Source organism: Sorex araneus, chromosome 11, assembly GCF_027595985.1.
Source record: "Sorex araneus isolate mSorAra2 chromosome 11, mSorAra2.pri, whole genome shotgun sequence".
Taxonomy (NCBI): Eukaryota; Metazoa; Chordata; class Mammalia; order Eulipotyphla; family Soricidae; genus Sorex; species Sorex araneus.
In genome coordinates this window covers 14,802,664-14,946,842 of record NC_073312.1, presented here as the reverse complement: position 1 = coordinate 14,946,842, position 144,179 = coordinate 14,802,664, and the positions used below count along the sequence as shown (strand labels likewise).

At 45.2% G+C, this 144,179-nt stretch overlaps 1 protein-coding gene across 6 annotated transcripts; it reads right to left on the bottom strand.

Annotated features, from left to right (window-relative positions):
• Positions 1-62,235: 62,235 nt before the first annotated feature.
• GPAM (glycerol-3-phosphate acyltransferase, mitochondrial) lies at positions 62,236-123,627 on the bottom strand. Of its 6 annotated transcripts, none has more exons than XM_055118805.1 (23): positions 123,315-123,562; positions 93,148-93,285; positions 92,288-92,418; positions 90,709-90,831; positions 87,449-87,522; positions 86,651-86,764; positions 83,882-84,028; positions 83,091-83,187; positions 82,292-82,428; positions 79,890-79,989; positions 79,341-79,553; positions 77,170-77,283; positions 76,074-76,159; positions 74,509-74,627; positions 71,894-71,964; positions 71,065-71,329; positions 70,362-70,504; positions 69,024-69,101; positions 68,633-68,671; positions 68,317-68,457; positions 68,027-68,216; positions 66,574-66,632; positions 62,236-65,992 (listed from the first exon to the last, which is right to left on the bottom strand). In XM_055118805.1, exons 2-23 carry the CDS (start codon positions 93,164-93,166, stop codon positions 65,876-65,878), a joined length of 2,577 nt encoding a protein of 858 aa, XP_054974780.1. In that variant the 5' UTR covers positions 93,167-93,285; positions 123,315-123,562; the 3' UTR covers positions 62,236-65,875. The 6 variants fall into 6 exon arrangements, with proteins under 6 accessions (XP_054974780.1, XP_054974781.1, XP_054974782.1 ...); XM_055118806.1 differs by lacking the exon at positions 123,315-123,562 and adding an exon at positions 94,192-94,325; XM_055118807.1 differs by lacking the exons at positions 93,148-93,285; positions 123,315-123,562 and adding exons at positions 93,351-93,438; positions 94,192-94,209.
• Positions 123,628-144,179: the final 20,552 nt, after the last annotated feature.

Sequence of the window (144,179 nt, the reverse complement as noted above, 5' to 3'; positions counted from 1 at the left end):
AAACTAAGAGCCTTCCCTCTGAGAACAGGGACGAGACAAGGATGCCCACTCTCTCCACTTCTGTTCAATATAGTACTGGAAGTACTTGCAATAGCGATTAGGCAAGAAAAAGATATTAAGGGCATTCAGGTAGGAAAGGAAGAAATCAAGCTCTCACTATTCGCAGATGATATGATACTATACTTAGAGAACCCTAAAACCTCTACCAAGAAACTCCTAGAAACAATAGACTCGTACAGTAAAGTTGCAGGCTATAGAATCAATACCCAAAAGTCCATGGCTTTCCTATATGCAAATAATGAGAGAGAAGAAAGTGACCTGAGAAAAGCAATCCCATTCACAATTGCGCCTCAAAAAATCAAATACCTCGGAATCAGCTTAACAAAGGAGGTAAAGGACTTGTATAATGAAAACTATAAAACACTACTTCAGGAAATAAAAGAGGACACGAGGAAATGGAAAGACATCCCCTGCTCATGGATTGGAAGAATTAATATTGTCAAAATGGCAATTCTACCCAAAGCATTGTACAAATTCAATGCGATCCCTATAGGGATACCCTTGACATTCTTCAAAGAAATGGAGCAAGCGCTCCTGAAATTCATATGGAACAATAAGCCCCCACGAATAGCTAAAGCAATCCTTGGGAAAAAGAAAATGGGAGGAATCAACCTCCCCAACTTCCAACTCTACTACAAAGCGGTAGTCATTAAAACAGCATGGTACTGGAACAAAGGCAGAGCGGCAGACCAATGGAACAGGGTTGAATACTCTGACATACACCCCCAAATATATGATCATCTAATCTTTGATAAGGGAGCAAGAAATGTGAAGTGGAGCAAGGAAAGCATGTTTAACAAATTGTGCTGGCAAAACTGGACGGCTACATGCAAAAAAATGGGCTTAGACCTCCATCTATCACCATGTACAAAAATCAGATCAAACTGGATTAAAGACCTCAACATCAGACCAGAATCCCTAAGGTACATTGAAGATAAGGTCGGCAAAACCCTCCACGACATTGAAGCCAAAGGTATCTTCAAAGCTGACACGCCACTGGCTAAGCTAGTGAAAACAAAGATAAATAAATGGGACTATCTCAAACTAAGGAGCTTCTGCAACTCAAAAGAAACAGTGACCAAAATACAAAGACAGTCTACAGAATGGGAAAGGATATTTATGCAGTACCCATCCGATAAAGGCTTGATAACAAGGATATACAATGCACTGGTTGAACTCCACAAGAAGGAAACTGCCAACCTGATCAAAAAATGGGGTGATGAAATGAACAGAAACTTTTCCAAAGAAGAAATCCGAATGGCTAAGAGGCACATGAGAAAATGTTCAACATCACTAATCGTCAGGGAAATGCAGATCAAAACAACAATGAGATATCATCTCACACCACAGAGACTGGCCCACATCCCCAAAAACAAAAGCAACCGGTGTTGGCGTGGATGTGGGGAGAAAGGGACTCTCCTTCACTGCTGGTGGGAATGCCGACTGGTTCAGCCCTTTTGGAAAACAATATGGACGATTCTCAAAAAGTTAGAAATGGAGCTCCCATTTGACCCAGCAATACCACTCCTGGGAATATATCCCGGAGAGGCAAAAAGGTATAGTAGAGATGACATCTGCATTTCCATGTTCATTGCCGCTCTGTTCACAATAGCCACAATATGGAAAAAACCAGAGTGCCCGAAAACAGATGATTGGCTAAAGAAACTCTGGTATATTTACACAATGGAATACTATGTAGCTGTCAGGAAACATGAAGTCATGAAATTTGCATACAAGTGGATCAACATGGAAAGTATCATGTTGAGTGAAATGAGTCAGAAAGAAAGAGACAGACATAGAAAGATTGCACTCATATGTGGAATATAATGTAACTGAGAAGTACAAGTTGGCAACGATGCAACTTCTGGCAGATATCTCTCTGGACTTAGTTACTAAAATACTAAATTACAGAAACCCAAAACTGAGAGGCCGCTAAGTGTGGTCACTCGACCTCACACTTCTTCATCCTCAGCAATGGAAAACAAATTACCTAATGCTTCCTTTTCAGCAGGTCTGACTTTAGGGGAGAGACTCTCCAAACAATAATAGTGAGTTTTGTTGAAATATTGTATGCAATCAAAGTGAAAGTAAAGTGAAATTTATTAGTTACACAGGCGGGGGGGGGGCTTAGGGTGGGGGGGCTAGGGGCGTGGGGGTGTTTGGGGTGTGAGGGGGCGGGGTGGAGCTATACTGGGATTCTTGGTGGTGGAATATGAGCACTGGTGAAGGGATGGGTATTCGAGCATTGTATAACTGAGATTTAAACCTGAAAACTTTGTAACTTTGTAACTTTCCACAATAAAAAAAAAAATAAAATCAAAAAAAAAAAAAAAAAAGAAACAGTGACAAAAATACAGAAAGAAAGAGCCCACAGAATAGGAAAGAATAGTTACCCAATTCCCATTTGATAAGGGATTAATATCCAGGATATACAAGACACTAGTAGAATTGTACAAGAAAAAAATCCTCCAACCCCATAAAAAAATGGGGAGAAGAAATAAACAGAAGTTTCCTCAAAAAAGAAATGCAAATGGTCAAAAGGCACATGAAAAAAATGCTCCACATCGCTAATCATCAGGGAGATGCAAATAAAAACAACAATGAGATATGCAAATAAAAACAACAATGAGATACCATCTCACCCTACAAAAACTGGTACACATTTAAAAGAACAAAAACAACCAGTGCTGCCGTGGATGTGGGGGAAAAGGGACCCTCTTTCATTGTTGGTGGGAATGCCGACTGGCCCAGCCTTTCTGGAAAATAATATGGACAGTCCTTCAAAAACTAGCAATTGACCTTCCATATGACCCCGCAATACCACTTCTGGGAATATATACCAAGGATGCAAAAAAGCACAGTAGAAATGACATCTGTACCTATATGTTCATTGCAGCACTGTTCACAATACCCAAAATCTGGAAACAACCTAAGTGCCCTAGAACAGATGACTGGTTAAAGAAACTTTGGTACATCTACACAATGGAATAGTATGCAGCTGTTAGGAGAGATGAAGTCATGAAATTTGCTTGTAAATGGATAGACATGGAGAGTATCATGCTAAGTGAAATGAGTCAGAAAGAGAGGGACAGACATAGAAGGACTGAACTCATTTGTGGAGTATAGAATAACATCACATGAGCCTGACACCCAAGGACAGTAGATACAAGGACCAAGAGGATTTCCCCATAGCTGGAAGACTGCTTCATGAGCGAAGGGGAGAAGGCAGATGGAATAGAGAAGGGTTCACTAAGAAAATGATGGCTGGAGGAATCAGTTGAGATGGGAGATGTGTGCCAAATGCAGATAATGGACCAAACATGATGACCTCTCAGTGTCTGTGTTGTAATCCATAATGCCCAGGAGCAGAGAGAGAGTATGGGGAATATTGTCTGCCATGGAGGCAGGGGGAGGGTGGGAAAGGAGGGGTATACCAGGGATATTGGTGGTGGGGAATGTGCACCAGTGGAGGGATGGGTGTTTGATCATTGTGTGATTGTAACCCAAACATGAAAGCTTGTAACTATCTCACGGTGATTCAATAAAATTTTTTAAATTAAATTAAAAAAATACACTGCTCACGATGTTTGCATGCCTTTTTTAGCACTGCCTCTTTTGCAAGCAACATGGTGTTTTTTCCTAACAGTTAAATCACAATGATGAGATTTTTTAAATTTATCTACATCTCTTTTTACATTCCATGAGTTCTTATGGTTCTCCCAGATATTGGCTCAACTTACAAATGTGACTCAAAACAAATGTGTTCTACGTGGCACTTCACAATTTACACCACCCATAAATCAAAAAGCAGTTGTTGCCTGTGTAGACACACAAAAAAAGGGGGCACAGTGCACAGGCACTCTATCTCTCCTGCCACCCGTGTTCGGTAGTCTCCAGACGCTTCCCCCACCCCAGAGAGGTTGATGGCAATGATGAGGCAGGTGAAGGAAGGAACGAGGACCAGGCTGGTTGGTCTCAGTTGCAGTTTATTCCATTCCCATCTCCATTCTCCTCTGATTCTCCTCCTCCTGCTTCTTCTTCCCCCATGCTACTTTATTCTCATTCTCACTCTGGATCTGGATCTCGATCTGGCTTCTCTAGATCTCATACTGGAACCTCCAGCCCACTCTTACAGCCTAGTTAAATCCCCAAGCATGAGGGGTTGGGGCTTACATATAGGTGTGGTCACAATCAATAGGGGTAAAGTTCTTTCCATCAGGGGATGCTGCTTCTAGGACAGATTCTCTTTCAGCAGGATGACCCACCCAAGAACAGAATCCCATGGGTGTGTTTCTCCTCTCCTTGTCCAACTAACATATAAGCATTCATAATATCAATTATTTTGTATAGACACAACAAGAGATGCATTAAGCTTATAAAATTGCTCTCCTGGGGTCATCTCAATCTCAGACTACAGTGCTCAGGCCAGATTAGTCTTTCCTATCCCTAGCAGGGTCCTAGTCGTTACTTTTGGATCATGACAGATTTGTCCATGACCAAGCTCTTAACTTGTAGTTAAGCATCAGGCACTTTGGCCAGGCCCATCTCGATGCCAGGGTAGCACATAACTCACCACTTGTCCTGGGTCCGTCCCGTCCCTCGTTGGGACCCTGCTTTTGGGGGTGCTAGGAAGTAAGGACAGCTGAGGCTTAAGTCGAGAAAGCAGATGCCTGGGAGGGAATAATATTCAAGGCCAATTAAATCCCATGTTACAAAAGTATATTAACAACTGTCTTTCTTTGTCCATACTAAAAGGACATTGCAAGATCTGGAGTTGCTGCTCGCGAAACAGACCCTCTGCTCCTAAAGACTATGATCCAAGAGGTCTTCTAACCAATTTTGGCACCCAGAGCGGCTTTTTACAGAAATGCATCTAGACTGTGAACTGAACTAAAATATCAGAAATCCAAAACCGCGTGGAATCTTCATTCTCAGCAATAAAAAGAAATTATTAAATGATGACTTTTCAGCAGGCCTGATTGTTGGGGGAAAATTCCAAACAATAATAGTGAGTTCTCTGTTGAAATATTGAATGTATTCAAAGTATAGAGAGAATAAAATGAAGATCACTAGCTACTTAGGTGGGGGATGGGTGGGAGGGGGGTATATTGGGGTTCTTGATGGTGGAACATGTGCACTGGTGAAGGGATGGGGGTGCAATCATTGTATGACTGAGACTTAAACCTGAAAGCTTTGTATTTTTTTCAAGGTGATTCAATATAATAAAATAAATTTTTTTTTTAAAAAAAGGACATTGCTTTAAACTATTCAAAAAACACAAGGAGAGGAGAAAGGCAATATTAACTTACAATACCTGATTAGGGGGAAAAGCTGATTAACTGGTTGGGGAAGAGAGCATAGAGAAGTGGTTACAGATAGACAAAGGAATGGGAGTGACTTGGGAGCACTTTAATGGGTGTGACCCGATAAACCTAAGTTCCTTGTGGCAAGGGGAACAGGACATACCAATGTTGTCTTAAAATGTTTAGAGATTATTACCAGATAAACCTAAACACTTTGTGGCAAAGGATAAAGGACAAACCAATGATATCCTACAATTGCCTATGGGCAAACTCTCTACCAACTTTGGTGGTGGTATGCCAAGATCATAAACATCAACACTATTATAAGCATATTGCCTACGCTATAAAAAATAAAGAATGCTTAGCCCCCAGAGGCACAGTGTTTCTGAACCTAAGGGCCCACTGGGAAGATAGGATAGATTGAAGGTCAATGTTGGGATTAGAATCATATTTCATTCCCTCATACACCAGTTCATGATGGCAAGCAAACTACCCATATACTTGGTCAGCAGGAGAGTAAAGGGAAGTGGTTACAATCCACACTGGGCCCCTCGTGACTGAGGTTCAAACCTCCAGTGGGTCCCTAGGAGAAAGTCCACATAACACTCAATCGAAATCTGAATCCTCCTTCTCACTTCACTCTATATATGTTCAACAGGTTTATAAACCCCAGGCAGAAGATTGGGATTTTTTTTCTCCAGGGAAAACTAAAAATCCAGAGGGAATGAACTCAAGATGTAAAAACAAACTCCCCACTTGAAAGAGCCTCCCCAGAGGCCCAGAGTGAAGTCTGACCTAACAAGCCCCCACTCACAGCTCCAAATAAGTACGGGCTGCTTGGTTGAGAACAGGAGGGATGGAGAGGTAGCTCAGGGGTAGAGCACCCACAATATCTACACCCACCACCAAACAAACATAAACAAAACAGAAAGGGGAAACAGAACAGAAAGGAAAAACAGGTAGCAGAAGATGGTTCAGAGGTCGGAGCATGCCTTGCATGTACAAGTCCTTGAATTCTTTCCCCAACAAGGTCTCTGAGCACTATCAGTCAGGGAGCCTGCAAGGGCTGCTGGGGTGATCCTGATGACCCCCCAACATCACTGGACCTGAGCAGCTTGCACCTCCAGGACTGGTCAGTCAAGTTGCCCAGAGTATCCTAGGTGGTTCCCTGAAGCCCACACAGCTCCCTGCTCCCGTCAACAATAATAAAAACCTGAGCAGAGATCAAAGGATCCTCCAATATTTGAGACAGTGCCTAACAGAAAAGTTCAACGTGAAAATAATAGACAGGAAAAACAAACACGCGGTTATTAATGTGTAGGAAGCAGAAAAACAATCCAAAGAGTGTTGTCATTAATTTCCTCAGAGTAAAAGGCAAGGGCATGGCAGCCATTAAAACAGAACATGATGTGTGGTTAAAAAAAAATGCCACGATGGAACAGTGGTTTAAAATTTTAGAATCACAGAGCAAAAGCGAGAAATTTATGATGGGTCTGGAAAGTGATGGGAATCAGAAGGAAAAGATCAGAAAATCTGCCTGAAGACTCGGAAATTAACAAAGAGGAGCTCCAGAAAGAGAAAGCAGGAAGACAGGAAGAGAGAAAATAAAATAATTATCTCAGAACCAGAGGTCTGGGTTCCAGTTGAGAAGGTCCATCATCACCAAGCCACATCATCAATGTGTATCATCAATCCACACTATGTATGTGTAGCATGGATGCTACATTCTTCCAGACAGGAAAAGCAGATGGATCACCAAGCCGGGTCCAAATGAAGTCACATTCCTCAATAGAGACAGGGGAAATATGGAAAATAGGAAAATGCTTTTTGTAATAAAATTTAATAAATGTCTAAAGGGAGGACTGGAGAGAGAGAGCACAGAGGGCAAGGCCCTTGCCTTGCAGCTGGCAAAGCTGGGTTCAATCCAGTCACCTGATATGGTCCTCCTGATCCCCAGCAAGAATGATCCCTGAGGATAGAGCCAGGAGTTCTGAGCACTGCCTGGTACATGCAAGGCATGTTCCAACCTCTGAACCATCTTTTGGTACCTGTTTTCCCTTTCTGTCCTGATTTCCCTTTCTGTTTTCTTTTTTTTTTTTGGGGGGGGGGGGTTGGTGTAGAGATTGTGGGTGCTCTGCCTCTGAGTTACCTCTCCATCCCTCCTGTTCTCAACCAAGCAGCCTATACTGATTTGGAGCTGTGAGTGGGAGACTTGTTAGGCATTTTCAGCCCTGAAACTGAAAAATAAATAATAAAATTCTGAGGTGAGTGATTCACTACTCAGTATTCCATACTGAACCAACCATTGACCAAATGTGAAGCTAGAATTACACACTTTCAGTCATATTGTTTTAAGCGGTATTTACCATGAATGCTTTTCCAGGAAAAGACAAGAACAATTCTCACACAAATAGCAATAACAAAGAGAAAGGCCTGGAAGCTAGAAAATAGGGGGTCCAATATGGATCATAGGCAAAAGGAACTTCTAAAACAGCGGAGATGGAATTTGTACTGAGTTGTATCAGGAACTACAAGTGAATTCACTTAGCACTGTTGGATATTAACCCAACGTGTTTTAGGCTTCATCTGTGAATTGCTCCTTTTTCCTCCTCCCAGAGAAGCCCATCCTGTCCTTGCTAGCATCCCTAATTTAGTTAATCTTGAAACTTTCCTTTGTATTTTACCTCTCATTGTCTCAGTTCCCCAAGTCAGTCTTGATCACTTATAAGCCAAAATTTTCTAGTAATTCTGAACTTTGTATTTGTATTGCTTTGTATTTGAAATGTTGTGTATTTGTACTTGCTTTTTTTATTTCCCCTATAGCCTATTTATAATTTATTATAGAGAAATGGGTGGAGCAATAGCACAGCAGGTAAGGTGTTTTCCTTGCACATGGCTGGCCCCGGTTTGATTCCTCTGTCCCTCTCGGAAAGCCTGGCAAGCTACCGAAAGTATCCCACCCAAGCAGCAGAGCCTGGCAAGCTAACCACAACATATTCAGTATGCCAAAAACAGTAACTACAAGTCTCACAATGGAGACGTTACTGGTGCCTGCTCGAGCAAATTGATGAGCAACAGGATAACACTAATACAGTGATTATAGAGAAATGTTCTTTGGTTGGGCTGGAGCAGTAGCACAGCAGTAAGGTGTTCGCCTTTCACGCGGCCGACCCGTGTACCATTCCTCTGCCCCTCTCGGAGAACCTGGCAAGCTACCGAGAGTATCGCACCCCCACGGCAGAGCCTGACAAACTACCCATGGTGTATTTGATATGCCAAAAACAGCAACAAAAAGTCTCACAATGTGAAACATTACTGGTGCCCGCTCGAACAAATCGATGAGCAACGGGATGACAGTTCTTTGGTTAAACACAAAAAGACCGTTAATGCTATGACTCTTATATTTGGGAGTTGATTGACTCTGAAATATATCTACTCCTGGGCATAATTGCACTGTCATCCCGTTGTTCATCAATTTGCTCAAGCAGGCACCAGTAACGTCTCCATTGTGAGGCTTGTTGTTAGTGTTTTTGGCATATCAAATACACCATGGGTAGCTTGCCAAGCTCTACCATGTGGACGGGATATTCTCGGTATCTTGTCGGGCTCTCTGAGAGGGACAGAGGAATCTAACCTGGGTCAGCCACATGCAAGGCAAACGCCCTACCCACTGTGTTATCGCTCCAGCCCTGGGCATAATTACTTGGTCATAATTACTTGACTCAGGCTTTAGTTGCTCTAGTTCCTAACACCCCAAAAGGGAGGTCCCGCTGTGGGACTGGGATGACCTGGGCAAGTGGCAAAGCTACACCAGCATCGAAATGGGACATTCTAGAAAGCATAAATGCATGGTCTTGATGCAAGCTGTTTTGACTTAAGAGACAGGATCTCCATGGGGAAAGACAAACTGAACGGCCTGAGGACTTAGTCTGGGGTTTAGAGTAAAATCTTTGCTTGCTCTCAAAGTCCAGAGAACTAAGTTTTAGGATCCTTATCTCTTACTGTGTTCATCTAACAACTGCAAGTATTGACTGTAGGATTACATAGCTTCAGGTAGTTTAGGTTTATTGGGTTACTCCCGTCACAGTGCTCCCATTCCTCTGTTTTTATTTGTAGCTTCTTTCTTAGTGTTCTGTTGACTTGTAAATAATGTCTTTCTCTTCTCCTTGAGTCCTTTGCATAGCTTATTCAGAGCAAGTCCTTTTTGTATGGACAAAGAAAGACATTTATTAATATGCCTTTGCAATTGGGATTTAATTGGTTTTGAATATTAGTAATTCCCGGGCATCTGCTTTCTTGACTGTAGTCTTGGTTGCCCTCAGTTCCTAGCCCTCTAAAAGGCAGGGTCCCAACGGGGGACGAGACGGACCCAGGGCAAGCGGTAAGTTATGTGCTACCCTGGCATCCAGATGGGCCTGGCCAAAGTGCCTCATTCTTAACTATAAGTTAAGAGTCTGATCATGGACAAGTGCTGTCATGATCTTAAAGTAATGACTAGACTAGGACCCTGCTAGGGGATAGGAAAGACTAATCTGGCCTGAGCACTGTAGTCTGAGATTGAGATGACCCCAGGAGAGCAATTCTAAAAGTTTAATGCATCTCTTGCTATGCCCATACAGAACGATTAATACTATGAATGCTTATATGTTTGTTGGACAAGGAGAGGAGAAACACAACCATGGGATTTCATCATTGATGGGTCCTGCTGAAAGAGAGAATAGGTGTTCTGCTATTGTTATTGAACTTTTTAAGCTTGAATTGTTACATTGTAGATTCCAGACTCTGGCCCAGCCTAGTCTTTGGGATGTAGATTTCAGGTGCTGCCTAGTTTGTAATTGACAATGTAGATTTCATGTGGCAGCCCAGCCCAGTCTTTGGTATGTAAATCTGAGTGCTTTCAGCACAAGGAAGGCTTTGGTTTTGGTTTTGTATCTACTTTCTGGAGGCCTAGATTTCTGGACTGCAGATACAAGAGAATAATGTTGCCTCAATGTTCTTCCTGTAAGATCTTTTGGTGCTTTTGGTGACGTCAATGTATTGCGCCATGAGCAAAAAGGGGTTCCGAGAGAGAGACATGAGGAAGGCGAGACTAGGGAAAGAGCGGAGTAGATCCATAGAAAGGTTGGAGCTGGGAGTGTGGGAGATGGAAGTTTAAAGATTGAATAAACAGTAACAAATCAGCTTGGTTCTCAGTCTTTCTTTGCCTTTCTTGACCACCGGCTGTCCAGATCCAGTCCACACACTGCGTGTGCACTTGCCTCTTCTGCTTTACAATTGACAACTAGAGGGAAAGATAAAAGCAAATGTAGATTCCCCTTGGAGACTAGAGTGTCTCCTTGAGTTAATTTCCCCAAGAGAATTTCTTCCACCAAGTGTTTATCTATGTAAATGATCATCTCACCTATGTCCTTACCTCAAGCCCCCTCAGATGTTCTATAAGTATATTAGCAGTTCTGCATTAAAGGGGCCATTTTCACCATCAGGCTGTGGCCCCCAGTCTCTCTGTCTCTCTGTTGGGGGGGTCTGGGGAGGTGGGGAGGTGGCCACAGAATGCAAGTGGCAGGCAATAACGACCACCCCTGCTGATCCTTTATTTACTTTGTGAACTCACAAGCACTATCAACATGATTTTGAAAACTCCAACTTTAAGTGAAACAGGTGTCACAGAATCAGTTTTACCGCTGAATCACTTTTTCTGGACTCCCTGGCAGCTATACCCACATTCTGCCACCACTGCCAGGTAAGCTCATTTATCAGCCCAGCTTCAGAGACTCATGATTAAATCTTGAAAGATATCAACTAGCTACAAAAAATTTCTTGGGTACATGGGTCCCCAAATGAGACCTACAGGATGACCTCAGGAGGGGTTGGGTCCCCACCCTGCAAAACCCCCTCTACTGTACTCACACCCCAAGAACTGCCACAATGCCTATGGCTGGACTCCACCCCCTCATAACTGAACTCTGCAAAGACACCAAACTGCCAAAAATTTCAGGTACTCCAGAGGTTTTTTAGACTTAGAACTCCAGACTTCTCAGGGTGGTGGTAGGTGACCTCCCCACACTCCCCATCCCTGTACTTCTGGAAACCCTGGTAGCTACACCCATATTCCACCACCACCATCATGTATGCCCACTGCCCAGTTAGGTATCCTGGATTTTCTGGAGCATCCCCAATTGCTGCAATATTAACATTCCAGTAGGAGCACACCAGCTTAGATGGGAATACAACATGAAGACAAACAGGCTCAACAAACAAAAACACTAACCCAGAAGACTCAACTAGCAAGAACATATGGTAAACCCTTAGATAAAGATTTATTGTCCCCCTGTGGTGAGATACAACAATTTTCACAAATTTTCTTTTACTGGATTTTTTTTTTATAATTCCATTACCCTTTTAGTGGTAGCAAGCAATATAAAATAAATTATTTGGGGCCTGCTCTGAGGGCTTGAGGGGTGATTGGGAAAGTGGGGACAATGACACACCGGCCGAGGAGAGGAATATCCCTCTTTCCCGGTTGTTTCCCATTTTCAGAGGGAACGCGGCGTGGCGTCCACAATACTATGAGGCGCGGGAAGGGGGATGAGGGAAAAAACCACTATGTTTAAATAAAATGGAAAGAAAAAAAGTTAATTTAATTTTAGAAAAAAAGATATCACCTCACACCAGTGAGAATGGCCTGAATCAAAAAGGTTATTAGTGGTAGGACTGACATTGAATATTATATGCCTAAAGTGGAACTATCAATAATTTTTCAAATCACAGTACTTTAATTATTTTTTAATGGGGAGAAAATAAAAGGTCAGACTGATCTCAGAGAGAAGCTGCCATTTTATCACAGAGAGTCCTGGCCATCACTAGGACCAGATCTCTGGGGCCTTCATGGGATGTGGCTAGACCAAATATCTGCTCTGCCAAGTGCTCCCCCAACCCACATCCAGCTCCCACCCCTGCCAAATAAAATAGTCCAGATTCACAAATGATCTCAGAGACATGCCAGAGACACCAGCAGCTGATCATCCCAGCTTCGAAGTTCCTGCAACTTGTGACCATGGAACACTGCAACCTTCACAGAGCTGACAGCCCAATAGAAGCACAGAAAATTCGATGGGAAACATAGTAGAAGCCCACTAAGCTCAATGAGTGAAAACAATAACAGAGAATGCTCAACTCGCACCTAATTGCTCAGTAAATCCTCAGGCCAGGACTTTAGCAACACCATTGTAAAATATATGTTGTAACAAGCAATATAAAGTAAATTACCTTTTGCTCCTAAGGGAGCAGGCCTAGGAAGTGGATGGGAAACTGGACAGATTTGTAGAGGGAAGTGCACACTGGTGGTGGGACTGGTGTTAGAATATTGAATGCCTGAAACAACTGTATTGTTAACCACTTTGTAAATCATGGTATTTATATAAAGTTTCACACCATAAAAAAGGTTTACCAAAGACTCATTTATATAAACAAGAGTTAATGTCAAACAACATATTTCTAGTCTCAAAAATGTCACCAAATTTCAAAAGAACCCCAGATACTCTGTCATATTCAGTGATCCATTTTCCAGTCTCCTAATTCCAGTTTAGGGTTTTAGGTGACACCACACCCACCCATTGCAGCTCAGGGTGCAAGGCAAGTCATTCATTGGACAGGGCTCCTTCCCCTCATGGACACATCATGCATACCCACACTCACACTCTCACACTGAGAACACTGGGACATACCATGAACCTTATGTGCACATCTGTGAGGTGCAGGAGGAATTAAGTGCACCCATCAAAACTCACACTGACATAGGAAGAACATGCAAGCTCCACAGAAACATAAGGAGAACATGCAAGTTCCACAAAGACTTGAAAAGAACATACAAGCTTCATAAAGACATGGGGAAAACATGCAAGCTCCACAAAGACATGAAAATACATACAAGCTTCACACAGTTGTGGGGAGAACATGCAAGCTCAATATAGACATAGGAAGAACATGCAAGCTCTACATAGATATGGGGAGAACATACTCAATCCACACGGACATGGGGAGAACATACTAGGTCCACACAGAGATGGAGAGAACATGCCAACTCCACAGAGACACAGAGAAAATGTTTAGACCTCCCCCAAGAAACATTTGTTTTCCATCAACGTTACAATGAAACAACTTGAACAAACTCCATGATTCCAGAACCTGCTGTATATGTTCACAATAAGACAAACATTTGGTGGTAAATTAACAACCACCCAAAAACAAATTAACAACTAAGAGACAAAATAAAGGGAAAATGGATGCGTAGAAGGTAAATTGGCATCTTCAATAGTAGGAAGTGAATGAGAAAACCTAACACTGAATAATCAAAAAAGATAATAAAAGCATACTTGCATGGCATTTAGAAATATCAGAATAATTCGAGGAAGTAATCAGTTAAGAAACATCTATAAGAGGCTCACAAATAAATCTCAGAAGAGAGCCACAAACTGCAGAGATGCCTCCAGACCCTGTACCAGGCTGAATCTCAGCTGGGGCACCCTGGAGGGACCCCAACACTCAAAAACCTTCAGAACATAATCGTCGCCATGCTTCCATCCCAATACTGGCAGGGCAAAGTTAGAAATAAGCTGATTTGTCTCCTCAGAGCGTTTTGCCTGTTTCCTCACTGCCTATTTCTGCATTCCATTTCCCAACTGAAGGTTTACTGAGCTCTAGTGAAGTGATATATCTGGCATGGTGTTTCCAGCATCTCTCTCCACATCACTTATCAAACAGGACAACCCTGGGACATTCAACATGGAAAACAAACACATGGAAAGAATCTTACCTCCTTCCATTCATACACTCACCCCGCTGCTGCCCAAAAGATAAACTGCATGTCACTGAAATGCATTTTATGAGCCAATAAAGACTAATTAAATCACTTAATTTCAATGCACTGTACTTTCCAAGGTCTGATAGGTTTCAAAAATGTTACTGACCTGCATAAGACTAAATGAACCTGAAATACTAGCATTCTTAAGAAGTTTATTCCAACCACACTGTATCTCAAAGACTCTTGAGAGAGATGCATTTAGTATCTGAATGGGAATGCTTTAATGGGAACCCTCTCATGATCCCCCTTACCAAATCTTGTTGATCTGACCCAACAATTCTTCCTTCTTGAGTGGCCACACTATATTAGGCACTCAAGGTTGCAGAGATGACGGGCACAGAACCTCAGCCCATGAGGGAGATCCCTATACCAAGGAAAAGTAAATAACATAAAGCCCAAAGAAAAAAAGTGAGATAAAATCTCCTGGAGAGGGACAGAGCACTAGGAAGAGAGACAAATAAAAGTATAATTACTCCTGGTTGAGGGATTCTGGAGTATACATAAAGGTAACTCTGAGGATGTCTTGTGAGTGCAGAGTACTTCAAAAGTTCAGATGATGATTGGGCAGGGGGAGGTAGAAAAGTTATACTCACAACGACTATTGGGGGTGCAATATGGGCTTGAATGGGCTTGATCCATTATGGAAAGCTCTTTGAAGCAGATAGGGGCATGGCAAAAGAATAAAATTATGATGGTGGCGATCCTAATGCTTGACTTCCCATCACAGTGAGGGAGGAAACCAAAAACACCTTTGTAATTCCATGAAGCTAAAAAGGGTTAATGAACCTAAGAATAACAACCCTCCCTCTGAGGCACCGAAGCTTCTCACTGAGGATGTGAGAGGGTCCACACAAGTTTGTGAGCCAAACTGCATCCTCAAGACAGCTGCAACAGCAAGTCTTGAGGGGAGACACCAAAGCAAGGGACAGTAGGCAGTGAACCTGGATGTCAGCCTATACTATAACGGAACACAGGGTCCAGTCTCTGTGCCATGAAGAAGGGAAAGAGCTTTCCTAGCTAGACCTGAAATGGACCCTGCTCAAATGTAGCCCTTCAGTGTCCTCAACTTATAAATAAAGAAACCAAAGGTCACGTAGCTGGTGGCAATGTGGGACCAGGACTCCTCTCTCCTTCAGCATTATGAGGGTGTCTTCTCCCTGCCTTTCCATGCAAACTCATTAGCATGTTTTTTTTCCTGATTTTCACTTTGAGTTCTCTAAACTCCTCTGCCCTCTGAGACTCACAGCTGAAGATAGGACTCTTGAGTATTCATCAAGCTCAATTAAATGTAGGGGAAATGTATTGGCCCTTATTATCAGGAATACCACTTGAAAAGTTAAATTACAGCATACAATAACCAGAACTTGACATTCAACAACATGAGGTCCAGGCCACTTGCATCTTCTTATCCCCTCAACTTTACTTTGCGTTACAGATCCTTGTTCTTGACACTCCCTTTCAAAATGGTGAGAATGGGAGGAGAGCAAAGTAACTTGGCAAACCCAAAAGGGAAAAAACAACTTATTCCTTCTGTTCACAGGCCAATTGCAGAGACAAACTCAAATTATCTTTGCTACCATTACCTGTCTACCTATCAGATCATCTCTATTGATCGTAAACAGTAAATGGCTCTCTCATAGAAAGGCAGTCTGTTTCCAGAATAATAAATATGGGGAAATCTTTTTCGGTAAATAGAAGAACTGCTCTGGCTTACCCACCTTCTCTTTATGAAGAGCCTTGGATATGCTGTGAGCTGCTCCCTCTATGAATAACAAGTCTCCATCACAGTAGGACAGATGATTGGAAATGGTTACTGGCCACCTAGACAAGCATATTCTAGCATTAGCCTTTGGAGAGCTTTCATCCTCGGACCAGATGTGTCATGAAGATTTGTTAGCATAGCACAGCCGACTGGCACTGTATTGAGAGAAGACAAACACAGTTTTGGTACCATTATGGAAAACTTGATTCACAATAGCTCAGACTATGCTGACATCAAAAATTTACAAGATGCCTGTCTCCAAGAGTACAAGTTACAGGCTTCTATCCTGAAGCTCCACTTGGCTCTTCTCTTTTAAACAAGCATATCTTCAGGCCGGAAGTACATGGGTACTTCTAACATTTTGCTACCTACTCTCTGTCTTGTTCCTACACCCTAATTACTCATTCAGAGGATGGTACCTTATTCTACTCGATCCAATTCCTGTCTCAACTTTCATCCTCAAAGGTTTGAAGTTGAACTAACTTACTCTTATCAGTTTCCATTCAGAATTCTGGCAGGCCAAGAATTCTGACAGTCCTAGACAAACTCGGAGCTTCACTGCTACCATCTGCTATACCTCCAAACATCACCTGTCCTTGGTGAAAGCCCCGCCCTGACCCTGCTCCAACCAAGTAGTCCAGAATAGCCCTTCTTTATGTCAACCATGGGAGAGGCCACTTCTCACTGATATTTCCCTCCCAGGTGATGCCTCTAGAGCTCGACCTCATCAACATCCTGAACCACAGACACTCATACTAAAGCAATAGTCCTACAACCTCATCCCTTAACCCCAACTGGCACACAAACAAAACCAGAAAGACTGAAAAATACACATAGCTCCATAAATGTCAGTCCCACGTTAGCCAACACTAACTATATGTATTCTTCCCCTCATAAGCATTATGTATATGGAATTCAGGCAGGAAAATTATCTCATGCTTATAAAAATCATCTCACATCATTCAACATAAGCATTACATACCAAAGCCCCTTTCACTCCATAAAATTTTGGAGCTAGGAGCTATCTATGCTCCAACTCACCTGGAACCAAGGTTCTCAGAGTTTAGAGCAGTGGGGTCTTCAAAGCAGCAGTAACGAGATGTGACCCTGAGCAGCCGCACACAACCGGCTCCTCCATTCTTGAATGCTATGATCCTAGAGGCCAACTAAGTACATTCAGCATCCAGAGGCTTCTTGCAGAAATGCCTCTAGACTGTGAACTAAGCTATGACCCCATGCTGCCCCAGGAGGGGAAAGGTTTTTCTCTCTCAGCCTTTCCTGTTTCCTTATAAATGGTGACCACCATCTTATAAGGCCCACTAAGCAGAGGTACGAGCTTGCAGTAATGTGACTTCTGGCAGAAATTTCTCTGAACTTAATTACTAAAATGCCAGAAATCCAATGCTCTTCATTCTCAGCAATGGAAAACAAATTATCAAATGATGCCTTTTCAGCAGGTCTGATTGTTGGGGGGGAAATTCCAAATAATAATAGTGAGTTTTCTGTTGAAATATTGAATGTAATCAAAGTAAAGAGAAAGTAAAGTGAAAATCATCAGCCACACAGACGGGGGAGGGCGGGGGGGTGATGAGAGGTATACTGGTGTTCTTGGTGGGAGAACACGTGCACTGGTGAAGAGATGGGTGTTTGATCATTGTATGAATGAGACTTAAGCCTGAAAGCTTTGTAACTTTTCACATAGTAATTCAATAAAATATATATATATATATACATATAAAAAAGCAGCAGTAACAATGGTATCCCTGAAGAGCTAGTTATAATTGCATGTTATAAATGCAGGTGCCACCCAAACCTTACTGAGTCAGATGGTTTTGATGGACACGTTCAGTCTGTTTTAGCATACAACACTAATGGCCCTTAAGGTGACCACAATGCACCTCTAATATATTCGAGTTTTCACTTTTCTCCAAGGATTCTGATTTTGTCTTGCCTTGGTTTGGTCACCTCTATTTGAGAACTTCCTATGGAAGCCCTGAGTGTGGCCTGGTGTGTCACAAAATGGAATTCCTACTGGAATTCCTAGACAGTGAAGGAGAAGCACCAACTTTGGAATTCAAAGAGTGACTGTTGTTTTTTTGTTTGTTTGTTTTTGTTTTTTTGCTTTTTGGGTCACACCCAGCGATGCTCAGGGGTTACTCCTGGCTTTGCACTCAGGAATTACTCCTGGCGGTGCTTGGGGGACCATATGGGATGCCGGGGATCGAACCCAGGTCGGCCGAGTGCAAGGCAAACGCCCTACCCGCTGTGCTATCGCTCCGGCCCAGAGTGGCTGTTTTTGCAGTGCAACACAGTCATATCTGCTTTTTTCCTCCACACCTGCTTTGCTCTCCTGCCCACAGAAGGCCCCCTCAGTCTGCACTTGTTCAGCCTCTGCGGGTTGGACTCATTTTTGAAAGCTGGCTAATTTTTGAAAGCTGGCTAATTTTTGAAAGCTTCATAAATGTCAAGTTGCTTGTTGTTAATGGTAATTTTTGTGTTAGTTTCAGTTGTAAGCATCATGATCAAACCAAACAAGGAAATTTCTATGGGCTTGTTGTGAAATCATATCCAGATGTGGGTGACTCTAGAGAAGTCTTCATGAGGAAAATTTGTGGCATTCTGGAAGGGCCACTGTTGGCAGAGGGAAAAAATGCCAGTACTAAAGAAGAAAAGAAGGAGCAGCAAGAATACAGGGACAAAGACATTTTGGTCTGGCAAACTATTCGATATGCCAAAAATAGTAACAAGTCTCACAATGGAGATGTTACTGGTGCCCGCTCGAGCAAATCGATGAGCAATGGGATGACAGTGATACAGTGATACAGAAAGTTCATCCACCATGTCCCTGTTCCTCCAGGAAGTCTGCTGAAAATCACCTATTGGGTTTGGATTCAAATTTGCAGTCAGTAATCAGTCACAGCCAGATGATGTCATCTGGAAATAGACCCCAGTCCTATATCACTCTGCAAAATAGTCATTCTCAACCTTTTCAGGATGAGGATATTGGACATGATAAAATTCTTCTTAGAGCCCAACCTACTGATATTTATGCTTTCAACTTCATTGGATTGAGGAAATCTACAAGGAGAGCTAAAGTGAATCTGTTTCACTTATAAATGAAGGTATAATATATATAAATGAAGAAATATTGTTTTAATCATAGCTATTTGAAAATTGATGCCTTTACTAGAATTTTGCTTTCTTAACCCAGACAATGCCTGAGGCATGAATATATCTCAGGCCCATGATGGTGCCTCTATAGCCCTGAGAGGAGAGACTGACTTTTTGTAACCTCAGTCCATGAATAGGAGTGCAGGGAATTCAATAACTTTTGAGCTACTTTTATTTACTTAAATATTAAAATTTTCATGAATCTATCACCTGCCCAAGCCCTAAAGCTATTCAAGCTTTTCAATTCTCAACAGAATGTACTGCAATGTTTAGAAAAGGCCCCTTGACTCCTGTCTGTTTCTCTGAACCACTCATTCTGGGAAAATTAATTTGGTTTTTATAAATCAATTACCATTTCTGAGAAGAAAAGAAGATTGGAATTTTTCTTTTTGGCAAATGTTTGAGCCTTCATCTTCAAGGTCAGCGATCATCACTCTCCTTTCCCAGCTCCCCCAAGTTCAGTCTCTTACCCACTTCAGTCTCTTACTCTTTCTTACTCCTTTGCAATCAGGAAGATTAGTGATGCCATTGGCTTTGGAGAAAAATCCAGATTCCTAAACATGCAGTAAATGTACTTCATGAGCCATCCCATCTTCATCTCACTTGTCTGATGTCCAACACACATATCTTATTGTGGCACATTCTGGATCCCACCTAAACACTTCCGGTTCCTTGGATTATATATACTAGATTTACCCTGCAATCCTTTATGAGGCTAATTATTACTCAGATGAGTGAGTGCCTCATCCTTGTCTTCTACCTTCTGGAGATGAGTCTTCCCCAATCACCTCCGGTCTGGAATAGAATTTCCTCTTGGATACTTCCAAAGTACCCAATCATTACCCAATCATAGCACTCAATCATGCTGTATCATATTTGTTCATTTACCAGTGAACAAATGGACTCTGGTATATATCACAGAGTAAGAAGATATACAAAATTTGATTTCAGTTGTGCTCACTTGTGAGGTGTAACAGTCTCTTTGCTGGTTCTTTTGCGAGAGTCCACAACACTGGCCAAAGATAAGTAACACACAAAGGCACTCTACATCCATTTCCTTGTCTCATCCTGATTTGTTCTCCTCACTGCCATTTGGGCAGAAGGAAATAGTGAGCCTGATAAGTTTTTAGTGATATGGGAACTGCAGCTCTCTCCATTATTAGAAAGGACCTGAAGTAATGTCCCATAACATTCTCTTTTAAGGGTTTGGTACCCTGAGGCCTCCTATGATATAATTCCCAGAACTCATGTGCTTCCACCCAAGGGAAGTAAAAGATATTTGACAATTTCAGATCTTATATTTTCATCTCAGGGAAAAGGAAAAATGAGATTGATCCCTTTTAGGTACTTTTTAAGCTGGAACATTCTCATGGACAATCCAGAGTAACACATGATGCAGATGATCGTCTTCTCTTTTATTCTGAACAAAACCATGGGTAATTTCATAATTTCTTCATTACATTTAATTCATAGTGTGTCAGATTTACCTGCCCTTCTCAACTTGACCATTGATCTACTTAATTAAATTTTCCAGACAGAAAATGTTCACCACTTTGAAGGTTGGAGAGAGAGTAAAGCAGGCAGGGCGCTTACCTTTCACAGAACAAACCAGGGTTCCATCCCTGTCACCTGATATGATCCCCTGAGTAGATCTCTTGATCCACTAGGAATGATCCCTGAATGTAGAGCCAGGAGTAAGCCCTGAACACCACTAGGTATCACTTAGCTGAAGGTCATCAATAACAACAAAACAGTTAACTTTTTACTTTCAAACAAAAAAATTTAAAAGATTTCCCCCACACACAGGAAAAGAAAATACACTCATTATACATATTAGAACTATAGATATGCATTAAAAATAATGTGAATAAAACTCAAAATTGTAATTTCTCGGGGCTGGAGCAATAGCACAGTGGGTAGGGCATTTGCTCTGCACACAGTCAACCCGGGTTCGATTCTCAGGTTCCCATATAGTCCTCTGAGCACTGCCAAGAGTAATTTCTGAGTGCATGAGCCAGGAGTAACCCCTGTGCATCACTGGGTGTGACCCAAAAAAGCAAAAAAAATTGTAATTCCCCAAAGCACTTTGTGTTTCACTTGTTGCTTTGAACGCACACACAAGCTAGGTTGAGCTTAACCCAGTCCTGCTAATCCTGGCCTCTCTCAGGCCTTTCCATAGGATCCCTTTATCTAGTTGAAACTCTTCCTCCAAATTCTACCTTCAACCTACTTTCTGGTTCTAACTTCAACATTATAATGTAATTAAGGATGTCCTAAACAACATAACATTGCAGCATAGCACAAGTTTAACATGATAACTATTGGATGTACTCTCTTCCAGGAAGCCTTTCCTGACTCCCTATGGATGGGGTAGCTAATGCTCCCTTGTGTTCTCAGAGAACTCTTCTACCGTTCCCCTTGAAATCATTCAGTTACTTTGGATTCTTCTCATTCTTCTTTTGACTCCCTGAAAACTGGGACCAATTCTATATAATCACAGCTGTAATAAGGACCCAGCACATATTCATACAATCTAAGGGACAGTAAATCTAGGGACAGACTGTTCTACAAACTGCCTTATTCCTCAATGATCATAGACATATTTCTATGTTAATCAGAATAGAGCTATACTGCCATTCAAAATGACTGAATTACATTGCATGAAAATCATAATTTCATTAACCAGACTTGTATGGACTGTTGCTATGACATTTTATAAGAGCAGATGATGACTTTCCTTTAGAACTTTGTGTACAATAGCTCTCATTGGACTGACTATAGGAATCTAAGGAATTCTGGCAGAAGAAATTTTAAGCAAAAGTCATTCGTGCCCGTAGATAAAAGGATACACATAATTACTTTTCAGTATCTGTATTGCAAACCATAATGCCCAAAAGGAGACAGAGATAGTAAGAGAGAGAGAGAGAGAGAGAGAGAGAGAGAGAGAGAGAAGAAAACTGCCTACGATAGAGGCAGACTATGTGTGGGGCATGAAAGGAAGGAAATGGGGACATCGGTGCTTGGAAATGTACTCCGGTGAAGGGAAGGATGTCGGAACATTGAATGACCAAACCCAATCATGAACAAATTTGTAATTGTGTGTCTCACAGTTATTAATTAATTTATTAATTAAATAATTAAATTTCTCTCATGCTTCCCATTTGCTCAACAGATCCTTTGGTTGATTTCCATGTTTTAGAAGCATTTTTATGGTCAATGTCCCAAGAACAATGACCTTCAGCTAAGTGATTAAACATTGTTTCCAAAATACAGTACTTTCTGAGCATCTGGTAACTTCTATTTGGTGATGTCAATCCAGGATAAAGAAGACACACTAAGACAAATGCTAGAAAATACCATTAATAATAGATAAACTACACATTAAAGTAAAAGGGGACTTTTCATACTCCATCAAAAGTGCTCTAGGAAGTGAATATATTCTTCTGCTTATTTCCTGTCCAGCTGGATTTTACAGAGATCTTTTTATAAACCTAGGACCATGATAGGGTCTATGGTGAGTTTACTGGCCTCTGGGAGAGTTAGTGGACTCAGATATGAACCCCCTGAATTGGTCCCTCATGTCTGAACCCCCAAATTGGTACCCAGATGTACACGTTCCTTTAGATGTACAAATCTGCCTGCATTCAGTAACAAACATTAACCACCTTCTTTTGGAGAAGAGGATGAGTCATTCTAATGGTTTTGTGAAAACAATTTCAAGGATTTAGGGGGAGATGACTAATGATATTGATAAAGGTGTTGAGAAATTGTGCTTAGAACTACTGGACCATGGCAGGAGGAAGATGAGTAAGACAGTAGAGCATCATTTTTCTCTCTCAATGTAAATATGGTCACTTTTTTGCTATGTCAGAATGCAGACCACAGCTGAGTCATGACTAGCATTTGGGATCCATCAAACGGCATGACTAAGTCACCGAATATTTCTTATTTCCTGCCCCTGAAGCTCTCTTTGTGATTTTTTTTAAGTAATCAACAATAATCTTTGTGATGCATCCATACAAATGGTGACTGGTATTTTCATCTTTGTCTCAGCAGTAAGGGAAGTAAAAAAGAAAAGGAAATCAATGCTGGGGTGGGGGTGTGGGGTCTAATGGGCATGTGTGGACCCAGCAAGTTTTATAAACTCATTTTACATGTTCTATCTCCACTTTGAACTCAGTGTTTGCTATGGCAAAGACTGGGTTCATGAAATTCTCCATCCATCCCCAAGATAGAGCAGATTCCCATAGAGTTAAGTCAGGACCAACATCACAAACACCAATCTGGGCTTCTTTCCCTTTGAAACATCCAATTCTCTTCAAAGAAGTATTAATAAACCTGACGCTCAAAGCTCAGTTTTCACCTAGCAAGTGAAAGCAATATACTGGCCACAGAGAGCAGAGGCTGAAAGGAAGATCTCCCCTCTCCTGTGGCCCACTGCCACAGGAGCTCCCCAAATTACAGGAACTGCTGCACCCAATAATGAAAGCTGCCTCTCACCTTTGTGTTTCTTAGGACTGGGAGTGAAGTCCTCAAGTGCACCCATCTTACCACACTTCCTTTCCCTCCTAGTAGGACCCATTTAGGGGCCAAAGCGTTCTATATTGTCAACCAGTAACTCCAAGTAACCTTGGGCTGAGCCTTCCTGTAAGTCTGTCCATAAGAACAGGGTCTGGTGTCTGTTACCATGCTCTATGCACAAACCCTGGGATAAGAGCATCTCAGGCGTTGCTTTGAAATAACATTCTGAGGCCTTTTGACAGTACAGGGAACAGGGACAGAGAAATTAGAGTGCCCATAATAAATTATTGGATTTACATATAATGTATATTATCACTCCTGTATACAGTACTGATTAATCACTAATGTATCAATTTGCCTATTTCAGAGTTACAAAAATTCCCAAATTTTCCTGAAAATTCAAATCAGGCTCAGTTATGCCTTTTTCTTCTCTCAGCTATGTACTTTCTTTGGCCATGGACTACAGAACGGTGGTTCTGGCTGTTTGGGTGTCTCCATCTCTGAACGTTGGCTGATCGTATCCATTTACCTCCATGTCATCTCTTGTACTCCAGAAGTTTTTGTCTGAGGGCAGAAGCAATGTCCCTCTGCAAAGTGGAAGTGTGGAAGAACTCTGAGGGCCCGGGAGTTGACACAGTTACACCTCTTTACATTCTGTTGTCAGGAGCAGGTTAATACAAAAGTGTGAGTGGGGCCATGGATTCTTCCCTTTAATGACATGAACAGAAACGCATGCAAAGGTCACGGGTTGGGAGAGCTACGATCCTATCACATCTAGGAAGTAAGAGAATTGTGTTAGAACCCAGACCAAGTGAATCTAAATTCCAAACTCTAGCCTAGAGACTCAATTAGTTTCTTGCACTCTTGGATTTTGGTTTGAGCTCCTCAAACATTTTCCTTTCAAATTAAATTTCCTATGGAATAGGCAAACATATATCCAATGACATATCAATAAGCAATAATCATTAAGGCAGCCACAAAATCTCCAGTCCCCAAATGAAGCTAAGAGTAGAGGAAAATTATAGTAATATGTTTAAAGCAATCTCAATTTCACGCAACTAACCTCATTGCTGCAACCTCAAGCAAACAAAGTTGTAAAGTCTCCAGGTTTATGAACGATGGTAAAATAAAGTGCAAAGATATAAAGTGCCCATTTGCAGAGAACAGCAAGAAATCCTTGAATGGAGACCGATTTCTCTTGGCAGAGCTGAGAGTTCTCAAGGAATGTAAAATCCAGACGCTGGACTGACAGCTCAGGACTCAGGCTACAATTTCCAAGAGAGCATTCACCCATAACTCTATCATGTAAACACTTTTTTGATGGCCTGGAACTCCCAGGGCAAACAAACTTAACTTTTCTTCAAACCACCTCCGAACAATTGAATTTGTATTACACTCATGCCCTGTGGTCCAAACCCTATTTCTCCAAATTGTCTGCAATAAGAAACATGACTAACACCTACCCTGTGAGAATATTTCTTTTCCAACGTGTGTGTGTTGACATCCTTTAGACAGACTCTTACAAATTGAACTTGTTACTGTGTCTATAAGAGCAACTGGAAATGTGTGTAGAAATCTTTCTTGCATAAACTCAATGGCTCACTGAGAGCATGAGGTCTTGCCTCCTCTTCTCTGCCCTCTGCTCTCACTGGACCATACTGAATTTCTCTAGTGAAGTGGATAAAAGATTGAGCATCTGGCAATGCCCTCCACCTTTTGTCATTGCCCCAGAGGTTCAGATGCCAGTGGTATATGGTGAGTGGTTCTTTTTTATTATTATTTTTTTAAGTTTTTATTTTATTGAATCACCGTGAAAAAAATTACAAAGCTTTCAGGTTTAAGTCTCAGTCATATACTGATTAAACCCCCATCCCTTCCCCAGTGCACATGTTCCACCACCAAGAACCCCAATATACCCTCCTCCCACCCACCCCTCCACCTAAGTAGCTAATGATCTTCCCTTTATTCTCTCTATACTTTGAATACATTCAATATTTCAATAGAGAACTCACTATTATTGTTTGGAATTTCCCCCCAACAATCAGGCCTGCTGAAAAGGCATCATTTAATAATTTCTTTTCATTGCTGAGAGTGAAGACTCTGAGTTCTTGGGTTTCTGATATTTTAGCTCAGTTCACAGTCAAGATGCATAGCTGCAAGAAGCCGCTCTGGGTGCCAAAATCGGTTAGAAGACCTCTCGATCAAAGTCTTTAGGAGCAGAGAGTCCGTTTCTCGTGCCGCAGCTCCGGATCATATCTGGGCAGAAGGCGTGCCAGTAATGCCCCCCCTCCCAGGACCACCTACAGGCTACATCACTAAAAAAGTCCTACCTCCGGGTTGGGGGTCTTAGAGGGTGGCTCTCGACACGTGGATGCTGCCACCGCCCCATTTTTCACTTAGAGTTCAAATCTTCAAAGCAGAGGGAACTTTTCCTACAGCAAAAATGCTCACGTCATCATTTCTGTATCTTCTATCATCTCTCCTCACACAAACAAAAAAATAGAATCCATATCTCAATGAGAAAAAAGAAAGAGGAAGTTAATGAGGACCCCTCCTGATAGTCAAATACGCAGATGAATTTGCATAATAAAGAATTTCAGTTATCTAATGCTATAGGCATTGTCTCTGGCCTAAATATTTTCTTTCTTTCCTTCTTTGTTTTTACCTCATGACTCATTCTCTCCTACAGCAGAATGCTGGCTCATACCCCGGTCTTTATGTCTTCCCAATCCAGACTCTCTAGCATAAAACACTAAGTAGTTGTGTGTGCTAAATGAGTTAATTGCGCAACAACCAGCTCAAAGTTCTGTAGGCAGGGCCTATGGTTCTGATCATTTTCTAAAAAAAAACCCTATAGAAACCCTAATAACATGGAACCTCTTACAGTCTCCATTACTCCTTAGCATCTCCATAAACGGAGAGAAATGGAGCCCTGAACTTTTCGAAGACTTTTCTTATTTTGATTATTGGCCAACTGAGGAAACAAGATAGCCAGGAACTCTGGAGGAAATAGGCATAGTGACAAAGACACAGAACAATATGTGGAACTTACAGCATCACTGGAGAAGCAGGCAGCAGCTGAAGCATGAACTAAATCAGGGTCACATCACAGCTGCGAGCCCATCCAGGAAGGGAGAGTGTGAGCAATAGTGCAATTTCACCTCCATGTGTGCAGGAAGGGGCTGGGAGAAGAAAAGAGTTCAGCAGCAAATAAGACTGGATCATCTCTGGCTGTGGAAGGCAAGAGTACAGGACCCATAAGAAGCTGAACTGCACCCAAAGGAAATGAGTGGCACCATAGAAGGAGGAAGTGGTACTCCAACCTACAGATTATTATAACAAAGCAGGTCTTGTTCCTACATGAATACTTGAGTTTTATATGTAAAATTAGCACGATAAAAACAAAACTGACGGTCTATACCACTGAAGTTTATTGTACAGTGTAACGAGGTAATTCTAGGTGTCACCCAGATTGACGTCCAGGCCCTGCTCTTGTACACACTTTCCATGTACAAGGTCACTCATGCAGTCCCTTCATTGTCCTGCCTTTTCCAGTGAATGTCACTCCTTCTGTCCTTTTATGGACCTCAGCCACATATGATGCCACTCATCCTGTTCCTTGCTTTGTTTCCTTGAGGGTGGTCCTAGTGTGAGATCTGGGAGACACACAAGGGCCAGAGACTCAAAGATCTTTGCAAGCTCTGTACTGTAGAGACCTGGCTTTTGTTCTTTTGTTCTTAGGCATCTTTTCCTGCCCCCATCCAGTCCAGATAAAGAGGAATGCCTGACCTGTATTCCCCCTTAAGTGTTACTATCTCCACCCCTTAATTACTTCTGTGACCCCTCTGACTGGCTCCATCTCATGTAAGCAGGATTTAAAACAACAAATAGTATTTAACTAGATTCTCGGGCACTCCTCTTCTCCCCACCTCCACGCTACCATAATAAAATCCCCAGCTGCTTTAGTTTAGGACTCATTAAAAGAAGGTGCAGGTCCTTATCATCATACAGGAAATTGTTGAAGTCTCTGACATAGGTGAGAGTTTAGAAATCTGCAAATGCCAAGGAGGGATTGTATTTTGAAGAGGGAAACACAAGGGTAGAAATCTGATTACCATGATGCAGCAAAGCAATGGGAAAAGTGGGAAAAAGAAAAACTGAGCCAAACAGTAGACGGGCTGGTCCATGCATAAATATGTTAGATTTTAAGTGGTGTCAAGAGCAGTGATGATAGAAATAGGCTCTGAAGTTGCAGTTTCAGTGATGCCCAGCATTACAAATAATATAAGAAGTTAGAGGAATTACCTTAACAGAGAACTCTCAAAAGAGCATGACCTAGAACTGGCTTAGCTCAGAATGTTATAGACAAGGCAACAAACCAAAGGTGCATGCCAGAGAGGTAACTGCACATCAAATTAAAACCTATTCTTAGCATGGTAATAACTTTAAACACAGGCTCACAGTTTCAACTAACAAAACAGACAGACAGATGAGAATCTTTTCAAAACAACTCACCAAACACTATAGGTAACACCCCTAAAACTAATTCAGCCTCGCAGTGAAGTTCTTTGCTTCCTCTCAGTACACACATGGAAAACCACCTATTGAAGACTCCTGGGAAATACAAGCAGGCCATAGTCAAATCCACGGCTGCAGATCTGGGCCAAGGTCACTACCAAGTTGAGCTAGAAGGGTCAATGACTCCGTTGGTGTTCATATCAAAAGGTAGGTCAGTGAAGAGATAAAGGAAAGAAGAAAAGCATGCATTGGATCTCATGAACCATAGATTGGGCAGTACCTCCAGCTTTGGTTATAGAACACCAGAGTAGACCCAGGGGGGCTGAGGAGACAGCTCAACAGTCTGATCACATGTTTTTTCATGCACGGGCCCAGTTCTAACCTGGCACTACATGTTCTCAGAGCACAGAGCCAAAGTAGTCCCTGCACCACCAGGAATGGCACCAAAACAGGACAGAATTTTTTAAAATTTATTAATTTATACGCCTGTTTTTGATAGTTTCCCATGATTTTTTTAAGTAGACTGGAGGGTCTGGAAATATATTACTCCAGTTAGGGTGCGTGCTTTACTTGCACCAGACCCGGGTTCCATCTTCGGCACCACTTATAATCCCCCAATCATGCCAAGAGTGATCCCTGAGTGCAGGGCCAGGGCTAAGCCCTGAGCACTGCCAGATGTTCCCCCAGATTCCCAAAAATATAACCTGAAAATCTCTCCAGAAGCTTCCACTTGCATGTGCTCTCAATGTACTATGTTGACCTATGTTGTCATGATTTTTCAATGCCTGATACCTAAAATTAAGAGAAACAGAGTAATGGATAGCATCCAGGCGACAGAGGTACTAAGATACTTGGAATCTTTTCACCAAGGGGAATTTTAATTCCCATTCTTTATAAAGCCAGAGTGGTATAAATGCTTTAAGAATCCAGACATCCAGACTAATTCATAAGCCAAACTTCTCCAGTGAAATTAGGATTACTTCTTAATCTTTTTATTTTATTTTAGGTACCATGATTTAGCACTTCTTTGATGCTCCAAAGGCATTCCACGCCGCTCTCTTCCTCCTGCGCACTTCAGGTGCCAGGTCATTTGTCATGTTCAGTTCTCGACGTACACACACATAACTGGCACCTGAACAGTGCAGGAGGAAGAGAGCAGTGTGGAACGCCTTCAAGAGCATCAAAGAAGTGGTTAAAAGGATGAAGAACCTCCAGCTCCAGGAGCATCTTCCTTTTTTTTTTTTTAATTTTATTGAATCACCATGAGATAGTTACAAGCTTTCATGTTTGGCACATCTGTTCAACTTCACTATTCTTCCTGCACTAACATACACCTCAGAAACCTGGGCCCTACAAAAACAGGATGAGAACACTATTCCGGTATCCCAAAGAGGAATCAAAAGAGCTATGCTTGGAGTATCACGTTTCACTCAACTGAGAGAAGGAATCTGGAGTTCTGACCTCCTTGGTCAACAAGCAAGAATCAGGGACACTGTCTCGTTTGCCAAGGTGTCAAAAATTAGATGGGTCGGACACATAATGTGATTTAGAGATGACCGCTGGACTAGAGCTGTTACCGATTGGATTCCACAGGAAGTCAAAAGACCACGTGGCCGCCCACCTAGGAGATGCTCAGACTTCTTCCTCAAGACCCTGAGTGAACAGTTTGAGGCTTTTCGTGTTCCTGGAGTGCGAAGACACCGTTGGTCTACACTAGCATGCAACAGGGGTGAATGGAGACGTTACTGGCACCCACTCAAACAAATTGATGAACAACAGGATGACAAGTGATACCATGATTTACAATAATATTGGTGCTAGTATTTCATGCATACAGTGTTCTAATACCCACATTCTCCACCAGAGTGTCTGCTTCCTGTTGCCAGGTCTCAATGTTCTCTACAACTTCCTCCATCGTCCCACTTCCTGCCATGGTCAGGTTAGTCCTGTAGACCAGATCTTGGGTACTGTTGCCTTTGCTTCCACTTTACTTCTTGTCAATCTCATGTTTCATTCAAATGACACATACCTGAGAGTCAGGAAGAGTCCAATCACTCTCAGAATCACAGGTGATGATATCATCACTTGTCATCCCGTTGATCTTCAATTTGCTCGAGCAGGCACCAGTAACATCTCCATTCATCCTTGTAGCATGCTAGTGTAGCCCAATGATATCTGCTCACTCCAGGAACAGGAAGAGCCTCAAACCGTTCATGCAGGGTTTTCATGAAGAAGTCTGACCATCTCATTGGTGGGCAGCCACGCGGTCTTTTGACGTCCTGTGGAATCCAGTCGGTAACAGCTCTAGTCCAGCAATTGTCTCTGAATCACATTACGCATCCGGCCCATCTGATTTTTGATGCCTTGGTAAACAACACAGCATCCCTGATTCTTGACCATCGACGGAGGTCAAAGCTCCAGATTCCTTCTCTCACTTGAGTGAGACATGATATTCCAAACATAGCTCTTTCAATTCCTCTTTGGGATACCTAAATAGCGTTCTCATCCTGTTTGCCTAGGGCCCAGGTCTCTGAGGCATATGTTAGTGCAGGAAGAACGGTGGACTCGAAAAGATGTGCCTGGAGCAGGAGGTTCTATGTCCTCTTAACCAGTTCTTCAACGCTCTTGAAGGCATTTCACACTTCTCTCTTCCTCCTGCACAGTTCTGGCGCCAAGTCATTCCTCATGTTGAGTACTCGACCCAGGTACACATAGCTGCTGCATTCAGAGATGTTCGTTCCGCTGAGAGCAAATGGAACATCAGGGACTAGTTCATTTTTCATGAACATTGTTTTGCTAAGATTCAGCTGCAGTCCAACCTTTCCACCTTCACTGTCAAAGTCGGCCAGCATTTGTGCCACTTGGCTAATGCTTGGTGTTATCAGAACGATGTCATCAGCAAAGCGGAGGTGGTGTAGTTGCCGACCGTCTATCTTCACTCCCATTCCTTCCCATTCCAGTCGTTGCATGACATTCTCGTGTGGCACTGAAGAGCTTCGGTGAAATGGTATCACCCTGCCTAAACTAATAAAATCTCCTCTGAGCAAGGAAAAAAAGTCCCTATTTCATGAGAATTGCAATTCAAGTCATTTAGGAGTTATATGATATATTGCGATTGAGAGCACTGATCAAGAGAACTTCATTTAATTATTGGGTTCAGCAAGATGTGCATTGTGCTCTTGACTCGACTCTAAACTAAAAGGTAGATGCAGCAGACATTTACAGAAGACACACAGTATCATGGCCAAAGAAGCATGTCCTCTTCTTCAGATGAGAGTTTGCAGAAAATGTGTAGGTGACAGTGTTCAATTTTATTTATTTATTTATTTGAGATATGGGGGATACAACTCAGGATCTCATGACAGCAAGACATGTATTCCAACACTGGGGCACATCCCTGGGTCCATTTGCTGCATTTTATTCACAGCTAAATGAAGAAATGAAGCACTTAACTCGTAATGTATCTGAGAGCAGGTTCATTTTCAACCCAGTAGGCCAGTATCACTGTATCATTATATCACTGTCATGCCGTTGATCATAGATTTTCTCAATCAGGCACCAGTAACATCTCCATTCATCCTAGCCCTGAGATTTTAGCAGTGTCTCTTTACTCGTGCTTCCCAGCGGTGCCACCTTGGAGGCTTTTCCAGGGTAATGGGAATAAGACTCATCATTGTTACTGTATTTGGCATATGAAATATGCCATCAAGAGCTTGCCAGGCTCTGCCGTGCAGGCAGGATGCTCTCAGTACCTTGCCAGGTTCTCTGAGAGGGAGAACTAAGCTACATGAGGTCTCACAGGCACAAATGTGGCTGCCCACTTTCAGGAGTGTTGTTTTATAGTCTTTAGATCTTGGTGGTTGATGGGATTACACTGCACCAGGGGCAGTTTGTGGGTGTGGCTGCCAAGCTACTGGAAAATGGGCGGGTCTGGATGGACGAATCTAGTCCCAATTCAAGCAGGCTTGGAGATCTCAGCCCCGGGTCCCGCACACCTGGATTCCTCTGCCAGTTCCTTCATGCATGAGGCTCGTCCGAACATATACACAGAGTCCTTGATCATGGCTGTGGCTGGGTTCTGGAGGTCTTTGGCTGCCGGGGCTCTGCTCGGGGCAAGGAGGGAAACTCAACCCACCCTGCTTCGAGGGGCCCCATTGAAGACAGCCAGGCACAGGGGCAAGAGACTCTGCATTGCTCTCTTCTGGGAGTGTTGTTTTATAGTCTCTGGATCTTGACTGTTGAAGGGATTACACAGCACGCTGGGGGAAGTTCGTGGGTATGGCTGCCTAGATACTGGAGAATGGGGGGTTTGGGTGGATGAGACCCAGTCCCAATCCAAGCAGGCTTGGAGATCTCAGCCCTGGGTCCCGCACACCTCCAATAGGCCAGTATTTCTTATATTTAAGAAATTTGTTTGTTGCTAAAGACAAGAACAAGTAGCTCCCACCAAATGCAAATAAAATATTAATCTTTTAATAAAACTCTAATCCTATCTATGCCATGTATGCTTCAAAAACAATTTAATGTTTTAATCATCTTTTCTACTTGAACGTAGTTTCCTTATGAGAGATCTATTCCCATCAGGCCTGTATGTTCATATGAGGAACTATAAAGGGTGTGTACAGCCGTGCTGTGCTTTCATTCATGTCTTTGCATGGAGGTCCAAATCCCCTCATTGAAGATCTACTCTCAATCATATCACCAATGAACTGTAGCTAATTGATTTTCCAAGGCCCACTGAGACACAGCAGGAAGCTATGAAACGATTCCTCTGCAACTTTAATTTCATTTCTTCTTACATAGTGACACTGCTAAGCATCCAACATTTTCCCAGCACTGCTCCAGGACATGTGGACACAAAAGTAAAACTGTTTCCTCTGACTTAGATCTAGTGCAAGATATATGAACATCTTTATTTACTGTCACTAAGGGGTCCACGTCCTAAGGTGAAATCTCCTGAAAGCTTCAAATCAGAGTGTAAATTTACTAAGGCATTTTCATGGGCCAGGTACCTTACATGGATTATCTTATTAAATCCTGAAAAGAACTTAGTGAGGTGGTCACCGTGATCTCCATAGTTTATTTTATTTTGGCTTACAATAGTTTGTAGTTTAAACTACTGCATTAATAGTTTCTCATAGACAATTCCAACATCATACCCATCACCAGCCTTCCTCCCCTAAAGACCCCAACCCCTCTTCTTCAAGCCCTCCAAGTCAATTTTGTGGAGCAGTTCTCCCATTACGTTGCCTTTGGACCTATGTTGCTACCTCATTGTGTATCTTTATCTTCCCTAAGTAACAGAGATCATTCTGTATCTGTCCCTTTCCTTCTGACTGACATCACTCAGCATGATATCATCAGGTTCCATCCATATTGCTGAAATGTGCATGAGTTTGTTCTTTTTAATAACTGCATAGTATTCCATTGCACACATATACCACAACTTCTTGATCCATTCATCTGTAGTTAGGCATTTGGGTTGTTTCCATATCTTGGCTATTGTACTAAGCGTGGCAGTGAACATAGGTGTGTAACAAACAAGTGGAATTACATCAAATTAAAATTCTTCTGCACAGAAAAAAAAAAGCTCAAGCTTTAATAAAAAAAAAACACGCCCTACTGAAGAGGATAAAAATAACTGTACACAGGGGCTGGAGCAATAGCACGGCGGGTAGGGCATTTGCCTTGCACGCGGCTGACCTGGGTTCGATTCCCAGCATCCCATATGGTCCCCTGAGCACTGCCAGGGGTAATTCCTGAGTGCAGAGCCAGGAGTAACCCCTGAGCGTTGCTGGGTGTGGCCCAAAAAGCAAAATAAAAATAAAAATAAAATAAAATCTATTTTAAAAATAACTGTACACAATACTTCTGATAAATAGTTGATAGCTAAGATCTATAAAACTCTCACAAAACTTAGCACAATCTAGTGACCACATCCAAAAATGGGATGGGAAATAAACAGATACTTCCACAAAAACAGCATATAAATGGCCAACATTCATATAAAAAAATGCTCATTGCTACTCATAATTAGAAAAATGCAACTCAAAACAACAATGAGATGGCATCTCATGCCTATGAGAATGGCACCTACCAAAAAAAGTCTCACCCGCTGCTGTTGGGAATGTCATCTGGTTCCATCTCTGTGGAAAGCAAGATGGAAATTTCTCAAAACTTGGCTGGAGATGGGGGAGAGAAGGGAAAGGAGTTCACTTCTGCTAATTGCTAAACACCAAGTTCCTATGGGACTTAGTACCCAAAAGGCTGATGGGCAGGTCAGAGTTCCTCACAATGAGCACAGCAAACCCATTACATTAGTAAGAATGTTGAAGACACCCTGGATCCAAATCTGGTACTCACCTAAAGTATATAGAACCCCAGGGCGGAAGGCATACACTAAGTTTTCACCAGAGTGGTGTACTGCAGAAGTACCACCCCGCACTTCCCTCTACATCCTGGTTGGGCTGTTCCTTACACATGACCCTAGGATTTTCTACCCATAAAACCCAAGGAGCTCAGAATATTAGCCCTCCCCTCAAATAAGGAGCCACGGTGAAATGAGCCATTTTCCTTTCAGTAAGTTAGTGGCAATAGGCCAGATGAACTTGTATTTAAATATATTCTCTTAGGCTGGTCTCTCATTCTGGGTAACTCAGGGAAGGGACCACCAAGTAAAATGTGGTTGGAGGTCATGTGGGGGAAGGGTGAGGCGGGCGGAATACAGACTAGAGACTGAACACAATGGCCACTCAACACCTCTATTGCAAACCACAACACCTAATCAGAGAGAGAGAACAAAAGGGAATTCCCTGCCATAGTGGCAGGGTGGGGTGGGGGGAGACGGGCCTGGGGAGGGGGGGAGGGATGTTGGGTTTACGGGTGGTGGAGAATGGGCACTGGTGAAGGGATGGGTTATTGAACTTTGTATGGGGGAAGCATGAGCATAAAGATGTATGGATCTGTAACTGTACCCTCACGATGACTCTCTAATTAAAAATAAACTAATTAAAAAATAAATAAATAAATAAATAAATATATTCTCTTAAAAACACCCAAAGTATTCCCATGGTCTGTTTTACATACACTGCATATGGTCATTCAATGATAATTCCACATAGTCCTATGCAGTTTTTTCCTTCAACGATTTTGACTCCAATGCCTGCATCTATATGTTCTTATCTGATCAACATCTTCCATACTAATTCTGCTAAGGACCTGTGTCTATTTGTGTTACCATTTGTATCCTGATTAGCATATAATGTTCCCCAAATAATATCAAAGGACATATACATGCTGCAGTGCTTCAGCCTAAGAGTGCCCCGTTGGCAGGGATCATCCGAAAAGGTCAGGTTGTCTACAGCTCTGACATTGACCTCTTGGTTAAATGGGGAAGCCAATTCTTCGTTAAAAAGAAACTCCCTAAATCTTGCCCCGGTCATGGAAGTAGAGCCTCGGTCTTCTCTACCACAGAAGTCAGAGTTAGCCCAGGAAGAATGGAATCCCAATCACACCAGTAAAGGTCAGAATTCAGTACAAACATTTTTTTTAATTGAATCACCATGTGGAAAGTTACAAAGCTTTCAGGCTTAAGTCTCAGTTACACAATGCTCGAACACCCATGCCTTCACCAGTGCACATATTCCACCACCAAGAACCACAGTAAACCTCCCCCCCAACCCCCACCCCCCAAGCCCCACACCCCACCTGTGTAGCTGATAAATTTCACTTTACTTTCTCTTTACTTTGATTACATTCAATATTTCAACAAAAAACTCACTATTATTGTTTGGAGTTGCCCCCCACCCCCAGAGTCAGACCTGCTGGAAAGAAAGCATTTGATAATTTGTTTTCCATTGCTGAGAATGAAGAGATATGAGGTTGTGTGGCCACAATAGCAGCTGTGAGGTCATATATGGAATATAAAATACAAACATTTTTAACTGCTCAAATGAAAACATCTTTGTTTCTTTCTTTTTCTTTTAGGTAATTATGTTTGATTTTATTGAAGATTCACTTCTTTTTAATTTATTTTTATTGAATCACCATGATACAGTTACAAAGCTTTCATGTTTGAGTTTTAGTCATATAATGATCGGACATTCATCCCTCCACCGGTGCACATTTTCCACCACCAATGTCCCCAGTATCCAGCCCCTCATCCCACCCTGCCCCCTGCCTCTATGGCAGACAATTTTCCCCATATTCTCTCTCTACTTTGGGGAATTATGGTTTGCAATACACATCCTGAGAGGCTATCACATTTGGTCCTTTGTATACTTTTTTTACGTGAGAGAGAACTTGTACTTTCTTTAGGAATCTCACCTGTCTCCCTTCCATTTGGAGCTGTGAGAAGTTTCTCTAGCTCTTCATATAATCAGACAACCAGTCCATTTCCACGCAAGCAAAGCATGGTCTCAGCAAATGATACCATCAAGGTAAAAATACACATATTTGTCTTTGAAATTGGGAATTCTAAATATTTCTGTTCAATAATAAGAATTGAATGATTATTAGAATTAGAGGCTAACACATACTTTTAAAATGGAGTAATTCAAAATGAAAGAGAGGGAGAGAGGGAAAGAGAAAGAGAGGAGAGAGGGAGGGAGGGAGAGAGATAGAGAGAACAAAAGTGCATGCCATTGAGGTGGGGTAGGGCAGCTGGGGGAAGAAAAACTGGGGACACTGGTAGTGGGAAATGTACACTGGTGAAGAGACAAGTGTTAGAACATTCACTGTATCACTGTCATCCCATTGTTCATGGATGTGCTCAAGTGGGTGCCAGTAACATCTCCATTTGTCCTATCCCTGAGATTTTAAGAGCCTCTCTTTACTCATTCTTCCCATGATGCCACATTGGAAGCTCTTTCAGGGTCATGGGAATGAAATCCATCATTGTTACTGTTTTTGGCATATCAAATACACCATGGGGAGCTTCCAGGCTCTGCCCTGCAGGCAGGATATTCTCAGTAGCTTGCTGGGTTCTCCGAGAGGGAGAACCAGACAATAAGAGGGAGCTTTGTAAAAAAAAAAAAAGGGGGGGAGCTTTGTTTTATAGTCTCTGGGTCTTGGCCGTTGATGGGATTACACGGTGCTGGGGGCAGTTTGTGGGTGTGACTGCCTAGCTACTGGAAAATGGGAGATCTGGGTGAAGGAGGCCCAGTCCCAATCTGAGCAGGCTTGGAGGTCTCAGCCCCGGGTCCCGCACACCTGGGTTCTTCTGCCAGTTCCTTCATGCGTGAGGCTCATCTGAACATGTGGAGAATGGCCTTGAGCATGGCTGTGACTGGGTTCCGGAGGTCTTCAGTTACCAGGGCTCTGCTTGAGGCAATGAGGGAAACTCAATACACCTTCCTCCAAGGGACCCCGGTGAAGACAGCCAGGTGCGGGGGCAGGAGACTGTGTTGGAACAATATTTGACTAAAACCCAATCATGAACAATTTTGTAACTGTGTATCTCACTGTGATTAAAAAAAAAACTTGATAAGTAGGGGGCAATTGGACATTCAATCATGATTATTTATGAAATAATTTAGACACTGAATTGTCTTCAGCTGATTTCTATTTCATCAGAGAATTCTTCTAATAGAACACTCATACTCTAAAATGCAACTTTCTCTCCCTCCAAATTTTATTAAAACATAATCTACATACCAAACAATACACCCATTTAAGGCATGGAATTCAATGGTCTTTAGTATATTTACTAAGACAACTATCTAATGTGTGTGTGTGTGTGAAGATTGTTGCAGGAGCCATTAAGTCCTGCTACAAAATATTAGTAATATGACAACTACCTAATTTTAGAATATCTTTATTTTCCAAAAAAAATCCTATAATGAAGTAGTTACTTCATTGCTCCCATCCTTCCTCACACTGGAAAGTACTAATATAATTTCTGTCTCACTTTCTCTCACTCTAATTTCCTGTACCCATTTTAGAAATTTACTAGAAGTAGAATTGTTCATTATGTGGTCTTTTGTACTAAGCTTCTCTCACTTAGTATAGTGTTATTAAGTTCTGTCTAATGTAACATGTGTGGGTACTACATTTTTATCACTAAATAATATGATAATAATATAAATTATATATTATAAATAATAATATAAGTACAATATTCTATTGTATTTATAGGTCACGTTTAATATTATCTATTTAAAGCTGATAGGCATTCGGAGTATTTACATTTTTGGGGAATTCTGAAAGTGTTTGTATGGACATTTACATGTAGTTATTTGTATATCCCTCAGTTAATAAACCAATTTGTTTTCAGAGTTGCTACGCCACATGCTACACCAATGTTCACTTTGTAAAGGACAGTAAGACTAATTTCCCAATCATGAGACCATTTCAAATTTCAATCAAACATGTCTGAGGGTGCCACTTTCTTCCTAACTCTTCTCATAGTCATCTTTTGATTCTCGTCATCCTGATGAATAAAAGTGGAATTACATAGTTTTGATTTGCATTTCCCTAGGGAGTAATGATTTCTATAGTTTTTTGAAACTGAAAGTTCTGAAACTGAAAGTTCCGAAGCAACTTATTTTATCATTATAATGAAATGAAAAGCTACCTTCCAAGGACTTAACCCCCGCGCCCGCCCCATAAATTATAGGAACTCAGAGGTCCCTATGATAACGTAGAACCTGAAAATCCCTTGGTATTTTCAGAAAAAGACAGAAAAATGCAACAAACATAAACTATGCATGGCAAAATTTTACATTCTTGGGCTTCTGGATAGAAGGGGCTCAGTGAGAATTCCAGCAAGCAGGGAATGTCCAAGGTTGTGAAACTGCGGTCGGAGCAGCTGTACTGAGCCTTCAATCAGAAACTTCCTGCACTGCGAAAGGTTGTCACCATAGCTATGGACAAATCAACTAAATGTTTCCCAAACATGTGGAGAAACTAATGCAGATACTATTGGGCCTATCGACCCCCAAATATAGGACATGTAATTCTATTAACTAAAACCTCAGGCAAGTCTCCAATACCTAGTAGTTCTGTAATTAATTTTTAAAACTAAGTGTTCCTATTTATCTCAGGTTGATTTCATTTTGTGTATTTCACTATCATTTTCTGGCCTATAAAGAGAATTGGGATTTTTTAAATTATATTACTTGTAGTTTTAAATAACTCTCTTCTAAACTTTGAGGTCTCTGAAAGCTTAATATGTATGTATCTCACTCAAAACAATCAAATTGTAGCTAGATGAAGGTCAAGAACAATGTCTTTGAGGACATTTTCAGAGCCCTCTTGCTGGCTATCTTGGATACACAGCTCCTTGCCTTGTGGAATGTGGTGTTAAATTAACCTCAATGATACCTGGAGTACTGGCAATAAAATTGTGTTGCTACTAATCACCTGAGAGTTGGCCTAGAATTCTTTAAGCCTTCCACATGCTTAACTCAAGATTTAATGCAATGGTCAAGTGATGTCCAACCAAAGTGCTTAAAGAATCTTGCTGGATAAAGAATAATTGTGTAACAAATAAGGCTATCATACAAATAGTTATCCACATAAGAAAGAATAAAATCAGATTGCACACACTAAATATATATATGTGCATACATATATATACATATATGTATATGTACCTACACACAGATGAATCAGAGACCTAAATTCATAAAAACTCTTGGAAGAAAATATAGGCCATCATGAACTAAGCTATGAATTCTTAGAAAATGTCACCAAAAGTACAAACGATAAAGAAAGTATTTAATTGGACTTAGTTAATATTTAAAACTTTTGTTCTGCAAATGATAACCCCAGGGAAGAAATATAATGCACAAAAGGGGAGAAATTTTTGCAGATCATAGTGCAAATACAAATGAGGAACTGACACGTGACACTAATTAGAGGAACTTCAAAAATATGTCAGTTGAAAGAAGTCGATCATAAAATCCATTTCTATGAAATAGCCATTCCAGCCCAATTTATAGAGACACAAAGTAGATCTATGATTTATTGACCCACGGGGGAGGGAAAATGGGAAATGGCTACTAAGGAATACTAAGTTCCCTTCAGGGTAATGAAAAACAAAAAGTGTGTGGGGCCAGAGTGGTAGCACATTGGGCAGGGCGTTCACCTTGTACCCCTCTGACAGGGTTCTACCCCAGGCACTCCATATGGTCCCCTGGGCTCTACCAGGAATGATGCTCCAGTGCAGAGCCAGGAGTAATCCCTGAGCACCACTGAATGTGGCCCAAATAAAAAGGAAGTGTGCCCACACCATCTCCCCCTTTCTGCCCACTGGTCTCACTACTAGAAGGAAGAACAGTATTTGGGTAAAAAGAAGCTCTTTTAGTCATTCCTGAAGTTGGAGAGTCAGCTGTGTTATAAGCAGTTATAGAAATCAATGAGTTGGGCAGAATTTCCTTTTCCTTCACCAGGCTGTCTTCTCCGGGGCACTTGGGGATGAGGGGGACAGGTTGAGTTTCCCTTCCCGCTCCAAGCTGAACCCAGCAACCAAAAAGCTCCAGAACCCAACCACCACCATGCTCAAGGCCACCTCCACACACTGGGAGGAGCCTAACCCAAGTGGGATCCAGCAGAAAAAAACAGGTATGCGGGCCCTGTGACAGAGACCTCCAAGCCCACTGGGATCGGGACTGGGCCTCCTCCCCCCAGCTCCCCAATTTTCCAGCACCTTGTCAGTTGCACCCACAAACTGCCCCCCAGCACCATGTAATCTCATCAACGGCCAAGATCCAGAGATTACAAACGAAGGCTCCCAGAAGAGAGTGTCAGAGAATTTCCTGTAGCACATGACCTCTTATATTCTAGCCTGCTTATGTACCAAAAGTAGCACACATTTGTTTAGTTTTAACATATTTGCTGGGATTCTCTTACATACAGGCTTAAATGGCTCCGAATGAAATACAACAGCATACAACAACCTTCACACACTTCCCTCTTATTGTGGTGGGAAGGTGCTCAGCGGTGAAATTGGTGTTTGAATATTATCTGCAATGAACCATTGAGAACAACTTTATGAAAATAAAATATAAAACAATTGCAAAAACAAAAAAAGATGAAGTCAATGAGTTGGAGGGGAGAAGACTTAGAAAGGATCTAAGGACCCAGCCTTTCTAAAGAAGCTGATCTACTTTGAGCCAGGAAGGTAGCTCAGGAGTCAGGACACATGCCTAGCATGCACAAGAACCTGAATCTGAACCTGGGCCCCTGACAACCATCTCCTGATATCATCGTGCTGGCCCTCAGCTCTGTGGGTGTTGAGCAGTGTCCCATTGGTAAGCCCACACAGTGACCCAGCAGGCCTGATTAGCTGAGTGTCTCTGGCAGTGGCCCAAAGTGCCCCCTGAGTACTGCTTGGGCCCCAAATTTGATTTATTGGATTTTAAAAAGAAGCTTATATCTTTAAAAGGTAGAAGGGGAAAGTAGGGCTTAGTGTCCATTTCTACCACTTTCTACAATGCTGACCAGTAAACCCAACCCTGGAGGATGCCTGCAAAAATAAATAAATAAATAACCACAGCTTAGAATATCACCATCAACTAAACCTGCCAGTCTGGCCTTAGCACAGGAGAGAAGGGAAATTGGGGGGTAGCGGGGAGGCAGGGTTCTCTGTGTGGCCACCCCTTCAAGGTCTACCTGTGGGTGTCAATAGATTATATTATGGAGGGAGAAAACTGAATTGCCCACCCTGTCTACATGAGGCCCCATCCCTTGCCCATCGCACATGGACACTGGGAGGGGGTCTGACCTACGCCCAATTTTGGGGAAGCATTGACCTCAAGATTGGCCATGAGGGGGCTGGAGCGATAGCACAGCAAGTAGGGCATTTGCCTTGCACCCAGCCAACCCAAGTTCAATTCCCCGCATCCCATATGGTCCCCTGAGCAACACCAGGAATAATTCTGAGTGCATGAGCCAGGAGTACCCCTGTGCATCGCTGGGTGTGACCCAAAAAGCAAAAAACAAAAAAACCCAAGATTAGCCATGAAGACTGAAGCCAGGAGGTTGGCCTGCACCTCTGAGAAAGCAAATCTCTTTCTGACGTGTGTGAGCTAGAGACATCCTGAGATGCCTACCCGGGAGCTGCCCTTTGAACAGAGACCCCCCAAAATGAAGGGAACCAAAGCCCTGTCACCTTCATCTGACCATCCAAGCACAGTTCTGAGGCAAATTACCTCTGGGATTTTCCAGGGTAACTCTGAGCCTTCCCTTCCACACAGATACACATTCATGTTCATTTCCCTCCCGGCTTTGAGGTTTGCTGATATCTATTTAAGCTGCATTTCTCTCACTAGCAAACAGACATACTGTGCACATGTAACTCTGGGACTTTCCCAGCATCACCATCTCACCCCGGGCTGCTATTTAAACATGCCATATGCCCAGACAAGGCACCTCCGTGTGTCCACGCCACCTGTCAGCATTCTAGACCCTCCTGATGCCTCTTGCTTCCTTCTGGAACCATCTGTCACCTGCCCCCACATAAGACCTTCTCCCCCCACCCCCAGAGACTTCTCTCACACCCTCTGCTCAAGTGCAGCTCCGGTTAGAGGTGTGACTCCCGCCCAGCGTGGCAGCCACTCACAGCTCATGGCACTTTGCACTTGCCACCTGCTCTGCTTCTCGAGCTTTGTAACTGCTTCTCCATCTCACCAGCAGACACATTAGCCACTCTCGAGAATGCCTTCACTCTCCCCTGCTTATGGTTTGTAGGGAATAAAGTCAGTCATGAGGGAGTTGGGGGGGTGGGGAGGAGAGGGGCGTCTTGCTTCTCAGACCCAAAGTCCCTGTTATTCTACAGAAGGGCGTCTGGGATATTTGTAAAACTTCACTCACAACTTTCCCTTGGTGCCCATGTCCTGAGTCCTATTCAGTGCCCTCTGCCAACTCCCCTCCTCCTCTCCTCAGCTCCTTTCTAACTTCAGATACTTTCAAACAGACAGGAACTTGCAGCTGGAGAGATAGTACAGTGGGTAGGGTGCTTGCCTTGCATGCTGCCAACCTGGGTTTGATCCCCAGCATCCCATATGGTCCCCCATGCACCCCAGAAGTGATTCTTGAGCACGGAGCCTGGAGTAACCCCTGGGCATCACAGGATGTGGTCCATAAACAAAAAAACAACAATAAACAGGCAGGAATTTGGGCAGGAAGAGGTGGGGCTTCATGCCTAAGCTGCTCTCCAAGAGGCAGGCTCAGCTGAGATCAGAGAAGCTCCACGCAAAAAGCAGCCCTGAATTTCAGCATAAGATGTTTCTGCCAAAATCATATTTCTCCACTGTTTGGCAAGACTGGGTATATTTTTCAGGAAATGGACAAAATGTGCGTGGTGTTTCATGCTGTCGTCTCTGAGGTCCAATGGGTCAAGTTTAAATACCAGCCCTTTGAGCCCTCATTTCACTCACATTTTTTTATTTCTTTGCTAGGAGTGATACCAGGAGCCACATCATAAGGTTGCTGGGAAGATCAAAACTGATGCATGCCCTCTCTTGAAATATCCCTCTTTCCCGGTTGTTTCCCATTTTCGGGGAGAAACGCGGCGTGGCATCTACCATACTATGAGGCGAGGGAAGGGGGATGAGGGGAAAAAAAAAGGAAAAGGGAAAAGGGAAAAAAAAGAGTTATGTATTTGGAGCAGTGGAGGTACATATCTCTTCATTCTAAGCAATGGAAAACTAATTATCAAATGCTTCCTTGGTAGTAGGGCTGTCTTTCTTGGGGGGAAACTCCAACAACAATAGTGAGTTTTGTGTTGAAATATGGAATGTAATCAAGGTAAAGAGAAAATGAAGTGAAATTCATCAGTTATGCAGTTTGGGGTGGGAGGTATACTGGGGTTTTTCGTGGTGGAATATGGGCACTGGTGAAGGGATGGGTATTTGAATATTGTATAACTGAGACATAAGCCTGAGAACTTTATAACTTTCCACATGGTGGTTCAATAAAAAAAAAAAAAACTGATGCCCTCTCCAAAGCATCCAGCCCATGGTGAGCATGCTGAGTGCTCCGTGATGCTCATCCCTGCTTGAAATGGTGGCAAGGGGGCCCAAAGCACAGGATGGTCCAGAGGTCTCTTGGGAGTGGGGGGGAGTCACATCCCACACTGCGAGCTTGGTGGGTCCCACCAAGAGATTTTCTAAAGGAGAGCAGCCTCCATTCACAGGTTGCTGCCATCATGAAACTATACCCCATTTTGTGGTCTGTGACACCCACCACGGGAGTAATGAACCTCAACTTTTGAACAGCCATGTCTACTGAACAGAAGGTGAGACTCAGGTCCCCATGGGAAGCACTGCAGAAACATGATTCTCTACCGGGGCCATTTACCCGCAGAGAACAAGGGACAGGGGCTGGGGACAATACAACAAATTTTAATTCCACCAGTGGGAATGTGGGATTGTTTGTGATAGACAACAGATCTGACCACCTGGCAAGGCACAGATGGCCCCTGTAACTCAGAATCATCCAACCCCTCTAGAAGTGGTCCCAGGTTTCCTGATGCTAATTGATAGGTGAGTCGCTCCAAATTTGGCTCTGGGCCTACTAGCACCAGAATTAGCTTGGGATGCTGGCTAGAAAAGCACATTTTTCACACTGGAACTAGTGATTTAGTCTATGGGGCTCCCGCTGACGGTCAGGGGGCCAGAGTTTCCATGCCTTTGGGACTGCCCTCCAGGGAACCTTCCTGACTCCTGTCATCCCCTCCTATTCCTCTAGACTGATAGGATAAGATGCAGAGGGTTAAGCTACAGTGGGTGCCAACACTTAGCACTCCACCTAGTTCCAGAATGTGGGCAGGGAGGTTGCAGGTTGTGCTTAGGGCAGGAGACTATAATTGACTTAAAAGCCAGAGGAGACCAGTGAGATCACTCAGTCCTAGCCCTTCTTGTCAGAAGAGAAACTGATATCACTAAGAGGGAAATAAAGCCAAACCTGGCAAAATTCTAAATCTGGTCCTTGTCAATTTTTTCTCTCTTTCAAAATCACATGAAAAAAAAAGGAAACGGAGAATCTGGAGAGATAGTGCAGAGCTAGTAAGGCTCCTTTCTTGTGCACGGCTGGCCTGGTTTGATCCTAGCACCATATATGGTCCCCTGTGTCCCACCACGAGTGACCCCTGAGCAGAGAGCCAGGAGTAAGCCCTGAGACTGCCAGTTGTAGCCTAAATGATGAAAAAGGAAAAAGATGGAGGAAAATCTACATGAAAGAAGATGGGAAAATAAGGGTTTGGAGCTGGGAAGGTGAAAATGATGTGTAGCTTTTATTCTGGGAGGAGGAAGTTACCAGGAGAGCCTGTAGGCGTGGAGTTCCTGGTGATGAATGTGGCCATTGATCCTTCCTCTCTTACCTCCAGGCATTGGCACGCACAACTAGGGAACACCATCAGCCATCTTTCACTCCTCTTCCTGTGAAAAGGGTAAAGTACTTTATCTCCTCAATCTTGGATTAACTTGTAAAAGAGACAAACATTATTCATATAGCTTTATTCAATTTATTCATCATCTAGGCAAAACAAAATGTATGTTTCACACATGTACACTCACACACACAAACACACAAACACACACCTACACATATGTCAAAATGCACAAGCATGTATATATATACATGTATATATATATACACACATATATATATCACTGTATCACTGTCATCCCATTGCTCATCGATTTGCTTGAGTGGGCACCAGTAAAGTCTCTATTGTGAGACTTGTTGTTACTGTTTTTGGCATATCGAATATGCCATGGGTAGCTTGCCAGGCTCTGCTGTGTGGGCGAGATACTCTCAGTAGCTCGCTGGGATCTCCGAGAGGGATAGAGGACTAGAATCTGGGTTGGCCACGTGCAAGGCAAATGACCTACCCAATGTGCTATTGCTCAGTCCGGATATATATATATATATATGTGTGTGTGTGTGTGTGTGTGTATATACACACATATATACACACACAATATACACAGAGATATACATATATATGCACAGAAACACAGGCATAGAAATAGACATACAGAGACACGTAAATGCAACACACGGACATGCAAGCACACACATGCTCATACATAAGCATATAGTCACAAGTACACACATGCACACACATAATGCACAGCTGCACACACAGGTGCAGTTATGGCAAAGATAATGCAGGTCTTTTCATTCAAGGAGCCATAGCAAAGAAAACCATAAGATTTTCTAGAAATAGGTATCATGGTCCTACCCCCCAAAGGATCTGGGAAGAGGGAAAGTCAGTCTCCACGAGGGATGCAGTTCCTGATGCAGGAACAGTGACAAAGAAACATAAGGGGTGAGTGCCTGTGAGGGAAAACCTTTCTTTCTATCACTGCTCCCTTCCTCAACAGCCTCCCTCCCTCTGTCTGAACTCAAAGTGAATCTCAGAGTCTCCAGCCTGGGAGCCCAGTAAAGAGACACTAACACACCCACCTCAAGGCCACAGGAAAGCCCAGCTGCTCCTCTGCCCTCCATCCTTACCATGCCGTTATTTTCAACACCTCATGCCCTATAAGGAAGCAGGACTCAAGTGGAACAAACCCTGGCCAAGGAAATCTCTGGGCGTAAATGTTTCTGCTTCAAAGGAAGAAGGAAGCCTGCCAAGTTGGAATAGGCAGATCTAAGGAGGACTATGGTCCCTGGACAGGAAGGCCATATGGCAGGAGGGTTTGCACTGTGCCAGAGCAGCAACTGGAACCAGGGATTTGGGCATCCTAAAGAATAGGATTCATACAGGTGAACCTTTCCCTGGACCGCGCAGCCGCAGCCACTTCACAGGACACACTCTACCCATACTGCAAGAGCACTGCACCACATTGGATGAAATTCAAAGTAGGAGGCAACCAGCCTTAGAGGGAAATATATTATTTTGGTTCTGCTTTGGGGCAGGGATTAGGGTTCAGGATGGAAACACCCGGTGGAAAGGTGTGATGGTGGTGGGATTGGTGTTTGAATATCAAATGTAATCAAATATTGTGAACTACTTTATAAAATAAAAAAATTAAAGAATAAGGTTCAAATTCTGCTCCTGCTAATAGCTGTAAAAGTGTGTGCAGCTTTTTCAACTCATAGAGGCGATACTACTTTCCTGGTATCTTGGTTTGAGTGTGTGGCATCTATTCCTTCTTCTCCAGGTAATAGAACTGTGATTGAAATCCAAAACCGTGCAGCTGCTAGTGCGGCCACTCAACCTCATATCTCTTCATTCTCAGCAATGGAAAACAAATTATCAAATGCTTCCTTTTCAGCAGGTCGACTTTAGGGGGGAGAAACTCCAAACAATAATAGTGAGTTTTTTGTTGAAATATTGCATGTAATCAAAGTAAAGTGAAAGTAAAGTGAAATTTACCAGTTACACAGGTAGGGTGGAGGGCTGGGGAGGTGGTGGGGAGGGAGGGAGGTATACTGTGATTCTTGGTGGTGGAATATGTGCACTGGTGAAGGGATGGGTGTTCGAGCATTGTATAACTGAGACTAAAACCTGAAAGCTTTGTAACTTTCCACATGGTGATTCAATAAAAGAATAAATTTTAAAAAAATAGAACTGTGATTTTTCTTTCAGACTGAAGGTCTCTTACAACCTCACCACTGACCTTGGAGGTGGGCATGTAGCTCAAAGAGCAGTCAGCATATTCCATCACTCTGGCGACAACATCAAATCTCCATGGTCCATGACCCCAGCTAGGAGGCAGTCGATTCAATCCTGGGATTGGGAGTTGGGACCTCCAAGAAGGAAAGCTCTTTTTCACTGCATTTGAAACTGGGAAAGAATAAGTCCAATGCTTCTGGATTTGTCACCCCAACAAAGTTTGCTAACACACAGAAGAAAGTGGAAACAAAAATAAAATGAAATCTTGGTGATGTCTCTAAGACCTTACTAGATCCAGCTATGCCTGAAGTCTTAAAATTCCTATTTATAGAGATACACACCCTCTGCCTAGACCAACTGGACCCAGATTCTAGCACAGACCCCAGTAATTCACTGCACTTTAATCTGTTCCAGCCTGATGAGCCCCCTACTTCATCTACCCACAGCAAGTAGTGGGCAATTTTCACAACGCAGAGATGTTTCCTCCCACACACCAATACTTTTAGACTTATTCTGAGGTGTGACCTGGACACCCAAGCATTGAAAACCTTTCTCCAATAGCTCCACTCCAAAGCCAAGGTCAAGGACTCCAGAGAAATCTTGAAAGTCAGCCATTCCAGAACATCCTTTGCATGAAAACATGGCTTTCTTTGGGACTGGAGAGATAGGACTGGGTTAGAGTCAATAGCTTGGACGCGCCAACCCAGGTTCAATTCTCAAGTCCACATGGCCCCGTATACATCACCAGCTACAGCCTGGGGACCCCTCTGCAATGCAGGAGCAGAGAAGTGCCGCATCCTCATGGAATCAGCATCTCATTAGCCAAGAAGCCCACAGAGTAATCTGGGCTTTTGGAGCACCTTTTGGGAGACCTCCCTCAAAAATGGAAAAAGGAAAAGAAATTTTTTGGAAAGCCGTGTCACCCCAGGTGGTCCTTTCCCAATAAGGATTAAAAGGGGGAAACGGGGTCCTCCCAGGGGACCCCGGTGTGCCATCACTGGCCCCAGCTGTGCTCACAGAGAAGGAAGCTTAGAAAGCAGCGCTGCGCTGGCCGCTGACACTCATTTACTCTCCATCTTGCTGGCTTGATCTTTGCCTGATGCGTGTTGGAGCACAATAGGGCAGCTCAAAAGGGCCGTCAAAGGCCACAGTCTTGCCTGTCACTTGACAGAGGAGGAAGCAGCCCGCAGAGGAACTGGGTGTTCAGGCTGAAGCAAGGGCCTTGAACTCCACCCTCCGCTTTCCCAGAGCCGCGTCCCCGCGGGAAGCGCGGAGGATAGACTGTCTTCGGAGCGCGTGGTCAAAAGTTCATCAGCAAAATGTTTGTTCTCCCTAATGAGGTTAAACGCGTGGAAGCCAATGCAGCTTGTGGCTCCCACAAAAGCCATCTTTTCCGCTTGTTCTCATCTAATTACGGGGAGGTACAGTAATTGGAAACAGGCAATTTTCGAAGGGCAGGATTTCAGGAAATGTGAACCTCTAATAGAATTCTGCCGGGGAGAGGCAGCGGCCACCCTCCCCAAGGCCTGCCCTGGGGAGAAGGAAAAGAGCAAGTTCCAGAAGGAGTGGGGGAGACGGGCGTGGGGGACAAGATCTATTTCCGAGGTGGGGAGAGCTCAGGGGAAATCTAAGCCCTGTGCTCCTGTAAGGGGGGGGGGAAGGCGGAGAGCACCTTGGGGTGGGGGTACCTGACCACACCAAGGGCTTTGCAGGGTGTGTGTGTTTGGTCTTAAAGTCATCCTTACTGTGTAGGCTTAGTACTGGGGACTGGTTTCAGGATGAGGACCAATCCCCAATCCCGTTTCCCCATCATCTGCTCATCTTTGGTTTGGGGACCACACCTGGTCATGCTCAGGGGCCTGCTTCTGGCTCTGCAGTCAGGGATCTCTTTTGACAGGACTTAGGGGACCATATGGAGTGCTGGGGACCAAACTCAGGTTGGCCACATGCAAGGCAAGCTCCTTCCTGCTGTACTATTGCTCTAGTGACACCCCCCAAGCCCAGCCACAGACCCCCTGTTCTCGCCCCTCTGAGTCCTTCCATCCATTCCTAGAGATAGGCACCTCCTTCGACAGAGAAGGAGACCAAGGTTGAAGGGGGCTTGGGCGGTGTGAGATAGGAGCCCCGCCAGAGTCAGCGCCAAGCACACCGGTGCCCGGAGTCCCCAGGTGCGTTCTCTCTCCCTCACCAGGGAGCCAGCCCCAGTGCCAGCCTGACCCGGCAGGTGGGGGGAAGCAGCCGCCCGGTTCCCATCAGAACAGAGGGGCAGATGCTAGTCAGAGGATGGTGGGTGTCAAAGAAGAGGCTGGCACGCAGAGCGCATCTATGTTCTGCTCTGTCGTATTGGAGCTGCCAATGCCAGCATCTGCCACTGGCCCTGCTCACTGTGGAGGGACAGTAAGGTGCCCCAGTGGCCCCGCTGGCACCATCGGCCTTCCAGGGCCAGAGCGGCCCTGCCATTGGCAGCTGACCATGAGCCGAGCGGGTCTCCAGTGGTTAACAAGTTCAGGGCTCACGGGCCCCTGGGATGGGAGATGCGCAGGCCAAAGTTGAGGTGCCAGCTTTCCTGCCCATCGGCTGCAGGTGGTTTCTCCTGCTTGCCAGCAGCCTTGTTAGCAGGACCTGATCCGCATAGCATATCATTGTTTTCCCATCTGGCGCCCACCAGCTGTGCTGTTGGCAGGCGGAGATTGATTTTTTCCATCTCTCCCTCTCTCTCTCTCTCTCTCTCTCTCTCTCTCTCTCTCTCTCTCTCTCTCTCTCTTCCTCCCTCCCCCTCTCCCTCTCTCTTCCCCCTTTCCTCCCCTCTCTTCCTTCTCTGCAATTTTTGTTCTTAGCCAACTGACTCATCAGTTCAAAACCTAATACCAACTCCCTGTCCCCCCCACCAAGGTTGTCCTTATCTTGTCCCCATCTTTAAGACCACAGCCAAGTGGGAGAAAGGAAGAAGTATTTTCACAGTCCAATCCGCTAACTCAGGTCCATTCTCCTTCCCCCACTGCCCCCGAGGTTGCACAGAAAGCTCCAGAAGGCCACACTTGGTAAGAGGAGAGAGAAGGAAAGACCATCTGGATATGGGAATCCTCTGTCTGCACAAGTCACTTCTGTTATTCAGCTCACAGACCTGGGACGTCTCTAGAACCATCTCAGCCGCCTTCTTATGGTGGAGAGAAGACAAATCCTTTAGGTGTCTCCCATGGGAAGCAGTTTCCCACTCAGAGAGCAGCAGTTTCTTCCTTGAGACCCCAGTGCCTCCCAGGCTGCCCTTGGTCTTCATCTGTGTGCCAACATTCATGACAGAGCATGGCTGCTTTTTCCAGGGCTCAGTCCTTCTCGGGTTCACCCTACCTGTGCCCTCCCCGAAATCCACCCCCCCCACACACCAAATCCTATGAATCATCTTCCAGTGAGACAGGAATGCCCAAGTGTCCATCCTCACTTACTATCAGGGCAAGAGAACAAGCGAAGTATCACCTCACACCAATGAGAATGGCACATGTCAAAGACACAGGAAACAGCTAGTGTTCATGGTAGTGTTCATGTGTGCTGAGAAACCCTCATCCACTGATGGTGGGAGTGTTGTGTGGTTCAACCTCTACAGAAAACAGTGTGGAGGCTTCTTTAAAAAGCTAAGAATAGAGCTTCCACAACACCAGCCCAGTTATCCCACTTCTTGGCATCTACCTCAAGAGCACAAAAACATCATTTGAAAATATGTATGCACACCTCTGCTCACTGCAGTGTTTAATCCAATAGCCAGGATAGAGAAACAATCCAAATATCTGACAGCAGATGAAGGGAGAAAGAAGTGATGGTCTATGAGTGCAACGGAACACTCAGGCTCTCAGGAAAGAGGAAGTCTTGCCGTTTGCCACAACTGAGGTGGAGCTGGAGGGCACCGTGTAAAGCAGAGTAAGTCGGAGGGAAAAGCGCAAGTGCCAGGTGATCCCACTCACCTGTTGTGTAGAGAGAAACCAAACAAGGGACCACACGGGATCCCACAACGGCCCTTGGTGCTTAATCAGAGAACAAGATCGCCAGGCATGGGGGCATACAGGGGAGGAAGGGAGGGCCGGGAAACACGCAAGGGCAGTGCTGGAGGGTGCCGGGCACTTGGGTGCTGTGAGGTTCAGTAACTGAACATCCAAACCGTAAACATTCATGCACTAATGTGGACACAGGACCTTACTCAGCAACAATAAAAAAGGTAATTTAAAACAAGGATGAGGAATGCAGGAGGCCCTGCTGTGGTGAGGCTGTTTCCTGTCCCTCCCTTGCCCCTGACAGACTTCCTGTTAGCTCCCTGGAGGGCCTGGCCCATTGGAATTCCAAAGCTGGGAAGAGACCTCTCCTCTTCTGCCCTCCCCTCCTCTTCTCTCTTCTCCTCCCCCCTTCTCTCCTCTTCTGCCCTCCCCTCCTCTTCTCTCCTCTCCTCTGCCCTCTCCTCTCCTCCTCTTCTCTCCTATCCCTTCCTCTTCTCTCCTCTTCTCTTCCCTTCTCTCATCTTCTTTCCCCCTCCTCCTCTCCTCTGCCCTCCCCTCTCCTCCTCTTCTCTCCCCTCCCCTCCTCATCTCTCCTCTCCTCTCTCCTTTTCTCCCTTCCCCTTGTCTCCCCTTCTTTTCTCTCCTCTCCCCTCCCCTTCTCCTTTTCTCTCCCTTCCTCTCCTCTCCTTTCCTCTCCTCTCTTCTCCCCTCCCCTCCCCTCCCCTCCTCTCTCCTCTCCTCTCCCCTCCTCTCCTCTCCTCTCCCCTCCTCTCCCCTCCTCTCCTCTCCTCTCCCCTCCTCTCCTCTCCTCTCCCCTCCCCTCCCCTCCTCACCTCTCCTGCCCTCTCCTCCCCTCCTCTCTTCTCCCCTCCCCTCCTCATCTCTCCTCTTTTATCCCCTTCTCTCCCTGCCCCTCCCCTCCCCTCCTCGCCTCTCCTCTTTTGCCCTCCCCTCCCCTCCTCTCCTCTTCCCTCCCCTCCTCGTCTCTCCTCTCCTCTCCCCTTCTCTCCCCACCCCTCCCCTCCATTCCCCTCCCCTCCTTTGCCTTCCCCCACCCTTCCCCTTCTCTGCTTTCCCCTCCCTTCACCTCTTCTGCCCTGCCCTGCCCTTCCCTCCCCTCCCTCCCATCCTCTCTCAGTCAAACTGATATGGAGCAAGTCAGACCTCACACTGAGGATAGAAGGACCAAGAAGGAAATAGAAGTGATGATGCTCAGTTAATAATTTTTAAATATGATTTTGCCACTGGCAAAGACGGTCTCAGAGCCAGGGGCATTGCCCAAGACAGAGCAGATGCCAGTGGAAGATATGCCACGTGTCAGAGGACTCAGGTACCCAGACTGCAGAGGGTCTGGCTGTGAGTGAGCCACTTGTACCAGAACTAGATGCTAGCAGGAACCCCGGAAATGTGTGGTCATCCTTCTAGAAACTACTGTTCTTGTGTCCCAAAGGGAACAGGCCCTCGCCATTAGCGACCATCTACATACAGGGAAGCCGCTCACAGCAACTTAGTCGCCTGCAAATCAAACCAGGAGCTTCCTTCCTCAGAAACCCTTGTGATCCTTCTTCTTCTGTGCACTTCCGGGAAAGGAAGGTCCCTGGGTCTTTCCTCCTGCTACCTTATCCTTCCTGGTCACTATCCGGGAAATCTGTGCCATGGAGCAGAGAGGCACCATGTCCAGGTACGGGGCCTGGAGAAGACATGGTGTGTGTTGGTGTGTGGACACCAACACACATACACTAATGAGCAGGAATGGGGCCCACGGGCTGCAGAGAATTCAGCCACAACCTGGGTCATGCTAGTAAAGTTCTGACTATGCCACGAAACCCTTGTCATCTACAAACAATAACTGGGTCGTGCTCAGACTGAGGGATGCAGGTGTGACACTGTCCGAGAAGGTCCCTAGTTGGAGGGCATTTCACTTAGATGGAGAGATAGGTCCGAAGTGAACCAGGAAACACAGACATCAATTCTTGCGTGTGGAAAAGTGCTATCAGGGAAGCACACACGGGGTATAGCTCAGGGATAAGCACACGCCTTGCGTGCATCAGGCCCTGGGTTTGACTCCCAGCGCTGGGGGAGGGGAGAGAGATTCAGGGGTGGCAGAGGTGCCTCCAAGGGCTAGAGCATGTGCTGTGCATGTGCGGGCCCCAGATGCAGTCCCCACATGCTTCTCCGGCACTGCCGAAGATACCCATCACCCTGCCCCCAGCCCGGGAAAAAGCCCAGAGAGATAGCAATCGAACAGGCTGGGTTACAGCAGGAGTCAGTGCCAAAGGGCCCACGGAAAGCCACTTATCGCCCAATCATGAAGGACTCTGTGACTCTGTAGCTCGTGGTGCTTTAATAAAAAGGGAAAAAAGAAAAAGAAGAAAGAAAACAAGAGAGTCCTTTATGCTCTCTGAACGGAATGGTCTGTGCCACCAGACGCACGGCCCAAGTCGGGGGGAAGAGGCCCCGCTGCCCAAACACTCAATTGTCAATTAGACCGCAGTGTGCCTGGGCGCAGTGTGTGCTAGCTGGGGGCCGGGGACCCTCCCCGGGGAGGTGACATTTCAGTTGAAACTTGGAGGGATAAGGAGGAGCAGATGGAACATGTAGGTGAGGTCCAGGGCTGGGGCAGTGGGGAGCTCAGGGAAGGCCAGGACGGGGCGGGGGGGGGGGGGGGGGGTGGTGGTGCGAGAGGCCAGGGCAGGGGGAGCCCAGGGCAGGGGGAGGAGGGTAGGCAGGGGGAGAACAGGGCAGGGCAGAAGGTTATTAATTAAAGGTTAGTGATGGGGAGGAAGCAGACCCCGGTCAGAACCAGAACACATGTATGGGCATGTGCATGTGGATGTGTGTGCGCACACACACACACACACACACACACACACACACACACACACACACAGAGGCTGCCTTTGATTTCTGATTGGACAATGCCCCTGCAAAATCGAACCTGAGTCTGATCCAGCCTCCAGATGCAAATTCTAGACTCCAGACAATTGTCAGCCCCAGGGGACCCCATTACACAAGCCCCGGAGACACCAATGGGCAGGGGCCGTGTGATGGCACAGTCACAGACCAGATCTCTCAGCTACATGGACAGCAGGGAGGAAGGGCCACCGGGTCGACAGTGAGGAGATGACAGAGCTGTGGCGGGTGGCTCTGGGGAGCAGAGGAGGAAGGAGAAGTGGCCCACAGAGCTGGGACGACCCTGGTCGCTGTCCACTGGGAGTGGCCGTGACATTGGGAGGGTGCCCGGCTGTGTTTGATCATTATCCCTCAGAGCTGCAGGCTGAGATGCTCGTGGACAAAATGATACGATGTCAGACATTTGCTGTGAAATTGTCCCGAGGAGGGAAGGCAGAGAGTGGGCCAAGAGACAGGACCAGCCCGAGCTGGCAGTCACCAGTGCGCACTCTGCGGGGCTTTGTTATGCTGCGCTCTCCTCTGCTACATGAGCGTGGAATTTTCCAGGGTGAACAGAGAGTTCTTTTAAAGCCTCTTGCTAGTAGACTCCACCTCTTCCACCTCCGCCACTGGGACCACTTAGCTCTGCCAGAGCCTGGTCTCCCCCGGGTAAGATGGACGAAGGACTCCTGCCTTTCAGGGGTAAACAGGGAGAACAAGCATGCAAGCAAGCAAAGAAGAAAGAGAGAAAGAGAGAAAGAAAGAATAAAAAAGAGAGAAAGAAAGAGAGAAAGAAAGAAAGAAAGAAAGAAAGAAAGAAAGAAAGAAAGAAAGAAAGAAAGAAAGAAAGAAAGAAAGAAAGGAAGGAAGGAAGGAAGGAAGGAAGGAAGGAAGGAAGGAAGGAAGGAAGAAGGAAAGACAGAGGAAGGAAGGAAGGAAGGAAGGAAGGAAGGAAGGAAGGAAGGAAGGAAGGAAGGAAGGAAGGAAGGAAGGAAGGAGAGAGATAGAGAGAGAAGGGAGGGAGGAAAAGGAAGGGAGGAAGGAAGGAAGGAAGGAAGGAAGGAAGGAAGGAAGGAAGGAAGGAAGGAAGGAAGGAAGGAAGGAAGGAAGGAAGGAGAGAGATAGAGAAGGGAGGGAGGAAAAGGAAGGAAGGAAGGAAGGAAGGAAGGAAGGAAGGAAGGAAGGAAGGAAGGAAGGAAGGAAGGAAGGAAGGAGAGAGAGATAGAGAGAAAAGGGAGAAAATGGAGGGAGGGAGGGAGGGAGGAAGGAAGGAAGGAAGGAAGGAAGGAAGGAAGGAAGGAAGGAAGGAAGGAAGGAAGGAAGGAAGGAAGGAAGGAAGGAAGGAAGGAGAGAGAGATAGAGAGAAAAGGGAGAAAATGAAGGGAGGGAGGGAGGAAGGAAGGAAGGAAGGAAGGAAGGAAGGAAGGAAGGAAGGAAGGAAGGAAGGAAGGAAGGAAGGAAGGAGAGAGATAGAGAAGGGAGGGAGGAAAAGGAAGGGAGGGAGGGAGGAAGGAAGGAAGGAAGGAAGGAAGGAAGGAAGGAAGGAAGGAAGGAAGGAAGGAAGGAAGGAAGGAAGGAAGGAAGGAAGGAAGGAGAGAGAGATGGCGAAGGGAGACATCACATCAGCAAGGTGAGCCCCTCTCTGAGTCACTGGTCATGCGCCACCATCCACCATGTTCTGTTGGGCTGTTGGTGGGTCTGCACCCCCCTTAGCCTCCCTCCAATCCAAGGATGTGTCTCCACAAAGATCCTTGAATACAGGAGCCCCTGGGCCCCAGCCCCCAGGTTCCTGTTTTGCGTTCAGATCTCTGCCTCCCGAGGGGCTGTGCGGCCCAGGGAAGCAGCGTCAGCCCCGGCGTCTCATCTGCAAAGGCCCAGCGGCAGGACAGCCCGGAAGGAGCTCTGGCCCTCTGCGTCCTGGGAAAGCTGTCACGCGCCTTTGTAAATGACGCCTCTCTCCATCCTTCTCCTTGAGGTTGCAGACCTGTCCTGATGGGAACTGCTCCCGACCCCCCGCCCCAAGGGCTCCCCGCAGCACCCCGAGAACCGCCCGGCTGGAAGGTCCCACCATGCCCAGCCGCCAGCCTCCTGCTTCTCCCGCCCTCTGAGCGCCTCGCGCTCCGCCAGGGTCCTTGACTCGGCAATTTCCATGGCGCTGGTGCTCAGGATGATGGAATTCATCTGCTGACAGTATTTCAACCCAAATATATTAGCGTGTCAGACGAGCCCGTTACACAACTAACCGGCGGAGGGGTCGGGCCAGGCAGGGGCAGCGATGCACACCGGGCACGGCTCCGCTGCCAGAGCAGAAGCTGCTGCCAGGCAGGGGCTGAAGGGGCCCACGTGGCTGAGCGGGGACAGCGGACACAGCCCGCAGCCCACTGGCGGTCGCCGGGCCTTGGTGGCGGGAGCCCCACCAGCCGGAACCTCTGCCATACCCCTCCAAGACCAGGGTCTCTCTGGACCCTGCAGGGCCCCCCCGCCCCAGGCCCCGGCAACTCGGGGTCCCCACTGGGTCTCCTGCCCAGGACACTCCTCCCGGCTCCTACAGAAGCCACCCGCGCTGCAACCCCGCCTGCAGGACCCCCCGCATCTGCCGCCTTGGTTTCCGGGGGTGCCAGCCCCTCCCAGCCCACGGCTCCCTGGGGGCCACACCCAGTAGGCACGTGGGGCAGCGGCTTGGAATCCTGGGAGCACAGTATCCAGCCAGGAAGGAATGCCCTGTACCTGCACACACACACACACACACACACACACACACACACACACACAAACACATTGGGGGGTCTCTGATGGTCCCTATGGTGACTCCCCCATCAAAACCCAGCCCCGGGAAGAAAACCCCTATTTCCAGGGCGCTTGCGGGCACTGGCGGCGCCAGATCTGGTCTCCCAAAGAACCAGCAGGCACATGGGAGACGCAGGGGCAGGAGCGGGAAGCTTCTGGCCCGTGGGTTTCTGGGGTTCGAGACCCGCCCCCAACACCCCCAACCACCACCTCCACCACCAGGTGCCCCAGAGCGGGCGGCACGGAAGGGCGCCGGCGCCCTCTAGTGGCCAGAAGGGCCGCTGCCCGGCTGGCTCTGGACTCGGCTTTCAGGACCGCCCCCCCTGGACACCCTCTGGAGGCGCCTGCCCGGCCATGCGCGGTGGGTCACTGGCCTTCCAGCCCGCGCGTCCCTCTCCCGGTCCTGGATCGGCGAGTGCCAGTCTCCCCCAGGCCCCCAGCCGGCCAGAGGGTCTCAGTTCTGCGGGTCTCAGTTTGACCGAGTGCAACACTCAGCGCTGTGGATGAAAGTCGGTCTGCAGCAGCCAAAGCCCACCCTGCAACAGGCCTCTGGGCGCCGCCCCCTGCCCGGCCTCCAGGGACCCTCCCGCCACCCCCCCCCCCTTGCTTTGTTCGCTCTTAAGACTCACAGTGTAACCATCCAGGAGGTCAGAGAAGGTTCCCGGGCCCTCCTCCCTGCACTCTCCTCAGCACCACCGTTTCCTCCATGCACTCAGCAACCTGGAAGTTCTTTAGGCCCCTAATTATTCCTTTTAGACACTAGAATGGAAGCTGCAGGAGGAATGGCCATTGGCATAGTTCACTCTGTGTCCGTTACAGTGCTCCATAAATGCCGGAATGGAAGGAAGGAAGGAAGGAAGGAAGGAAGGAAGGAAGGAAGGAAGGAAGGAAGGAAGGAAGGAAGGAAGGAAGGAAGGAAGGAAGGAAGGATAGGAAAGAGGGAAGGAAGGATAGGAAGGAAGGAAGGAAGGAAGGAAGGAAGGAAGGAAGGAAGGAAGGAAGGAAGGAAGGAAGGAAGGAAGGAAGGAAGGAAGGAAGGAAGAAGGGAGGAAGGGAGGGAGGGATGGAGGGAGGAAAGGGAGAGAAAGTAGAAAAGAGGAAAGGAAGGTTAGATAATTGAAAGGAAGACAATGAACAGATAAGAGGAATGGTTGAATAGAGGGCAGGAGAAAAGTAGAGAGAGAGTATGGGGGAAATTGCCTGCCATGGAGGCAGTGAGAGGGTGGGAAAGGGGGTACACTGGGGAGATTGGTGCTGGGGAATGTGCACGGGTGGAGGGATGGGTCATTGTGTGATTGCGATTGTGTGATTTGATCATTGTGTGATTGTAACTCAAACATGAAAGCTTGTAACTGTATCTCTCGGTGATTTAATTTAAAAAAAGAATAGAGGGCAGGAAGGAGAGATGGTTGGAAAGGTGGATGGGTGGATAGAGGGAGGGAGGGAAGGGGGGAGGGAGGAAGGGAGGGGTGATGGGTCTGGTGTCATAGCAGAGGTGCAGTGAGGGTCCTGAAGCAGGAACAGCCATCGCGGACCTTCTAGTGAAAACAGGAGCCGCGGCATTGGGGCTCGGGGAACAGGAGGTCCGGGAGCCCCAGGCAGAGAGGGGCGGGGACCAGGGCCCAGCCATGTGGGGGCGCGGGGTGAGCTGAAGGGCGCACGCCCCCCGCCCCGCATCTGTCTCCCCTTCCCTTCTTCCCTCTCTCGGCGGCCCCTCCCAGGGTCGCTAGTGGCACGTGGCAGTCGATCCGCCCCACCTGTCCAGGGGCACCCCGGGGCGGGAGGGGGAAGCGCGGGCGCTGGGGTCCCACCTTCGCCGCGGGACCCTGGGCGCCCGCGGTGGAGCAGCAGCGCCACCTCGTGGGCGGAGCTGGCAGGCGCGGCGTGGCCGCATCCCTCGTCCCGCACCCAACTCGCCGCTGAAGTTCCCGCGTCGCGCCGAGGTCTCCTCCCCCCTGCCCGCGGCCCCTGGGACTCCCGCCTACCTGGTGTCCGTCGGCGCGTCCGGGAAAGCAGGGGGTCCGCAGGAAGGCTTCTGAGTCGCCCCGGAGCTAAACGCACCCTCGGTAGCGCGCGCACCCCGGCGCCGGGCTGGGCGCGCGATGCTACTGCTTCGGGAAGGTTCTTCGGTACCCGTGTGTCGGCCAGGGGAGGCCGTGCTTCAGGAGGCTTGCGGAACCCGGATTCGAACCTGCAACCGCCTCCAGGACTCCTGGGCGCCACCTCCTCCAGAGGCGTGGTAGGGGGAGAGGGGAACAGCGAGGAGGGCGGGGGGGATGCTGCAGCCACAAAACAAAGATCATGAAAACAGAAAACCAGAATCTCCGGGCTGTGGCACGTGCCCCAGCCTGCTCCAGGCTCTGGACGCTGCCCCTGCGTGGGCGCAGGCGCCTGGGATTTAGAACGTTAGAAAGGGTTCAGGCAACGTTCCAAGGGTTAAGGCACAGGTGATGCGAATCCCAGTGTAGGGTCCCTTAAGGACAGCCTCTCGGCACCAGCGCGGGTGGCCCAAATCCTGTCCACTTCCCGCCAAATTGTTTCCATTGTCTTGGGGGGTTGGTTTCAACATCGATTTATTCTATTTTTTAACACTTAAGGCAATGTGTTCACAGTATGGCTGATATCTGTGGTCTTGTGGGACACCAGGACTGGAGCGATAGCATAGCACAGTGGGTAGGACGTCTGCCTTGCACGCAGCCGACCCAGGTTCGATTCCTCCATCCCGTTCCAAGAGCCCGGCAAGCTACCTGGAGTATCCCGCCTGCACTGTGGAGCCTGGCAAGCTACCCGTGGTGTATTCGATATGCCAAAATACAGTAACAACAAGTCTCACAATGGAGACGTTACTGGTGCTCACTCGAGCAAATCAATTAACAATGGGACCTCAGTGTTACAGTACTACAGTGGGACACCATTCCGTCACCGGCCCACGAGCAAAAGCTCCAGGACACCCCTACCCGCTACTTCATGTCCCTTTATCCACCTCTCCCCAGTCTTCCTTTCTGTAGTTCTATATCCCAGTGCATAGGGTGATCAAACAATCCTATCTGGAGCCTTGTTTCACTGTCAGGCACAGATGAGATGACCCGGTGCTTGTCCCTCCGCCCTAGCTCACTTTACTCAGCACAGTGCCTTCCAGTTCCCGCCAAGTAATAGCAAACTTGAGGGTTTCGGTTTTTTTTTTGTTTGTTTAATTTACAGCTGCATAGTATTCCATTGCATCCAGAGACCACAACTTCTTTATCCATTCGTCTGTTGTTGGACATTTGGGTTGTTCCTATCTCATACATCAGAATCTTAGAAGTCTCTGTGGAGGCCTTCAACATGTGAAAACCGGGTTTCTCGCATTTAAAAAAAATTTCTGACAAAATCAAAAACAATGGCTTTTTTATTGGCGAGGCTTCAGGTGGGGAAGTTGGCAGGGGGGGAGAAGATGCAGCAGCGCTCAGGGCTTACCCCTGGCTCTGTGCTCAGGTGCTCGGGCATCATGCCTGATGGGACTCAGAGGAGGCGGTGCTGGGGACCCACCCTGGGTTAGCTGCACGGAAGGCGAGCACCAGACTTGCTGTATTGTCTGTTTTGTGGCCACACCTGGCAACGCTCAGGAGGCTCCCAGTTCTGTGCTCTGGTGGGGCTCTGGGGTGCCGGGGATAAAACCTGAACTGGCCACACACAAAACAAGCACCCTCCCCCACAACACACACGCACACACAATCCTTTTAATCAGAGGAGCAGCAGTGACGTCTGGGTGCGGGGAGCAAGGAAGCGCTGGCAGAGAGGACAGTGGAGTCATGAAGATCAAGAAAGAGTTGGTCATGGGAACTCAGCCAGTCCTTGAGACATCACACGTGGCAGACAAGGAAAAGCCTTTGTGTTGGTTGAGGAAGTCTCTTAGGACTTTGCTGCTGATACATCCAGAAGACAGACTGCCGGGTGTCAGAAGGGGAATGGGTGTGATGAGACTTAGCACGGGGCTAAGCATCTCGAGATGAGGCTCCCGGTCCCCGACTAGGGAAATAGTGGTACGGGCTCATGCTGCTCACGTCTGGCAGGTCGTGCTTGGCACCAGCCAGAGATGCTCTGGCAAAGAGGAGAACGGGATGTTCTTAGGCTCAGGTGAGGGGAGTCTGGGCACCAGCATCACAGAAGGCAAAGGGTGGGAGTTGAGTGGTGAGGATGGTCGCAGGGAGTAGGGGGGCAGCCATGCCACCCAGGGCACATGCTTGCCACCCACTCTGCTCTCGGGAGAAGCCACGTCTGGGTGCTTCCAAAGGACCCAGACACAGAGCACTCATAAAAGACCTGTCTCAATTGTCAAAAAAGCAAACTAGGGGCTGGAGTGATGCATAGCGGATAGGGCGTTTGCCTTGCATGCGGCTGACCCAGGTTCGATTCCCAGTATCCCATATGGTCCCCTGAGCACCGCCAGGAGTAACCTCTGTGCATCGCCAGGTGTGACCCAAAAAAGCAAAAAAAAAAAAAAAAAAAAAAAAAGCAAACTAGTATTTGAGAACTTATATTGAATGAGTGAGGAGCTTTGACCAGTTCTGTGCATACTTTTGTGACACGTCTGTAAAAATATGGCAGGAGCCTTTTTCCAGGAATCTGCACAGAAACCCAACGTACATCCCCAAGTCTGCCCAAGTTTGAAGGGCTCCAGGTCAACAATAAAATCGTACACTGCAAGTTCGTGAACTCAGGTGAGATTGTCATTAAGACTGTAAGTGTGTTAAGAAGAGTCCAAGGAAAGTCAAACAACTATTAATAAAATAACGTGGGCAATGTTTAACTACAAATGGAGGACAAAAGATGTTCAATATTTTTATTTATTAAAACAAAACTACATTTCTGTGCTTCTTACAATACATCCACAGGCATAAAAATCAATCAACATTTTCAAATAAGTCTCTCTCACAAAGTCACGTGTGTTATTTTACAGTACTTCATAGCAATTCTTTTTACAATGATCTAACATTTCTTTGTACAATAGGCAAACAGTTTAACACCTTCCATCAAGGCATTTCAGAGCTTTAGATCTTTAGAAATAAAGTCAAAGTCTCCTTCAAATGCAATCATTAGTTTGTATTAAACTAAAATGCCAAGTCTCAACTTCCTAAGAGTGTTTAGGAAAAAAACAGATTTACATCCAAATTAAATCTTATAAACCTTGATGATAGATTCTATCATGTTTAAACACTAGAACTATCTATGGATAAAAATCTGCATTCAAATATGCAGTGTTTCCTCCCAGATCTGAATTATCCATCCCATTTCATTTTTGTGTTACATTTGCTTTTAATGGAAAAAAAAGAAATCAATGTCAGTTGATCTTTCCATCAAAGGAAAGAACACTCATATTACAGTTTTCTGTGCTTTTGTCTCAAGGGGAAGAAACAGATATCCATTAAATGATAATACAACTGTACCAATTGTACAAAATGCATACAAATTCTGCCCAAGTGCCATCGGTTGATTATTCTTATGTCCCCATAAGGAACGATCTAATATAGTACTTCCATGGGGTACTAGAGAGAGGTTCAAGCCCCAATGGGGGGAGAGGTCCTAGGCTACAGTAACTTGGGACGTGCTGGGTCAGACAGCCGTGCGTGGCCAGACCCAGAGCCCTTATTGCGAGAAGTGCACTGTGAGTTTCTAGGAAAGAGCAAATTCATTGACCAGCAGAAACACCTTTAAAACACCTATGACACAGAGAACTATGGGAAATGCTTTCCCCTTCAGGGAACAGGAAATTCCACAATCTGAGGTTACAGTCCTCATAACGCCACCGCTAAGGAAGTCTCTTCTCAGGAGAGGTAACAGGCCTCAGAAGGACCCAGCAAACGTGCTTTCTCTTACTACTTCTACACGCGTCGCACTAATTAGTTCCCTTTGTTTTTCTTAAAGATTTAAGAGAACAAAATTTCCTTCCCCTGTTCCGAATAACTTAGAACATTCTCATTTTGAAAGAGTGCAGCTGCATATTGCTTATTATGAGTTTGTTGTTTGTTTTGTTTTGTTTTTTTTTCCTGGCTGTTGTCAGGTTGTGTTTTAGCTTGACTCAGTCTCCCCCTGGAGAGCATGCATTTCAGTTTCTGAGAAATGCAAAAGAGTAAACTGTAATAAATTATTTACAAGCACCTAGTTTGTTTAATCTTACATGGAAGCCATTCACTCTTGGAAAACAATACGAATAAATCTTGTAGCGAGAGAGTGCTTCTGGAAGCCTAATTGTGATGACATATGTGTTTCAGTAATCAGGCACTGAAGAATGAGCTGTGCTAAAAAATTAACTCAAGGGTCAGCGTGTCTGGATGAGCATAACTTTGGTTGAGATTTTTCTTCCTTAAGAAAAGGTTTCAAAGCACCAGTTAATTAGGAAAAGCATGCGCAGTTATTCTCACAGTGAGTTACGTGGCGAGAGAGTGCTAGCAAATCAGATGCAGCATTCCTGGAAGCGGTTAAGGTTTTGAGAAAACAAACCAACTGAAAGGGAAAACAAAGCCCAGGATGGCCGGTGAGGCTCTGGGCAGAGGCCGCGGGCCAGGTGGTGGGCTCTCCTGCAAGGGCAGCCTCCACCTAACTAACTCATCACCAGTTAGCTGAGCGTTTGGGTCGCCCTGGCTCTGTATTTTATAGGGTGAGTGAAAGGGACTGGCAAAATGTTTGCTTGCCCTGTAAGAAACAGCCACAGATAAAGCCCCCCTGGGGGGATTCTCCCCAAGGAAGAACTTGAGTTGTAAGTCAAGTGCTCGGCCGCCAGGAGTCCCTTCCACCCAGCTACCGCCACACTCGTGATGGCTCCAGTGGGGGGTTGGGGGGCGGATGCACAGGGCAGCACAGAGCGACACCTCCAGGGTGGCACCACCCAGCATTACTGCCCTGAGCTTGGCGGGAGCACTGACCTGCGGGCCCAGTCCCGGCGTTCTCCTTTCCCAAACCCTGCGGGACTGTTACAAACCACTGGTAGTGCTCAAAATCCAAACACCTCCAAGCACAAACCGAATTCTCAGGCCTCTTAGGGTCAACTCAAAAGACGACGCATCGCTCATCTGGAAAAGATGCCCGGGTCCGTAATACCGAGGAGAGAAGGAAACATACACTGTTCGGAAAATGGCCCGGTACCACACGATTACGGAGAATCCATCACAACTTCTACCACAAACTAACAAATATGGCCCCAGCTCACGGAAAGGCACCTGCCCGTCAGGATCAGATGATTTTTTTCATAATAGTTTGCCACATAATTGTCAAATCGCTTGCCGCTGTTTGGCCTGGGGGTTTAGGAAGAAGCCCATTAAAAACTAGTAAAAACCGTGATTTTAGTTTTTTTTTCTTGATGCTAAAAATCAACAAATGCCATCCACTGACCAGCCGGCTGGCCTGTCAGCACACCGGACAGGCTGCTCACTGTCAAGGGAGTGGGGGCCCTGCCCGCACCCACATACCATCCTCGGGGCCAACCCCGGCCACACCCGAGCAATCAAGCAAGTCAGCACCCCCAGCACCCCGCTGTCCGCACAGCAGGCTGAGAGGGGAGGGGCTGGAAGCGGAACAGAGGTGACGCGGGAGTCAGTCTCAAATACTTGCTGGTCGTTTAATACAATGGCACTTTTTTGGATATGGGTGAGAGTTTCTGAGTTCAGCTTTCTGGCCAGGTTTCCCCTGACTGTGGCCAGCCAAGCTGACTGCCCGCTGTAGCTCGGGACCTTAACTCCTCACAGGATCTTTCCCTGACGGGGGCCAGACACTTCCAGAGCCTGCCAGCAGGGGGCAGCACAGTGATTCCCTGGCTGTGATGCACATCAGCCCAGACATTTTTTGTAAAGCACTTGGATTGGGGGGTGGGGGGGCGCGGGGAGGGTCGGATCAGGGTCTCCATTTAAAACCGATTGACAAAGGTAAAACTGCAAAGAAATAGTGAAGGGACGACTCAGTTATTTTCAGAGGAAGCACGGACCATCAGAAAATAAACCAACAAATCTCCTGACAGCACAAGTCTCCATAAGATTCAGTTCTAGAACACAACTACATTCAAAAAAAAAAAAAGAAAGAAAGAAAGAAAAAGAAAATCCATCACAGTAATTAGTCCTTAACAGTTAAGTCGTACTTAAAACATAAATTTTTAATAAGCTCCAAAATAACTGTTTTCAGATTTCATTTTTGTACTCTACTGATTCTGATCGCATTCGGAGGCTGCGCCCCGCCCCCCCAACCCCCCCAGTGTCGCTTGCGGGGGTTCTTTGTCACCTCAGCGTGGGGGTGTGCACAGATGCACGGACGGGGGCTGGGCGAAGGCACTTGTCTCCCAGGAGGTCCCCCCAGAGCGGGGCGGGCCGGACCACACGCCACACCGTCCACTCTCCGGCTTGAGGCCAGGGCCGTGAGGGGCGTGTCCCGTCCCCGGCAGCCGGGAACGTGGCAGGCGGGGAGAGCGGGGGCCAGCGTGGCCTACAGCACCACGAAGCTGAGGATGTACTCCAGGAGTTTCTGCCGGTTGCACTGAGGTAGGAAAGTGCTGCTGAGTTCTAGAACAGACACTCGCTTTTGTTTGGTCTCTTTGAAAACCTAGGGAGGGAAGGGAGAAGACGGAATTCAGGACCGGAGGAGTCCAAGAACATGCCGGTCACCCTGCCCTGTCACGCGCCCCCCAGAAAGGCCGAGACCCGGGACTGGCGGGACTCTGGGCCCGGGGCCTCGGCAGCTGGAGCTCAACCAGGGAGTCCGACTTCACGCTCGATGGCGGGAGAAAGCCCAGATAAGGCCCTGCGGGGGGGGAAAGCAACTGCTCCTCCGGGCAGCTCAGCGCGAATGGCATGTGAGACGCGGACTATCTGCAGGTGCCCTGGGCGTGCCACAAGGATAGGAGACGACAACCATGAGGCTGGGACAGGAGGAATGTCCCCGCCCAAGTCCTGGCTTGAGACCCCTCGAGACACACCAGCCTGTGCTCCAATGCAGGAACGCTTCAGCAAGGAGGAGGGAACCCGGGAGAGGCCAGCACACACAGATCTGGCCCGGCAGGCCCGGCGCAGCCCACACCGGCGAACCCGGCAGACACTGAGTGTCGGGCTCCACACGCCAGACCTACACAGGGAGCAAAGACAAGCGCGCACGGAAGTCCTTCCACAGTAAGCAAGGCCACTCACCCCGATGTCCTTGAACATTTTCACGGCATTCTTCACGAGGCAATAGGTGGCACTCTCAGCTGGAAAGGAAGGCAAGACCCCGTCAGCCCTGCAGGGCCCCCGAGCAGGGGGAGCCCAACACAGTGAGGACAGGGGAGGGGCCCCCACTCGAGCCTACCCCAGGTGGGCTGTGAGCTGACGCTTGAACAGTTTGGGTTTCTTGAAAGCATCGTTTTCCCAGGGAAAAAGGAGGAAGGGGGGTGACGGAGACGGGCGGAGGGCGCGTGTGCGGAGCTGGACCGTCTCCACGGCCCTTCTGCTTCTAACAGCTCTGGGTCATCTCAATCCTGTACAAAGTGCCACTCACGACCCGCATGTGACAGGTTGTATCAAATGTCAGCCAGGGCAAGGGATGACCGCGCCACCTCTGCTGAGTATCCCATGTGAAGGGGGGTACGTGCCCCCTGAAGCCAGGGTCAGGCACGGCCCAGCGGAAGTGCTCACAGCAGCGAACTGAGTTCGCTGTGAGTCTGAGCCTAAAGGCACCCAAATGCCCATCAACCAAAACTATCTCTCCAAGGCGGGAAAAGGCCTGTGGTGGGCGACGGAGCACGGCCGGGCACCAGGAGAAAGAACCGGGTACGAGGGGCTTCTGCTATGCCCGTGCCCTGGGCGAGGGCTGGAGCCACAGAGCCCAGACACTCAGATCTCCGGGAAACAGGAGATCTAAGTGGCAACCACGGGAACTTTGTCAAGGCGACAGCCGGGGGTGGGGCGGGGGCTGGGACGGGAGGGAACCTGGGAAGGCTGCTGGAGGGAAGATGACACTGGTGGTGGGATTGGGGCTGAAATACTCTATGCCTAAAATTCAACCATCGGTAACACTGCATTATAAATCACAGTCCTTTAATTAAAAAAAAAAAGAAGGAACAAAAATATAACTAGGGGCAACAATGTGGGGGCTCTCAGCAACGATGCTAGGAGAGAGGGAGAGAGAGAGGGGGAGAGAGAGGGAGAGAGAGGGAGAGAGAGAGAGGGAGAGAGAGAGGGAGGGAGAGAGGGAGAGAGGGAGAGAGAGTGAGGGAAAGAGAGGGAGAGAGAGGGAGAGGGAGAGAGGGAGAAAGGGAGGGGGAGAGAGAGGGAAAGAGAGGGAGAGAAAGGGAGAGAGCGGGAGAGAGGGACAAAGACAGAGACAGAGAGAGGGAGAGAGAGGGAGAGAGAGACAGAGACAGGGAGAGGGAGAGGGAGAGAGGGAGAAGGAGAGAGAGGGGGGGAGAGAGAGGGAGAGAGACAAAGAGAGGGAGAGGGAGAGACAGAGACAGAGAGACAGAGACAGGGAGAGGGAGAGGGAGGGGGAGGGGGAGGGGGAGAGGGGGTGTGAGGATACACCGCCTCGCAGCAGTGACTGTGAAACCCATGCCTCTCCGCCCGTGTCCAGCGGGCAGAGAGCAGCGGGGCGGGGGGCGGGCCGTACCATACACAGCGATGCTCCTCTCGGTCCTGGTGAGGAGGTACTGGTGGAGCTTCTGCAGGTACTCGGGCTCGGCCACGGGGCCGCTGAAGCTGTGGATGAAGATGGCCGCGGAGCTGTAGGCCTCCAGCAGGGGGCCCAGGAGCCGCTGCAGGAAGCCGATGAACTGCTGGTGCTCCTTGGACTGGCTCACCTAAGGGCGCCAGAGCGGGAGGGGAGGGACAGAGGCAGGTGACTCCCGCGTGTCAGGGACAGCGCACGCCGCAGCCCCCCGAGCCTCCCGCCCGCGGTACCTTCAGGTAGCAGTCGCGCTGCTCCTCGCCGAAGTCGCTGTCCTCGTCTTCCTCGTCGCTCCGCCAAGACGGCGGTGCAGGAAGCTTCTTCCCCCAGTGCTGCTCGGCGAGGCCGGGGCTCATGTCCTCCTGGTCGTCTTGCTGGCCGAGGAGAGGACGGGAAAGCGAGTCAGGACGAGAGGCCGCCGCTCTCTTCCGCTCGGCCAGTCGCAGACTCGCCCCACTTCCCCTCCCAAGCTCAAGGCCGCTGGGGACACCAGAGGAGAGGCGAGGAGGAAGGAAGGATCGAATAAAAGCCAAATGAAAACACCCTCACCTCTCCTAAATAGAGATCTACCGTCCCGGGCCACATCCTCTATAACAAATATACCAGAATTAAAACAGGACCTCGAGAGGGAGACGTGCACGGTGCAAGCTAGTGAGCCCGCGGGGAGAGTCCCACGTGGCATTTCAGAACCCAAACCTCCCACGGGGGAGGGACGAGGCATGCTTCGGACAACACGGCCACGCAAACAGAAACCAAAACGCTCCACGGCCCCCCGCCTCCCGGGCCTTCCCTCTCCTCCTCATCGGGATTTGACTACGTGCCTCGCGCAATCTCCCCGTCGGAGTGACGGGTCACCGCATTAGTTAATACTACTGACAGCAAAGATGAGAAAATGAAGAGCCAGAAACGAAAGAGCAGAATGGTCAGCTTGTCCTCTTACCTCTGCCACGGTGAGAATGCCATACTGGATAAACCTTCCTACGGTTTCATGGCAAACTTGGTAAAACGTCTGGCAGGGCTGAAAGAAAAGCCACTGGGATGTGAATGGCACTGCACCCCCACCCCCGCCTGCTTTTAAACAGGCTGAGAGCACAGTGCCGGGGCGCGGCCCTCCCTTCCAGGGCATGACCAATCTGCCCAGCGAAGCCTGCTCTAAGATTTCTCTTGCCCACCCTCTTCATGAGGACAGCGAAGTCTGGGGGAGCCTTCACTCAGCTGGCTGGCACAGCACCCAATGCCACCCCCCGCCAAGGACGCTCCCAAGCTCAGTCTCCCTCCCCTCAGGAGGGGAGCAATGCTCGGGGGATACTCCTGGCTCTGCTCTCAGGAATTACTCCTGGTGGTGCTCAGGGGACCATATGGAAAGCCGGGGATTGAACCCGGGTCGGCCCCATGCAAGGCAAATGCCCTACCCGCTGTACTACTGCTCCAGCCCCGTGATTTCACTCTAAGACAATCTTCCCACGATAATTTCCCTTGTAACAAATATAGGACACAAAGGTGGTACATGAGGAAACACAATAGCAAGTGCCCCAGAAGGGACAAGGTGGATCCTTGGGACGCTTATTCGCCCTGCCCCTCTCAAGCTCCCTGCTCCCATCCTGCCACCCAGGGGTTCTCCCAGGACCATCACCCTGCCACACACAAGAATGCCGAGGAGGAGAGCCGTTCTCCAAACACATGTCCTCAAAAATGCTCCAAGGCACGCCCGCGTAAGTGATGACGAGATTAGACTCTGTGGGCTGACCGACCGACTGCAAAGCCAGTGACTGGACACAGGTCCCCACGGGCAAGGCTGAGCCCTGCCACTGAGTCGCATCCCAGCCCAAAACATGAGACGTGAAATAAAGTATGATTTCTACTTGTGGGTGAGTTCAGTGGAGGAAAGAAAATCTGTTCTATCACACACACACACACACATGCCTTGGAAGTGTCCGCACGTGCTGTGCTGGAGCCCAAACGCTCCTTCAGGCTCCTGGGCCCACTTGGGAAGTGAGAAGAACTGAGCTTTCCCGAGTGTTTCGGTCTCCAAGGCTTCTGCCCAGTGGCCCCAGATGTGACTCACAGGGAGCAACCGTCTGCTCGGGCCCGGGCTGCAGGGCTGGACAGGAAGCCACAACAGCGAGGACACAGTGGGTCGGCGCTCGCTGAGACCCGGGATCGACTGTAAGCTTCGATAATGGACCAAAACCCAAAACATCTCTCAGAGAAGAGCAAAAGAGCTTCGTGATGTCACAAAATGTCCCAGACCAAGAGGGTAGTGGCACAAAGTACTTACGAGTGATATGGTGCCTTCGTTGGAGAGCAGGTAGCAGAGGCTGGCGGCTTTCCGCACCAGCTGCTCCTGGCTGACCAGGTGGGGGGATGCGCCTGAAGGTCCCCCTGAGCCCCTCTTGTTCAGAACTGCGTAAAGGCTGCAGGCTGCAAAAATGAAGGCATCAGGGAAGCTGAAGGCTCCAGAGTGCCAAGAAGTGCTCTGGCCGGCTTGAGTACCTCAGATTCCCTTAACTGCTAACATGACAAAAATAAGCACCTACATCCACTGGATAAATGGATCTCTGCAAATCCCCGCCTGATCGGTGCCCTGTAACCCCTGTGGTGCCAACTCCGTCACACTCCCACTGGGGGAGCTTCCGTCTCCTCCACACTCCTCCTCCTCCTCCTCCCCCCGCTGTCACAAATGAGTGCCCTCTGTCCACTTCTACGCCACATGTGTGTCTCATCCCACTTAGCTGTCCTGCTGTCCCTGGAGAGCCAGGCACCTGCCTCTCCGCAGCACAGAGGAATCCCGTGCATTCCGTGACTAAGAGACTACGGAAATACTTGACCAAATAATGTGAAAGTAAGATATAGTAATCAAACTTTCATTTGAAAACTAAAAGCAGAGCCATCAGGGGCCCCATTGCCCAAACTGAATTGAGCCCGCTCTGCGTCTTAAGCCCTTTATCTTTTCCATGAGAAGGTCTGGGGGCCCCACACACCTATGATGGCCTCCATGATGAAGACGTGGAGGACGCCATTGCTGTAGAAGTTGAGTTCAAAGACTGATGGGACCGTAGTGCTGGGAGTAATGAAAAACTCATCGTTCCTGCTGGTGTGGGTGATGGTGACGCAATTCCCCAGCAGCTGGATGGCGTGCATGACCACATCTTCTGAATTTCCAGAGAACCCCAGGTCGAAATCACGAGCCAGGACTTCTTCCTTCATCACAAAGAAGTCCTCCACCAGTGTGGAGAGATCAATGCCCTGGAGAAACCGACAGAAATGGCCTCATACTAGTGAAAAAGGTACTTCCCGGGGGGCGGAGAGGCTGTTCAAGGTACTTTCCTTCTTGTCTTGACTTTCCCTGTACAGGGCCAGAACACCCATGCAGAGCAATTCTGCAAAGGGGTGAAAAATAAACTAGACTCCAGCGCCAGAGAGACCGTACAAGGGATAAGGTGTATACGGCCCCCATAAAGCTGACAACGGTTTGATCTCTGGCACAACTTGGCCCCCCGAGCATCGCCAGGACAGCCTGGAGTCCCACAAGGCCCACCAGCATGGCCCGAGTAACCCTGGCACCACAAGGCCCACCAGCCCTGCATCTTTGGGCCCTGGCATTGAACTGCCAGCCTTGCTGGCTGAGAATTGAACAAAGAAAAAGGAAAAGCCAGTTGCCGGATGAGGACAGAAAGCGCTAGCCAAAACACGTGAGCACACAGGATCCCAGTGAGGAGGAGCAGCAATCAGAAAGGCAAAAGTGCTTGTGTTTCTAGCAGGAATTTCCCCGGATGTTCTACTCCACCTCGGGGGGCTTTGTGGACATACCTGCCTGTGTCTGTAGAGGAGCAGGCAGGCCACGATGTGTGTTGACATGATGGCACAGGATTTGCTAGCAGCTGGAAGGCAAACACCATGCGTTAGCTGTATAGAGATTTCAAATATAGATGAGACTCTCGGTGAAGAAGGTACCGAATGTGGTTACTCAGAAGTAGCTAAAGTACCTAAATCTGAGTCCTCCATCCACATCCTGTACCTGTGATTTAGCAAAAGGAACTCGGACCATTACAAGGTACTATGGCAATGGAACCTAACAGAGCTCACTATTCATGATAGTCAGTACGAGAAAAATCCATGGGAGACAGACCATCCTTCATGCAAAGGGGTGTAGTGACTGCAGCAGGGCACAGTCAGGAAAGCATCCTGATCCCAAGCACGGACCAGTCCCAGGAGCTTGCCCGTAAGTGTTTCCTGATCTGCTCCTGGACTCAGGCTACTAAAATGGCAAGTCCGCTCTCGAGCGTGGATTCACCACCACAGTGGAGATGGGTGAATCTGAAGTCAGAGTTTCTGAGCTCATATTCTAACTTCTATGCTGATTTCATGACTTGGATAAAAGTACTTGAAATAGCAAAGACTCAGCTTCCTTGTTAGCAAAATGAAATTCTCACCTAGTTGATTGCACCATATAAATATAAAACAACTTTCATCAGAGTTAAGAAGGAAAGAGGCAGAAACACTTCTGAAAATGACTGCGGTCCACAACCCAGCACTCAGAGTTTTTTGTTGAAATATTGAATGTAATCAAAGTAAAGAGAAAGTAAAGTGAAATTTATCAGCTACACAGGTGGGGTGGGGGGCTGGGGGGGGAGGTTTACTGTGGTTCTTGGTGGTGGAATATGTGCACTGGTGAAGGGATGGGTGTTCAAGAAATGTGTAACTGAGACTTAAGCCTGAAAGCTTTGTAACTTTCCACATGGTGATTCAATTAAAAAAAAAAGTATAGAAAATTATCATTATATAAATTAAGCATGAGAATGCCCAAGGAGTAATCTGAACTCAGGACATGATTTGCAAATATTTTTAATTACTATAGACTTATAAATACTTCATTGTTATTGTCCATCATGTTCAAATATATAGCTTTTTAAAATTCCAAGAATTCCGACCAAAGAGATAGTGCAGTGGGTGGGGCACTTGCCTTGCACAAAGCTGAACCAGATTTGCTCCCCAGCACTACATATAGTCCCCCTGAGCCCTACCAGAAGTGATCCCTGAACACAACTGGATGTGGCCCAAAATAAAAAATGAAACAAACTTGAAAAAACTACCTAGACTGTCTAGTATCCTATGTATGGCCATTATAAAGAACATCTATAAAAAGCTTAAAAACATGAATATTTGATTCGAAATTGCGTAACAAGACGACTGATAAAAACCCTCAAAGCGACACTCCTGGGGGCTGGATCGATAGCACAGCAGGTAGGCCGTTTGCCTTGCATGCGGCCAACCCGGGTTCAATTCCCAGCATCTCATATGGTCCTCTGAGCACTGCCAGGAGTAATTTCTGAGTGCAGAGCCACGAATAACCCATGTGCATCTCCAGGTGAGACCCAAAAAGCAAAAAAAAAAAAAAAAAAGACACCCTTGACTGCTCAGCATTGGGCTTTCCATTACTTTCCAGCCCCTCAACATTCATCAACATTCATCATCATCATCATCATCATCATCATCATCATCATCATCATCATCATCATCATCATCCCATTGATGTTCTCGAGCAGTCTCAGTAACGTCTGCATTCGTCTTAGCCCTGAGATTTTAGAAGCCTCTCGTTACTCATCCTTCCCAATGGTGCCGCATTGGAGGCTCTTTCAGGGTGAGGGGAATGAGACCTCAACATTAAGGCACGTTATTTTTAGCACCCAGATGCGAGACCATCAGATGCACTGAGAAAGGTGGCCGGGAGCAAAGCAGCTAGACTCAGAGGGGGACCTGGACAGCAGCCAAGCATGGGGACGAGCCGCCAACCAAAGGCTGGGCCACAGTCCTGCTGCAGGACATCAGAGCTACCGTGACCCAACACTGCTGTCGGGAGCTTCAGGACACTGATCATAACCCCACACACACACCCTTCCCCAATCTGGGTCTTCCCACTTGAGGTAATTCCACCCAGCTCTCCAAACGAGGACCGCTACTCCTGAGGACAGGGACTTTCTTGATCAGCAGGCGGTCCCTACAGCTAACTCGGGGCTCTCCACGTTCACCGATGCTCAGTGCCCTCAGTGCCAGCACCCACAGACCGTCGCAGGGTCGAAGGGCACATGCATAGGACTATAAACGAGGTGCTGCTATCACAGTTCCAGAGAACAAACTCATGAGCCAAGGAGGCAGCCCGCAATCTGAGACAAGCAGTTTCCTGAAAGCGTAAGAAGCAACAGGCGAGTGCTTGCTACTCAGAAGGAGCCACACGGGGGAATCTCGCTTGCCAGCCTCGGGTCCCTCAGCACCACCTCGCTCCTAGCAGCCTTCCCACCCCCCACCCCATCCGTGCGCTGCATGACTGAGTCAGCACACCAAACTTTTGCACGCTCCAAAGCCTGTGTGTTGTGCATGGCCCGACCCTGCGCTGCAGGCGGAGAAGAGCCGGGCCTCCCACTTACTGAAGAGGATGTGCTCGGCCAGATTGGCGATCAGTCTCCTTCGGAATGACTCATCGGCTGCATTTCTCGACTCGTTGACGGCTGATGCATCTGCGCCTTCTTCAGCAGCATCGTTGGGCCTGAGAAGTTTCGGTTTCTGTAATTAGCTCTTTTTAATTTTTATAGGGCACGTTATGTGAAAGAAAAGTTTTAAAATATATTGGATACTTGAAAGTATTATGTGTTCTAAACTTAAATCATAAAGAGATTTATGGTAGCACATTACTTCCGAAATCCATTAAAAAATGCAAAAAACATTTATGTCATTTCCGATTTTTCTGTTTGTTTTTATGTTTTGGGCTACAATTGGCAGTGCCCAGGGCTTACTCTTGGATCAGCACTCAGGAATCACTCCTGGTGGACTCAGGGACCATTTGGGGTGCCAGAGATCAAAGCCAGGTCAGCCATGTGCAAGGCAAATGCCCTACCCACTGTAGTATCAGTCTGGCTCCTTTATGCCATTTCTGAAAACACGATTCTTGAATACATTAAAGAACTCACTAATCCTTTGTGGTTTTTTTTTACCTATTCCTTTTTCTAAGTTATGATTCAAGTCAAATTCTACAGTCGGTGGGCGGGGGGAGGCAAACAACGCTTTCATATGTGCCACTTTTGTAAAACATGCATAAACCACTAAAAAGAACTCATTTCCAACATACAAGACCATTTGTCAAAGAATGAGTCACAGAATCAAAAAGATTTTACAGCACAAATAGTTGAAAACCTCCAGACTGATATGAAAACATGTCATTTGAATATGTTTTATCAGACCCAAAGAAAAGTTCCTCAGGTAGCTCCTCAAAGAGAAGCAAAAATGCACACATTCGGCTCTCCGCCAAGATGCGACCGAGTGACCGCACGTGTGCAGCCTCTCCGTTGCTGAATGACCATGATCCCGGAGGCCACCTGTCTACTTCTGGCACCGGCAGCTTCTTGCATAAATGTCTCTAGACTGTGAACTAAGCCACGGTCCCATGCCGCCCCACAAGGGGAAACATTTTACTCTCTTGGCTTTTCCTTTCGGGGGGAAGGGGGGTGTTGGCGTGGCAACCGCCACATTATAAGGACCACTAAAGAGAGGTACGAGCTTGCAATGATGCAATTTCTTGCAGAAATTTCCCTGGACTTAGTTACTAAAATACTAAAATACAGAAACCCAGACCTCATCTCTTCAACTCTTAGCAATGGAAAACAAATTATCAAATGCTTCCTTGTCAGCAGGTCTGATTTTGGGGGGGAAACTCCAAATAATAATAGTGAGTTTTTTGTTGAGGTATTGAATGTAATCAAAGTAAAGAGAAAGTAAAGTGAAACTTATCAGCTACACAAGCAGAGGGTTGGGGGTGGGAGGGGAGGTATACTGGGGTTCTTGGTGGTGGAACATGTGCACTGGTGAAGGGATGGGTGTTCGAGCATTGTGTAACTGAGATCTAAGCCTGAAAGCTTTGTAACTTTCCACATGGTGATTCAATTAAAAAAAAAAAATGCACACATTCGTGTGCACAGGAGAAGGGAGCCGGGCTCACCTGGAGGGAAGGATGGCGGGCAGCAGTGCTTGCTCCAGGGAGACGGGCGCAGTCACTGGTTTCTGACGCTGGCTTTCCAGATATTCCTGGGGAAGGACAGAGCACAGCCACTCATTCTCGGCCTCTCGCTCGCGCCAACACGCCAGAGACAGAATTTAATCTTCAAAGAGGCAGGAGGCACTAAATGGCTTATAAACTGGGCCATGCTACAGAGGATGAGCAATATTTTCTCCGTCCCGCACGCTGTTCACAAGCCCAGAACGACTTGGCACACTCTCAGGGATAAAACCGAGGAACTGAAAACTCACAGAAGCAGAGAGAGCTGCTGCTGCAGGAACACTGTTTTACAAGAGGAAAAATTTTAACTAGCCTCATCAATAGAAAAATAAAGAAATAAAAATTACATCCCCAGTGCTAATCTGCTCGTCAGCACATCCATACTTTTGAAGGCTTACATGTCACGTAATAGTCCAAAGAACCTTCATTCAAAGGCAGATCCTAACAAGAGAGGGCCTGCACCATGGCCACAGCTAAACAAACCCAAGGGGAAAGGGTGGTAAGACATGGCGAGCTTCTTAGATTTCACAGGAAGCGAGTCTGCTCCAGGAAAACTGCAAAGTGGGGCAGAGCAGTGGGACGGCGGCTCCTCGCCCGGGCTGGCCAGTCCACTCCTCTGCCCCCTTCCCCCAGGACAAGGAGCCCGAGCATCTCGGGAACCTGCTCTCGCTGGCTGCTCCCCGCCGCATGCCATGGGCATCAGAGGCCGATCAGCTGGTCAGCCTGATCGCAGTGGACACAGTCTGCTTGACCCAGCTCTCAGGACTCATGGTGTCAAAAACTTCTCCCAGGACAATTTCAAACCAGAACAGAGCGTGTTGATATATAGATGCACAACACAACACGGAAAGCACTGATGTTTAGAAACACCGATGAATGTCGAGATCAGTATCTCCCAAAGGCAAGAAAAATTCACTCTTCTTAGTCAACACACGTGCTGGGGTAGAAAAATCTAGGAAGCACCATCCTGTCACCACCCTCGGTTTTCAAGAGAAGACAGGCAGAGCTGGAGCCGTGCTGGGCACCCAGGGACACTCACCTTCAGGGAAAACGGCTGCGCGAAGTCCACTCGGACACACCCGTAGTTCTTCCGCAGCATCCGGATAACACCTCTGGCCACGCTCCAAAGACTCTCGTTCTTCTTAGGTTTTCCCTAAATTCCAATGTGGAAAGAATTGAGGTGGTGAGAAATAAAGCTAACGCACTGCCAACATTCTGTTATCCAAAGTAACATGTTCTGTATGTTCTAGAGGCGGTCATGAAAAATACCATAAAGAAAGAAGGAAAATAAAGATTCCTGCCTGACACTGGTCAGAAAATGTTGTGCAATTAAGGATGCTCCAGAGACAAACATGAATCTCAGACTTGGCCAAAAACACGGTTTTCTAGTGTTTTCTAGAAAGGGAAAGGGGAGTACGAGGGGTGGGGTCGCAGGAGTCATTTTATAGTGTGATGGCACTGAAACAATGGAGGCAGGCACGGTGAGAACGACACACACATGCTCCTCAAATGTGACAGTATTAGTAAACCAGCAGCGAGTCAGTTAAAATGCGACTTAGGAAAATTATGCTGTGGTCATGTCACTGGGATCTCCATGTCGGAGATGAAAGCCAGAACATGTACTACTGACCCACGGTGTGTGGGGCTGTATACAAGAATCCCAGTGGCGACCAGTTCAATATGAAAAGGCACAGGAGCCTGGAAAGCTGGTAAGCTGTGGGAAGGGAAGGTGTGACAGAGGCCCTTCTCTGAGGTCTCACCATCACCAGCACCTCCACGCCTTCCAGTGGCTAACAGAACGCCAGCTCCAGCCTGGCAGAGGCCTTTAGCCCCTTATCCATTTCATAAGCATGCACTGGCTCATAAAGCGTCATCCGGCACAATGATGGCCACATAACGGATACAGGACTCAGAGGGGAGCTCAGGAGGCTCAGGCAGGGCAGAGTGGGCAGACAGGACACTCACACAATGTGGGGCAAGCCATAAGACATAACCATGCAGTCATCAGGGCTATCGACTCATTTTTCAATATCTAAAGTGTCCCCAGTCCCCCTGTATTTGGGGATGGCAATTATATTTTGCTAAATGTATTTTGGAGGACTGGCAGTACCTGCAAAGTTAAACACTTAAACAGAGATGCCACCCATTCTCTTCCTAAACACAGACGAACAAAATGCATACAAAACATTCATTAAGCCAGACTCCAAGAATGAGCCCTACTGGACTGGTAGCACAGTGGGTAGGGCATTTGCCCTGCACATGGCTGACCCAGGTTCGATTCCAAGCATCCCACAGGGTCCCCTGAGCACCGCCAGGAGTGATTCCTGAGTGCAGAGCCAGGAAGAACCCCTGAGCATTGCCGGCTGTGACCCAAAAAGCAAAAAAAAAAAAAAAAAAAAGAATGAGCCCTATCCCCAGAGTGGAAATCGAACTTCCTTCCACCACTGGGTAATCAAGTATATATTCTTGCAATGCAATGCTGTCTAGCGGTACGAATGGGGACACTCTAACTAGAGGCAACAAATGATGCTATCACATCACAGGCACACCAGAGGCGACAGAGACCACACACTCATAGTCACAGGCTGGCAGGCACACAATACGCACACTCAGTCTGCTCTGTCAGAAATCAAGGGGAAGCGCTGCCTAAGGGAAGAGTGGCGGAAGGGGAAGGGGCTGGCTCCCGGGTCAGGAGTGCTGTTCCTTGGCCTGGCGCCGGCTACATGGGCATGCACTGCGTGCTCACGGCTCACACAGTCTTCTGTAACTATTCTACTTCAGTGTAATAAAAATGCGTTGACATTCCTCAAATTAATTTATAGTTGCTTTACTGACACATTCCCAGCCAATGCCTCAGGCCTAACTTAGAAGCTGCACAAAAGCACACCCTGGGCAGAATGAACCAGGTAACACCCCACCCCAACCCCCTCTGCAGACATGGCAGCTCTATGCTGAGCCTTCTCCCATAGTCCAGCCCTAGGTCCCAGGCCAATACTGATGAATGGATTCGGTTCCAGTAAGTCCAGGAAAGCCCCACGTCAGCTTACCAACCGAACCGAGAGAGGTGGTGAGAGCTACTCTCCAGGCCCCCCTCACCATGACTCAGGCTGCGCTTTAAGGCCGGGAAAACTAAACATCCTTCTTAGTTAAACCTGCAAACACACTGATCCCGCAAAGAACAGAAGCCTCTGTCTTCAGGAGTGCTCTTACCAGCTGTTCGCCATTGTAGTGACCTTCAATAATACGATCATAGGCGATCCCAACAGGTATCACCAAGATGTCCGGGATGGTGTTGGTCGACAGAGTATCCACCACTACTGACAAAAGGCCTGCTCGAGCACAGGACGTTTTTCCACTCCGAGAGCGTGTCCCCTCCAGGAAAATCTCCAAGAACTGCTGCTGTCGAAGTAGTTCAACTACATGCTGGGATACAAGGGAAAAGTAAAGCATGAACTTAACCTCCCCCACACAGAAAAAAACTCAGCAAGCTCTATTTTAAAATAATCAACAACCACCATGAAAACATCCTGACAATTTTTGTGACAATTTTATCACATTCTGACTTGACTACTGAAATATATATTTTAGTATATATTTTATATTAGCAGATTATATTTTGGTGTTATCAATAATTAATCTAGCCTCACACCTAAGCAATAATCACTCAAATAATTAAAAATCTCCCTCAAGTCCATTCTTTCATCCACACCCACAGGGATAACTGTCATCTGGGCTTTAAGGGTAAAAGGTGACACATACCCCATGGAGCAAAGCTCTGTAGAGAATATCTTTCCGTCCATCTGGCGTTTCATCTAGCCTCCGTCGTATGAAAAAGCCCCCAAGCTTGCGGATCAACGTACTGTGAATTCAAGAATGCATTAATTATTTATGAAAAAGTATCAAAGAAAGACTCAAATACAAATTATTCCCTAACATTTGCCACTTGGGTATAAACCATGTGTATTGTTTGAGCTGCTGACAATAAAAATAAGTTATGTTTCCATTTTCAGTATTATTGATACATTTCAGTTATTTGTATTGTTTACCAGCCTTTAGAATTTCACTGTGTAATAAAGACCTCTTGTGCTTGCTCTAAGATATTACCCCATGAAGGTGATGGTACGGATTCTGAAAGAACAATGACAGATTCTACCCTTTTCAAATCCTGACAAGAGTGTCTCAAGACACTGACTGTTAGACATCCTAAAATTTGTTTATAGCACATTTATTACAAATGAAAGCTCCTTTGAGAAAACTCTCTCTAAAAAAATATACTGCTTAGAGCAGGTATATGTGAGAAAAGGACAATTTTATCACACTGAAAGCAAGAACAACCATCCTTCCAAAACAAAACAGAAGTCTGCTTCATGGACAGAGAGAGGAATAAAACAATTCTTTTCATAAACCCGTGTCTCTTTCTGTAACACTGATTTAAGTCAACTTCTCCATACTAAAAACCTCAGCCTACTCTTTTCAAATAGTGACACTAATATAAAGATGCATTTCAGTCTCTTTGAGAGTCAATGATGAAGGTGTTAGTAAGATGTCCCCAAACTTATCTCACTCTTTGAGAATAGAACTGCAGGATAAATATACATATATAAAAAAAAGTGACTAACAATCCACAAAGATTCCTCCTTAGAAGCGGATGATGAACATCCTGTGACCTCTTCTCTAAGCACAGCTAGGTGCTGGCTGGCGACATGAATGAATGCCTTCTTCTCCAGCATTCACATGGGTCTGATTCGCTATGGAACTCGGAACCAAAGGGTTCAGAAGGCGTTCCCTGGACTATGAGGCTGAGGATCAGTCTTCAGTGCATGCAAAGGATGCCTGCCACCCGGCTAGACCCTACCTGCCACACTGCCGGCCCACTCTCCACACACAGCTCCTCGCACTCTCCCTCTTGCAGAGTAGGCCTGCCTGAGCATTCCCCAGGCCCATCCGGTGCCCACCGCTAAGACCCGGGTGCCTTCCTCCCTCCCTTACTGCCCCTCTGCAGAGCCATAGCTGGACTAGCACTCGGTCTAGTAAACACAATTCCTAAAACAGCCTCCAAATCTATGCCCTCCCCTCCAAGAGCACTCGGAAACTCTTCACTTAAACCTCCAGTGTCTTTCACCAGAACTACGCAATAGTCAGAACTGATTTCACCCCTCCTAATTCCAAAATGACTTTCCAAGATACAAATTTGAACCTGTCATTTCTCATGCTTGGAGCACACTAGACTCCTGGCCGACAAAATGTTTGGGATCCAGTTCTCACCACCTGTGGCAGTACTGCCTGCAGCCTGTTGTCCTCCCGAAGCATCCTACATCCTAATCCCACAGGACACAGCTGCCATGGACATGCTGTTTCCTCCGCATGAGATGCAGTACACTCCCCAGGTAAACCTCTAGAGCACAGCTTTTTTTTTTTTCTTTTTGCTGTTTTGAAACTATTGTCTCTTCTAGCTCTACTCCATTACGAGGCTGAAGTAACAGGTACAGTTCTTCTTGTTTACCCCTAGGTTGTCCCCTCACTATTCGGGTACCCCCACTCTGACCCCACTCCCTACTGCCAAGCCCAAGGCAATCTGGCTCTCCTGTATTTCCAACTGCATTTCATACCCTTGTTAAATCATCACCATACAGCTGAGCTATTGCCATTCACCAACTCTGCCCTATAAGTCACAGAAACATGAGCCAGGCATGTAGCCCGGCAGCAGAACAAAAGTCTCATGTGTACAAGGCCCTGAGTTCAAGACTACACCCCAAGATAAAGAAATAACACAAAAAATGGTGATAGCCTTAATGCCTTTCCATACAATTTAAATTTTCTAAAATTAACTTGCATTACTTTTATACTTTTAAGAAATGCTGTTGTTTTCACAATCACACGTATCAAGATAAAATAAAAAAGCATATTCAAAATGCAACTTTTTATAACTTTAATTTCAAAATAGGTTGATTTTATTTTGACCAACTTGGGGCCAAGGCAATCAATGGCTTAAAGGCTGGAGTGCATTTTCTTTTATATTTTTTTAATTTTTTTAATTTTATTTTATGGAGTGCATCTTTGCCTGCAGGAGCCCTGGGCTCAGTCCCTAGCACCACACGTGCCCCAAGCACTGAGCTGGCAGTACAAAAGAAAGAGAAACAAACAGGAAAAGCTGGTCTTACCTGAAGATGGGGATGTTGAGGTTATTGCCTGAAGCAATATAAGGCGCTTTGATGTTATGGCAGAAGAGAACGAAAGTGAGCAGCAGATAGTCAATATGTGATCTATGAACTGGTAGAAATATAAGCGGCAAATTTGTCTAGTAAAGGGAAAAATGCCAAATTTAAAATTCAAAATGTAGAGTTCAGTCATCATACTTTGCAACTTCATACTCGGTCAGAGTCACTTCTGGCTAGTCAGTGATTCGCCCTAAATAAACATTTTCCAGTAACAGGAACATCTTTGATTTTAACACTTAGCTAGCTGAAAACAATACGGCCACAAAGAATCTAGAAGGAGAGTAATCAGGAGCTCAAGCTCATTCCACAAGCTGAGAGGGAGGCCTAAGCAAATAAATGACTTGGATACCCCCAGCCAAGTCATTTACTAACTGCTACTTTCTTTGTTACCATAAAGGGGCAAATCTTCCCAGGGGCCAGAATCAACAAGAGTATACAAGAATATATTTCTTGGGGCCTGAGATATATCACAGCTACTAGGGCGCATGCCTTGCATGTACCCAATCTGAGTTCAATCCCTGGCACCCCAGATGAGCCTGCCAGGAGTAATTCCTCAGGATAAAACCAGGAATGACTCCTGAGCACTGCTGGGTGTGACCCCAAAACAAAACAGCAACAAATACACACATATGTATACATACATATACATATATGTATGTAATATGTATGTATGTATTTTAACTCCAAAACTCTATAAAACCTGGAGAAAACAAAACAAGCAACAGATCGACATGGTTCTTGCCTCAGCTGCAGCCTTCACCATCTCCAACTGGCCTTTATGAATCTGAATGTTCCAAAAGAAGCTGTTGAAGAGTTTTAGCAGCACCCAACCGGTCAGTCTGAAAGAAGTGAAATAAACGGATGAATAAATGCATCTACACATAGATGGGTATGTAACTGACTTGAACTTCAACTCCACTGAAGAGTGCTGAAGCTCCCCTCGACAAGTGCTTGTGTGTGGATTAAGTTGCTAACTGGCACATATGCAACTTACAGAAATATATACAATGCAACAAGACCTTACATTTCCCTCCAACAGCACACGCTTCAGAAGCAAATGGCTTAGGAACAGAGAATACTGAGGTGGATAAAATAACACAAAAGCACTTGCTGGGGCCAGAGAGATGGGCAGGGGACAGGCCCTTGCCTTGCCTGAGGACACACCAGGTTCAATCCGAGAAACACATATGGTTCCCTGAGTCCTGCCTGGAGTGTCCCTGAGCACAGAGCCAGGAGTGAGTCCTGAGCATCCCTGGGTAGGAACAATTCCCCCAGGGCCCTGACAAAAAAGATGTCATTTTAAGAAATAGGTCAGTGAAATCTAGCTCACTCCCAGTCAGACAGCAGCTGCCATCAGTGGAGTAATTAAGGCCATCTTCTGTGCTCCTCCCACCCAAGGTTAGAGTATCCAAAGGGCATGGTTTAACCTCAGAACGTGGCCTGGTATCTTGGGGGCGAGGAGCTTTGTGCTGGCAAAGGAAGGTCCCGAGTCCTGTCTGTTCCACACACATTCCCCGCCTTGCCTTTTCATACCTGATCATTGCCGGTGAGACGGTGGCGACCATTTCCTGAAGGATCCTTTTGGCTTTCTTGCTCACTTTGCTGACGGCTTTTGACTGCTGCTGGGCGGACCCATCAGGATTTAACTCCGCAGCTACTTCAGCGATTGCCTCTTGCACTCTGGTTTGAAACCCAAGAGAGTGAAGACACAATGGAACTGGCTCCCTGCTACTTTGTTTTCAGTCATTTCTGAACTGTAACTACAGATTGCAAAACAAGATGGTCCTTCCTTTTGCTCTGTCATAACATTGAGGGATAATATCAAGTGATAATAAATATCAACATTGATATTTAATATTGTTATTGAATAGCAATATTATTAATTAATAATAGCTATTAATTAGTAAGGGCAGAATCTCCTGCCCCCATGCCAGGCTGTCTTCACCGGGGCCCCCTCAGAGGGGGGTCAGGTTGAGTTTCCCTCCCCACCCCAAGTAGAGCCCCGGCAGCCGAAAACCTCCAGAACCCAGCCTCAGCCATGCTCAAGGTCACTCTCCAAACGCTTGACAAGCCTCACCTATGAGGGAACCAACAGAGCCAGGTGTGCGGGACCAGTGCCTGAGATCTCCAAACCTGCTCGGATAGGGCCTGGGCCTCCTCCACCCAAGTCCCCCATTTTTCAGTAGCTTAGTAGTCACACCCACAAACTGCCCCCAGCACCATGTAATCTCATCAATGGCCAAGATCCAGAGACTATAAAACAAAGCTCTCAGAAGAGAGCAATGCAGAATCTCCTACGGCAGAGCCTGGCAAGCTACTGGTGGCGAATTAGATATGCCAAAAACACTAACAATGAGCCTCATTCCCTTGACCCTGAATGTGACATGGACAAATGGAGACGTTACTCGCACCCACTCGTACTGGCGCCCACTCGAGCAAATGGGACGACTGATACAGTGATATAGTGATCAATTAGTAAGAACATTTATGTTCCAAAGTGAATGAATCCCTGAGGAATCTGAGAAGCAAATTGAAGAATGTAATTCAAAGTCACTGGCTAGCAACTAAGTATCTCTGAATACTCTGGCTATGCTGTTAGGGATACAAAGTTGCAGGAAGAGAGAAAGGAAGCTTCCAATGAGCCACATAATTCAGAGGTATCCAACACTTACTGCCAAAGCAATGTGTGATTTTTCTTCTGAAGACCTAATTTATTAACAATGAATACTGTGACACTCCCAGATGAATTATACGCAAAATTCTCTGGAAGTGATCAAAGAGGGACATAAATATTTACAAGTGTTTTTCAACTCAAACCAGAAAGTTTAAAAATGCATAGCTCTACAGGAAAATAACACAGAGCCAGGGGCAGGGGAGCAAAAGGGAAAGTTTAATCCCACTTTGTCAATCTTTCAAGTGATTCTGGAAGGACGCCTTAAGTTAAGTGTTCTCAAATCACTTCTAACACCCAAGTTACTATCACTAGATAACATATCTAGATGGAATGAAATATACATGAAAGTTTTCACCTAGAAAACAGAATATATAATAATAGAGGGCTGGAGCAATAGCACAGCAGGTAGGGTGTTTGCCTTGCACACAGCGACCCAGGTTCGATTCCCAGCATCCCATATGGTTCCTTGAGCACCGCCAGGGGTAATTCCTGAGTGCACAAGCCAGGAATAACCCCTGTGCATCGCTGGGTATAACCCAAAAAGCAAAAAAAAAAAAATATATATATATAATAATCCAAGGACGTTTCAATCTTTTTTTCTCTCTCTGTTGCTACCAGTTTTAGATTACAGCAAAAACCATTTTTGTACAGCAAAAACTCCACACAGCCCCAAAATTTATTACTACTAAAAGACCAGTTTTTCAGGACACTGAAACAGTCTATTTATTTATTCTTCAATTTTTTTTATGTTTGTTTTTGGGCCACACCCAGTGGTGCTGAGGCTCATAGCTTACTCTTGGTTCTGTATCGGAGTCACTCCTGGCACGACGGCTCAGGAGACCTCATGGGAGCGAGAGGTGAACCCAGATAGGCCACATTAAAGGCAAGCGCCCTACCCGTTGTATTATCTCTCTGGCCCTGAGTTTATTCTTTTAAAGCACTGTTTTCTTAGAAAGCACCGATTTCAATCTGGCCAGGAAAATGGTCACAAGCAACAGACTCACATCATTTTATTATCAACAGACTATTAGATCTCTTATATTTCTTATTCAAACATTCATTCATTCGTTCGATCTTTACTGAGCACTGAGCACAGGTCGGCCTATTCAAGCCTTAGCAATCAAACAGCAAGACCTACATCTCTCTGAAGGCTTTCAACACACTCTAGTCTACCACTCCCCAGACCCAGGTAGATATCTACCAGTGCCTAGACTTCCAAATGATGCTTCCCACTCCATCCGAGTTCAGTTCAGCCTTTCCCATTTGAAAACAAGCTCCTTGGGGACAACAGTAAATTCTAACGGATATTTTGACTACAAGATAGGAAGTGCAATGTCCCAAACATTTATAATCAGAGAATTCTGGCAACATGTGTCTCTGAGCTCCTTTCAGGTAGCAGAAAACCACCTAATTATTAATCCACAAGATAAGACTGGTGTTGTCCCATGGCCCTGCTCCCCAAAATCTTGTTTTTCTTTTCCTTGGCTTTCTTTACATCTTAACATTTAATGTTCAGAAAAAAAAAATACATCTGGAGACTCAAAGAAACCAAAGGTTAAGCAAAGAAACTGCTCCCTCTCCCCACCTCCGGTCACCCTCTCCCCTGGCCAGTAGCCATCCAGCCTCACCTACTGCTGCTGAGCACATTTTCAGCCACGTTGGTGGCAAACATGCCTTTGTGAACGTCTCGCTCCTGAACAAAAAGCACATAGGAAAGACGCCTTGCGAGCCAGCCTCGGTGCCTGCAACGAGAACAGGAGGTCATGGAGAAGTTAAGTCTACGGCATCAAAAGCAAGAGGCTTCCGTTCTGTGATGCGGAAAACCAAGTCCCGTTTCATCTGCTCCACCAACAAGGGGTCCTAGAGTGGACTCACCAAGCGCCGCAGGAGCGATGCAGATAATTGTAGCCCGACTTTCTTTCATGCACCCTTGAATGTGTGACTTGAGACTGAACATGTGAATTACTGTTTGGGTAGCGTCACTCTGCCAAACAGCCCAAATACAAAACTAAATCATAAGTCACAAAAGAGCTTCTCAAAAGAGGCCCGTATCTTCTGAAACTCCACAGACTTAAGCAAATTTCAAACAGTTGCACTGCTTTGTAATTTGCATGTAAATAAACCATAATAGGAGATAATGCAAACATGTAGCTCTCCTTAGATAAAGCCCTTCCACATTTTGGCACTGAAATGTGCCAAGTCAAGAGAGGAGTAAGTTGGAGAGAGCTGCAAGAGACATCTACTCTCACGGAAAGACTTATCCGAGCATCACAGCAGCAGCAAGAATCACAGTTGTTCAGTTCTAGGAAAAACTTCCTGTCTGTCTCACATCAACTTTCCAAAACACAAAGACATTAATCTCATCGTATGTATCTACTCTGGAGTTTTCCTTTCAAGAGTTAATAGGAATATGAAACTTATTTTACCTTGTGTGAGTTTCATTGATATAAATAACATTCCGCAAACCCAAAGATGGGATACTGGGGTTGAAAAATTTATCCTGCATAAAACAAAAATTTAAAAAAAATTTAATTTGGTATAAATATGCAACTGGACTTAATGACTTTTCTAACTCAAGTACAAAGTTCGGTGTTACATCAAAAATCTAAATGATGAAGGGAAACTGTGTTTAAGTAAAAAGCACTTTTTTAGTCTTGAAAGATCACTAACTCAAGATAAATGGTTAACCCCCAGGAAAAGAATATAGTTCATCTTCCTCTCTTGCTAACGCTCTCCCTTTCCTCCAATCTCTCTTCCTCCCAAACCCAAAAGATTGAAGCTACATATCATTTTAAATCATGACAGGAATACTAGAGGCTTCAGTGTCACCCAAACACAAAATACCATGCTAAGTACCATGCAGTTATTTATATATTATTAAGTATACCAAAAATCCTGATACACTAACAGGAAACACTAACTAACACTAACCCTATTTACAAATAAAAAAATTGAGGCTAGTGATGATTTGTTCGGGATCATATTCCATAACATGACTGTCTACTTGATGAGAAAATGTATGAAGAAGTTACTTTCTTCACAGATAACCTGAAAGAATAATTTATAACTCCACTTAGAAAACTTTTTCTGTTTGTGTTTTGGTTTGGGGGCCATACCTGGTGATGCTCAGGGCTCTGTGCTCAGGACTCAGTGGTGATGGGGTTTCGGGGGAGCATATGGGGCACCACAGACTGAACTTGGGTCAAATGGTTTCGAGGCAAGCAACTGGCCCATTGTACATTGAAAGTCTTTTTACGTTTGTTTGTTGAGGGTGGGGGAAGGAGGCACTCTCGGGGCTTCTGGGGGTGGCTTCCAGCTCAGTGCTCAACATGGTGCTTACTTTCAGTGGTGTTAGGGACCTATGTGGTACCAGGGACAGACTCCCAGCCTCTGGCATACAACATCTGTGCTCAATTCCTCTGTGCAATCTCCCAGCCAGTGAAAGTCTAACTTTACTTATCAAAAAGTAAAACTGCCCAAAAATAAATGCTGAGAAATCATGATATGTCTCCAGCAGAAGACGTAAAACACTGAAGTAAAATCTTCACAGAGAAAAGGAAACACAGCATCTCAGATAAAGGGTTGCAAATATCAAAAAATTAAAAGTGTTGTCGAACCGGGACCAAAGGGATGGTACAGGAACTAAGGTACCTGGCCTACATGTGGCGACTCCAGGGGGACCCCCCAGTATGACCAGGAGTCATCTGCAGGCAAAAAGCAGGAGCAAGCCTTCAGCAACAGTGGGAGTGGCCCCAAACCAATTAAAATGTAAATATTTCCAAACACTGTATCACTGTCATTCCTTTGTTCCTTGATTTACTTGGAGTCTCTAACCCATAAGTCTCTATTACACTCAGCCCTGAGATTTCAGCAGCCTCTCCTTACTTGTCTTTCCCAATGATTGGAGGCTCTTTTAGGGTCAGGGGAATGAGGCCTATTATTACTGTTTTTGGCATATCGAATACGCCACAATATCAAATACGTTTCAATATTTCCAAACAATACTTAAAAAAAAAATACTCCATAGGTGAATATTAAGTTATGCTCTATCAGGTAGTATATTTGGGCAAAAAATCAGTTATCTTTTAAAAAAAATTCACCTACTTCCACCACCAAAGCATGACTACCACCAAATAATCTCCTAAATTCCTTCCTAACTAGAGAATTAAGGTATGGGTTTAGTCTATTACTAAAATTAGGCTTAGAGGAGATGCCAAGTCTAAAAAGAAAAACCACACGATGTTCTATTTAAATATTGATTTCTACTGGCACATTAATCTCAAGTAGCCCAACTTTAGACTAGATAGATCCTGATCTTCCAACCCAAATGTTTTGCCATGAAGCATTTGTGTTTTAAAAGGAACAATATTTATATCAAACATTCTTGAGAAGACATGAATACTTATCACACATTGCTTGGATGGTGCCCAAATCTCTCCCATGTTAGTAAATCCCTTCATACCAGACTAGGAAATCCCTTTCCTGCCAAGCCAATAACAAGGAGAAAATGCACCCGCCACAGTTAGCAAAGCCCAGAGCACAAGCCACCTCTCTCAGTGACAGAGCTTAACTGAACTGGAAGTTTTCTATGTCCTAATAATTAGTCTATTCCAGAGAAGGCTGCACAGGTCTCTTAAAAGGCAAAAAACTGCTTAGAATATAACCACCATGAACCCCCCCTTGCCTGCGCCTGCTCATCCCTTGGGCAAGCTGCAACGAGAGGCAAAGCTCTCCTCCACGTGATTCCACTCCGTCTACTAGGTGGCAATGTTATACTGGGGCTTGGGGTTTCCCATTCGCAGAGAGACCAGTTCCACATGTGGGAATGCAAAAGCAAAGGAAGCTTTAGTTCTAGCTCGAGCTAGGGTCCAAGTAGTCTCTCTGCGAACAGGGAAACCCAAACCCAGATATAACAGCAACACAGAAAATTGTGTTTGACTTGAGTTTTTCCATATAAAGCCCAAGCCCACACGCTCTTTCTTTCTTTTTTTTTTTTTTTTTTGCTTTTTGGGTCACACCTGGCAATGCACAGGAGTCATTCCTGGCTCATGCACTTAGGAATTATCCCTGGCGGTGCTCAAGGGACCATATGGGATGCTGGGATTTGAACTTGGGTCAGCCGGCCGCGTGCAAGGCAAATGCCCTACCCGCTGTGCTATCACTCCAGCCCCACCATATGCTCTTTCTTAAATCTTCCTCCTGACATTTTATTGACCATCCTTTTACCATATGATTCCCACACCCTCCTACTGTACCACCCCCAAAATAGAGACCTGAAGAGACCAAACAGAGTAAAACCATAGCTTTAACTTGTTAGTCTTCCCCCTTATTTTTGCTCCTTTTGTAAAGGTTTTCACATTTAAGTGCTAAAGTTCAGCACCCGAAAGTTACATGAAGGTTCTTACTAACTTGAGGAGAGTTAACTGAAAGGAAGATCTATCCTCTGCCTAAAGTTATAATAAACTTAAAAAGAAAAGAACCAATCTATCTATCACCTTGCAGCAATTCTAGGGGAAATATCTACTAACAAATAAAAAGAAGAAAACTTGAGCCAACATCTTTGTAATACCACAGGCTTGAGGTCTAAATATGCATTGTTCATTGTTCATAAATTCACGAAAACTTGGAAGTCTATGTCTGGGGTTTCAGCCCCTTTATGAAGGACAAGTAGCAGCAGCTTTCTTACCCAGCTCTGAGGAGTGCAGGAATAACAACATCTTCCCACAAATGGTCTTTTTCGGCTCATTAGGCTTTCTTTCCATTTTAAGGTTGCAGATCTGAAGACAGTGGGGTGGAAACCACACTCACCCTAATAAAAATGAAGGTAAGAAACTGTGTCTGGATGGCGAGAAAAGGATAGCAAGAAACTTCATGTCTAAAATTCAGCTACTTCCTATAGAGAAGACACTGATAACATCTATTTCTTGTGAGAGCTGTTACGTTCCCCAAAGTGCTTTTCACTCAAGGTACACTCTTCAAGATCAAGTTCTGGAACAAAGCTTGGAACATAAGCAAAGTAAAAGTTGGCAATAGCTGTTAACACACTCAGAGGCTCATTGAAAGATTTGGAACAAACTTGCAAAAGGTCAAACAACTTTGTACTACCAGGAGGAAAAAAATCTGCCTCTGGGTCAGAGGCTGAGAGTAACAGTCCAGCCAAGAGGGCATTTACCTTGCAAAGGGTCCACCTGGGCTCCACCCTCATTCCAAGTGGTGCCCCCAGCACCAGCAGAAGCAATTCCCAGTGCAGAGTCAGAGTAAGCCCTGAGCACTCCCAGGTGTGGCCCCAAAACAAACAAACAAAACAAAACAAAACAAAGTTCCTTTCCTTGAATCCTATCATAGAAGTCCATGTTAGTCCTCCATAAATCATCCCCACAAAAGCGCAATAGCAGCCTTAGAGAGTAAGCAAACTGTGAAAATACAACTCAAAATACTTTAAATGGGAAGCAAACTTATATAATACTGCTTTATTTCAACAAGACATAGAAAGACAATAATTTAAATGATAGCTAAGGTGAGCCTCTGTCCTTCTATTATAAAAATGTGCCTCTTTGAGTTAATTAAGCTGTTCATATCCCACTGGTAGAAGATTTTTAAGAAGCAAAAACCAAAAAAAAGAGCCCACAACACTTTTTATATCAAGCATAGGGTGTTCAAGAAATATTCAAAATATGCCATGATGGGTATGTAAAACAATACAGGAAAATGCATTGAAATGCATACTGAAATTTATTTTTTAATTGAACTTTTTCATTATAAATTTCCTATTAAGTATATTATGCAACATGAATAGAGAAAAATAATTAAACGCCCAAAATATGACTACTGGCAGTGTTTTTCTAAGCAAACGTATTTTGCCTTATCATAATCACTAGAAATTTCTTTTTTTTGTTTTTTGGATCACACCCAGTGATGCACAGGAGTTACTCTTGGCTCATGCACTCAGGAATGACTCCTGGCAGTGCTCGGGGGACCATATGGGAGGCTGGGAATCAAACCCAATAGGCTGCGTGCAAGGCAAATGCCCTACCCGCTGTACTATCGCTCCAGCCCGAATCACTAGAAATTTTCTTACCAATATTTTTTCCCAAACTAACATAATACTCTAAAATTTTTCAGTAACTTCAGTCACATGAGGTAACAGCTAAGGGCAGTTCTTGTAGCTATAAAGGTGATCTGAGAGTATAGTACATTCAGAATTTTCCATTTCATAAACAACAGAGTAAAATTGAATGGTCAGTTAAGCCCTTTCTTAAGCTTACCCATTCTTCACTGCTGTGCTTACATCGACCAACACTGTATTCAGATGAATTTGGCAGATAAGAAACATCTATGGTGCCAAGAGTCAGTGAAGATTCATCCATGTCACAAAGTGCAATTTCCAGATCATGTGCTACAAAAACACACAGCATATAAGTCAACGAGGAATGCAAATTTCTAACTTCTACACTATTTTGCTACATAACAGACGGTTAAACAAGCTACTACTGGTAGATGTTTAGTGAACACGTAAAACTGAAATTTGGTGTGTCTATATGAAACCAATTAAACTGTCTTTTTAAATAAGCATTTAATCTCTAGACATTCTAAACAAAACAGATGTGAATTTGCAAGAGTTCTTTCCAGGTATGTGACAAATGAAGAATCACATCTTTTGTGTTACTATTATAATAGCTCCTGGGAGCATAAAGGCATGTGTGTATTAAATCTTACATGAATGCACACAAGGAGCCAACTTTCTGAAAATTATATGCAGGGAATTTCAAGGCACACATTATGCAACATAAAATGAGTAACGGCAATGAGGGCCTCTGTATTTTACCCTTTAAATGGGATTAAGCTCTTGTTTTTTTATGCCTTAAGTGAAATAATATTTGCACTTTTAACACATCTACCAAATTCTAAAACAAAAGCCTACTTTTTGTGAAATATCTGATTTATAACTTTTTTCATTTCAATAAATAAGTTTTATTTATTTAAAGCTTATTTTTACCCTAGGGGTAAATGTTCACTAACAATCAAACTCCCCGTTAACAACAACAACAAAAAAAATGTTAATAACCAAAAAATACGAAAACTTCCTAATATTCCCAAATTGTTTTAGCCTTTGGGTATTTCTCACCTGGCCTTAAATTATTCATTTAAAACCTTGAAGGGTCATGTCAGGTTAATAGTGTTTCTTGGAAGACATATTCTGAATTCTGTTCAATCCCCGCGAGACTGCAGCAGTAACTCTTATTCTCTGCATAACTGTACCGACCTGAACAATTTAATGGAAGTAACAATGTAACATAAGAAGGAGACAAAGCGAGCAAAGCAGTGCACCTGGCATGAAGGCGCTTCAGTGTTAGAACATCGAACCCAGCTATCCGTTTCAGGCACAGAATTTAGCTACAACAGAGGGAGCCCTTGGCTGCGGAGAAAAAGAAGAGGTAGCCAGCCTCGTGATGAGAGCAGAGGGGAGGAGAGGGAGGGCGAGTCCAGTGCCAATAGGAAGTTCGGGCTTAGTTCCTCCCTCCCCACAGCGTTTATCCAAGGTCAAGATATTAAAAAAAAAAAAAAAAATCCTGGAGGCGCCAGATTAAGGACAGAGCAGTCAATTGTGGGATCTGAACGGGAGAGCTGGACGCAGGACCCGCTCAGAAAACAAACATACTCGAGTTCAACGACCCCCACTGTGTGATTTTGGACCAGCTGGTGAATGTCTAGGCCTTGGTTTTCCCCATCTGGAAAATGGGCATGATGTGGCAGATTTTTTTTTTTCCTCCCCCTTTTACTCACTCCCCTGCCAGCTCGGGGACGGGGACCATACACCTCCAGAGCCCGGAGCGCAGGGTCTGACACCTGGCCAGCGCGCAGTCCCGCCGGCCCTCGGGGTGTTCCCCGCACCAGCTGCTTGGGGAGCAGCCCTGGAGCCGCAATGCCCAGGCCGAGGCCCACCCCGCCCCTCTCCCACGCGGGAGCGTCGGGTCTCGGGAGTCCTCAAGCCCGCGCTGCAGCCGCAGCTCCCGGGCACGGACCCAGCCCACCCGGCGGCACGAGCCGGGCCCCATCGCCGCAGGGGCGCCCCCGGGCTCGCGAGGGCGACGGGGGGCCACGGGGTTGAGGACCCTCCCCGCCACTTGCAGGAGTCGCGCCGGGTCCAGCGGAGAGGGCGGCGACGCACCTGTCTCGGCGCTCCCGGCCCGGCCCGCGCAGCCTCCCCGCAGCCCGCTCCCGCCCCGGCAGCTCGCGGCAGGCGCAGCTCCGCGGGCTCCGGCTGCTGCAGGCGCCCGCACTTCAAGTCTCCGCCGGGCCGCGCTGCGGCGTCGCGGCCTGATGACGCGCGGGCTCGGGGGCGGGGCAGAGGGGGCGGGGTCGGGTGGGCGGGGCGGGGCGGGGCGGGGCTCTCCGGCTTTGTTGCCGAGTTGGGTCTGTGCACGCCTCGGCTGTGTGTGTGCGGCTGCCGACTGCTGGGTGCATGCGTGCGCGCGCGTGTGTGCGTGTGGGCTTCTCTCGCTGCGTTTCCCTCTGCTCTGGGGTTGGGAATGTGCGCGTGGGCTGTGTGTTTTCTCTGTGTGGTCTGTCTTTTATAGGATTTGCCAGGCGGTGCAGCATTTACGAGGGAGAGGGAGGTGGGGATCGGAATGAGCTCTCTTGTGTAATTTCCCCGGTAGTGCCCGAGCTGCTTTTCCTTCAAGGAAGAAAATGAGTTAATAGAGAAACATAAATAGGACTTGAAAGAACCTGAGTCCAGAGTGGACCTTTAAATAAAACGTGGGAAACAGCACAGAGAGTTTCTTTCCCCGTATTTGTGGTGCCCCTGACATGGCCAGTGGTTATCTGGGGTGTTAGTCATTGGGAGGAAAAGGACAACCTTTAACATGCACTTAAACAGGCGTTGAGTTTATCTCCGGCAGCTGTGAATACAAAGATAATTAAGACCCCTGCCCTGGAAATACTGCCACTGATTTTCACCTCCTCACGCCAACCCTAACTGTCTCCTTGAATTTCCTTTTTCACATAGTCTATATCTATCACAGCTCTAATTGTTTTCTGAGTTCACATTCAGCTGGGCAGAGAGAGAGAGAGACAGAGAGACAGAGAGAGAGAGAGAGAGAGAGAGAGAGAGAGAGAGAGAGAGATCATCTCTGCTAAAATCAGTGTGCTGTTGCTTTAAATTATTGCTCTAACGTAAATGCTTCCCATTAAAATCCTCCTGCCTGTCACAAACTGGGTCCTACCCTTTGAAGGTGGTGAAGTAACTAACCAGTACTCCATGTTAGTCAGCGTTCTCTGGGTAAGCCCTCAATCTTGACTCTGAAAGTAAAGTTTTCCTTTCTTCTGTACAGCCGTGATTTCTCATTATACTCATCATGGGAATGAGAAATGAAGTGAGCGCTGCGGGAATTAGAACCAAGACAGAAAAAAATTAAGATTGTTTTACATAAAGCTCATTTGTAAGAGGCTCTCCTGCAATACCCATTGCACAAGGATTATTTATGGTCCTTCCAGAAGATGCGGATTTCAATGTGAGGTGTTTCTGGTTACTTAATGAAAATTGTTTTAGAAGCAGGTTACACCCCTGGCAATCTGTTTTATCAACAGACCACACTAATATTATGGTGATCCAGTCTAGCCAGAGCAACAAGGACTGATTGTACTGTCCTGTTAGACAACCTTTTTTAAAAAAATAAAATGCAAAATGAAATAATGGACATAGCAGTCAGTTCAGGGTAGGAAGATCGTGATCCAAAAGGGAGAGGAAATAAATGAGGTGAGAATTATGGTTGCCTCAGTTTACTTCCTGCAGTGCAAGGAGGAAGACTCTTGAAAGCATTACACAAAGTCCCTGAAGAGATAGAAGGGGAGATACAGTGAAACAAGGCACTGAGTTAGAATCCCAAATAGGTGATGGCGGTTCACATGGAACGAGGGAGCTGTTCTGACCTGGGTTAGATCCCGAGCACTCCATATAGTTCCCAGAGAGTATCAGGAGTGAACCCTGCGTTTAGCCAGTAGTAAGCCCTGAGTACCATCAGATGTGAAGAAGGAAGAGAGGGAAGGAGGAAGGGAGAGTAAAAGGCTCTGGAAACTTACAAAACAAAAGGTCTTGTACCACCCTTAGAAGATTCTTACTTGATAAGTCCAAGGAGAGAATTACCTCCAGGGAATGAGAACACAAACACCTAAACTTGCACGAGACAGGGAATTATTCCTGTTCCTACAAGCCAGAATGGAAAGGTACTCTGGGATCATACAAAACCAGAAATAGGGCCCGATCCTGGCACTAAACTGGAAAGCCTCATAATTTATGACTCCAAAGGTCTTGGCCCAGTAGTGGCATAAAGTTACTTTGGAGTAAATGCGTCTCTGTCTTCCCAAACCAATCTTAAAAGCCAGCCCCAAAGCGATCAAAACTTTTCCAAGAACAAAATGTACCAACACAATGTACAGGAGTCCTTAAAAGAAATCAAAACTAACACACACCAAGGTGAAATTCACAATGTCTGGCAACCAATCAAAACTTTCAACCGGCAAAAAAAGGCAGGAAAGCATGGTACATAATAAGAAAAATCATTTTCAAAGTCACAGCAATGATGGATGTGATTATTTAGAAAATAATGTTTTAAAATTTTTATTCTGTATGTCCAAGGGAATACAGAGCACACATACTAAGACATGAAAAATCCCTTTTAAAATCTAAAACAAACATAAATATATTAAAATCATTTTCTGGGATTTTGCTAACATCCACAAATGCTACTTCTATGGAACTAACAATAAGACTAAACAAACACCATTAGGGAAAAAAAAAGATTAAGGAACCTGAAGACAGAGGATAGGAACTATCCAAAATGAGAGAAGAAATCAAAAGACAGACTAAAATTGAGCAGAGAATCACTGAGGTGAAGAAAAAAATGGCTGAAAACTTTGCCAATTTACTTTAACCCATAAACTCAAATCCCAGGCATTCAGCAAACTAACTAAAAGTTTGAAAATTCTACCAAGGAACATCACAATTGGCTGCTTAAAACCAATGTAAAAGTAAAACAAGAAGGTCAACAGTGACCAAAGATGAAAAAAAAAAAAGAAAGAAGAAAAAGACATTACTATACCAATGATCAAAGAACTACAGTCAACTTCTCATTGGAAATTTACATACAAGGATTGAGTAAGGCATCGTGTTTAAAATTCTTAGTGAAAAATCTGTTAATTTTGAACTATTTATATATATATTTCAACAATAAACCAAAAACAATGATACTCTGATATATAAAAGCTGATAAAGTTTATCAACAGCACTTACAAGAAATATTCTGCAGACAGAAGGAAAATGAAACTGCATGGTTGCATGCAGAAAAATTGAATCAACACAAAGGAATTAGGAGCTTGGGAACTCACGTGAAGGGCCTAGAGACATAGAACAGTAAATAGATACTCGTCTTGCTTGTGGCCAACCTGGGTTTGATTCTCCTAAGCTCTGCTGGGTGTGGTCCAAGCTCCTCCTGTTCACACCCCCTTACTGCCAGTCAAGAAAAGGAAAATGGTCACATGAAGATAAAAAGCTCTCTTCTTTTTACAAAACTTTTTAAGAAGGTAATTGCTTCATGTAAAAACAAAAGAACTGTTTTACAGAATTTATATATAAGGAATAAAATGTTTGACAACACAAGATCCAGAAAGGGATAATCATTCTCTTATGACATCTTTACACTAAGTATAGAGTGGCATAATGTACTTCAAGGTACATTACTTCAAGGTAAACTGGTTGGTTTAAGACATAGATTCTAATTACCAAAGCAACTACTATATAATCAAAACAAATTAATATATAAGCAAGGGGAATAAAGCAGAAGTATTGTAAAGGGGGGAAGGAAAGGGCCAGGAAGATAGTTCTATGATCAGGAGCCCATGCCTTTCATGCACTGGAATTTTAGTTTTATCCCTGGAACCAAGTGCCCCCCACTCCAGGTACTTCCCACAACAAACTTGCCTTTGTGGCCCACCCCCATCCCTAGTTCCCTCAAACAGTGCCATGTCACCAAGCATGGGCATCTAAGATCAGGATCACTGTTTGCTAGGCTTGTGAAAGAAGAGAAGAACAAAAACAAAACCATTCAGTTAATTCAAAAAAAGGCAGTACAGAGAGAAAGGGAAAAGATTGAAGGGTTAAAGCACAGCCTAAGAGTAGAACTAGATGTATATAAGTAATCACATCAATTAAAATACAAAGTCTGGGGGCTGGAGCAACAGCACAGCAGGTAGGGCGTTTGCCTTGCACGTGGCCAACCCGAGTTCGATTCCCAGCATCCCATATGGTCCCCTGAGCACCACCAGGAGTAAATCCTGAGTGCAGAGCCAGGAGTAACCCCCGTGAATTGCCGGGTGTGACCCAAAATGAAAAAAAAAAATACAAAGTCTAGCTAGAACAAAAAAAGAAAATACAAAAAATCTTTTATGACTAAAAAATATAATTTTAGGACAAATAAATTGAAAACAAAATATTGGAAAACAATATATTAATTCTTTGCAAATCACAAAAAAATGTAGGTGGTTATATTGCCATCAGACAAAGTAGACTTTGATGCAAAGAAAATTGCCAGAAATAGAGTATCATCTCATGATGATGAATGATTCAATCAAGAGGCAAAACTATTCTAAATATGTGTGCATCTAGTAAAGTTTAGATAAATGAATCAAAAAAGTATAACATTGTCAGGAGAAATAGACAAACTCATGACTACAATAAAGCACTTCTACTACCCCTCTTTCAATAAATGAGAGAGCAAGTAGACAGAAAATCAGCATCACTGTCTCACTATATCACTGTCATCCCGTTGTTCGTTGATTTACTGGAGCAGGCACCAATAATGTCTCTATTCCTCCCAGCCCTGAAATTTTAACAGCCTCTACTTACTCATCTTTCCCAAAGATTGGAGGCTCTTTCAAGGTCAGGGGAATGAGACCTATAGTTACTTTTTTTGGCATATCAAATACACCATGGGCAGCTTGCCAGGCACTGCCCGTGCGGACGGGATACTCTCGGTAGCTTGCAGGGCTCTGGAATGGTCGACTCAGGGTCAAACCCGTGTTGGCTTCATGCCAGGCAAACACCCTCCCTGCTATACTACTGCTCAGACCCCACATATAAAAGTCTTAATACACATGTATTGGGATGTCTACATATTCCGTTTACTGCTCTATTTTTTGTTAGAGCAAATATTGGAAGCACCTACAATCTCTATGAAATATATAGGTGAATAAGCATAGTGTATACATCCAAAATGTATAGACTCTTTTTTTATTTTTGCTTTTTAGGTCACACCCGGTGATGCACAGGGGTTACTCCTGGCTCATGCACTCAGAAATTACTCCTGGTGGTGCTTGGGGACCATATGGGATGCTGGGAATCGAACCTGGGTCGGCTGCATGCAAGGCAAACACCCTACCTGCTGTGCTATCACTCCAGTCCTGAAAGTCTGTTGACTCTTTAAGCAGAAAGATTTAGAGGACCAGAATGATTGTCCAATGGGTAGGATACTTGCCTTGCATCTGATCAAACCAGGTTTAATCCCTGACACTCCCAGCTTTCTTTCCAGGAGTGATTCCTGAGCACAGAGACAGAAGTAAGCCCTGAGTAACTCCTGGTGTGCCCCCTTCTCTTACCCTCCAGAAAGAAAGAAAGAAAGAAAGAAAGAAAGAAAGAAAGAAAGAAAGAAAGAAAGAAAGAAAGAAAGAAAGAAAGAAAGAAAGAAAGAAAGAAAGAAAGAAAGAAAGAAGGAAGGAAGGAAGGAAGGAAGGAAGGAAGGAAGGAAGGAAGGAAGGAAGGAAGGAAGGAAGAAAGAAAGAAAGAAAGAAAGAAAGAAAGAAAGAAAGAAAGAAAGAAAGAAAGAAAGAAAGAAAGAAAGAAAGAAAGAAAATCCAAATAGTATAAAAAGTTTATACAATGCCATCACCAGCTTTTCATAGTCAGTGTTTAAAACACCATACCAGCAAAAGAAAATATCATTCTTTTTATTTGTCTTTGGGAGTGGGGTTTCGGGGTCAGACCTGACTGTGTTCAAGGCTTATCCCTAGCTCTGTGATCCTGGTGGCATTTAGGGGATCATATGTGGTTTCAGGGATCGGACCCAGTTCAACAGCATACAAGTACTCTATTCATTGTGCTTTCTGAACCCAAGAAATTATCTTTGTGTATGTGTGTGTACCCACAAAACATTTACCAAAACAGACCACATTCTGGGTCAAGAAACAAATGTTAACAGATTTGTAAGTATCTAAACCATGTAAAATATGCTTTGATCACAGTAGAAACTGAAGTAATTGAAAGACATCTGGAAAGTCCCCAAATATTTGGAAATTACATAGTTTCTTACAAACTATTCATTGAAAGGAGATGTAGTCATAGAAATTTGAAAGAATTTTGAGCCCAATGATATTTAAAGTATAACACACCATAATTTGAGAGGTGCACCTAATGTTGTATTTAGTGAGAAATGTATAGCAGTAAAATACCTATATTAAAAGAGGTCTCAGTCATTGATTTCAGTGCTGGCCTTAGAAAAAAACAAACTAAACCCGAAGTAAGTAAAATAAAAATCAATGATATAGGGCAGAAATCAGTGAAATGAAAAACTGAAAAATAATAGAGAAATCATTAAGCCAAACCCTCCCATTTTGTAAATCAATAAAATGCACAAACTTCTAACCAGAAAGTTTAAAAAGAGAGCATGAGTACACATATTACCATTCACAAGTATGAGAAGTGTTCTCTCCACAAATTCTTCAGATAATTTCAATGTTTTCCCAGCCTTTCAATGTCTTGTTTTCAAGCTGGAATCCTAAGGTGATAGTCTATGCATTTTGTTTTGTTGTGTTTGGGGGCCATGCCTAGATGTGCTCAGGGATTACTCCTGGCTATGGAATCAGGGGTAACTCCTAGTGAGGCTCAGGGTCCACATAAGGTGCTAGAGATTGAACTCAACCTGTGGCATGCAAAGCAAGTGCCCTACCCACTGTACTCTCTCCTTAGACTGTCTCTGCCCTTTAAAGGGGTGTCTAGGGGCCGGAGCGATAGCACAGCGGGTAGGGCGTTTGCCTTGCACGCGGCCAACTCGGGTTCGATCCCCGGCATCCCATATGGTCCCCCAAGCACCGCCAGGAGTAATTCCTGAGTGTAAATCCAGGAGTAACCCCTGAGCATCGCTGGGTTGTGACCCAAAAAGCAAAATAAAATAAAATAAAATAAAAAATAAAGGGGTGTCTAATCAGATCCTTCGGGGGAGGTGGGCGAGAGGAGTAATAGGCAGATCCTACCAATTGCATCAGCAAAGAAGCTTCAGGAAAATCAGGCAGTACCTATCCTGCTCCTGTCAAAGTAACTGACACATATCTATGTGCGTATGGCATTTGTTTCATCTATTTCCCACTTTTCAGTCCTTCAAGATATTTTTATAATATCCTTTCCAGCCATCCTACATATTAATATTTCTCCTGAACATCTTAATAGGCCCCATTCCCATGATTCTGCAAGATGGTCTTAAATTTACAGGAAGAAAACTGCAGCTAAAACAGTTGACTACTTGTCTAAATCATCCATCTAGAAAGGTTTGGAGCAATAGCACAACTGGTAGGGCATTTGCCTCTAACGCAGCCAACCCAGGTTCGATTCCTCCGCCCCTCTCGGAGAGCCCTGCTAGCTACCGAGAGTATCCCGCCCACATGGCAGAGCCTGGCAAGCTACCCGTGGCATATTCAATATGCTAAAAACAGTAACAACAAGTCTCACAATGGAGACATTATTGGTTCTGCCTCAAGCAAATCGATGAGCAAAGGGATGACAGTGATACAGTGATCCATCTAGAAGGTACAGAGAAGGTGTCTGAAGCAAACCCTTTATTGTACTAAAACCCAAATTACTGTCAATAGCTTTTCCTTATCTTCCTTCTACTTCCAATTCAAAAGGTTTTGGTCCAGATTGACTTGGATTCTTGGCTCAAAACTTACTTTAGTACATGTTCTCAACTGCTTCAGGTTCCCCTATGTAGATAGGAATTTCTTTGAATAATTCTGAGAAACATTGTCCACGAAGTTACTGAAATCCAATGCTATATTATCTTTACTGAATTGATGCTATTTTCTACTCTCCACCAGATCCTTTGGGTCCCTCTTTTTTGTCAGTGACAGTTTATTGAGTACCTGATGCCCAGCAAGTACCTTGTTATGAGTATAGCAATGAAGGAGATGCCACAAAGACTTCTCTCTTAGAGCATATAGGCCAAGGAGACACATACAACTCCAGTTTAATGATTGTTTCCAAAAAGTTTCTCAAACTAACAATCAAGTTGATTAGTCCACGGCTTTGAAATTTTGTGACTTTCTAGATTTGGGGCAGGTACTGAGACCTGCTTATCTCTTCTTTCCCACTTACTGGCTATCAAGAGCCTGCTTTTGTTCAGAGTGCTCTCTTGTATAGTCCTAAAGGAAGAATGAATTTGTGGTCATCTTGTTCTCTAGTTGAATTAATTGTCCCTGCAGCCTTATGGTCCTACCTGCTCTGGGAATGAAATCTGAAGTCAAACTTGTGGATTTCTGGAACATTTTCGCCCACACCCATTTGCTGTGGATATTAAGATACCTTAAGCTTCAAAACCAGGAAGCAAAGGCCAGGGAGAAATCTCAAAGGGCTGGAGCACATTCTTGCATGCTTAGGTTCCTGAGTTCAATTCCCAGCACCACACAGCCTCCTGCGAACCACTGGAGTAATCCTGGTGGGATCACAGCGACAGACCTGACACAGAATCACCTGCCTCAGTTAGTCAAGCACTGGCAGATGTGACCCCCCTAGTATCCTCCTTGCTTAAGAGATCTCCCAAAAAAAATAAATTTAAAGAAATAAATTCTACTCAGCACACACCTCAAAATATTCCTGGATTTTGTTACACTTCTATCTATCTAAACCAGTATACTCTGTGTTCTGTTACTTACAGACAGATGTATCCTTGACTCAGGTTTTTGAGCCCAGATCTGGGTGCTAGAGTAATTCTAGCCTGTATGAAGAGAATAGAATCCCTCTGACTCACTTTTCACGTTGTGGCAGAACGATGGCTTGGATTTGACTGAAAATCATTCCATCCATAGAATAAGCTGGAAACGTTAAATAAACCAAGCAAGAGGCATTCAGGCTCCTAGGAGCTGTGGCTTGGCATCTCCTACTGGATGGACTACAAGACAAGGCTCTGATCCCTCCCACCCCTAGGAGCAAGACTGGCAGGAAGTAGGTTGTCTCCCAGGCTGCCAACCATTGGCTGGCCCTTGGGGCAGGGCTTGTTATGTCTGGATAACTAGTAGAGCAGGAAAATTAAGAAATTAGCTTGTAAGATTTTATTTTTGACAACTATTAGCTCATCCTTAAGAAATGAAACGTGTTTCCTCCTTCTTCCAGGATATCAAGACTTTATAATTTTATGTCCTGGGGTTTCCAAGACCCTTAATTAAGGAAAGTTAAGAAATTTCCTGAGAAACTATTGTCTATTGTAGAGATTGTAAACAACCTCTGCTATTGGAAAGAGAGACAGAGAGAGAGAGCGAGAGAGAGAGAGAGAGAGAGAGAGAGAGAGAGAGAGAGAGAGAGAGAGAGAGAGAGATTATTAACTAAGTTTGGTCACCAGGAAGACAAAAACTCAAGGGGTCTTATATTTCCTGTGGAGTAAAACTGGGTTGTGTGGAAAGGAGAGGCTGTGAGAGGAGCCAGGGGAGGCCCGTACAGCTGAGGGGCTAGTGGCGGAGGGTTCTGATGACGGTTGTGATGCATCCTTAGAGGAGGTGACTGATGTTCAGAAGGAGAATGCCAGTAAGAAGACAGTAAGGAGTGAAATTCTAGAATTTTGGTAGTTTCCACAAAAGTCCATTGCCAAGAATTTTGTGGAGGAAGTGGAGTTTTAGGCCATAAAAGGACCAAAGTAAAGAGAAACAGTGAAGGAAACCCGCTGAAATGGCCATCCCCTCAGCTTTCAGTCTGTATGACACAAGAGCCAAGGTGAGAGAGATGATAGGATTGCCCCAGATGATCACTATTGGACCTCTGGAACCCAGTCAAGAATCACTGGAGACAGATTAAGTCAACATTTACTCATTCATAACATCCCAACTGAAGTCCACTTTGGGCCACAAATCTCTTTGAGACCCCGGGGATACACCTTTAGCGTTACATCACATCCCTTAGAAGAGAAACAGTCTCTTGGGCCTGTGCAGGGAAGGATGAACAAAAGACAAAGCAAATAAAATCACCACATGTGTGGAAAGTGTGAAGAAGGATGCAAACTGCCTCTGACACAGAAAATTCCAGAGGTGAAGCCACAAGAGAAGGGAACCAGAGAGGGAACCCCTCAGGCACAGCAGCGCCACTGAGGCTGGAGTCTGAAGAGGTCCTGGCAGTGAAAGGAACCTACCAGAGACCTTGCCAAGTCTAGAGAATGTACTAGGCAGAGCCCTTAGGGTGGGCGGGTGGAGCTTGGCAAGGATGATTGAATGGAGGCTTGCTGGGCTGGACAGGAGAAAGGAAGGGTCAGGGTGGCAGGGACGGAGAACTCAGAGGACCCAGATCAAGCAGGGCCTTTTCAGCCTGAGTAAGAATTTTGGAAAATTAAAAAATAAAAGTGAGCCATGTGTGATCAGCATCTCGAAGGAAGTCATACAACCTTTACCATGAAGGTCAGAGAAATAGGAGTCGGAACTGCAGCTTGATTCGGGACCAAATTTAGGAACTTGGTCAGCCTGGAAGGGGAGGTATGAGCTGTGATTTGAGAGAAGGCTTCCCTGCAAATCACCAGTTTTTTTGGAAATAGATGACCCACCATGCTTTGTGGAGCTGAGCTACAGGTCAAAAACAAGGCATGTGTCAAGGGGAAGGGGATACCAAATGAGCTGGGGTATGTGTGTGTCCAGCCTCACCCATCACTTTTCTGCTATGGGATAACTTGCTATCAGATTCTGGGTGCTGCTAGCCTGTAGAGCAAGTTTAGGCTCTCGCTATAAGGATCAGGCCTTTACCCAACTTTCACAATCACAGGCTCTTCTGAGGTTAGTCTGGGCTAGCCTCACCACCCCATCTCCTCCCTCTCATCCTTCCTCACTCCGGCTCTGATCACTGTTATTTCTACAGACCTGGATAATTTATCTTAGCATCTTTGGCTGGCTCAAGACCCTTTATTATTCTTACTCCATAATCCTTTCTTAGTAGGCAGGGACCTAGGAGTCTAGTTTCTTCCCACATCATAATCCAATGCTAACTTGGCCATTTTATTTTCTAAATTGCTGGCCCATCATTCCTGTATGGCCCTCTCTACCGGACAATCCTCATCCAGGCCTCCATCAGCTTCCCTGGGTGGTACCAACTTACTCCCTAGACCCTCATGTCTGTGTTGCCCCCTAACACCCTTCAAAACTACCCACAGATCCAGAATGAACATAGTAAAATGCAACACAGAGCACGTCGGATATCCCTACTTCTTGACCTGATCTTCACTCCAGCTAATTAAAATTCCTTCTATTATTCTGTACAGTTTTAAAAGTAGAGCCTAATAACAGCCATTAATACCTGACTCTGTCTGTTCCTGCTAACCTCAGCATCCCCATCTCGTCCCTCATATCCTTTCTCACTCCAGCTCTAGCCATGACTGTGACTTCCAGCTCACTGCCTTTTCCTTACATACTTTCCTTCCTATGCCAGTGGGCCTCCCCAACAATTCCCATTTTTCTTTCCAGTTTGGGCTTTCTAATATAGCTCATTTCTGCTTCTGCATGAGAACGTTCTTGGCCCTCTTATGAGAAGCACCTTGCTTCTCTTCCACTGGATTCACTATAATTGAATGGGGAAATTATAGAATTAGTCATTTAATATCTGCCTTTCCATCTTAAATGTCATTCTTGACTTCTCTCACTTATTTATCTCTATCCCCACAAAGCAGTACCTTGTCCAGAACACATGTTCACCATCTCTTTCGTTAATGTCTAAACCTAAGACATAATTGATTACCAAAGTAATAAAGGAGAATGTGAATGTCAACAGCTCTGAACAAGGAGATCTTTGGGTCTGCAAGTTTAGATATATTAAGTGTAGAGTTTGAGTGATGGGGACTGTGCTCCTATACTCAAACCCAACCCAACTGATCCAGCATTGGGGTTCTAAATGAAAATGGGATACAGCACTCCACCATGCACAGAGAAGCTAAGGCTGGAAGGCAACTCCTCAGAAGCCCAAGACACTGGAAGAAATTTCAAAATACTTGCAAAGGAAATCAAGACATATCTGTAAACAAACTATTCTCAATATTCTTGGAATCAGTCTTTGTCAGAAAGAAAAAAATTCCCAAAGATGATGAGTAGGAGAATTACATTTGCCTTTATTCTTTTTCAAATGTGTTCAAAGTCAACTAGTACTTCACAAATTAAATCTAATCGAGAAGATCAATCTAAGTTCAACTCAAACTTTTTCTTAAAAGCTTTTAAAGAAACTAATTTTGTTGTTGTGGGGGGCATAGAATTTCTAGGATTTCCTTTTATAAAATGTATTCTGCTGTGTATTCTAAGCATATTCCCATAACTAACTTGACCTTTTAATTTAAATATTCTCAAAAGATGGGATTCCAAAATTATGAAGTTTATCACAATCAGTCTACAAGTTATGTAGTTCAAAATTACATAACTTACCTGGTATGAAGCAAAAACTAATTTATGATACAATATGGGAGTTTTGACGATATTTAAATTTTTTTTGCAATGGGCTGGAGCGATAGCATAGCGGGTAGGGCATTTGCTTTGCACGCGGCCAACCCACGTTCAAATCCCAGCATCCCATATGGTCCCGAGTACCACCAGGAGTAATTCCTGAGTGCAGAGCCAGGAGTAACCCCTGTGCATCGCTGGGTGTGACCCAAAAAACAAAACTAAATAAGTAATAAAAAAATTTTGGCAGTGACTCAAATGTGCAAGTAAGATGTTAGAGATTAGGCTTTCCAGAAAACAGACCAGGCAGCAACACTTGCCACCATCTCCACCTTGTTCTATTACTGAGTCCAACCTTTCTCAGAGACAGGGTGACTTACACCCCCTTTATGTTGCAGATTTATATATACTTATTCAATTTTAGAGGAAATACCCCAATAGTGTCCAGTGAGAGTCAATCCTGGTGATAACCAGCCAATAGGGCCAGTGGATCAGTGTGTGCTGAGATGCAAAAGTGTGGAGCTTCTGCATGTGAGGCTGGCTTCCAAGTCATGGAGCAATAAAGGCAGCTCAGATAGAGAACGGACCACCAGGTATGGGGTATTGGAAGGCTTGCTCGGGATGAGAGATACGTGCTGAAAGTAGACTACAGACTGAATGATGGCAATTCAATACCTCTATTGCAAACCACAACACCCATAAGGAGAGACAGCAAAAGGGAATGCCCTGCCACAGAGGTGGAGGAAGCGGGGGAAGGGGGAGATTGGTGGGAGGGATACTGGGATCATTGGTGGTAGAAAAAGGGCAGTGGTGAAGGGATAGGTACTCGATCATTGTATGACTGAAATGTAAGCACGAAAGTTTGTAAGTCTGTAAGTGTACCCCACGGTGATTCATTAAAAAAAATTTGGGGGGGGGCCGGAGCCATAGCACAGCGGGTAGGGCGTTTGCCTTGCACTCGGCCGACCCGGGTTCGATCCCCGGCATCCCATATGGTCCCCCAAGCACCGCCAGGAGTAATTCCTGAGTGCAAAGCCAGGAGTAACCCCTGAGCATCGCTGGGTGTGACCCAAAAAGCAAAAAAAAAAAAATTTTAATTGGAGCTTCTAGGATGCTATGGTATAGGTATATGTACCTGGCAGTGTTTGGGGGCCTTTAGGGCTATGCCTGAGATGCTGTGGGGGTGGGTGGGGAGGTGTGTGTGGGGAGAACATAAGGTGCCAGGAACCAAACAGGGATATCTTCCCCTAAAATTTGCTATCTCACCAGCCCCTACTAAGTTATTCATTGTTTCTTTTTTCCAGAGATTCCCAGGTCTACTGCAGAATTTCTATTCTACCTCCATAAATCACTGAAACATAGATGGATAGATATATAAGCAGATAGATAGATCATGCACAAATTTAGAATTACTAGAAATTAATTAGATAAAATTAGTGTTAGATAAAATTAATATTCACAACTTATTTTACTAGGTTACTTTTAAGTACATAGGGGACAGTCCATTTAATTTCTAGACCCCTACTCATTGATTATTGATAAATATAATCTAGGTAGTATATGAATCTTATCTGAAGTCTCATCAATTGATAACATCCTGGAATTAATAAATATTTTAAGCTCTCAGAGATAAGATTTGGTCCATTTTAAGCTCTGTTGGGTTTGGCATGCCCTATGTACACAGTTTTAATTTCCAGTGTTGATGATAATAATGATAACATATATTATTTGATCAGTCACTCAGTCATATAAACCACAATAACTCTTAGGCAAATCCTAATTAAGTAGATCAGTCAGCTGAGTCGCCTATGCATGTGGCCTGCAATCTGCTCTTATTCACAAAACCAGAAGTGGCACATGTAGGAATCCTGTTATTAATGGGGCACGTGCTTCAAGATTACTTACCTGACCATTATTGAGACATGTCCAAAATGATCATTATTCTGAACCACTCATTACAGCTGGACAAACTACATGACCCAAAACTGTGAGGGTCTTGGAATGTGAAATGTAAACTCAACCTATGGCTGTAGACTCTCTGTGCCTCATTTTCCTCAGCTGTAAAACAAAGTTGTTATTCGGACCTGCCCCTGCAGAGTGGTTAAGACTGATTGAAGCATGCCAGGGATAGGACAGAACTGGAAATGTAGTGGGCACAGCAGAGCATTTGCAGTTCTTCTATGGGTGCTGAGCAAAGTTTTCCAACCTGTACAAAGAAAAGCTTCTTGTTAAGTAGCTTTCCCAAAGCATAACATATACTAGATGTATTCAAGAATCTCAGACATCCCCAACACATCTTTCTTTCCTAGTGATATGTTTTCCTTAGATAACTCTGCTACTGATTGAGTCAGGAAAGTTTTACAGTACTTCCTAGCTTTGGGAATCAGGGCATGTTTTAATAATATGATGAAACTGCAGATTCTTCTTTAGGGGGATGGAAAGATCACATGTAAATGTTTGCATTAAATTTTAGGGAGTCGGGGCTGGAGCAATAGTACAGTGGGTAAGGCATTTGCCTTGCACACAGCTGACCAAGGTTCAATCCCCAGCACCCATATGGTCCCTTGAGCACCAACAGAAGTCATTCCTGGGTGCAGAGCCAGGAGTAATCCCTGAGCATCACCGAGTGTGACCCAAAAAGATCAAAAAAGAAACAAGCCAAAAACAAAAACAAAACCATGACTTGTAAGGTAGTCACATTTAGATCTTTTTCCTTGAACAATATCTAAGGCAAGATGAGGCAGAAGCACATAGACACCCTAAAGGAATTGTTCAATAAAGAGTTTTGGGGATAACAAAACTATGAAGGTGGAGAATAAAGAGGAGAACAAGGAGAGAAGAAGTCATCCAAAATGGATAAAGGTAGGTAACCTAAAGGTATACTTTTACATTTCAGTAAGCCAAGTCTGCAGGAAAGCTTTGAAGAGAGCAAGTAATGCCCAGTGGTCATTATTAACAACTCCTGGGTAGGTGGAACAACTGATTGTATCTAAAACTTTCTTTTAGACCTGAAACAGGTAAAAATATTATCACAGAAGCTCTTCACGCCTGCTCAATGGTCCAGACATAAAAGAAATGCTAATTATGGGAACCGAGCTGTGAATTCTGAAGGACTCTTGAGACCAAAAAAAAATTATCTGGTGGTCTTAGGTTGCTGGAAATTTATTAGGGTGTTTTCAAATTACTGTTAACTGATTTTTACCTTAAGTGCTCCCCCTGGAGTTGTTTTAAAGGCTCTTGACAAAGAATGATTTCAAAGGGGTAACGGCATTGGTGGAAGATCTTTGGGGCGAGGCAGAGGTACTGTAAGGCAAAAAGCCCAAGTGAGGTCACTGTGTTCAGCTGGGGCAATGTGATGTGCTTGCCACAACCTAAAGTGCCCTTTTGACTAGGGCTCACTGGGGCTCCTAATCGTCTCCTGTTTCCATCATCACCAATGCCAACCACCAAAGAAGATGAACGTAATTATAACAAGGGTCATAAAATGAGGCCAAGGACTCATTTACATTTCTGTCCCATTATGATCTCAGATTGCATCCCTGCCTCTAAAGTCCAAGCATCTTCTCTAGGCTTTCTCTTATCCCCGCTGACCCCTGCTCCCCCAGTCCTCTACCATTCTCCCCTCCCTCATTCTGCCCTAGTCTCAAGGCCATTGCTCTATTTTTGGACCATCCCAAGCTCAACCCTGGCCAGTGCCTCTGTTTTATGTCCCCCTTCTGCCAGGAACATTCCTTTTTGAGATAATTGCATGGCTGACTCATTCTTACATTTAGGTCTTTGCAACTTTTTGTCCCCTGCCTTGTCACTTATTTTCAGATCCTCCTCTTTTATTTATAGTATCTATCACTCTCTAAAATTATCTTTTGATCTCTCTTAATCCTAGTGTCTATCTTCCACACTGGAATCTGAGCTCCATGAGAGCCAGGCCCTTCTATATTTTGATTATTGCTGTAACCACACAATCCTCTGCCCCCACTGTGACACACATACACACACACACACACTCACACACCATCCAGAATTAGCACAGAGAGTGCATAAGGTAAACATTTTCTGTATAAGGGAGTGAATAATCAGTGATAGCTACTATTTCTTGAGCATTTACTCTGTATCAGGAACAGAACTAAAGGTTTTGTTTGTTTGTTTTTCACACACACTATCTTACTAGATTCTCATACAATCCTGTTAGTTTCCATTAGCTACCATGGTTCCAAGGTCAAAGCTAGCCTTTCACAAACTAGCAAGTGTCAAAGACCTGAATTGAACCTAGGCATGTTAAGCTCCAGCATACTTTTTTCTTCAAAGGGCCAGACTGTCAATAATTAATTTTTGGGTCCAGATGACCTCTCTTGTGACTATGCAATACTGTTGTAGTAAGATAGCAGTCATGGAGAATGCATACACAAATGTAGCTGGATGGATGGGTGCTAACAACACATTTTTATAAAATCGGTGGAAGGAGGATTTGTCCTATATTTTCCCAAATCTTCCTTTAAACCATCATTCTATATACACTATGCTACAAGAGAGGAAGGTGATCTAAAAATAATAAAAGAGTAGAAGTGAAAGCAAATATGTGTTCTGTTCATGATGACATTCTCCAATAAGAAGAAAGCAGCTACTACTGGACAGTATTTTTCCCTTGCACTGCAACACCTCATAGGCTCCCCTGAACCTTGCCAGAATGATTCCTGAGTAAAGAGCCAAAAATGCCCCGAGCACTGCTGGTTAGGGCGCCCCCAATGCACACAAAAATAAATAAAACCGAAAAAAGGGAGCAGATGCATAGTCATTTTAGGAAGGCAAAATAAATGAGAGGTTAAGTAGGAATTGTAATTGTTGACTCAAACTCTTCAATTGGATTATAGCCTTCAATTAAAGTACAGTCAAGTTTAATTCTGATAAGTGATTTCATTTTAACCAAGATTCCATTTATATTGCAATTATACATGATTCCGTATATCTCTTTTTTTTCCTCTAGCAAATGTTGGAGCTATTGGCAAGAGGCTACTGAAATATGTGAGATGAGTTACATGTTTGAACTAGTCTAGAGAAAACTCCTGAAGCCTCACTGGGAAGGCAAACATTATCTGTGCCCAGTTGTTTAGTGAATTAGGATAACTCTTAAAACTGAGTATTAACACTAAAGCTAAAATACTGATACTAACACATCCTAGGAGGTCTGAGCTGGGAGGTAATGGTGGAACTTGGAAAAGGTGGAAGACAGGAGAAAGCCATGGTTTCTATTCTTCTTGGGTAAGAGTCACAGGGCTAATTTCGGTGACAGCCTTAAGCTACGAGGCCTCCTCTCAGTGCTCCATTTCTTCCCAATACTCTACTGTCTCCTGGAACTCTGGTACTCAACTTTTCTCTTGGGTAGCTCTTAGGTCACTAGAAACATGAGACAAAGCATCTACTTCTTCTTGGGAAGAGTTATCTCAGGAAATAGCCTCCAGTCCCTCGGTAAACCCACAGGATTCTTTTTTTAATTATCTTTAATTAGAGAATCACTGTCATGTACAGTTACAAACTTATGAACTTTTGTGTTTGCATTTCACTCATACAGTGATCTTTTACCCACCCCCCCACCAGTGCCCATTCACCTCCACCAATGATCCAGCATCCCTCTCACCACCCTTACCCCTCCCCCACCACTCCACCCTGCCTCTGTGGCAGGGCATTCCCTTTTGTTCTCTCTCCTTTTGGGTGTTGTAGTTTGCAATAGAGGTATTGAGTGGCCTTCATGTTCTCATGTTCGGTCTATAGTTTATTTTCAGTTCGCATCTTCCAACTCAAATGGGTCCTCCCAACATCCTCTATTTGGTGTTTCCTTCTCTCTATGAGCTGCCTTTTCCCCCAGTATGTGAGGCCAGTTTCCAAGCTGTGGGGCAGACCACCTGATCCTTATCTCTACAACTCTTGGGTGTTCGTCTCCCACTCTGTTATTTTATATTCGAGAGATGAGTGCAATCTTTCTATGTCTGTCTCTCTCTTTCTGACTCATTTCACTTCACATGATATTTTCCATGTTGATACACTTACATGCAAATTTCATGACTTCATCTTTTCTAACAGCTGCATAGTATTCCATTGTGTAGATGTACCAAAGTTTCTTTAACCAGTCATCTGTTTTTGGACATTCTGTTTTTTTTCCAGATTGTGGCTATTGTAAACAGTGCTGCAATGAACATGCAAATGCAGATGTCATTTCTACTATACCTTTTTGTCTCTCCAGGATATATTCCCAGGAGTGGTATTGCTGGGTCAAATGGAAGCTCAATTTCTAATTTTTTGAGAATCATCCATGTTGTTTTCCAAAAGGGCTGAACTAGTCGGCATTCCCACCAGCAGTGAAGGAGAGTCTCTTTCTCCCCACATCCATGCCCACACCGGTTGCTTTTGTTCTTTTGGATGAAACCCACAGGATTCTTAACCCACCAGGCACCTGATCTGCAATGAGGGCACAGTTTTCTACACACAGGCTTTAATATTCACCCTGGTTCCAAAGATTCAAGCTTCAGACTCTTCAGACTCTTTTCCTTGCCTCTGGGGCTTCCCTGAAATCCAGTTTTAGCAGGATCTGTGCCTAACTAGAACCTGCCATTGAAGGGCTCAGTGTCCTTTGTGTTGCACCAGCCCAGCAACAGAGCCGGTTTCAGCAAAGATTCCTGTTAGTTTGGTTCCCCAGAATCTAGCATACCCTTGCTATTGCCTGTGAGTAACATTTCCTCTGAGTCCTACCCTGACATTGACTAAAATTTCCCTTGTTACTGTGGAACTAAGGTCATTCTTTTTTTAAAAGATTTTTAAAATTTTATTATTTTTTAAATTTTTTATTAGTGAACCACTGTGGGGTACAGTTACATTTACAAACTTTCGTGCTTGCGTTTCAGTCATACAATGATTGAGTATCCATCCCTCTACCACTAAGGTCATTCTTATCTCCCTAACTGTCCATGCTATATAAATGGTCCCTGGGTCTCAGGAAGGTCCTTAGTAAGTCTGGCTTAACAATTTTCATTGATGTTTAACAAACGTCATAGATTCTGTTTGTTTTGAGGGGGAGGGCCACTCCTGGTGGGTTCAGGGGATATTTCTGGCTCAGTGTTTGGGGGCATTCCTGATAATTAGAAGATCATATAGTGCTCGGAATCAAACCCAGACCTTTTGTTTGCAAAGCATACACTCAGCCCTTTAAGTCATCTCCCCAATCCTGATTTTTCCAAAGGAAAGCAGCTCTTCTGGGTAGAACCAGAATCCAATATAGACATGGAGGGCCTATTCTTTCTCAGTCTTTAAGGAGTTATCCTTCCCCTTAGTTTCATATTTTGATTCTGTTTTTTAATGGGGACTAGGAGCAACAATCTTATTCCTTTTCATTCATCCAAATGTTCATTATATCAAAATGTCTGTTCGATGTGTTATGTTTATTATTATTTATAATTACTATCTAAAAATGACACATGCTATTCACAGAAATGAATTTCTTTGGAGCATTTAAAACAGTTGCACTGGGGCTGGAGCTATAGCACAGCAGGTAGGGCGTTTGCCTTGCATGCGGCTGACCTGAGTTCGATCCCCAGCATCCCATATGGTCCCCCAAGCACTGCCAGGAGTAATTCCTGAGTGCAAAGCCAGAAGTAACCCCTGAGAATCGCTGGGTGTGACCCAAAAAGAAAAAAAAAGAAAACAAGTAAATAAAACAGTTGCACCATATGTTTTCATAGTCCTGTTATTTCATTCTCCCACCTCTCCTCTGAGGAGGGGCCCTTCTTATCGAGGTCACATATTGACAAAGGAGATTCTGAGACATAGTATAAACTCCCAAATATCAGGGAGAGGGGAAGTAATCAGCTTAGATTTTTTTTTTAAAGAAATATTTTATTGAACCACCGTGAAAACAAAAAAAATACAAAGCTTTCAGGTTTAAGTCACAGTCAAATACTGATTAAACCACCATCCCTTCACCAGTGCACCCATTCCACCACCAAGAACCCCAATACACCCCCCTCCCACCCCACCCCCCATCTAAGTAGTAATCAGCTTAGATTTTTAAGATCAGTCCATCATGCCAGTTGGGAGCAGGGTAGGGGGGAGAGGAATAAATTCCAAAAGCATCAGAGCAGTGTTGGCAAAGCTAATGGTTTTCATGACTTTGATAACAATCAAAGATATAATTCTTTCGGACTTGAGGGAGCTAAAGAGGAATGAGTTAATTACTGACAATCTACTATAACTTGGTGCCGAGGTTGAGATGCCTCGATCTAACTCAGTTTCATATACTGAGCATTAAGTTCTGACAACAATGTGTGAAGTTAATGTTTCAGATATTAAATGAAGCTACTAAGAATCCAGGCAGGAATTCCCTTTATACTTTAAAGTCTATGTAGACATCATCTGAGACTAATTCATAGTTTGATGAGATAGATGGCATCCTTTGAATATAATATATAGTATTTTGACTGAAGAACCTAGTACCTAGCATAGAGTAAGCTCTCAATAACAAGAGGAATGACAAATCTTACTGTAGTTTCTTAAATTGGTTCAGGCATCATCCCATCCCATTAGGGTTGGTTTTGCTTCCCAGAGAACATTTGGAAATATCTGGAACTATTTTTCATCAAAAAAAAAAAGAGGTGAGGTGTGCCTCTTGAATCACACAGGACAGGACAGGATGCCACTGAACACCTGTGGGTGCTCAATAACCCCACCAAAACAAAGGAACCATACCCTGATCTTAGTGGTGCCAAGGATGAGATATCCTGATCTAGTTCAGCATGCTTTCAGACATGTGTTGAAAATAATGAGCCAGAAAGATGAGGCAACTTGCCCAGGGCATTAATAGTGGTTTGTGACAAAGTCAAGATGAGAAACATCTTTGGTACCCAGAGACTTATAGAAATGCATGTAGACTGTGAGCTGAGCTACGACCCCATGCCGCCCGGGGACGGGGAAGGCTTTTCTCTCCCAGCGCTTTCTTTCTACAGGGAAGATAGCAGCGGCAGCAGCACCAGCGCCCACGTGGCATGCGCCATTTTCTAGGACTCACAACCCAGAGGTACTCGCTTTGTAGTGACGTGGCATGCAAGAGATCATGGGATGGGGGTGTTACCGGCACGCCCTTGGCCCAGATGAGATCCGGAGCAGCCGTGCAGGACACGGCCCCTCTGCTCCTTAAAGACTATGATCCGGGAGGTTCTACTAACCCATTTTGGCACTCAGAGACTTATAGAAATGCATCTAGAGTGTAAACTGAGCTAAAACAACAGAAATCCAAAACCGCGTGGCCGCAACAGCTCCTATAATCTTCATTCTCAGCCATGGAAAACAAACTATCAAATGATGCCTTTTCAGCAGGTTTGATTGTTGGGGGAAAATTCCGAATAATAATAGTCAGTTCTCTGTTGAAAATATTGAATGTATCCAAAGTACAGAGAGAATAAAGTGAAGATCATTGGCCACTCAGTTGCGGGGGAGTGGGGGAGATTAGGGTGGAAGGGGGTCTATAGGGTTCTTGGTGGGGGAACAGGGGCACTGGTGAAGGGATGGGGGGCTGATCATTATATGACTGAGACTTAAACCTTAAAACTTTGTAACTTTTGTCACGGTGATTCAATAAAATAAAATATTAAAAAAAAGATGAGAAACATCCCCTGGAGACTTGTACATGTTCTTACAGATCTTAAGCAATTGACCAGTCATACTGCTGCCATAAGGACAAATTCTGTGAAATAGATCAGCGAAGCAAACCAAATACAATTATACCAACTCAAGTGGAATAGGCATGCGGTTTCACAGTTTGCAGTTCCAAAATCAGCATCACTCCCTGAACAGACATCTAGGAGAGGTTCCAAAGCCCTAGTAGACCAAGACTGGGACACAGAGTACTCACCTACAGTCCTTTCCCCCCTTTCACTCTCCCACTCCCATGTGTTCCTTTCTTTGGGGTGCAGACAAAAACAAAGTGATCCAGGGGAAGAAGAAATTTTCTTTTAATAATTAAATAGGCAAGTTAAAAATAGTGATGATGAAAGGCTCATATCAGTTCAAGGTGGAAGCTGCCAGAAACTAATTCTCTCCAAAATATATTAGTCATTTTCATTATTTGTGTCACCAGCAATTTTTAAGATTTCTCTGCCAAGACAGACTGGAGTGATAGCACAGCAGGTAGGGCGTTTGCCTTGCACATGGGCGACCCGGGTTCGATTCCTCTGTCCCTCTCGGAGAGTCCAGCAAGCTACCGAGAATATCCCACCCACACAGCAGAGCCTGGCAAGCTACCCATGGCATATGTGATATGCCAAAAACAGTAACAAGTCTCACAATGGCGACATACTGATGCCCGCTCGAGCAAACTGATGAACAGTGGGATGACAGTGCTACAGTGCTCTGCCAAGACATAAGTTGGGTCCTAAAGGAGAGAAAGACAGCAGAAGAAAGGGCTATCCACAAATACTACACACACACACATGCGCGTGCGCACTCACACACACACACACACAATATCCTTGACCTCAAGAGATGCTTGGTCCAAACATTAGTCTTCTTTGCAATGAATGGCCCTCACAACAGTCACATGGGAAAAAATCCCTACTCACTGTAGGGGCCTACGCAAAACGTGACTCACTTGTTTTCTACAATATTTAACACAGAAACATTCAGTGGCAGCCCAAAAGTTGCAATTTTGGAATCAGACCTGCTTGATGGACATTTTCTTCTATCTATGAAGCTCTGTGGGGAAACTTCCAATGCCCTGAACCATATCTAAAAGGGCAGAATAACTCAATGCAATGCGAAACTTGGGGTAACCAAAAGAGATCTGAGCCCAGCTGCCCCACCCTAAGCTGAAGAATCGAGAGCCCCTATAAAGGTGCCTCTAGACAGCAGACTTGCGTCTATTCTAACAGTGTCTAAGGTACACCTCAGTGAAAGTTGAAGATCTGGGTTACCAACTCTGAAGATCAACTTTATTCCTGAATTTTCAATGAAAAATTAAACATCTTGATAACCCTGGGTACTAATGGCTTTTATTTCCATTGCAACTGCTTTCTGAGACGGATAATTCCCCTTTAGATTTTTATGAGTTTGGCCCAGAAATTAGATACTCACGTCATTAAACATACAGGAGCCTGGGACACCAAGAAAACAGTAGCCCCTATTTAAGGATTTGGCTATCACACTCAGCTAAGTGTCTTGGGGGAGTGGGTGGAATTGGAACATATCAGCTGGGTCACTTTGCTACATGAAACTCAATGCTAAGAGAGACACTCCTTGGGCACCTGTTTGGACATGGACAAGGGTGTTAACCTTGGTGACAAACAGCTTGTTGGGCAGCGCTTCCAGTCTTGGAGCCCTCAGAAGGAAAGAAATAAAGCAATTCAATGTTTTCCGTTCTCCCCATGCCTGATAATAAAATTAAACTCAACCAAGATTGACAAGCTACTAAATGCTAGAAGGAGGGTTTAATCTTGCAACAAACAGGAAGGACAGATTCTCAAAAGAAAAAGAAGTTTCACACTCCTCACCCTATGAAAGGCTTGCAACTTTGTCCTTAGTTCTGAGGTCACCCTCTGCAGGAAATACATCTCAGACCCAGGGCCAATTTGCAGCCTGATATGGGGGTGCTGTGCATGAGCACCCGAGAAACCTGCCCAGCAGGGTCTTAGGGTTGAGATCCAGCCTCAGTGGAGAAGGTTTTGCGGGACAAAGAGGCATCAGGAGGGGTGCTAGGGTGGGCTTGGAGGGGACCAGTGCTGCCCAGAGAATAAACGGCAGTGCCCTGGGTGCCACTCGGCACGCTGTAGAACAGCATCAAATTGTTTGTTTAATTACCCATCTCATCCACTGGGCTTTGAGTTCCTTGAGAGCAGTTGACTGTGCCTGGTTGCCCGGTCACGGAGCTCATTAAACGTGGAGCAGGCAGGGGTGATAGAGGAAGGTGGGAGCGTGGGAGAGAGAAGGGCACATCATCAAGGACCCGGGGCTGCCTTACCAACCCGTACAGCCTCAGGACTCTACAAGGCACATTCTTTGATCTAGTCACACTGGCCAATTCTGTGGGTGTAGGGGAGGGGGCCCCAGCACCCTCCTACCCTGCGAGCTCATCCCGAGCATCATCCCACACGATAATTAAAATGCGCCCCAGAGGGAGTGTGGTGGTGGTCAGGTGCCACGGGACCTCAGAGCGGAGGCTCAGCTCCTCTCCCCCGGCCCCTGGGGCTCTCTGGCAGGGCCCCGGGCTGGGCGTGTGGAGCAGCCAGCATCCTGCCTGCCTGCTGTTTGATCCTCACCACGCGGAGCCTCCCCAAGTTCCCATGGCCAAGTCCAAGAAGAGCTCCCCAGGGTTTCAGTTTTCCCAGGCTCTTGTTTCTCACAGTCAATTTCCGGAATTGACTCAGAACACTGTCCACCCTGTTACTGGCAGCCCAGTGCCAAGGTCCACAGCCACCTGCTTTCCCCCACAAGCTAGAGTAAATGCAGCCCAAGGGGAGAAGGAGGTCGGGATGTCACTTTCTTTTAAGACTCATTGGTGAACTGCCTCCGGGTGCCAGTTAAGCACATTAATGGCCATGATTCAGAGACTCACCAGTGAATCTCGGAACCAAGGGGCTCTTTGCAGAGATGCCTCTGGACCTTGCACCGGACCAATTTCAACAGGGTGCCTCAGATGGGAGCAGGCTTCATCCCCTCCAACTGCCCCCTGTGAACCCCGGCAGCTGCAAGCTTCCAGAGCCAATGAAAAACCCAGGTACGCAGGACCAGTGACTGCACACTCCAGGCCTCAAGGGATCAGGGACAGGCTGCTCCTTCCCATCTCCCCACCCTTACGGGGTCCTGGCTGCCACGCCCACAAACTGCTTCCGGGTGCCATTTAAGTGCATGTATGACCAAGATCCAGAGACTCGCAAATGAATCTCAGAACTGAGAAGCTCAATGCAGAGATGCCTCTGGGCCCTAGTTATTTAAAATTTTAAAATTCCAGGAGTGCACAGCCACTCTTGCAGCCACTTAGCATCTCATGCTCTTCATAACAAACAATACAAAATAAATTATCTAGCATCTGCCTATCGGGTGGTGGGAAAATTCAAAATAATGCTGGCAGGAAAGTGTGGGATAATGGTGGTGGGATTGGTGTTCAAGTATTGAATATAATCCATTATTGTGAACAACCTTATGGAAATAAAATTTTAAAAAGGAAAATATATAAGACTCTTTGTGGGAGGAGGGGAGCCAACCTGATTCTGGCAGGATGCTGAAGCCACTACACAGAGCCAGTCTCAGCAATGCGTCCTGCCAGCCCCACGGGGTACTGGACGGAAGCCAGGGGCACAGCTCAGTAAGCAAATGCAGTGAGCACGGGGGAGCTGTCCCCTTAACCCCCGAAACTCAAAACCCCCAGGATCAAGGATGCAGTGTTTTCCTTCCTGCTGACCCAGCAGGACCACCACATGGGAGCCCAATCACGGCAGCTAGTGGGGGGATAGAGGGGAAGGTATCACTTGGGTGGCAACAAGCAGGTCTGTGGGCTCTGACCTGAAAGGTGGCAAACAAACATCCCGCGTGTACATCCTGATGGTTTGTTCCTGGGATCTCTGGGGGATGGGGATTTGCTTTGGGGATACAGCCTGCTACTCAACAATCTTCAGATATGAACTTGGTGTTTACTGTATTATTTATTACATTGATTCTCTGCCCCTCTATCAATATTCAATCTTCCCTGACTCCCTACCAACTACGTTTCGATCCTGAGTGCAAGTAAAGACATGATGTGCCGTGGTGGGTCTTTGCATCTAGAGTGCTCCCCCCTCAAGCCTCACTGTCTCCGGAAAGAGCCCACTAAACCCCCAAAACCAGAAAACAAAAGTCGGGGATGTATGAGTGGGTTCACAGGTGGCTGCAGGTGCAATGAGCCCGGGGGGGGGGGGGGCAAGAAACTGTGGAGAGAGAATTGCTGTGTCCCTGGCGGTCAGAGGGACAGGCTCCCCCCCGCACCGAGGATGGTTGAGGAAGACTTCAAGAGGCCAACAACCCCTGAGATGCATCATTTCCTCTCATCACTCTCTGCAGCCTTGGCCTTCCTGTCACCCCTAGAGCTTCTGGCTGTGTCTGGAAAAAATGCTAAGCAGCTTCTCGCAAGAGCTATCACCTGTGTAAACTCTGGACAGAGCACTCACAAGAGAGGCCTTGTGCCATGCAGATGGAACATAGTGCTCTTGAGACGTGGGCTGCGGGGAGCATGTGGGTGGAGTTCCTGGGAGTAGCCATGGGCGGCCAAGGAGACAATGCCTGACCCCCCCCCCCAGCCCCAACCACCCGAAGCAGACTACTTCCCTTCCAGCCGGCTCCTGCATGGAATTTCACCCCAGGGAACACCCACTCTCCGCCCTTCCACCATCAGGTGGAACATCCCGGACAGGTAGGAACTGGGGGAGGGAGGAAGAAAGATGTGTTCCCTTCCCAGTCTGAAGGGTTTCCTTCTGATAGGAGTCGCCCAGAGGGGCGAGGGTGCTGGGGTCCAGCTGGGGCACAAGGAAGGCATTCCTGAGAGAAATCAGGGCACTGGGAGGCTCAACAGGCTCAGTATCCCTCCCCAAGCCAGGGTTCAGCCTCCTCCAGCAGGGGAGACAGCTGAGGGAGAAGCCCACTGGCCCGAGTCGAGGCTACCTCGACTTCACCCTACTACTTACTCTGGAGCCAGGGACTCTCGAATGCCAGGGATGGGCATCTTGGTAATGAGAAAAGCTCAGTCTCCCCTTCCCTGTAGGCTGCATAACACTGGTCTGTCCTTGCTCCTCCCACAGGGAGCTTAGGCTTATTGAGTGACTCCCACCACAGTGCTCCCGACACATACCCCATTCCATCAGAGCACTCCTAATCTTATATTGCTTTTCTCAGTGGTACTGGGAGGCCTATTCGGGGCTGCAGATGGAACCGGGGTGGACGGCAGATGCTTTAACCTCTGTGTATCTCTCCAACTTTAAAATCAGCCTTTCTTGACTCCCCAACCCCAAATAGATAGGCCTCCTTTCTTTTCCTGTCATCATGGATAGGAATAGTATGTGTGAGTGTGAGTGAGTGTGTGTGTATGTGTGTATCTGTGTACAATGCACAAGCCCTCCCCCGACCGCTGTGATTCTATGCACTGCCTCTCAGCGCTATTCAGCTGTGATGAGTTCTGGGAGCTTTTCCCAGCCCACCCCTGCTAAATTCCAGAGCCAGACACAGACCATTCTTAAAGTTACTCACTGGGAAAATATTATGTCCATTTCACAGAGGAAGAAAGTGGAGCTCAGACTATCTAATTAACACAGGGCAAAGGAGCAACATTCCCAGTTGGGCTGAGGGGGCCTCCTCCCTTGCTGCCTGATTTTTTTTTTTTTGACAAAGACCCTCAGAACAGAGACTCCTGGAAGTTGAGGACCTTGGTTTAGGCATTTGCAGCTATGGTGTTCTCGGGTTTTCACTCACAAAGAGGAGGGTCCCTCTCGGTACTTCCAGCAAGCTCGCACCCTGGTCAAGTCAGGTTGTAGACAAGAGCCCTGGAAGAGGGGTTGACACTAAAAGCCCCCCAAAGGTGAGGGGGGGCCCCACTCCTCCGCACCTAGAAAGGGATGCAGGAGGCAAAAGTATTTGCCTGATGAAAAATTTGAGGGAACTCACCGCTAGGATGCAGTGAGCCCAGAGCCAAGGGGGCTGAGCACAAAGGTACAGGAAGGACATAGGCCTGGCAGCCACAAGCAGGAGAAACGGGTCTCAGCCAGGTAAAGTTAGTGAGGGGACCTGAGCTAGCCTTGGGCTGTCCCTCCCACCCACAGGCTCTCCTCTACGAGGGACTGCAGACCCTGCTCCACCACATGGATAAGAAATGAAAAGCACCGGGGACCCCACTCAACACCATGCCCTGCCAGGCCTCAGCCATTGCCCATGTCCCAAGCACGGCTGGAGCCTCTCAGCATCGAGGGGGCATGTCCGGCCGTGCCCTCTTGCCAGGCTGAGTGGAGGGGTCGAGCAGGCAGGAACCTGCCTGACCTGGGAGTCCAGGAGTGACTCTGCCACCTACTGGGTTAACTTGGCCTTTACCTTCCTCATCTGGGAACTGGGGTGGCACTCACCTCACCAGTTGGCTCTGAGGACCCAGGGAGTGTGTGAGGCCCTGAGAACACTGCCAGTGGGAATAGGGACCCCCGCCAACACCCCCCCCAATACACACACATGCCACCACCAGTAGCATCAGCCATCACTACTTTGAGTGGTTCTTTAGGGCCCAGAAACCTGTCCGATTGGCAGGTGCCATCCTGCACAGAGCTGCTTGTTAACTGGAAGTGAAGGATCAGGAGGACCCCAGGAGTAACTTCAGGGGAAGCCCACAGGCAGATGGGAAGGATATGAGGTCAGAGAATGGACCCCTCTCTTCCAGCTGCAAACATACACCTCTCCACAGGACCCTAGAATTCATCCTTTTCTTTTCTCTGGCTTCCGGTCCCCCAGTCTCTGCCTTCCCACTTTCGGTGCTGCCTCTAATATCACAACACTCTTAAAAATGAGAAACCCATCCCTCGCATGCCCTCCCCCCTTTAATACCTGTATCCTTGACTCTGATGTTTGAGAAGTTATTTCCAAGCAGTTGATGAAGCAACAGAGATGAACTCTGAAGAAGGTGGTCTGGACGGCATCCAGGGGAATAAAAAACTGAGTCCCGACTCCTTCTTGAGACTGTTGGCAGGACCCGGGGCTGGAGACTGGATGCTCGACAGTAACCTCAGCAAAAGTACCTTGGCAGCCACCAATCCTCCCAGCACAGCTTGGACGCACCACCAGAGGAGGAAGCCTTTTTAATCAAATGATAAATAATCAGTCTGAGATAAGTCCTGCTAGGCTGAGCTGGACCGGCCAATCACAGGCTTCCTGACAACAAACCACAAGGACAAACAGACCCGGCTTCAGGAGTGAGTTTCAAGGCTTGTTATAATTTAATGATGCTGTGGGTGGTGTCTTCTTGGCTGTGCCTGGAGGGGATTATCTAACTGAGGAGTGAAGTTCCCGCCTCAGAAACCTTCCTCCGTGGAAGTGGCTGGTACCGGGATCGCAACTGACCCATCTGAGTGATGACGGGGCACACAGCCTCCCTCCCTCGTGGGCCAGAGTTCTTTCTCACTGCTGGAGCCAACATGGGTCGCTCTGAGAGGGTCCCGGGCCATAGGAAAAACTCTCAGGCCTTGAAGAGTTGGTGAAAACTCCGCTACTCTCGTCTGCTGGAGATGCTTTCGTGCTTTTGCTGAGCTCCTGAAGCGCAGTGACCATGAACTTCTCTATTCTTTGGCTTTCTTCCCTTGCCAATGCTGTCCGGAGGCCACAGAGGGGTAAGGGAAGCCTAAGAGCAAAGCTTGACCCGACAACTTCCCAGCCCTGTGAGTCTGAACACATCACATAACCTCTTCCTGGTCAAATTGCTATAGAGATTAATTGGTTGGGGGGGGGGGCCTCCGCTGGATTTCTAGATGGTTATTATGGGTCTGGAGGAGGGAATGTAAACAAACGGTCTTGTTATACAAGAGCCCAATATTTAAGGAATTTAAAGGAAAGCCCTTTGTTGTCTTCATCCTAGTGAGTTATTGGGACAGTTCAGCAATCCCAAAAGACCCCTTTACCCTTTGTTACAACCCCCAACCTTCCCCCAGCCGCCGTTATTGACTCATTACATTTTTATTTCGCGTTCAGAGGCGGGAGTAATCACTGGGCTCTCCAAGCACCCATGAGGATGTGCTAAGGAGGAGGCAGGGGGGGTGGGGGGTTGGGAGTCCTGGGTGCAGCCAACGACAGGGGCGCCTCCTGCAGGGCTGGGCTTTGCCCAAAGGGCAGAAGGCAAAGAAGCAGTTCTAGTGGGAGCCATGCCTTCTCCAAGGGAACTGGCAGCAGTGGGGTGAGGGGGCCAAGGAATGGTTATATCCCTGTTCATTTCTAAAAAATAAATTAATGAATTAAAGGGCAGAAAGACAGTTAAGCTGGTCAAGTGCAGGCTTTGCATGTGGAGGCCTTTGCTAGTCCCTCGAAGCATGCAGTTCCCTGAGACCTACAGAAGCACACCCCGCCCCCTCCTCCCAAGAATGGAGCTGAAAATATTCCTGAGGGGGTGGCCTCAATGCAGGGGGTGGCCCCCAAACTAGAAAGTGAAAAGAATCGCTTAAGATACAGCTCACTCACCATCTAATCCACCCCTTTAATGCATCTGATTGGCGCGATTCTAGTAGAGGCCCGCCCACAGAACGCCCTTTTTATTTGCCTTGACTCCCCTCACCCATCCCCCACTTCGGCGGAGGCAGCCACCCCAACACTCCATGTCCTACAAAGTCTGGCCTATCCTGGACACTTCCTTTAAGGACCTCCCCCCACCCCCCACCCCCCTCCCCCCCGCAGATCCCGTGACAGACTTCTTTCATTTTGCGGGATGTCTTCGTGGTTCTCTTCATGCCTTTTTAGTACAAAAATCCCATCCTGAGACTCTCTCACAACTCATCCCACTGATAGACATTTATATTGTTCTCACTCGCTTGCTGTTAGGAAAATGATGCAAGGTGTGGGCCTTTGTATAGAAGCCTCCACTCCTGTTTTTCTCCAGTTACAACCCCCTACAGGGAAGCAAGCTGGAAGCCCAGCCACTAGCCAAAAAAGAGAATGAAGCTCTGATGGCTTCTCTCCAGACAGATGTCAGATTCTCAGGGCAGACCCTGGGTCCGCTGCATGCACAGAGCTGTGCAGTACAATGCAGCACTGCACAGTCTCTCCCAGGGAGTTATGGCCATGAGGGCGGCATTCTTTTGATTGCCATTTTCAAGATGAGGTCACCGCAAATCAGAAAGGATGAGTAATTTGCCAAAGATTCCTGGGCCAAACTCTGTAGCCAAAATGAAGAGCTGTATTCTTTCCACTCCAGCTTTTCACCCATAGAACAAGTCTTCGTTCTTCTCGGCTATTTACACGCAGCTTCCAGGATGTGTCGTTCAAGGAGAGAGAGAGAGAAAAAAAAAATGAAGAAGAAATTAAAGAGGACTTCACCATTATTTATGGAGAAAATAGCCATTAGTCCCACAAAGAGTTGTTATTGTCTGCCTTTGAAAGACTGGCACCTAAGATTCAGATTCATTTTGCATCTAAAGGCACAGAGCTTGCCAGCCAACCATTAAGGTTTGAAAGGCAGGTAGGTGACTCAAAAATACAAATTAGGTCAGATTCTTTTTCCCAGCATCACACAGAGCAGAAAGGGGCGGGGGGGGGGGGAAGGGTGACATTGGAAAGAGAACTGCAGGCAGGGGTGGCCTGGGGGAGGAGGATGCCAGACTCAGAGATGGCAGGGGGACTGGATGGGGATTAAAGACCCTGAAAGTGTCATAAAGAGAGAAGAGGTGACAAGGAGCAGAAGAACAGAAAGGATGTGAGGAAAAGTCCCGTGAAAAGGTTGGCCGTGTTCCTGATATATTCCGTGGACAAGAGGGGTCTAGCCAAATGGCTAAGATAAATGGTACAAATGTGTTCTGTGGAAAGTGCCACAGGTTTGGGGGACAACAAGCCGGGGTAGTAGTATGGTGACCACGCCGGGAAGCACTCCCAGATTCTCCTTCTCTGTCCAGCACCAGTCATAGCGAATGGTCTGGTATTGCAATCCAGAAGTCCCCATCTGGAACAGGAGATCGCGGGTCTTCAGGGGAAAAGACAAGAGGGAGCAGGCCAGGGCCACAGTCACCTCTGATAGGGAGACTCCAGGGCCAAGTCTTCTTCCCTGAAGGGAGGAATGGTTGAACAGACGGCAGATGCTGGAGGTTGGGGGGGGGGGGCGGGAGGAGAAGGGGACAGTGGTCCAGAAGCAACCAAGGAATCCTGAACTTGACTCTCGACTCCAAGTTCATGCCAGATTCACTTGGTTTCCTGTCCCAATATTTGCAGAATTTTATAGTCATCAAGCAAGGCACTGTCAGGAAAAAAAATCAGATAGACAAGCTCTCTAAAGTAGGAAGCAGTTCCAAGGGAGTTCCAAGCCTATCAGATCTCTGAGTGAGCAGCAAGTTGCACTTCTGGAAAATGAAAGGTATCTTCAATGTTTTCACTTCAGAGCACCAGAGCTGACTGGGTGCCACAGGCTACGGAATTTAATGAGCACCTAGCAGCTGGTACAGTGTGATGAAGAAAAAAGGAAAACTAAACAGGGTGTATTAGGTATATTTATGCCCATTTCAAAGAGTGAGAGAGTAAAGTTCAGAGAGGTTACATTACTTACAAGAGGTCACACAGCTAATATGGATAAGCACAGACATGAACCCAAGACTTCTGACTCCAAAGCCCAGGATCTTTCAAGCTACCACTCCTAAGAGTCCTTTGCTACGTTTTCTTTCTGTTTCTCCTAAATTGCCACTTAAGCCCACTTAAGCTCTCTCCAGTGATTTTTGGAGCAAATCATTTGTGTGCCTGGGCAAATACAAAACTTATGCCTTAGATCTTGCACACTTAAATCCAGACTCACACATATCTGCAAGCGCAGATATACAATCCTCTATGCTGGGATGCTCAAGTGTGGCTCTCCTGCTTCATCTCCTTGAGCACTATCCCCTCCAGAGAAGGATGCAAGAGTCTTCAGCTCATTTCCTCAAAGCTGTGTAAAATTCTGTCCTTGAGCCAGATAAATACCACAGAAGATACAGCATTGGCCTTGCAAGCAGCAACTCCCAATTTAATCCCTGACACTGCATATGGTGTCGCCCCTGAGCAACCCCGGGAATGACTCCCGAGCACCAATGGGTGTGACCCCAAAATATAAATAAATAAATGTTTGTCCTTGGATGGTTAGTGACAACCTTGCTACTTTACCAGCTTCTGTGACTAGAGCAATTTACTTATTGCAGGCAGAGGGCCTGGCCTTGCGGGGAATCATCACCACATGATCTCTACTAACTTCCTTCAGTGGAACCTGAGGGGAACATTGATGGCTACCTACTGACAAGCAAAGAACTGTCTCTCATTTGGCCCAAGCTCAGACACATGTGCACAGTGATATCCACTGAATGTGGGGACTGCCCAGCAGATCGTAATCTCAAAAGTATTCTGGCACCAAGCAGGTAATGTAATTGAGAAAAATCAGGTGTAATTAAAATTTAATAGTGGGGATACAGTTATAGGAAGGCACAGCCATAAAAAGACATTAATCATATCTTGTTAATTCTTGCCACGGCAAAGTCAGCTCAGTCTCATCAGTCTTTGTCCTTAAGAAAGACTGGGTGGGAAAATGTGGGGACATGGCTTAAATGGTGGGAACACAAGATTAGCATGCTGCAGCCCAAGGTTCCATTTCCATGACTGCATGTTCCTCCTGAGTGCAATAGGTATAGTTTTTTTTTAAAAAAAGGACAGAGACAAAAGCAAGAACTTTAATTGAAACATGCAAGATTATAAGAAGTAGGCCATGCTCAGTGAAATAAAATACTTTCAGGGCCAACATAGCTACAACGACTTGCAAGATAAGTTCAGCTTATTGGCTGCCAGTTTTGCCCCAGGCATAGACAAAATATGCTTTTACATTCATGTGCCTACTAATTCTTGTATGGTGAGCAAAGATTCTAGACTGTAAGTCATTCTCCCAGTAGCCGACGGGTTGATTTCTGTTGACCTCTTCATGTGGTGTGGTTGGATGATATGGGTTCAGAGGACCTCTGACATCAGATGTCTCCAAATCATTAATTAGCACACTGATTTCCGAGCACTGCTCTGAAAGTACTAATGACAAGCCCAGGAATATACATTTTAACAAAAATACAAGTAATTCTGCAATACATAAGGTCAAGACCATTTACCTTCTCATTTTCCCCTAGAAAGAGCTTCTCTTTTGCTTTTCATTCTAAAGATTATTTTCTTCCATTTAACTGTACCCAAGTTGTATCCCTCGTAATAAATAAATTAAATTATCTAGCATATAAACTTTTTTTCTAAGTACTGTGAGCCATTCTAGCACATTTTTGAGCCCAAGGAGGAAACTGGAAAATCCCATTTTCATAGTTGATCAGTAAGAAATCAAAGAGGCCTTAGTCTTATGACCTTCTGTCCTTATCACTGTATCATCCCCTTGCTCATCGATTTGCTCGAGTGGGCACCAGTAAATGTCTGCATTGAGAGACTTGTTGTTACTGTTTTTGGCATATTGAATACGCCATGGGTAGCTTGCCAGGCTTTGCTGTGCAGGCGAGATACTCTCAGTAGCTTGCCGGGCTCTCCGAGAGGTGCAGAGGAATCAAACCCAGGTTGGCTGCATGCAAGGCAAACACCCTACCTGCTGTGCTATGGCTCCAGCCCTAGGTCTTACTTTTTAGGATGAGCAAGGAACTACTACAATAACTAATAATTTCAAACCTCCAGAAGTTTCAAAATTTTTTTCCATGCATACCACATGTCCATTGTATATTGGCATAAGTCTTCTACTCATTAAGAATTATTCAGAAACCTAGACAAATGGAAGACTCAATGTATCATGTGCTTCCGGGGGAAAAGAAGATAGTTCACTAGCAAAAGTAGGTCACATGGTCAAGCCTATTTTTAAAGAGTTGAGGCAAAGCCCTTTCTATTGGCCCAGAGGAAGGACCGCTGGAAATATTCAGCAGCTAGCACCAAGGATTATCACATTGCATCATAAATGCAAGATGGTGGGCACATTTACCACAATGCATTCGGGTTTATTAAGCAGAGAAAGAGAGTGAAAAAATGGGGGGGTGGTCACTGCCAGGCACTGTAGCACTATTGTCCCATTGTTCATCGATTTGCTTGAGTAGGCATTAGTAACGTCTCCATTGTGAGACTTGTTGCTGTTTTTGGCATATCGAATAAGCCACGGGTAGCTTGCCAGGCTCTGTTGTGCAGGCGGGATACTCTGGTAGCTTGCCAGGCTCTCCAAGAGGGATGGAGGAATCGTGCCCAGGTCAAACACGTGCAAGGCAAACGCCCTACCTGCCGTAATATCGCTCCATTCCACTGCCAGGCAGCCATCCATTTCACACATAAAAGCATTCCTTGGACTGCCCTTGAAATTTTCACCTCCATCTCATAAGTCAGAGCTCTATGACTTACCCCCTGGATAGCAGAAAGGCTGCACACAGTTTTTCCTTCCAACCATCCACAGGAAAGTAGTGGGAGGGTCCTTGCCTCTGATTTCCCCCTGCCTTTCTTCTGCTCTTGGAATCCTATGAAAGTATCTTCTCAGACCAACACAGAGGAGGTGCTGGTGTGAAGTGGAGCGTGTGGGGCTGTTGTATGAGTGTCTGACTTCCTGAGAATTTTTCAACTCTGAGTTCCTGCCTCCCTGCAGGGTATCTCTGGAGCCCCTTGGGATGGGCCAGTCCTGAGTACCCTGAATGATGTCTCTGCTGGGAAGGAGTAGGCATTGCCAAAGTTCTCTGAACCTGATGCCCAGCTTTGAGGGTCTCAGAAACAGAATTTTCAAAAGGCAAGAGAACATAGAGCCAACAAAAGGTGAACAGAAGCCCATCCACACTGGGATGGTTTCATCCACTCTCCAAAAGACACTTCAGATATATTTTCTCTGTGAATAGCTGTCTGGGGTCCACAATCCTTAATACCCTTTAACATGGAGAGATGAAAGATCCAGCAGTTGGCTCTTAAGGACCAAATCTCAGGGCTGGGAGATCTGTGCCTTTGGGCCATCCTTCAGTCCTCGAATGGCTCCCTCTTCGAAAAGAAGGTGACATGAATGCATACGCCTGTGGGGCCCCAGGACTCTGGGACCCCAGCGCTGAGCTTGGACTCAGCTTGGGTACATGAATTCTCAGAACAGGTCACAGCTCGTGTGTTCTTCACAGGAGATGCGGGCAGTCCCCACCCCTCAGACCTGAGTCCACCTCAGACACTCAGTGGTCTGCTGCATCTTGGCCTCACTTGCAGATGCCACTCTACTTGAGCCAAAACCAGTTGGTGGGACTTATCCAGACAAGTCCTGATGCAGTGGTCTGCCCCCACCAGTGATGGCATGCCTTGAAGTTAGCCTCTTCATCTTCAGCAGGTGATCAAACAGAACGCCCCTCCACCCACCTTTTCTAGGAATGTTCAGAGCCATCTCAGTATGTCCTTGACCCACAACCATAAAATTGTTGCAACAGTCCATTGGCCTGGCTTCAAATTCTAGCCCAGAACGACCACAGTCCTCTTATTTTACCTCTTTGTGCCTCTGCTTTCTCATCTGTAAAATGGGGATAATAATAGAGTTCTGAGGGGGCCAGAGCAATAGCACAGCGGGTAGGGTGTTTGCCTTGTACGCGGCCGACCGGGTTCGGTCCCCGGCATCCCATATGGTCCCCCAAGCACCGCCAGGAGTAATTCCTGAGTGCAAAGCCAAGAGTAACCCCTGAGCATTGCTGGGTGTGACCCCCAAAAAAGCAAAAAAATAATAATAGAGTTCTGAGGATTATTAAGAGGGTCAAATGTATCAACATAAGTAAAGTTCTTAGAATAGTTCCTGGCATTTGGTATAGTCATTGTTACTCATTTTCACTCAAAAATATTACCACTTGTGTTGTGAGATGCACATAGTATAAAATCTAGCACCATAACCTTTCTGGATAAGAGGCATGAGATGTTTGAGGTCAGATTCAGGACCTCACACGTGCTAAGCATGTGCACTACCCCTTGAAGTCGTATCTGAACCATTTTTAAATGTATTGTTAGTGACATTATTATACCCACCTACCCTATTCACCACAGAACTCTTTTCATTAAAAAAATGAAATTCATTAAACAACAAATCTGCAACTGTCTTTCTTCCCAACTCTGGTAACAAACATTCATTTTCTGGTTCTGAGTTTGCCTACACTAGGTACATCATATAAGTCAAATGAAATGTTATCTGTCTTTTGTGGTTGACTTAGTCACTTAGCATAGTCTTCCAGATTCACCCATACTGAATCATGTAAAAATTTCCTTCCTTAGGAAGAAAGGGCCCACATAAATAACTTTACTTCACAGCTTAAGATCTTAGAAAAGGACCAACAAAAGGAGCCCAAACCAGGCAGAAGAAAAGTGATAATAAAAAACTTAGGGCAGAAATTAATGACATTGAAAACCAAAAGACAATCTGAAAGATCAATGAATCTAAGAGCTGATTCTTCGGGAAAGTGAACAAGATTGATAAACCATTAGCAAGACTCACAAAGAAAGAGAGAGAGAGAGAGAGAACCCTTATAAACAGAATCAGAAATGAAAAGGGGGACATCACAACAGAAACCAGAGAAATTCAAAAGATTATCAAAGACTACTTTGAAAAGCTGTATGCCATGAAATAAGAGAACATAGAAGAAATGGATAAATTCCTGGATTCTTACAATCTCCCAAGACTGAACCAGGAAGACCAGGAATACTTGAACAGTCCTATTAATATCAAGGAAATTGAAACTGTAATCAAAAGTCTTCCCAAAAACAAAAGCCCAGATCCAGATGGATTCACTAGCGAATTCTTCCAAACATTTAAGGAGGAGCTATTGCCAGTTCTTCTCAAGCTTTTCCAGGTAATTGAAAAAACAGAAACCCTCCCAAACAGTTTCAAAGAGGCTCATATCTCCCTAATACCAAAAGCAAACAAAGATACCACAAAAAAAGAAAACTACAGGCCGATATCTCTGATGAACACGGATGCAAAGATTCTCAACAAAATATTAGCAAACAGAATTCAAAAACTCATCAAAAAGATCATACACCACGACCAAGTGGCATTCATCCCAGGGATGAAAGGATGATTTAACATTCGGAAATCAATCAACATAATCCATCATATCAACAAAAGATAAGAACCATATGATCATATCAACAGATGCAGAGAAAGCATTTGACAAGATCCAGCACCCATTTATGATGAAAGCTCTTTCTAAAATGGGTATAAAAGGGGCTTTCCTCAATATAGTTAAAGCCATCTACCACAAGCCTACGGCAAGCATCATCCTCAATGGGGAAAAACTAAGAGCCTTCCCTCTGAGATCAGGGACGAGACAAGGATGCCCACTCTCTCCACTTCTGTTCAATATAGTACTGGAAATACTTGCAATAGTGGTTAGGCAAGAAAAAGGTATTAAGGGCATTCAGGTAGAAAAGGAATAAATCTCACTATTTGCAGACGATATGATACTATACCTAGAGAACCCTAAAAACTCTACCAAGAGACTCTTAGAAACAATAGACTTGTATAGTAAAGTTGCAGGCTATAAAATCAACACCCAAAAGCCCGTGGCTTTCCTATATGCAAATAATGAGAGAGAAGAAAGCGACATGATAAAAGCAATCCCATTAACAATTGTACCTCAAACGATCAAATACCTCGGAATCAACTTAACTAAGGAGGTAAAGGACTTGTATAATGAAAACTACAAAACTCTACTTCAGGAAATAAAAGAGGACATAAGGAAATGGAAAGATATCCCCGGCTCATGGATTGGAAGAATTAATATTATCAAAATGGCAATACTCCCCAAAGCATTGTACAAATTCAATGCGATCCCTATAAAGATACTCTTGACATTCTTCAAAGAAATGGAGCAAGCACTCCTGAAATTCATATGGAACAATAAGCACCCACGAATAGCTAAATCAATTCTTGGGGAAAAGAAAATGGGAGGAATCAACCTCCCCAACTTCCAACTCTACTACAAAGCTGTAGTTATTAAAGCAGCATGGTACTGGAACAAAGGCAGATCTGCAGACCAATGGAACAGGGTTGAATACTCTGACACACCACCCCAAATATATGATCATCTAATTTTTGATAAGGGAGCAAGAAATGTGAAGTGGAGCAAGGAAAACATGTTTAACAAATTGTGCTGGCAAAACTGGACAGCTATATGCAAAAAAATGGACTCAGATCTCCACCTATCACCATGTACAAAATTCAGATCAAAATGGATTGAAGACCTTAACATCAGACCAGAATCCCTAAGGTATATTGAAGACAAGGTCGGCAAAACCCTCCACGACATTGTAGTCAACAGTATCTTCAAAGCTGACACACCACTGGCCAAACAAGTGAAAACAGAGATAAATAAATGGGACTACCTTAAACTATGAAGCTTCTGCACCTCAAAAGATACAGTGACCAAAGTACAATGACAGCCTACAGAATGGGAAAGGATATTTACCCAATACCCATTCGATAAGGGGTTGATATCAAGGATACACAAGGCACTGGTTGAACTCCACAAGAAGAAAACTGCCGACCCAATCAAAAAATGGCGTGAGGAAATGAACAGAAACTTCCCCAAAGAAGAAATCCAAATGGCTGAGAGGCACATGAGAAAATGCTCGATATCGCTAAACATCAGGGAGATGCAGATCAAAACAACAATGAGATACCATCTCACACCACAGAGACTGGCCCACATCCAAAAAAATAAAAGTAACCGGTGTTGGTGTGGTTGTGGGAAGAAAGGGACTCTTCTTCACTGCTGGTGGGAATGCGGACTTATTCAGCCCTTTTGAAAAACAATATGGATGATTCTCAAAAAATTAGAAATTGAGCTTCCATTTGACCCAGCAATACCACTCCTGGGAATATATCCCGGAGAGGCAAAAAGGCATAGTAGAAATGACATTTTCATTTCTATGTTCATTGCAGCACTGTTTACAATAGCCACAATCTGGGAAAAAAAAAACGGAGTTCCCCAAAACAGATGACTGGTTAAAGAAACTTTGGTACATCTACACAATGGAATACTATACAGCTGTTAGAAAAGATGAAGTCATGAAATTTGCATGCAAGTGTATCAATATGGAAAATATCATGTTAAGTGAAATGAGTCAGAAAGAAAGAGACAGGCATAGAAAGATTGCACTCATATGTGGAATATAAAGTAGCAGAGATGTACGAGCTTGCAATGATGAAACTTCTGGCAGAAATTTCTCTGGACTTAGTTATTAATATACTAAATTACAGAAATCCAAAACCTCGTGGCCGCTATTATAGCCAAACAACCTCATATCTCTTCATTTTCAGCAATGGAAAACAAATTATCAAATGCTTCCTTTTCAGCAGGTCTGACTTTGGGGGGGACTCCAAACAATAATAGTGAGGGTTTTTTTTGTTGAAATGTTGAATGTAATCAAAGTAAAGAGAAAGTAAAGTGAAATTTATCAGCACACAGGTGGGGTGGGGGACTGGGAAGATGGGGGGGAGGAGGGGAGGTTTACTGTGGTTCTTGGTGGTGGAATATGTGCACTGGTGAAGGAATGGGTGTTTGAGCATTGTGTAACTGAGACTTAAGCCTGAAAGCTTTGTAAATTTCCACATGATGATTCAATAAAAAATTTAAAAAAAAAATTTCTTCCTTGATAGGTCAAACAATGGTCCATTGTACATGCATACCACATTTGTTTATCCATTCACTCAACCATGAATACTTGGATTGTGTCCATCTTTTGGCTATTAAAAATAATGCTGTCATGAAAATGGTTGTTGGTTCTAATTATTTTGAATGTATACTCAGCAGCATTGAGTATAGAATTGCTGGACCTATTTTTAGAGTATAACTCTTTTAATAGTTATAAATTATAACTATCTTTAACTGTCCTCGGAACAGTAATAATATTTTCCATAGTATTTACCATTGCACATTCCTACAATGTAAAAGGATTTTATATATTCTCATCAAGACTTGTGCTTTTCTGTGAAATTTTGATAGTAGCCATCATAACATTGACAGATAGTATTTCATTGTAGTTTTGATTTGCATTTCCCTAATGGTTAGACTTGCATGGCAGCATAACCTAATTGGTCATTTTGGAAAATTATCCATTCAAGCACTTAGTTGATTTTTGGATTAGATTGTTCACTTGTGCTGAGTTTTCATCATGACTCTTAAAGCATTGACCCCAGTAAACTTTACTGTTTTTTTTAGAACCTGGTAATAGTGAAAATAATTATCATTTTGCAAATAGCTTACAAGGCAATGTATTAAAGCTACACCTAGAGCAAGGCTAGGGGTGTAGCTCAGTGGTAGAGCATTTTTGCCTTGCATATTTAAGGCCTGAGTTTGATACCTGGAACTGAAAATCCCTGGTATCCCATATGGTCCCCCAAGCACCACCAGGAGTGATTCCTAAGAGCAGAGCCAGGAATAATCCCTGAGCATCACCAGATATGGTCCAACAAATAAACAAAAACAACAAACTGCAAATTTTTTTGAGTATTTAGTGGGAAGGAAAGGTCATACCATTGAAACCAAATACCTTTTCTTCCTTGTTATTGTATAACCCCCCCAGAGACCAGTATATTAACATGAAATCATATTTTGCTATCAGGAAACATTCACTGCAGATGAAAACAGCTGCTGAGGAAATCTTATATGAATGACAAACACTCTAAGAGAATTAACAGATCGTGAGACATAGAGTCATTATTTTATTATGGAAATCTGACAAGAAACATATTGGCACTGGGAGAGGTAAGAGGGAGGGCCTCTCTGTTTATTTACACACGTGGACTCAACCTGGCTTTTGCCAAAAAGGGTCAAGCCAAAATTAATTCACAAAGAGCTTTTATAGACCAGTTACAGATTGCATACCTCTAGGGGACGCATTTTTCATTTAACATATACAGTCAGTGATTAATATGATTTAAATTCCCTACAGACATTTATTGTTTCTGTGACCCTCATTCCTGCTCGCACAACCTGACTAGGTTTGCTCACTTGTTCTGTTCTTTCTTGTACCTTTGTGATTTACGACCTATTCGTCTTTTCCCAGCTTCTAAAATAGGTTTCTTCGAGGTCCTGTTTCTAATTTTCCCACTTCAATTTAGTCTGATAAGACTGACTTGACTATAATCCAGCACTAATGTGAAAGAACACCAAAAGGATGCCAGACTTTCGTGAGTGTACAAGACAGATTGTGTATTCTTGGGTGTGATTTGTATGTGCAACAGTGTTTAAGGGAAAAGGAAGATATGTGAGTACACACAAAGAATTTAGGTAATGCTTATTTATGTTCATTATGTCTAGCCTTTGGGTGCTTAGCATAATGATTAAAGTGTTTCTCCTTTGAGAACAAACCTGAGCATAGGAAAATATCACAGTGTTTCCTGGCAGGAACCCAGTTCATCAAATATCATCTTCCATGCTAAGAGTTCTGTGAAGCAGAAGCACACATAGCTAATTCAGTTCTTTGTCTTGCTAATTAGACCAAAAACTGTTGTGGCAGACAATTACGCTTTGCCATCCTTCTTGCTTCAAATAGCCTAGTAGAAATCCTATGGATTATAAAATGACCCAAATAGGGTTAGTTCCTGGGCTCAGAACTGTATATAGAATGCAACTAATAACCCTGCAGAAAGATTCATCATGTCCATTTTATATAAGATCACATGAGTTGACAATTGTTGCAACAGGATGATATGTCTATTCCTAGTCCAATCTATGATTTATTATTCTAATTTTCCCTATTTTTAAAACATTTTTTCCAATTTTTCATAGTGAATGGAAATGATTCCTTTCTATTGTGAGAAGATGCTAGAAACTCCATCTTGTTCTCCACTGAACCTTCAGATTTTTCCTCTAATGCTAAGAAATGTTCCAATAAACTGTGTATTTAGTGTTAAACAAGGAGCCAGTAAACAGATGTCTGATCCCTAATGACATCATATAGACCACTGAAGGCTGGCATTTCTCATTGGTATTATCACGAATCACGAAATCCCCGTTAATTGTCGATTTCTCGAGCAGGCTCAGTAACCTCTCCATTCATCCTTTCCCTGAGATCTTAGAAGTCTTCTCGACTCGGCCCTCCCAACGATGTCACACTGGAGGCTCTTTCAGGGTCAGGGGAATGAGATCCAGCTTGTTACTGGATTTTCCATATGAATACACCATGGGAAGCTTGCAAGGCTGTCCCATGGAGGCAGGAAACTCTCAGAAACTTGCCAGTTTCTCCCAGAGGGAGAAGTAGGCTACAAGATATCAGTAGCTTCTGGGAGCTCGCTTTTAAGTCTTGGGTATTGGCTGTTGATGGGATTACACACACCTGGGTTCCTCTGCTGGTACCTTCATGTGTGAGGCCTGTCCGAACGTGTGGAGAGGGGCCTCAAGAATGGCTGTGGCTAGGTTCCTGTGGTCTTCGGCCGCTGGGAGCTTGCTCGGGGTGGGGAGGGAAGATGGAGTCCATCCCCTCTGAGGAGCCCCGGGGAAGACAGCCAGGCGTGCGGACAAGAGACTCTCTTGGTATTATAAGTTTTACAAATAACAGGTTGGCATGCTCCAGTGGCTTCATCAAACCATTGATCTCAGCCTCATGCTGCATGATTGGACCGTATCTCCCCTCCATCCCTCCTCCCTTCCTGCTCTTTACCACTTCCTCTACCTGCCTTTTATACACTGCAAATCCCAGCCCAAGAGTAGATGGTGTTCGGAGACACGTTCCACCATTGCCTCAGATTGCTAGCATCAGAATAAATTGTTTTTCTCACATTAACTCTTAGGTCTCAACAATGGTTGTTGAGCAGTGAGCAAACTTGGCTTTGGTGACACCCTTACTGTGTCATGTGGGCAGAGATGAGCAGATAGAGGGGAACTCAGTACGATGGGTTCACTCTTGTTCATGTCTTACCATGAATATTAGTGAGCAAAACCTGAATCATCTGAATCCACACATACTCATACATAACTATAGTTTTTAAAATGACTCATCAAATGTTTATAAAGTCCCTTAATATCAACTATTTTTGGTCACGGACCCACATTATTAGGTATCTGCTGTAGAGCCTTTTCTTGGAAAATCCCCAGTGGAAGAGTGAAAACAATATATGAGAGTGGGGATAGTGGAAGTTAACCAGAACACCTACACAAATGCCTCTCATAATCCCTAGTGGGCATGTCCCAAGCCTGCCTCCCAGGAAACAAGCACACATTGTTCCCATCCATCTCGGATGCCCTGTCACTCTCCTTTCTTCCTTGTGTCTGTCTTTGCCGAATGGACATATATTCACATGTTTGGGGGAGCATGTCCGGTCTCCCCAGGTAGGCAATGAGCCCAGGAGAAATGTGAACAATCCCTCTAATATCTGACCTCTAGGTCTACTGCAGTTTGGTAGGTGAGGCCCAGAAAGGGGGTGCATGATGTGGCAGAGTGAGGACACTGCTGGGATCTTCTCCTTCCAGACAACCTTCTCCTGGTGCATGGCTGACTGACAGTGCCTTCACATCCAGTCCAGGCCACACTTCCAGGGCTGCTCCAGACCAGTGGCTAAACTCGACAGGGACATTCAAGTTAGTCTGTCCTGCACGTTGATCCTTCAGCCCAACAGAGTGATTCTCAAAGCTGTGCTATGCTTCCAGGATCTGTTTTCTCAATCTGTCCTTCCCTCTCCCTTTCACAAGGCCCAGCCCTGTGTCACTGTCAAGGATGTCCCCCTGCCACTCCCTCCCCGCAAATATCTTACATGTCTGGTTTAGCATCTGCTTCTGGGAGGAGACAAGCTCTTGAATAGGTGGAACCCCAGAGCCCCATTAACAACCAAGACTTCCACATTCCTATTCTTGCCTGTTGTGGGGAGAGAGGGAAAGGGAGGGAGCTAGAAACCTCTCAACTTACCTGTGTAGGTTTGGGTGTAGGTTTGGTAGGAAATCATCATCCTAGAACCAATTTGAGAAATTCTTCTCCAAACCAGAATATTCTCCTCTTTTCTGAAGCCATAAACACAGTGCAAGGGGATGAATCAGGGTATTATGTTGAGATTTACACAATTATACTCTGACATTGAGATCACTCACAAAGATTTCAATTTAATTGTTAAACAAAAAAAATTAAATGAGACTGATAAGTTATTTTTCTTCATTAAGACATAGGCTACAGGGGCTGGAGTGATAGCACAGCGAGTAGGGTGTTTGCCTTGCATGCAGCTGAGCAGGATTCGATTCCCAGCATCCCATATGGTCCCCCGAGCACTGCCAGGAGTAATTCCTAAGTTCATGAGCCAGGAGTAACCCCGGTGCATCACCAGTTGTGACCCAAAAAGCAAATGGCTACATAGAATGCTAAAATTATATCAAATGTGTACTGTTTATGTCTATCTACATATTTATAAAATATAAATGTGTGCTCTAGAACAGATCTGGCAAACATTTTCTTTCTTTTTAAAAATCTTTTTATACATATTTTTTAATTTTATTGAATCACTGTGAGATAGTTACAAGCTTTCATGTTTGGGTTACAATCACACAATGATCAAACACCCATCCCTCCACCAGTGCATATTCCCCACCACCAATATCCCCGGTATACCCCCCCCCTTTCCCACCCTCCCCTGCCTATATGGCTGACAATATTCCTCATACTCTCTCTCTACTCCTGGGCATTATGGCTTGCAACACAGACACTGAGAGCTCATCATGTTTGGTCCATTATCTACATTTGGCACGCATATCCCATCCTGACTGATTCCTCCAGCCATCATTTTCTTAGTGATCCCTTCTCTATTTCACCTGCCCTCTCCCCTCCGCTCATGAAGCAGTCTTCCAGCTGTGGGGAAATCCTCCTGGCCCTTGTATCTACTGTTCTTGGGTTTCAGCCTATGTGATTTTATTCTATACTCCACAAATGAGTGCAATCCTTCTATGTCTGCCCCTTTCTTTCTGACTCATTTCAATTAGCATGATACTTTCCATGTCTATCCATTTATAAGCAAATTTCATGACTTCATCTCTCCTAACAGCTGCACAATATTCCATTGTGCATATGCACCAAAGTTTCTTTAACCAGTCATCTGTCCTAGGGCACTTGGGTTGTTTCCAGATTTTGGCTATTGTGAACAGTGCTTTAGTGAACATATAGGTACAGATGTCATCTCTATTGTGCTTTTTTGCATCCTCGGGATATATTCCCAGAAGTGGTATTGCGGGGTCATATGGAAGCTCAATTTCTAGTTTTTGAAGGACTGTCCATATTGTTTTCCAGAAAGGCTGGACCAGCCGACATTCCCACCAACAATGAAAGAGCATCACTTTTTTCCCCACATCCACACCAGCACTGGTTGCTTTTGTTCTTTTGAATGTGTGCCAGTCTCTTTGGTGTGAGATGATATCTCGTTGTTGTTTTTATTTGCCTCTCCCTGATGACAAGTGATGTGGAGCATTTTTCCATGTGCCTTTTGGCCATTTGTATTTCTTTTTTGAGGAAACGTCTGTTTATTTCTTCTCCCCATTTTTTGATGGGGTTGGAGGTTTTTTTCTTGTTACAATTCTACTAGTGTCTTATATATCCTGGATATTAATCCCTTATCAGTTGAATATTGGGTAACTATTCTTTCCCATTCCGTGAACTCTTTCTTTCTGTATTTTGGTCACTGTTTCTTTCTTTTTTTTTTAATTGAATCACCATGTGGAATGTTACAAAATTCTCAGGCTTATGTCTCAGTTATACAATGCTCAAACACCCATCCCTTCACCAGTGCCCATATTCCACCACCAAAAACCCCAGTATACCTCCCACCCCCTGCCCTCCCCCACCCCCGCCTGCGTAGCTGATAAATTTCACTTCATTTTCTCTTTACCTTGATTACATTACATATTTCAACACAAAACTCACTACTGTTGTTGGAGTTTCCCCCAAAAAAAGACAACCCTACTGCCAAGGAAACATTTGATAATTAGTTTTCCATTGCTGAGAATGAAGAGACATGAAGTCCCACTATTCCAAGTACATAACTCTTTTTTTTTCCCTCCTTCCCACGCCACCAAGTTCGTGCCTACTTAATAGTTCTCATAATATGGCTAACGCCGTGCTGCTCGACAAGGAAAAAAAAAAGCAAGCAAGAAGGATATTTCCCGTCCTTGGCCGGCGTGGGGCTATGGCTTAGTTCACAGTCTAGAGACAGCTAGTAGCAGTTTCTGGAACCAAAAGTAGTCTAGTTGGCCTCTGGATTCTGGTTGATTAGCAGCAAAGAGGCTGCACAAAAGTGTGGCTACCTGGGTCGAATCTCGGTGGAGCGTGTGCTGATATCGGCCCCCTCCCTAGACTGCCCAAGCGTCCCGCTGTTCCAAGTACATAATTTTTTTCTTTTTCTTTATTTTTCCCCTTCCCACACCACCAAGTTTGTGCCTGCTTAATAGACCTCATAATATGGCAGGCGCCACGCCACGTTTCTCCCCGAAAAGGGAAAAGAACCGAGAAAGAAGGATATTTCCTCTCCTCGGCCGGCATGGGGCTATAGCTCACAGTCTAAAGAAATGGCTGCTACTTTGATTACCTTCAATATTTCAACAAAAAACTCACTATTATTGTTTGGAGTTCCCCCCCATAGTTAGACCTGCTAAAAAAGAACCGTTTCACATTATTGACAAGTAAGAGATATTAGGCTGCAACAGCGGCCACGCAGTTTTGGATTTCTGTATAAAGTCCAGGGAAAATTCTGCCAGAAATTGTATCACTGCAAGCTTTTACTTCCCTTTTGTGGTGCTCATAAGATGGAAAAGCCTGGAGAGAGAAACCCTTGCCCGCTGGCGAAGCATGGGGTAGTGGCTCAGTTCACAGTCTGGAGGCATTTTTGTGGGTTCTTCGTGTCCAAAGTAGTTCAGTTGACCTCTGGGATCGTGCTCGTGCAGCAGCGGAGAGAGGGCCACTGTTTCTTTTGAAGTGAAGGAGCTTCTTAGTTTGATGTAGTCCCATTGTTTATGTTTGCTTCCACTTGCATGATCAGTGCTGTTTCATCCTTAAAAATGCTTTCAGCGTCAATTTCATGGAGAGTTCTGCCTGCATTTTCCTCTATATACCGTATAAATTCATGCCTGATATTGAAGTATTTAATCCAATTTGATCTAACTTTTGTGCCTGGCATTAAACAGAGGTCAAAGTTCATTTTTTGCAGGTAGCTATCCAGTTTTCCCAGCACCACTTATTGAAGAGCATTCCTTGTTCGATTTTGCATTTCTTGCTCCATTGTCAAAAATTAAGTGACCATATATTTGAGGGTCTGTGACAGGATAGTCAACTCTGTTTCACTGGTCTGCAGGTCTGTTTTTATCCCAGTGCCATGCTGTTTTAATTACTACTGCTTTGTAGTAGAGTTTGAAGTTGGGGAAGGTGACGCCACCCATCTTCTTTTTCCCAAGGAATGCTTTAGCTATTCGTGGGGGTTTATTGTTCCATATGAATTTCAGGAGTGTTTTGTCTATTTCTTTGAAAAATGTCATGGGTATCCTGACAGGGGCTGCATTAAATTTGTATAGTGCTTTGGGCAGTATTGCCATTTTGATAATGTTAATTCTCCCTAACCATGAGCAGGAGATGTGTCTCCATTTCCTAGTGGCCTCTTTTATTTCTTGAAGTAGTGTTTTGTAATTTTCTTTGCATAGGTCCTTCACCTCATTGGTTAAGCTGATTCCAAAGTACTTGATTTTCTGAGATATTATTGTGAAAGGGATTATTTTTTTTAATGTTTCTTTCTTCTCTTTCATTGTGTGTATATAAGAAAACCATGGACTTTTGGGTGTTGATTTTGTAGCGCTACTTTACTATATCAACCTATTGTTTCTAGGAGCTTTTCTGGGAGTCTTTAGGGTTTTCTAAGTATAATATCATATCGTCTGCAAATAGTGATAACTTGACCTCTTCCTTTCCTATCTGTATGTCCTTGATATATTTTTCTTGTCTAACTGCTATGGCCAGGACTTCCAGTACTATAGTGAATAGGAGTGGTGAAAGTGGGCAACCTTGTCTTGTGCCCAATCTTAGAAGGAAGGCTTTTAGTTTTTCCCCATTAAGAATGATACTTGCCGTGAGCTTGTGGTAGATGGCTTTGACTATATTGAGGAAAGTTCCTTCGATGCCCATTTTTCTGAGACGGGTGCTGGATCTTGTCAAATGCTTTCTCTGCATCTATTGATATGATCATATGTTTTTTATTATTTCTCTTATTAATATGACGAATTATGTTGATTGATTTGCGAATGTTAAACCATCCTTGCATTCCTGGGATGAATCCTACTTGGTCATGGTGTATGATCTTTTTGATGAGTAGTTGGATTCTATTTGCTAATATTTTGCTGAGGATCTTTGCGTCTGTGTTCATCAGGGATATCGGTCTGTAATTCTCTTTGTTGTATCTTTGTCTGCTTTTGGTATCAGGGTGATATTTGCTTCCTAGAAACTGTTTGGAAGTGTTTTTGATACTTCAACTTCCTGGAAAAGTTTAAAGAGGATTGGGAGTAAGTCCTCTTTAAAGGTTTGGAAGAATTCACTAGTGAATCCATCTGGGCCAGGACTTTTGTGCTTGGGGAGACTTTTTATTACCGTTTCAATTTCCTTGGTGGTGATAGGTCTGTTCAGGTAATCCAGGTCTTCTTGGTTCAGCCTTGGGAGGCTATAGAAATCTAGGGATTTATCCATTTCCTCAAGGTTTTTGTGTTTCATGGCATAAAGATTCTCAAAGTAATCTCT

What these genes read in the sequence shown, in the direction of transcription:
- GPAM (XM_055118805.1), bottom strand. An exon ending in TGGTGAAGGCTGCAGCTGAG is followed by an intron (nt 82,429 to 83,090) that starts GCAAGAACCATG and finishes TCCCTTTACTAG; the next exon opens with ACAAATTTGCCGCTTATATT. An exon ending in TAGATCTCTATTTAGGAGAG is followed by an intron (nt 68,458 to 68,632) that starts GTGAGGGTGTTT and finishes CTCCTCGGCCAG; the next exon opens with CAAGACGACCAGGAGGACAT.